Genomic DNA, 121867 nt, shown 5'->3' with positions numbered 1-121867 from the left:
AAGAGGCTGTGTTACATTAGGGCAAAGGTGTACTTTAAAGCTGTATCAGAGAACTCCTCTTGAAACTACTTTTCATGGTAAATAAATTTGTACGAGTGCAGAACAGTTTTCCATCAAAATCAGGCATCCTGAAGAACTGTGACTCTGTAAAAATCTTGCAAATCAAGTGATACAGTCTCAAGCCTTTCCCTTCTGGGAATTTCTCTGCATCTTCAATTTCCGACTTTTAGAGGGATCTGTTTTCCCTGTGTTTGGAAAGATCAGAAAGACATTCTGTTAATTTAATCATAAAGTTTCACTCATACCTAAAAGGGCTAGTACAACGCAATGCACATCCCTCCCAAAAATTTGTATTTAGTTCTGCTAATTGTAACATAGTTCAGTTGACACTACCTACACCTATCCAATGTAAAGCTTTTGGTTCTCTGTAGAAAATTTCTGTAAGAGTCAAAAAATGTCCTCAATCCTGTTAAAATTTGGTCCTTCGTTGGCAGTTTCTTTTGAAGCCTATCCAGTGATACAAAATACAGTTTCTTTGCCCTGTAGTTGTACAGCAGAATGTATGTCTTTGCTGGCTAAAATGAAAACTTTGTTCTTCATGTCAAGAGAAAGCTTCTTGTGCTCCCTCTGGAGGGCTATTGTCTTTGAAATTCCAACTCATGATGCTTGCAGTGTCCTGACTTCACAAATCTGTTTGTGAAAGTTCTCAGAAGTACGTTCGGTTAGGTGCCTGCACACATGACCATAAAACCTCCTGCTAACTAAGAAAAAGAAATTTTGACAAGTCTTAAATTACATTTCTCTGAACCCACTACTTATGGCAATGCTGAGAAATTGTTTTTCAAGCTGTAGAAGCCGTAATGCTTGGTTACCTATTCTTTTCCCCTCCCAGATCCTCTTTCCCCTCCCAAACCAAGATTTTATTTCAGGCTTCCAGATTCCCTGCGTACCTCCCTGTGAACTACCCCAAAGCTCCAGCATGTGACCCTACTGAGCAAAGGTGGCCGTGAACTGGGACTTATTTAGGGTGATATGGGTGCAGCTTGGCCAGTTGGCAGACCAAACAGAAGCATTAACAGTTAAGATTGTAGTTCAGCTTTTCCCATAGTGTGAAATGATTAACAAATTAATCAGGATCAATCCCATACCTGGCCAGCAATTTTTGACAAAACTTGTTTGAGCCTCTTTCATTTGAGATCTCTGCTGAAGAAGAGTCATCAGTTTGTGAAGCAGCTGATCATTACCCGGAGTTAAAAAATTATGATGCGAGATGGACTGAGGGACTAATCAAGAGGCTGTTGACTGAGCCTTATGAAACCAAAATAAAATGAATTTGTTCTTTCTATTACGCACGTAAAACGCATCATATTTGTATATATTATTTTCCTATAACATACTTTTCAGACTCAGTTCCTGGGCTATCCACACTGATTTGGTCCTGGAGCATATTCTGTGGCATCACTAATGTAGGCTAATTGCTATGTGGGCCAGCACTCCTTTTTTTGTAGGGCACGCTTTTTAGGGGCCTGCAGTTTCACCTCAACAAGCTATTCCAGGGAACTGGCGAGGCAGGCACGGCTGGTGCTGACCTTATGCTGAGAACGCCCCTGCCCACCTCATGATCACTTCTGCATGCCAGCAGTGAGGCCAACCAGGCCAGCGGTGTCATGTCCCGCAGGGACAGCCCTGCCAGAACGGAGCTACTAAAATAGCACGTCGGCTGCCGGGCAGGGTTTTTCTGCTGGCGTGAGGATATCCCTGAAGTATTCCTGCTGCAGGTTCCCCAGGCCGCCTGTAACAGTCTCGGGAGGGCAGAGTGCCACAAGCATCGGCAGGGGAAACACGTACGAGGCCACAAATCTGGAACTGGCATGGGAAGAATATCATCATACAAACAATTAATTCAGCGCTGGCGTGGCTGCCAGCCTGCTCTCCGTGTGGGCAAGTCAGGTCCCAGTTCCCTTCTGAGGGATAACAGGGAGGGTGAGTCCAGAAGTTCACCAGATGGTTTGCAATGAGTTAGGCTGACTTGACTCTGTTGGACATTACAGTTCTCCATCCCCGTTCTTTTTGAAAAGGCCACCGGGCTGTCTATCTTCTTGTGTCAGTATTAGTGACTTCCACCCTGAATTCCCCTGTGCAGGGACTCTGATGGTGGACAACCTGCCAGCTGAACTGCTGGGATGAGAAGAAAAAAACAGGTGGACAAATGATGGCATTCAGGTCTCAGGAAATGACAAAATTTTGCAAGGAGTCCTCCGCCCCTTACAGATCTGGGGTAATGCATGCATCAGCTGAAGTCAGGAGGTCTGATTGTTCATTTATTCAGTACAGATACGTTTGTGAAAAGACCTTAGCAAAAATGGCTTGAGTCATCTCCAAATCAGTACGAGAAAACATGAGGTGGGCCAGATGCCTGCATTTTGACAACATGTTCTGGGCAAGAAGTGACCCATAAGGACTGCAGAACAGAGAGCTGGACTGTTCTTTACCATCCTTATCATTCCTCTGCGCGATGGTGTATTGTCACATTTTTTTATTAAGGTCAGTTAAGGTCAGGCTTTGCACATTGACCAAATCTATGACAACACAAGACGTGTGGGTAGTACACAAATATGCTACAGCTATCTGAAACTTATGTAGTCACATGGACTTGTTTAGGATATGTTTACACACTGACAAAGTCATGGCTACTGATTGCCTAAACATGGTCAAGTGTTATCAGCATCAATATGTTTGGAGTACATTTCTGATAACGTCTTGGATCTACTTTTGATATCTGTCTAAATCTGCATTTTGGCACTAAAATGGTGGTGTCTTGGCTTTCAAGATGCCAGGGATTTTGATTTTATCCACCTCTACTGGCAGCCCATTATTTCTATTACGTAAATAGAATTGCTTGTAAATAGTATAAACCCTCCTCAGCTCACCTTCTCTACCACTAATACTAACTGTGGAAGGTGGATACAGTTATATGATATATGAGAAAAAGTATTTTATACTGGGGGTGGTGGGATACTGGCAAGTGTTGGTAGTGTAACTGAGGATGAGATATGTCATTGGCATAATTGCTATGATACCTGATTGTGAGAGGAGGAGAAAAAGGACTTCTGCAACTGTTTCATTTGTTGTTGGGTTCTGTGCATTTGCATTGGCAGTTTCATAAATGGTATTTTAAACTCTTACATACACACACACACACAAAATATGTAATTTTTAAATTGTAGCATGGACTGGGTAAAGGTGGTAAGCCTGTAGAGATGTGAAAGTTTATCCACAAAAGGTTTAATTTATCAGCAGCTGTATGTGAAACTTGCCAGTGGTTGCTGTTCTCTGTTAAGTGCATTGCCTATAAATTCTTTCTCTTCTGGAGAATAAAATTAACATAAATCCAGATAGCTAATATCTTTATGTGTAGGGCCCATCAAATTTGTGAATGCACAGACTATTATGCTTCTGAGTGCACACATCATCAGGTTTATAAGCTTAGCACATAGCAGTTATGCTCACAGCACATAAAGTTTATCTCTTGGTATATAAAAATCAGTTATGAAAAACAAAAGCTGAACAACTACCTCAAATCCATATTTTTCACCCTTCCAACCAACATGTCATAGCATGTCTTTTCACAGTAAGCTTCAACCAAGTTTTGCATTTATTGACAGAAGGGTGTTTTAAAGATACTTCATGGGTTATGTGAGATTGGTCTACTATAGCTACATCTCAGGCAGAAAATAATTTTGAATATTTCTAATTAAAATTTCTAACAAAGGTAAATGAAAAGCACATAGAAAATTCAAAGTGTGTAAAACTAACTTGTGAATGTTCATATCAAAATCCCACAACAGAGGAACTCACAAATACGTTCATTTTTAAGCTGTTGTTTTGTTGTGGGCTGTTTGTTTTTTTAAACACAACCTTGTATGTACATTTTGTATGTAACCGAGAAGAGTCCGAAGGAATGTAAGCATATAAAAAATTACTGTAACTCTGTTTTTTAAGTTTATTCTAGGTGTATTAGTATTGAATGTAAATCCAATGTTTGACACTTAGAAGTCTGAACGAATACATTTTCTGAAGAACTAGAATATACTCATTTAACAAAGTACTAATTACACAGTGCCAATTATGGGAGGCATACAAAAGCAGTGCTCAGATTTACACAAGTACTTTATATCTGGAACGGACAGAGCGTACAGGCTTCTTTCCTAGTGAAACAGAGTACAGAACACTACGTTACTTAGGTCTTCTGGTTTATAATTGCTAACCCTCCCTTCCTGGTACTTAACTGCTCTAAATGCCGCTCTTAATTGGTAGGTTAATGCCAGTGGCCACTGAATAGAAAAAGCACCTCACAAATGCACTGAAATGCTGGCTAACCTGGTCAAATGCTCCACCAGATGAAATAAGATGTCATGTTCAAGCTGTAGCATGGGAAGAGGCCCAGCAAGCAGTCAGCACAACAACGTAGTGACCTTGGCTCAGCAACCAAGCCCAAAAGGGCAGGTATTTCCCTTCCTCCGATCATCCCCACCTGAAGTGAAGGTGTGTTAGGCCTTGGTAGCTGTGCGGGAGCTCAAAAGAGAGAAGCCACCAGAGGCTGGTGGCATTTATCATCGTTAATCTGCCTTTTTACACCAGCCCACACTGTCATTTTGGACAGTACACTTCTGGGTCTGACTCAGGGCTGAGAATTATACACTTGTTATTAAATTAGGCAGGGTCCTAACACTACAAAATATCATAGGCTGTATCCAAGATGTAAAGACAGAACTAAGCCAAGAGAGCACACCAAGAACCATATTTATTAAAAGCAGCTGGTGGCCCAAGCTTAGTCTTACTGTTACTTCTTTTGCTGAAGTTGAACCTGCTGTCAGTACCATCTGACTCCTACACCCTAGAGATACTTCTTCCCCCCATTTCTACCTGTCTCCCTGCCCATGGCAACCCCATTCCTCATCTGTTCACATTCAGTCAGATATTTTTCTCCTCTGGACCTCAGCAGCAGAAGTGCTGAACAGACCAAAGAGACGTTCTCCCTGCAGCGGGTGCCCAGAATTTAGATGCCACCAAACGCTGGAACAGGCAACTTCAATTAGCCCACCACTTTATGAACTGGAGGAGAAGAAACTTTGGGGAATTTAGCAGTGTTGAGTTTCTGCTGTCCACAGACAACTGTGATTCTTCAGATATTCGTGATTCTTACCGGGGAGAATAATAGGAAGGGTTGAGTCTTGTACCCTGGTGTAGTGGGTTTACGTGGCAAGGTTTTGGTAGCAGGGGGCCATAGGGGTGGCTTCTGTGAGAAGGATCTAGAAGCTGCCCCATGTTTGGTAAGGGCCCCACTGCTGACCAGAGCTGAGCCAATAAGTGATGTTGTTTTGCGCCTCTGTGAGAGCAGATTTAAGACAGGGAAAAAAAAAAAAAAAAACGCTGCACCACACAGCAGCTGGGAGAGTGAGAGGAGTGAGGAACAGCCTTGCAGGCGCCAAGGTCAGTGAAGAAGGAGGGGGAGAGGTGCTCCAGGCGCCGGAGCAGAAGTCCCCTGCGGCCTGTGGTGAGGACCATGGTGAAGCAGGCTGTCCCCCTGCAGCCCATGGAGTACCACGGTGGAGCAGGGTTCCACACTGCAACCCATGGGGGAGACCACGGTGGAGCAGGTGGACCTGCACCGACGGAGGCTGCGGCCTGTGGAAGACCCCTGCCGGAGCAGATTCTGGGCCGGACCTGTAGCCTGTGGAGAGGAGACCACGCAGGAGCAGGTGACCTGGCAGGAGCTGCTGCCCGTGGGGGATCCAGGTTGGAGCAGTTTGCTCCTGAGGGATGGACCCCGTGATATGGACCCATATCTGGAGCAGTTCTTGAAGAGCTGCTGCCTGTTGGCAGCCCACGCCGGATCAGTTCAGCAAGGACTGCATCCTGTGGGAGGGACCCCACAGCACAGAGGACGAGAGTGACTGAGAAGGAGCAGCAGAGAAGCAGCGCTATAGACTGACCATAACCCCCATTCCCCCGTTCCCCTGCGCCGCTCGGGGGGAGGAGGTGGAAGAGGGTGGATGGGGGGGAAGGTGCTTTTGGTTTCTTTCCTTTGTTTCTCGCTTCTCTAGCTTCTCTAGCTTGTTAGTAATAAGCAATAAATCTTGCTATCTCCCTATGCTGAGTCTGTTTTGCCCGTCACGATAATTACTGTGCAATCTCCCTGTCCTTATCTCAACCCTTGAGCCCTTTTCATCGTATTTTCTCCCCATTCCTCTTTGAGGAGGGGGAGTGAGAGAGCGGTTGTGGTGGAGCTCGGCCACCCACCCGAGTAAAACCACCACACCTGGGGCAAGAACCAAGTCCTGGTTGCAAATAGGTTCAATAAGCCTGACACTGAGTATAACTGATTTGTGTACGTCGTGTAATTGCTGAGACCAGACTCTGTATGTGTGATACAGAGCCATAGTCTGCACGTGTGGCTATGTTGGATGACTTGGACATGCTGTACTTGCCTGCATGGTGTTCAGAGCCTTGAGCACCCGTAACATGAAAGGAACTGAAAAGTCTCTCTCTCACACCAGGGCACCACCTATATTGATTGTTAAGACCTGGTTTCAGAGAACTACATTTTCAGTTAAAACACTAAGGAGCTTACAGAAATTTAAAATAACATTTCCTCCTAACTTCCTTCTGAGAAATGGCTGAAACCTTTCTGGACTTTTTTTTTTTTTTCTCCAGAACATTCAGGCTGAGGCAAACATCCAACTAATCCTTGTTTGTTTGTTTGTTTGTTTTCCATTGTTTATATGTTTGCCAAGCTTTAACTACTTGGAAGAAGTTTTCTATCCTGGGTGTTGCCTCAGGCTGATTTTTTTCTAAGGGGGAAGGAATAGGGAGAGGTTGGGGTTAGTTTGGGAAGGGTAATATTTCAGTTTGGGGAATCTGTAAGCAACTGCAGACGTAATGCCAGTTTAAAAGGCTGAAAACAGCAGCAAAAAAAAATTTCTATCCTACATTTTCACAAGAAGGAACTTTTCGTTGTCTTTTTCATGTTGCCTTTCAGGGCAGTGAGATCAGTGTATAATAAATTATGGTAAATACCCTAGCTTTGTGTCATTATTTTTTACCCAAATCCCAGATGGCCCTAAGCATCATCTACTTCTTAGCCAAAGGGACAATATGCAATTTTGTTACACCCAACAGACAAGTGTCACTGTATGTGTTCTACAGAAGAAAAAAAAAAGAAAAAAAAGGCTTATAAGTTCCTTCTGAATTAGGGAAAGTTTCCAAGCGTTTGTTGTTCTTTTTCCCAACAGAGTCCCGTTAGCTACAAAAAACAGGGCTTTCAGCAACAGCTTACAGTTTTATCACAAAATTCAGTCAGTGGCTTAACCACAGTTAGTTTACAGAGAAAAGGTGTGAAGTCACCGCTTCGTCAGAGCCAACAGAAGCACTTTGCAGTTTTGATATGACCCACAAAATACAGTGCTTTTACATGTTTTGTTTTGTGGTTAATAGTAAAAATAAACACAACACTTCAAATGGAATTAAACTACTTATAAATTAATCATATTCATATACAAGTATCAAGGTTTGTTGTCTGATACAGGTTTTATACACAGATCACAGTTTAGCAGCCTAATCTTCTAAACACTGTCACCTTTCCAGTCCCCCATTTTGGACAGCAGGGGTCTGCACTTACCACCGCCAAAATGACACAGCACTTGCAGTAGAAATGTCAATTATATTTTGAACAGTTAGGACCAAAAAGTCCTTTAAGGTCATAACTAAGGGTGTAAGCGAACTTTGTGATTAGACTAATTATAGTAGATCAATATTTATATAGAGCTATAAACAATTTTAGCTATACCACCCTGAATGAATACTGCTTTTTACTGCATCAATATAGATATTTCAATTTCAAATATTTGCACCATCAAAATAATTATTTGATTTTCTTCAGGCTTAGATTGTTTTCTTTTCCTTAATGGCCCCACAAGCCAAATTTCATTTTTTGCATTATGATTGTGTCATGTTTCAGTTGGAGACTAGTGGAAAATGTACTTCCCCACATGTCATGTAAGTAAAAAATAACCAGTTTTCCTTAAAATTCCCAATAATTCTTAAGTTGAAACAACGTACACAAAGCTCCAACTGCAAAAGAATTTTTTAAAGATGAAAAAAGAGATAAGAATGGACACTCAGCTATAACCTTAGCTATTACAGGTGAGCTCAGCAAACATTACAGTCTGGAGAATGTGAGAACAGAAGAGGTAAGATGAGCATTTTCTGTACAGTCTGTTTTCAAGTTACCCTTAGGGAAACCTAAAAACAAGGTTTTAATTTAGGCTGCATCACAGTATTACACTATATCTTAGCGTACATCTAAAAGAAGTTCTGAGTATGCAAACACAAAGGGAGGAAATTGCATTTTCTTTCTCTCATTCAACAATCATACTCCCTCTTGCATTTCTGCCTCCCGCAGATCCACCCTTGTCTTTTCTGTTTCTCACAACGGCCGTGCCCACCTGAAAAACAAAATGTTTTGGAACAATCTATGAAGATTTTCCTTTTCTATTTGGAGAAGGATTTTGAGGCGGCCTCTTCTCCTACAAGGAGATAGCCTTTCTTCTACCATGTGCTCTTTCTTTCTTATTCTTGCCTTCAGAGTTAATTCTCTCCCCCTGCACAGTGATAGGCCTTTGTAGCTAACAGCTGTCCCAGAGATCACCAGCAGAACCCGCAGATACCAGCACTCCTCCCCTGCAGAGGGCCAGTCTTAGCTATTTACACACGGGTGACCTACTTCACCGCTTAACTGTTTTTGACACTATTTTCCTGCTATATGGATTAAGATTTTTTCTTCCTGAAGTCATCGGTGTTTCTCCTAATTTTTCGTGACTCTGAAACATTTCGTGATGGTGAATCTTGCCGCCTCTGAATCTTTCCTACAGAATTTGCATGAAGAACTGCTATACTGGGAACTTAAAACTTGTCTAGTTTAGCATCTGGTTTCCAGCAGCAGCCAACAGAGGATGCACATTTTAACAACAAGGTGTGCATGTTATTAAATAAGCACTCCCAGTGTCCACTAATCTGTGTTTTGGAGGCTTCTGTGGTATGGATGGTAGGTGATGCTTTCTTCCTTAGCAGCCCTTATATTTAATGGACTTTTCTTCTGTTAATTTGTCCGATTGGGTTTTAACTCCTACACTTTGCATCTTGCAGCGTCTTACAGTATCTTTCTTGCAGCAAAGATTTCCACAGCTTAACATCCTGTGAAGACCACTTCTTTTTATATTGAACATAATTCCTACCAGTTTCATTAATACCCTTTTTCCTTGCTTGGAAAAACACAGTGACGGTGTCTCCATATTCATTTTTTCTCTGCCATTGGTGATTTTATAGACCTCTGTCATGCCTCAGTCACCCGTTTTTCTGACAGAAGAGCGCGCAGGTATACCTCATCCAGAACCATTCTGTTTCTTCCGTTGTCCTTGCCAAACCTTTTTCTGAATCATTTCCTGCTCTATTATGCCCTTTTTGAGATGCGAGGAAAAGCACTGTACGTACTATTCAGTATGCAGTGAACTATGGATTGATACAGAGGCAAATGCATTACAATGTTCTCTGTTCCACTCTTGATAATTTCAAATATTTGATTTGCTTTTCTGTGTAAAGGGGAACACTGAGCTGATGTTTTCATAGAAATACTCATCAGAAACCAAAGATCTCACTTGTGAGCGGAAAGCCAGCTTACAGTCCATCACTGTATATATGATTTGTTTCCCATGAGCATTACTTTATATTTAGTCTGAAGTGAAGTACACTACCTCACATTTTATCTGCCATTTTATTATCTAGTCACTCAGTCTTGTAAGGTCTTTCTTCAGTTCTTCACAGTAATCCCTTTAACTTCATCACAATTTGTCCTCTAACTTTCCTTTACCTGAATAGCTTAATATCATTAGCAATCTGTGATATCTCACTGCTCACCCTCTTTTTCCAGATCATTTATGAATACATTAAGCAGTACAAGTCACAGCACAGGTCCCTGCAGACTCCTCTTGTGATCTCTCTCTTCTATGAAAACTGACCTTTATTTCTGTTTTACTTCTGTTTCCTGCCTTTTAGACATTTTTTGATCTATTCATTTTTTCTTCTTATTGCATAAAAGCTGTGCTTTTAAAAATATATCTATTTATTTATTTATTTTAAATGAAGCTTTGTCTGGGGACCTCGTTGCCACTGGAAATCCTGGTAGCCCTTAAACATGAGCTGTCCCTTGTCCACACATGTTAACTCCACCGAAGACCTGCAAGACATGACATAACGTAACAAAAGCTGTGCCGTGTCTTCCTCAGTATGTCATATTTATATATGTATCTGCTGATTCTGTTATGTAGGACAGATATTACTTATTTGCCCGGTCCGGACAAAACAGGCTTTATTGTGTACGGATGCTTGGGTCTTCACTGAAGTCATATTTGAAAATGTCTGGCACATTCCCCACCCAGTGAGCAGGGGAAGGAGTCTCAAAAATGGGGTCACACACTGCAGTCCGTACTTCAGCTTTCTGACGCCTGCGTGTTCTCAGAGCTCTCGGATGAAGGCCATCTGGTCCCCACAATGTCTTGCTTATTTTATCTGTTTGTTCCCTCACCTTTTCTGCCCCATACTTTAATTTGAGATAAATCTGCTGAATTCCCCATAATGGAAAGTGCTGGCATGGATTTCTCTAAGCCCCTGCACTGTGAATACAGATGCGAAAACACGAATGTCATATTTTCTCCTATGGCCTTGCTTTCTCTAGGTGTTTGTTTGACACCTTTTACACAGGTCCTACCCACTTTGTGGCAAGCCTCCTGTTCCTGACACTTAATTGGAAAGGGATTGTTTTTTGTTTGTTTGGTTGGTTTTGTTTTTTGCCCCCATGGCTTTGCAATCACTCCTCAAACTCATTTCTTATCTCCTTCATGCTATTCATGCAACAGAATTTATGAACCCATCTATCTTCCAAAATGCTTTTCAAAGGGTAGAAAGGTTTCCTTTTTGCTTCTAATGGCCTCCCTTACCTTGTTCTTTAGCTGTGCTGGCTTCCTCTTATGTCTTTCTTTATTATGTTCTGAGAAGCTTGAGTAGCCCATTATTAGCATGAAGATGAAAACTAGGTTTCTCTTGAATACTGGAGAATAGGCCTAAAGGCCAGAATTTACCTTGCAGAAGAGTTACTTTGCATCTTCCTGTCAACAGAAATTTTCTTCTTGACCATTAAAGGATTCTTTCTCCTCTGACATTCTTAGTCATGCCAAGTCCAGTTCAAAGAGCAGCTGAGGATCTGCCTCCACAATGTTGAAAAGGATATAAAACTGAACACTAGCATCGTTTTTAAGAAGAATCTTATACATATACTTGCCTTACTGCCTTTGAAAAAGAGTAGATAACTACTCTGGAGGTGTTAAGAACAGAAGTTAAGAATAATTTCTATAGTATCCCTTACCCATACATTTTAAAATATTGCCATCCAAACATAAAGACAAGCATGTCACTAAAAAGGCATGGTGTCACTCAGCGTCTTGTGATGATATCTCATTGCCACCATATCTATAATATGCCAAATTAAAAAGCTATTTTAGGGACCAAGTTACATACTTTTATTTGTAACTTACAGGAAGAAAACTAAAAAAAGACCTATTTAATATCTCAGCTAGTCTCACAGTCCACCAATCAGAAAAGTATGGTTGTAAATATCCAGTCACTAACATACCTTACATTGCATGGCAAGTTACATACTCCCTACAACTACCATAAAGAATCATCAGTGGATAAAAACTAATCCATAAATTTAATTTTAGACTTGCAGTTTGAAAACCTATTTATGTCAGTAAAAATGTAAACAGCTGAGGGTATTGATATCAGTTGCTGATATCAATTTTTGTTTCCTTTTCCAGTGCCAAATCAATATTTAAAACATTGATAAACTTTGAAGGATAATTTTTAATAAAAAGAAATTTCTGTGCAATGGAAAGTGTTTCAGAAAATATGGGTAATATTTAATGTGTATGCAGCTCGTATATGCAGTGTAAAGATTTTTATTTCTTTTTGATTAACTTCCTCATTTCTGAGGCATTCAGAAACCCTACCAAACACTTCTGTGCTGCAATGAGGGGATTTGGTATGATTTCTGCACCAAAGGTAAATAATTGTTTAGTGGATCAGTTACAGTTATTTCTTCAGCTAACTCTTTTGTGTCATTTCGGGGTAAAGAGTGGCTTTTCCACTCCTGAGGTCTAATTTTTTCTTTTCTGTTTCTCAAGCATATGCTTACATAAGCCTTGTCTTGCTGTAAAAATCATCCAATAAATGAAATAAATGAATATTTGCAATTACCGGTTTATTAATCATCTCTGATCTCTCTCAATAGTATCCACTCTATATTCTTCTGATGACAACTTTCAAGTATGACTTTGTATTACCTGTACATCTTCACCCACTAAATTCCTTAAGTATGCTGCTGTTTTCTAAAATTAAGTTAAATTTTATTACAAGTTACAAATGCTGTAATTCAGTACATGTTAATGCATAAATTTCAGCCTTGTGTTGAAGCAAATATAGAAGTTTGATTATTCTAAACAATTTAAGCATATTTCTTAAAACAGTATCCCTGAGGAGGTCAGTTAAATCCAGAAAACAAATGTACGTACCATTCTACTGAAGTAATGTAATTTTTATTTGGTTTCAGTTTAGGTTTACCCTTTAGAAAAAATCTTCTGGTTCATTTCTGGTTCGGGCTCAGCAAAACTTAAAAACAATGATTGAAGTTCAAACTGAAGTTTGGGTTCAGTTAACTCCACAAGTAGAAATACATTCAAGATGAATTAAAGCAAAGTATGTACCCTTTGAGACTAGTTCTCTGTGCTAAATTCAGGAACAAACAGAATATATCTATTTAGTCTTGTTTGTGCAGCTGAATGCAGCACTGCATGAACCAACAACAGTAATGCATGAATTACGTAATAAAGAGATGTCTCATGACAGTAGCTACTATGTTCCTAAATCAGTTCACATTTCCTAAATAAAACCACGTTAAAAAAAAAAAAAGAGAGAATAAGAAGGGGTAATAAAAAAACTACTTTAAGGAACAGAAATATTTATTATGATTTTGTCATTAAAATGCATATACAGAGAGAGCACCTGAAGACTGCAGGCTGGTAATTATAGACTGCTACCCTGTCTATAATTACCAAACCCATGATTCTTTAACTCTGGAGTCTCACTAGCACCTACAAATTCCTAGACACTAAAGAAAGCAACAAAAGACCCGCCTGGGTTCTGCCATATGGAACAGCAGTGGTTCCCACACTTGTCTGCTGGTTGAGAATATCTTCATCCACATCACTGCTACTTAAACTGACTTGGAGCGATGCCAGTTGTCATCACCACGTGAAGGAGTCATCTGCACGCGTTGCACCTGTGGGCAGCACCATCCCCTCGAGCAGCCCGTTACCCCTCCTTCAGTCTCACCATTTGTCCTGTTTTTGCAGGGGGCAGGAAGAAGCACGCCCCTGACAATGAGCGGACTCCCTGCCAAATTTCAAGCCTTTGCTCTAAAGCTAGAACGGGTTAACTGATTTTGCTGTAGCCTTCCAAAATAATTCCATATGAGATAGATACTCAATAAAGAAAATTTATGACTTGGATCAATAAAAAGACATCAGTTCCCATGAATAGTTATAGCTATGGCTATAACTAGTAACGTGACAGAAACAAAAAATGTAAGAGACAATCACTTGGTGACTCACAATCTTCCCCTCAGAGAGTTAGATTTGACCATGATGAACCCTTTTTTTTCTAATCTTGGGATAAAACTGGCTACAAGGAGAAGGGACAATCACAAGACAGTAACAGTAAAAATCAGTGTCAGATTTTGGAAAGATTAATTGAGGAGTAGAGGAGGCTATTTGTCTTTGAACTGGCCAGGGCATCTCTGATCACTACAGCTAGTATCAACTCAGTCCACACATTTTGAAACACCGACGAGCACATCTGCAGATCTCTGTATTTTGGCCAACAGCCTCACCAGACCGACAGAACATACCTTGAGTCAGAGGTCACGGTGACGAAAGAGATATGGTCCGGTGCTGGCAAGAGGAATCGCACTGAGAGTGCTGAACTATCGATACAGAGACCGTATTTGGACACTGCATTCATCGGGAGCCAGGGCACTCCAGACGGATTTGTTTGTGATGATCCGTGTTGCTAGGCAGGAGCGCAGCTACAGCTTGTACCAACCGGAGCTTTTTCTGGACATGAGGCTTCAGTTCCTAGAAATGAGTAACTGAAGTACCTTTAAAAAAGTTCCCTAAGAATGATAAACACTTGATTGTGAAAGTGATGGCAGAAAATCTACGTACTCAGAAGACAACTACACCGTCTGGGCAAATATTCTTTTCTTTCAAATCCTCCTTTGCTGGGTTAAAGAATAAATAAAAGAAATTCACTTAATGCACTTAAGTAGCAAGGGGGCACAGTGGTTAGGTGGTCTTCCTCCTTATAGCATCACCTTTAGTACTAAAGTGTGTGCAGGGGTGAGGGGGGATAGGCCAGAGACATCTTCTGGGCTTCGTAAGGCTGACAGGACTGAATGCAGACTTGAAGCTTTGCATCCTCTTCACGTCACTTGTGAGTGCTTCCCCCTGTCATTTCTGGAGCCCATTCGTGCTCAGGAATGATCTCTCTGCATGCTGTTGCTAGGACATGGTACCTCCAGCACTTGCATTTATTTTCTCAACTATTTGAGGCTAAGAAAATGTATCTTTAGATTACTACTTCTAAATATCAATCATTAAAAAAGGGCAATTATTTACGGCAAGACAATAAAATTAAAATACAGATTACTTCAGAATTCTTCAAATGTTTATTCATTCTCTGATACCTTCAAGACTCTTTTGTTTTATTCTTACTGAGAGCAGCAACAAAGAAAATGCTAATTAGTCCTCAAGCTTAGGTCAAGAAAACCAGCTTCAGAGATCCACAGTGCCACCGATGAGCAGCTCTGTGACGGTCTACCCAAGGCCACCTGAATCACGGAATCACAGGATGGTTGAGGTTGGGAGAGACCTCCAGAGACCACCTAGTCCAACACCCCTGCTCAAGCAGGGCCACCTAGAGTATGTTCCACAATATGACATCCAGGTGGGTTTTGAATATCTCCAAAGAAGGAGACTCCACAACCTCTCTGGGCAGCCTGTTCCAGTACTCTATCACCCGAACCATAAAGCTCTTCCTCACATGGCAATGAAACCTCCTGTCATTCAATTTATACCCATTACCTCTTGTTCTATCACTGGCCACCACTGAGAAGAGTTTGGCCCCATCCTCTTTATGTTGTCCCCTCAGGTATTTATAGAGGTTGATAAGATCCCCTCTCAGTCTCCTCTTCTCTAGGCTAAACAGGCCCAGCTTGCTTAGTCTTTCCTCATAAGACAGGTGCTCCAATTCTTTAATCATCTTCATGGCTCTATGCTAGACCCTCTCAAGAAGTTCTACGTCCCTCTTGTACTGGGGAGCCCAGAACTGCACAAAATATTCCAGGTGTGGCCTCACCAGGGCTGAGTAGGGGGGAAGATCACCTCTCTGGACCTGCTGTCCACGCTCATCCTGATCCAAGCCAGGACCCCATAGGCCTTCTTGGCCACAAGGGCAGAGTGCTGGCTCATGGTTAACTTGCTGTCCACCACAACCCCCACGTCCCTCTCCGCAGAGCTGCCCTCCAGCAGGTCAGCCCCCAGCCTATACTGGTGCTTGGGGTTGTTCCTCCCCATGTGCAGGACCCTACACTTGCCCTTGTTGAACCTCATGAGGTTCCCTTCCACCCAGCTCTCTGGCCTGTCCACATCCCACTGAATGGCCGCACAGGCCTCTGGTGTGTCAGCTACCTGATGCCTTCTTGGAAGACAACTCCACAGACAAATGCGTCTCTACCATGCAGCTGCGTGCTTGATCCAAATTTGTTACAGTAGAGCATGCTTATAATAGCTGAACAGTCCACTTCCAGGATTTTTTGTTCAGACTTTCAGTGGTTCTATAGTTTTGCTTGATCGTGCTTGAAAAACCTATTGCAACTCTCCTCCACCCCTGTTACCAACAAACAGTAGTTTATGAGTGAAGGAGAAAACTCGCACCATGTAAGATGAGGTAAGAATGGAGTTGGCAGTCTCTGAGGCTGGTAAGGCTCATGTTTGCCATGTCTCCATTAAATGCTTGCCCTCACTTTTTAACATGGTAAGAATAATGACTTCAGGTAAGGCATTAAAATACGTAACAAGATTCATGCTTTATAGATCTCCTACGGGACTTGAGACACCACTGAAGGACAAGTCCTGGTCCCACTGAAATCACAGGAAAAACCTATCTGTGGTCCACATCTGTGGGAGATAGTTAACTGTTTCCCTCAGTGCTGACATGACCCTGCACATTAGTTGTTCACCTGCAACATTCACCAGACCAGATACTTTTTTTTTTTTTTAAGTTTCAGGTGCATTTTCTCACTTTATAAGGTATTGCCTTAAATTTATCAAACAAGTTGCAGACAACTTGTGAGCGCAGGCAGGAATGTGTTATGAGATGCAATATGCCAAACCACACATACAATTATAACAGAGACAAATTCAATCCATATATATATATATATATATATATAAGTTCTTTATTTTTTCGTTACTGTAAGGTGTGCTTATGACTTTTATTCCGTGTAGCCAGGGGAACCACTTAATAAATTTAAACCGCTGCACTCGATGCTCAGCCTCCCGTCGCCTCCGTGCTACTCAACACACGGATGTTTCCGGCCCCCCGCCTTTACCAGCGGACGGGGACCGCCGCCCTGCCCGTCTGTCTGTCCCCGCGTCCGTCTGTCCCCGCGTTCGGCCGCCCGCCCCAGGCGCCCCCTGAAGGCCGCCCCCACCCCCGCTCCGGGCGCCCAACGGCCGCCGCAACAGCCGCGCACGCGCGAGGCCAGCCCCCGCCGAGCTTTCCCCGACCGTTAGCGCTCTGCGCATGCGCTCTGCTCATGCTCCGCCGGCAAACCTCCCCCCATCACCCTACGCCACGAGCTCTCTGTCCCGCCCCGTTGCCGTGGCTACCGGGAAGCGGCGGGGTCGGGGGAGGAGGGGGCTGAGCAGTGACGTCACGGAGACCCGGATGGGCCGCGCCCACGCCCCGCAGGCGGAAGCAGGTGGCGGGAGCTGGGGGTGGCGGTAGCTGGGGGGGGCGGGGAGGGGGAGCTGCGGCAGCAGCCATGGGCACGGCGCTGGACATCAAGATCAAGCGGGCCAACAAGGTGTACCGCTGCGGGGTGAGTGCCGCCGCCCCTCACCGCCTCTTCCAGTTTATTTCCTTATTTTTCTGATTTTTAAATTTTTTTTCCTGATTTCGTATTTTTTTTCCTGATTTCTTAGGGTTTTTTTTTCTGATTTTTTATGTTTATTTTCTGATTTTTTAGTTTTTTTTTGTTTTCTTATTTTATTTTCCGATTTCTTAGTTTATTTTTCTAATTTTTTATTTTTTTCCTCATTTCCTATTTTTTCCCCGCTGATACAGTTGTTGATAGCGATAAAGCGGTTTTGCAGAGTTCCCCTTTTGCAGCTACTTGAAGGAACACTGGGGGGCTTACGTTCCTTTTTTCCTTCTCATTCTTCATTTACTTTAATTAGTAAAAAAAAAAAATCACTGGCTCATGTTTGCTCGCTTTTTCTAGAAATAAAATATCATTAATCAAAGGTTTTCAGCTCACTTCTTTTATTTGTGGCAGTCCAGCCATTCACTCTTACTACACCCCAAATCTTTTTCACTCGTGTATCTGTCCCCCTATGCTACAAGCTCGTCTGTCACGGTGTATAAATATAAAGCATGTCTCTATTGAGTGTTTTCAATGCTGGGAAACTGCTTTAATCAGATTGGAGTGGAAGGTTATGGAAAAAAAGAATCAGTTTTGCCGTCATCAAATCGTAAGAGGTGGCATTCACAACCAGCAAAGTTATCAGCATGTGAACAACACGAATCTTCAGGTGTGGTGTCACGGTGGTAAATGCAGTCCTCTGTATCTCTCCGGCATCATTTTGCCATTGCATGTTATTAGAACCATCTTAATCCTTTTGTTTTGGTATTGTAGTGTTGTGTTCTTCGACAGTTTCTCTACTTGGCTTGCTTTATGTCATTCTGAACAGGATCTATTTTCTTAATACAAGAAAAGGATGTTTCTTATGTCTTCAAGCTGAAATTAAGTAAGATTTTTATGGTTAGTCACTTCTGCTGTCACTTCTGCTGTAACTCCACGTGAAAAGGTTTATAATTTTATTTCATTAACTAGGTCTGAAGTTTGGAGATCTGAGTGGTGTGAAACCACACTGATGAAAGAGCCATGCACTAGAAGTACAACGTGAATTTTTGATGGAAATTTCGTAGGCACAGAAAGGAGTTACAAATCTCTCTTTAATGAGGCATGGAATATGTGCAGCTTTGTTTTTTGTAGAAATTTATTGATGGTTGCACACTTCACTGATATCAGCTATGCTAATAATACCTTTAGTCTATGTCAGCTTTAATCCCCAAATATACTTTCATCAGTGCTACTTGAAAACGAAGGGATTCCTGTAGTAAAGTTCATAGTTCATCCAAATATATTCTAGCTATTCATCTGAAAGCAAAAGGGATACTGTGGCTTGACCTGTGGCTTGACCTGATCTTTGGTTGTCCAAACCCATTTAAAGTTTGCACCCAAGTGCAGTCACTTGGATACGAAAGAGCATGATATCTAAATTGTGCAGTGATTCAGCAGCCTTTTTGTTTGGCCTATGACAAGATAACAGCACAAAACATTGCTAAAACATTGTTGAGAGCTTTCTAAGTCGTAATTTGTGTAAGACCGTGATTAATTCAGCATAACTTCATGGTGCAACTCACTTCTGCAGTCATTCACCTTCTGCTGCCTGTCTTGTGCTGGCAGTATTGGCCAGCGAGCCAGGTTGGGGAAATGGCATTTGGTTGGAGTCGCTCTTTAAAAAAAAAAAAAAATCTATTGAATCAGATATCTTTTTGTTTTTCTTATGAATGTCTTCTCAAATAGAGTAGAACAGAGTATATTTGATAATCAGTATCCGAATGGACTTGAGCTGGATGTGAAGGAAAAGGTGACAGTAGAGAGATGTCTTAACTTTGAGCTCTAGGGAGTTTATATGATAGGTTTGTGTAAGTATGACAAGGTTTGTCTGTGCAGGAAAATGTTCTGTGCAATTAAGCAGAGGGATAGTTAAGGTACCTTTAATGTGCCTTATGTTAATTTTTGTGTGATTTATAAAGGCAATTGGTATGTAGCAGACTACTTAAGAGACAAAGAAGATCGCCTTGCACTCCTAAGGTATGAAGCATTTGTTTAGGAAGTTGGCATATAGTAGCTAAAATGTTTTAGTCTTTTTAATTTAATAAATTCTAAAAGCACCGAATGGTATTTATGCTGAGGGTCATTTTGGCTTTAACAGCAATCTAAATGGTGTAGGCATGTGATAGCATATAATTGCCTTCTGTCATCTCCGCATGTGGGTTATGTGAAAGTAAATGATTTCTAGCCTGTAGGTTTTCCCTTCATTGTGCAAGAATCAGCCATGTGCTGCCTAACACAATCTATTTCTTATTTCAAGAAGCAATGGGTAGCCTACGGAATGGAGATCAGATGTAGTGGAGCAGGAAACTGGATGAACAAAACAAAGTTGGGTGGATAAAGAGCAGTCTAAAGAATCTCAGCCTGTGCTTTTAGGTTACAATAGACTGAAGATCTGGTAATGGCAGTGGCTGCTGATTCTTCCATTCAAGCTCTGGCTTTATATCTCGTGAGGTGAAATATTCAGGGATTCAGAAAATATTCAGGTGAAATATTCAGGGATTTTTGGTGATTGGCATCTCTGGATCTGTTAAATGTATGTCAGCCAGCAACTGCCAATCTTTTGAGAGTGTTTGCTGTACTGCTTTATTGCCTACAAGAGGTAAAGGTGAGGGGAAACAGATGTGAGAGACCCATGTTTAACAGGTATTGTTCAGAGGATCTCATTATGGTAAATTCCATACTGATCGAGGCCCTGAAGGTGTGGGAGTTTTTAATATAAACTTCTAGGGAGGAACTCTTAAAGTTTACAAACTTTTAATGTTATTGCAGAACTCTTTTGATTCTTGTTAGGGGAAAATATTGTTCAAGGTAGGTGTCAGAAGGCTGGTGAGTGGAGAAGAAAGGGTGTGTCCAAAATGGATAGCTGGCCAGAAAAATTAAGTCTGAGTAACTTTTTATTTTTTGCTTTTTGTAAGATCAGAGTGATATGTATGTTTCACTGTAGGCCCCTCATAAAGCCAAGACCTTTTAAATTTCTCCTTGGTGGTGAAATAATCATGTAACCCAGTCTTCAAATTACTGTTCTGTTGTGTTGAGTTGGGTCAGATGACTTCTCGTCCTGGTACAGTGACCTTGGTTATACTAAGTCCACTTGAACTCAAGCATTTTTCATTGTTCCCAATCTCCCGTGCCAAGTTGAAGGCCCTTCACTTCCTGAAACTTTCTTTAGTGCAAGGTAGTTGAGAAGGCAATAATTCTGTTATTTTTAATTCCTTTTTGCTCTGTGTTAACTGTGCTTTTTTAACTGGGAGAAACTGGACCATAACATTTATAAAATAGTCACACATCGTACAAGTCTGTGATCGGGTTTCTGGTTTTAGGAAGAAAGCTGGTTAAAATAACTTGTTGTGATAAATGGTAAGCAATTTCTATATTAATTGTTTATAATCATCCAGAACTGGAGGAATTAAGCAAACAAAGACCTTGATTTTTTCCAAACTTCAGTTTCAGAAAGCCTGGTTTAAACAAGTGACCTTAAATTGTGGGTTAAAAAAAAAAAAAAAAAAGTTTGCCATTTCCTGGAGCAAAAAGATTAACAGGATTGTTAGGGGATGGGGGATTTAAGAACAAAAAAGATAATAAAATGGATCCTAATAGCGCAGTTCTGTTATACTACAATGAGGCTTACTACAGCAAAATTGTGTTTAAGTTCACAGGAACAGAAGATTTGTGTTCAGGAGGCTTTACTTTTTTCGTTTTTTAATTGAACAGAGAATTGTGAGCCACTGAGGCTCATTTAATGAACTCTGGAATGCTAGAAGAATGAGAGGGGACAGGCACAACTAATGATGCATTTTGGTTGGCAAACCGAACAGGATGGCTGGAATAACTGTGGCAGTTAGTCCAAGACTGATAATTAAAAGAATTGTGGGCTGAAAAGGCTGAAAAATGCAGCGTGCAAAAAAAGGGTGCCATAGTCAATGTCAGCCAAGACTTTTGATGACAAGGAAATCCAAAATATACTAAGTCAGAATTTGCCCATACTGAGGCCTTTTACTCTTTCTAAAAAGCAAACTGATTTGTAAAACTGATCGTTGAGGTTTTAAAGCACCCAACGTCTCATTTATTGGGCATAGCAAGCTTTTTATACTGAATGTAGTTGGTTTCTCTGTAAGGAACCAGAAGAATATGTAGTTAAGATCTGGAGGTGGGTCAGATGGGTAATAGACGTGACAGAAAATGATCAGGAATACATAGTAAATGGGGCTTACGTGAACTTAATTGCAATTCTAAAATGTCCAAATGTGTGCCCCTAGACCTAAAAGTAAAGGCCCATAAGGGGAAAAGAGGAATCTGACAGGGAGTTGAAGCGCTGTGCTGGTAATCGGCTGATGGGGGACTTCAGCTCTGCCAGGCCAACGACAAGCTCAACTCATGGATGTACAGTTAATACCAAATGCAACTAGAAAAATGCTAAATGTTTCTATAAGGCATTCAATACAATGTCTTCTGCTGCTGTCAACACTTGAAAAAGTATGATGACAGATTTCAAGTGGCCTTGAAAGCCTGCCTTGTGCTTTGGTTCGGTTTGGTTTTGTTGTTTTATTCAAAATTACCTCACATTCAAAAACAAATGAGGCTGATATTTCTTATCAGTGATTCTGAAAAGTGATCAGTTCTAATCTGGAAGTACATAATACCTAGCTAAAAGGTTTTTTGTATCTCCTTAGTCTAGCAAGCAGACCTGACAGTGTAAACAAGCAGGTTGGAATCAGTGTGTATTTTAACACTAGAAACAATTCTCGCCAAACAATTTAAGGGACAGTATAGTGTGTACTTTGATCCTTTGAATCCTTACATCAAGTTTAAAGGTGCTGAATAACAGCCTAGCTCAGTCAGAAGTCTAAGCATGGCTTAGGACTGTAGAGCTGATATTCAGTGGCCTGTGTTACGCACTGCTTCATCGTACTGATCGAAGATCCTTCCTAATTGTCCCAGCCAAACTCAATAACTCTCCTCAAGAACTACAGGAAAAAAAGGATTATGCTGTTGGATTAGATGAAGCAGATGTTCATTCTGGTTGTGACCTTGAAAAGTGTCAGCTTTTCTGGCAGGTTCACGTGCATATTTGAAAGGTGAAGAACTGACAACAGAAAGTTAAATGCTTGTTTGGGATCATGAACCTGGGATGATCTTCTCACAGGAATGTTTTGGTCACAACGTACCATGTGTACCTCACTACTCTGCTCTGCATATTATTCTGTCCTTTTTGTGGATAGATACCCTCTTTAGGCAAATAATTCTTTGTAGAACTTCATTAGCGTAATTCCATCTCGCAAAGTTTTGTCAGCATGTGGTGAAGGAGTCTCTAGTGAATGCGGGGGTAGAAAGCAAGCAAAAGCAACTGACAGTAAGCTACTGCATTGTAATGAGTGGGGATCAGTGCCAGTGGTGACTTCCTCTGGGCCTTTAGTCATGTGGTATTCAAGGTAAGGGAATCCCTTTTGATGTGGACTGAAAACAGAGCTAATTAGCCTCGTGATGTCGTGTAACTTTTTCAAATGTTATGTGTTTGGTTTTGCAAAAATAAAGCTTTCTCTTAAATTGTCTGCTGACTGTAAGTATGTGAGCATCTTGGTAAGTTTATGTTCTTTGATTTGTACTTCGTGGAAGGACAGATGTAATGACAGCTTTGTATTTAGAGAGGACTGTGTTTACACACACACACAAAAAAGTATAAAGTAGCTCTTCTTGAGAAAAGACAGCAGTTTTTCCCACCCCTCATCAATGGAAATACAGCCTGATTGCATATAAGCAGGCTAGGTAAAAATTATAGCAGCTCTTTCGTGATCCTTCCCTCTCAAACAAGTGATTTTTTTTTAAAGTTGCATGTTAGAAAATAGTTTTGAGTGTTTTTTCATTTTATTTACTTATTAGGAAACATTGGATGCTAGAAGAAAAAAATCATATTTAACTTCACGCCATTCTTCTCCCTTCTGCCCTAAATACATACAAGCTTCTTGTGTGAAGCCATCTAGGTGATAGCTCTGGAACAGGTTGTTGCTGTGTGATAGGAGTCTGTCTTCATTTAGTGAAGCAGTGCATATGTTCAGGATTGTCCTTGCTCCTTCCAGTGCAGCAGTACTCATTTTTTCAAAGCAATAACCTAATTGCTTGTACTAATTAAAGCCTGTTCGCAAAGCAGTATGGTATTTAGGTCAGCTTTTCTTCACTGTCCTTTTGTGCCTCCTGCTCCTGGCGTTTCCCAGTTGCTGCAGGTCCTCTTTCAGGCTTGTGGCGTCAGCCTTTGCTGTGATGCCTGATGTCCAGTTCTGCCTTAAACGACCTGACCCCTTCTCTGTATTGTCGTGCCCTACCACCAGTAAAGACAAAAGGCTGCAACATTCAAATAGCATCTGTTGTATGGACACAACTAGACTGGTTGTAACTGGTCGAGTGTAGAGTGGGCAGCCTGAACTGCTGTTTGAATTGAGTGGTCCCGAGTTTGGTGTCTGGTTTGCAAGGCTGGTGAAGGTGCAGAGAGCATTACTACTGAGCAGAAGACACAGTTAGCCCTAAGAAACTTTCTTAAGTTCTCAAATAACTTGCTGCTAGTTCCAGGTGTGTATGAATGTTTGACATGGAATAGGGGATTGGAGTGGATTCTCTATTGGAGGGGAAGGATAAACTATGGGGTATGTGATATGAACTGCATGTTGCTCTCCTGCAGTTAATTTTTTTTCAGTATTTGAGCTTCTAAACTGATCCTTGAAATTGATGCTGTGTTCTTGTGCAACTACTTTCTTATTGGGATAAGTGACGCATCTCTTGACTCATACACCTTGTGCCTTGGATTCAGACAGGCTTTGAAATTGTTTGCGGAGTAGAAACTGGCTTGTGTAGGCAAACAACTGTGTGGTTTCTTTGTTTCTTTATGAGTCTGTTGTGTAGCCCTGCTGGGGTTAACCTTATCCTTAGCTTAGACATCTCTTTTACAGCTCTGCCTTCTCTTCCATTTCCCTTGGCTGACCATCCTGCTTTTCATATAAGAATTCCTTGTGGAATTTGGAAATGGAACCTAACTTTTTAACAAACCCAACTACCAACTGAACCTACGGGTATTTAGGAGGTTATTTTTCATTTGCCTGGACAGGAAAATGTCAAAGTTTAGGAAAGCAATTGAAGCTCTGACTAGTACTTCTGCAAGGAAGAAGAGCATATTTTTAAAGAAAACAAACTGGAAGTACAACAGTCTGTTCCTCACATTGCTTTCATTATCAGTATTTGTCTCTTCTAACAAGGTTAGACTGTACTCCGGGAACAGTTTTCTTGAGTTGTTTGAAAATTGGTTAGCATGCTATCTGAGTAACAGCAATAGAAGAAATTGCTTTAAACAAATGTGCTCATGGTGTCTTTTCTCCCATTAGGAAATTCTTTCGGGAGTTGTGGTCATAACAAGTAAGGACACAGTCCAGCACCAAGGTATCTCATTAACAATGGAAGGATCAGTAAATCTGCAGCTTAGTGCCAAAAGTGTGGGTGTCTTTGAAGCTTTCTATAACTCCGTCAAGGTAAGACCTATGCTGGATAATATTTTTAGCATGGAGCTTTTCTGTATTTTCTTAAGTTTTTCCCTAGTAGCTCTCAGATGCTTATAGCACTTCATGGTATGTGAAGGAGAGAAAGCAGAGGAATGCTTAGCATTATCTAGCAATATATGGTGACGTTTTGGGGGAGGAACTTGCACAGACGGGAGAATTTTCTTTAGGGCTGAAATATAGTAATACGAATAGTAAGGTCACTGGAGGATGCATTAGAGGAGCATCATGCAGTGACTGAATTTAATCAAACTTGGGTGCCAGATCAGTCATTACACCATAAGTTTCTGTAGAAGCTGCTGAGGTTGCGTGCTGCTGGCCATGGTACAGGACCTGCAGAGGTTCCTCAGTGCAGGATGATGCTGCGCCCAACCTGTTTGACTGCAGAGTTCCTGGAAGGCCTGGCCTCTGTACTGCCTTCCAGGTTTGGAAGTGTGGGTTTTGGAATCCAGCAGGTCAGGTTGTCTTGGGCTCCACACAAGCATGGCTGTATTGATTGAAGGCAAGTCTGGCTGTGTCTAGAGGCAGTGTAGCTATATTTACAAAAATAGTTTGCCTAAATTAGCATAGCTTAAGTGTAGGATCTTTCAAGCCTTCGTTTGTATCACAGTTAATTTGTTTGTAGTGTGAATAATCTGACCATGAATGATCAGAAAACAGTAGAAGCAACAGATTGTTTGTTTGTTTCAGCCTAGTAGAGGGAAAATACAATTAAAAATTCAGAGAGAAAAGAAGTGTAATCTTCAAGCAGGGCTACAGTGAGCATGCCTCTTTATAGTTGTGTTGTACCCTTTTCATGGCCTGAAGTCCACATTTGTTGATTAGTTTCCTTCTAAGAAAGAAATAAAAACTTTATTTTGAGCTAGAGAAATAAAGTTCCTGTTATGATGACCCCTAAGATGGGCTCAGTTCATTTAACCCCCTCACTTCATTCAGCATCGCTTCTTTTGCTTTCTTTCTGCTCATTCTGGTTGATTTAATTTACTAGAGTAGTAGAACAGGAGAGGGCACATTTATTTTTGATAAATCGGGTTAATTGATTTGAATTGAATTATGTTATCAATAGGCCAGATGAATGTCTAGTTTGGCACAAGAGAAAGCAATACCACATGGCAGAGCAAGTTAGGCTGCTTCCTTCAGCATGAGTAAACTGTTAGCTTGGTGCAGTCATTCCTCCTTCTCATGTTAAAAGCACAGGTTGGAATAAGCCTAATTAGGGAGAGTATAGCTTTTGTCTCATTAAATGTCAGAACAGTAATTACGATTTCAGCTCTTGCAGGTTTTAAACTCAACAAATACATATAAGTAATGGAAAAGTAATATGATGGATTGCATCTCTTATCAATGAGAGGTTCAAGCTACTTTAACTGTTTGCAAGAAATAAAAAACCTTGAATGAAAATAAAATGCTAATACTGTAGTGTTACAGTCCAGGACTGTACTGGATATTCAGTCTGTTTCCTTCTCATGTCCTAGTCTTGCTGCTTTTGCTCTGTTTGTATTTATGTATGCATATTTCATGAGGGTTAGGAGGATTCCGCAGTCAAATGCCAAATCACAGCTAGTCATCGTTCCAGTGAGAGATCAGCCCTCAGTATAAATCTTTAGGGTGGGAAAGGTGGGCAGCAGGGTAGGAGGATTGCCTAGCTGCTCAGCTGGCATGTATACTTGTTGATTCCTGATGCTAATATTGAGGGACGTAATTTGGAAAATGAAACTTTGCTTTCCAGGGCGCTTGAGACTGCTGTTTTAACTCTCTGAATATGTTTAGTTGTTAATTTGATACAACCATAAAATAGATTGTAAATTGTTTTCCTCTGCAAAGCATTCATAATATTTCTATTCCTTGTAAAACTGGAGAACTGCGTATCAGGAAGAAATACCTGAATTTTTGGAAATTCACAAAGTCTGTTAGAGTTTAGTAATGTTGTTGGTTCATATTGAAATGATGGAACTGTCATTGTGTTTCAAACTAAATCTTAATATTTGTTTTTGCAGCCTATTCAAATTATTAACAGCACTATTGAAATGGTAAAACCAGGGAAACTTCCCAGTGGCAAGACAGAAATTCCTTTTGAATTTCCATTGCATGTAAAGGGCAACAAGGTTCTGTATGAGACGTATCATGGTGTCTTTGTTAATATTCAGGTAAGGCAGTAAGACAGTTTTCTCTGTAAAGAAAATCTGTGCTTTTTTTACCTGCATTATCTCTTGTTCTTGTTTTGTTACCTGCAGTATCTCTTGTTCCTTGGAAGCTGAGGATGAAATTTTTTGAGTTTTATTTTCATAGTGCTAGTCTTTATGTGCGTTTGCTTCTGTCAATTTGAAGAATGAGCAAAAAGTTAGAGATTCTTTGAAATAAGTAGAGCTTTTAAGCTTCTTTTTATTGCTATGGTGTTCTTGTGATGCATGCTAGACATTTTCTAGATGTAACTTAACATTAAAAAATGTCAAGCATGTTAACCTTTAAGTATTAGTTTGTAGGTAGTTTCTTGCTTCCTGTTTCAGATAGAGTTTCTAAGATTCAGAACTTTCCACAGGTGCTAACACTTGTTAAAAGTGGCAAAGAAAACAATTTGAGATCTTGAAATTCTGTCAGTATAATATGTTTTATAAATTGCTGCAAAATCTGTCCCCTTTTCAGCCAGTTTCAGCCTTGTACTGGAGATAGCCAGTGGTAATGAAACTGATCGGATGTCATATGGGATGTACAAGAGAGAATTAAGAGCATACCGGGGTTTTGGGTTGAGAAAGTGTAAAACATATTTGCTATGCTTGTTAAATCTCATAATGTTCTTTTACAGATAAAATATAAAAATACATTCAGGGTGATATTTGCATCTAGTTCTGATCTTTCTTTTTATTATTATTTTTGGTGAAAGAAGCTGCATCTCCTATTACATAAGCAGTCTGCAGTGCATACCCCAAAATAAATGTGTATAGTGTTCATCTAGTACCAGTTAGGTTTCGTTAGCATAGCAGACCAACAAATTACTGCTAATAATACTTAGCATACTTCATTTTTAGTATCTGACTTACCAGATCCATCTTAAGACACGGGCATAAATCCAACAGCAACAAAGCTACCTAATGTTCAGAGTGTGTTTTCCTGCATTTATTTTTAAGAAGCATCCTCTAACTGGAAGGAATCTTTCCACCACTTACAGTTTCAGGCCTTCCATATGGAGTAACCCTTTAAAGAAATATGACATTAACAGAACAGTAACGAGATGTCTTGCCTGAAGTACCTTAAGTCAGAGCTATTGTAACATAACTGATTACCCTCTTGATGTTGTAGACACACTACATCCATTCCCTTCATGGAAAAAAGGCTGCAACTCTATCTGCTTTTATTCAAAAAAGCCCATGTGTCTGAGTAAATTCATAGTGAAGTCTTAAATCAGTGTTTAGAGTTTGTAGCATCCTCAAAAAACATGAGATGTTTGCTTTCCTGTAGAGATGGGTAGTGACATTTCCTGCCCCAAACTGTACATACAACATGTTTTTAGCAGAGTCCTGTGGAAAAACAATTCTGAAATTTGACCTTGTTTGGTTACAGATTGCCACACCATAAATGGATTGTTATTTTGAGGAAAAGTCTACTTTTCAGCCATCTCTGAACGTAAATGTTGTGTTAATCGTTGCTTCTTCTTACTGGGGAGTGTTTTGTGTTTTTCCTCAAGAAAAATTTGAAAGGGATCCATGAAATGACAGTTTTCAGACCAGTGCTGATGAAGAATCGCTGGGTTGTAAAACACTTTTTCCCTATAGCACACTGATGTATTAGATCTGATGACACAGTATAACAGTTAGTTATTTAGCTGAACTGAAAGGTAAATTCCAGGCTTTTCAATTATATTAAAAAGTCTGGGATTATAAACAAACAAATAAAAACTTAAAAGCCTATCAGAAGTTACTAAAAGAATAGCAGGAGTGTAAGCTGGAGCATTAGACCTGTAAGACTAGGCATTCCTTTCTTGTTAAAACTCCTAAGACCTGACTTTATTTTCATGGGATACAAAAAATCAGTGGTGATAGAAGGTTCACAGACAAAATACTTCTAACTAATGCTCCAGTCTGCAGTCTTCCTAGATCTTCCTTTCCATAAGAATTTTAAAATAAAGTTTTAGTGAGATTATGCCTTCAGATTTACTTGCTTAACATGCATCTTTAGTTACTAATTTTAGTATTTTGCTTCAAGATCTTATTATTATGCTTGAAGATGTTACTGAGATTTTATATCGTAAGCATACTTTCTCAGTATTGTTATCATTGGTTTGTACGGTTGGCTTCTAATCCAGTCATACTAGCTGCATCTAGATAGTACCATGATTTTGTAGTAATGGGAAGGATTTACAAACCAAAGAAAGAGTTCTGTGCCTACCTGATGACTGTATATTTTGACTGAATAATCATTATCACCATAATAAAACTCCTGATAGTCTTGTCTGAATATGTCGTGCCTGTTGTGATGTTTTCACAGGGGCTTTTGTTGTTGTTATTGCCATTGTTATGGAGCAAATCATGATCCTGTTTTTCATCCAGTGTTTGATTCCTTTTCAGCATAGTCAAGTAGATAATATTTTTTTAGCCTTGGCAAGGAAAGCCTTGTCTGAAGACTTGTCATGCAACTTTCAGAGTTCTGATTTCCTATGCTGTATCTAGTTTTGCCTTAGGTTACTTGTAAACTCTGAATTAATATGTCTGAAATTCTTTGGTATCCATCAGAATTTACCATTTTTGCAGAACAGTTTTGGACAATTCAGAAGCAAGCTGAACGTACTTATGTTAGTGAACATCTATAAACTAATAATAAAAAAAAAAATGTTCGTTTTTTCCATTTATATACAAAGCCTTAGACCTATTATTCTTGTGTTCTCACCCATCCTGCACCAAGATCTTTTATAGAAGGTCAGGCCTTCAAAGCCTTTTGTTTACCCTGTATTTCCATTGTGTACTTTATTCCTCCCACATTTGTATCCAGAAGGATATTGCTTAAATTGCACATTATATATAGAGTCATGTAAGTTGGAAGAGGCCCATAAGATCAAGTCCAACCATCACCGAACATGACAAAGGCCACCACTAAACCATGTCCGTAAGCGCCATGTGTACACGTCTCTTAAATACCTCCAGGGATGGCGACTCTGTCTCTTCCCTGGGCAGCCCATTCCAATGCCTAACCGCTCTTACAGTGAAGAAATTCTTCCTGACATCTAATCTAAGCCACTCCCAGTGGAACTTGAGGCTGTTTCATTGCATCCTATGTGACTACCTTAATTTTACATACTACTGGCAGCACACAGGATGGAAAGAAGTCCCTTGGCTTTTGTCTACATTCAGATGTTTTTTCTAATACTTCCCATATCTTTTTTCAGTCCTGGATTTCTTGGATAACATCTCATGTTTCTGGTTGGCACATCAAAAATGGTGCAAAACTGGTTGAGTTGCTTTCCATAGGCCCGATAACTTGTTTATGATCAATATCAGGTGTTTTAAGATATACTTCAATCGTGAATACTTGGTTGGGTTTCTTTTTGTGTATGTGGTGGGTTTTTGTTTTTTTTTTTTGTCTTTCCATCTCTTCTTTTTGCAAGCTGAGGATAAACTATATTTAAAAGGTTGATCACTAGATTTCAGCCAGCCTGAGTCTTTCTTTCCTCTGTCCCTGAAGAGGAAAATGTATTCTTTCCCAAGATTATTTAAGGTGCACTGGTACCTGATAAAACAGATACGTAGATAAATTTGGGGAATGTTAAGCCTCTTTTACAAATCAGGCTTTAACTGCTTTAAAATGTTTTGCTAATTTCAAATAAATCAAATGGAAGCGTTCGTTTGCTTCTCACTACTTTATATTTGTTCTCTGTCCAAATCAAGAAATGGAAAAAAAGGACTATAAATAGTACACTGCCTATTTATTTTTTCATTTGAGGAACTAAAGGTGCTGTTTAAGAAAAACTAGAAGTTATGAAGCTGAGATCTTCAGTCTGAGCATACCCATTTTTGCCTATTTGTCATCTCTAAAGAAGGAATTAAAAATGACCAAAACCATAAAATAAAACCAACCAACCAAAAAACACACACAATAAAACAAACAATAAACCCCTAAAATACTCCACCCCAATAAATTTCTTATCTTGAAGGACGTTGATAGACTATGTTGTAGGTGTTATTAACCTTATTAACCAAAATTAACCTTACACATTGCTGCTTTTAAGTTGAACTACATGGTTAAAGACAGTTCCCTATTAACTGTGCTTACAACTGTTATCATTGCTAAACTTATTGTAAGATTGAATTTTAAATTAGAAGCGCTGTGAATGTATCTTGTCGATGATCACTTACACAAATTGTGGTGAGAAGCAATGGAGTAATCAGTCTTAACTGAATGTAGTTTGGGTGCTCAAGCCATACAAGAGTGCTACTCTGTCAGTGAATTAGTCCCTCAATCTCATAATCTCTTATTCTGTCTTTAAGACAGAAGATAGGAAAAGTATGTGAAGATGATGATAGGATTGTAAACACAAACAAAAATTATTTTTCATTTGGAAACATCTACAATCATTGTATAATTTTTGTGTCCTTCCCCCCCCTTCTCTATCACTGGTATATACGTTGCCCACTAATCTCTTGTAAATGATGCCTTAAATATTAATAACAGCAACATTTTGCACATATTAAAAAAAATAATAATAAAAGTTAACAGATGGAGGAAATCTTAAGTTCTTAAGTAAGGCTCTCTTCTTTTTTCTTTGCCACCCCATTCTTGGCAGTATACCCTACGGTGTGATATGCGGCGTTCTCTGCTGGCAAAGGACTTAACCAAGACTTGTGAGTTCATTGTCCACTCCCTGGTAAGCGGGGTTTGTATTAACTTTACAAAGTGAGTGGGTTTTTTGTTTGGTTTTTGTTTTGTTGTGTGGTGGTGGTCTGTTTTTGGTGGGTTCTTTTTTCATTTTAAGTGAAGTTTGGAGGTAAGGTTAGAAAACCAAGCAAAACAATTGGTAGTAGCAGTATATATGATATGTTTGAGTAGAAGACATTCATAACAAAAGTATCTAGAAGTTGTAAGGTGTCACTTGCTCGTGATTAGAGTAACACACCTCTCTTTTCATGTAAAGAAAATGGTACAAATAGGATTTGCACTGAGCTTATCCTCTTATTCATTCTTTTCAGTTCTGAAACAATGGTGTGGTTAGATTAATATTATAGTATTCTTCTAAACACTGTTTCACGTTATCTGAGCGCTTCTTAGCCAAAGGTTCCGGGCACCTGCAGTGCCTGTTCTAGAAGTGGGCATTTGTTGGTGGAGGGGCAATACCTAACTTCTGTTATTCAGATGATGAATCGTGATTTAGAGCCCTGAGTCAAGGTATTGAGGTTAGGACTGCATCAAACTGGAAATAAGAAACTTGTCAGCTTAATCACCTGTATTATATAAGCCTGTGACTGGCAATATGCTGAGATATGCAGGTTAACAAATATCCACATGCTGCAGTCAGGGACATGGAGACAGTCTTTCTCCTGTGCAGATATCATTTTAGGACAAGATTTGACTGTCTCACAAGAAATACTTTACTGCTTGTTAGTTGGAAGTTCCTATTGTTTTGTTTTTGTCTTTTTAAAAAATCTTTTCAGTTTATATTGCCACACATGTTCAGAGCATCTGATATCAGTACAGACTGTGCAGGCCTAATTAAATACCTCTTTTTTTTTTTCCACCCAGAATTTGCTAGAACATACTGTTTGTATCATTCCTTAGAATGCTTTAACAGGACACTTGAAGTATTAGACTCTGTTGTCTGTCTTATGAGTAATGGTGGAAACATGTTGTTTTAGTTCCATACTAGTCTTGTCGCAGATTTAGCTAGGTGCTATAAAGAGGTCTACTGCTGGTAAGATTTTATTAATTTCTAAAATACGCTACTTTTTATTAGTCCATTATTATATTGTAAGTGAGCCATAGTTGTCAAAATAGTGAACAAATTATATTATGCGGTTTCCTGATTTTATTTCTTGTTCCCACTACAGCACTTCTTAGATCACAAGTCAGTAAATCATGACAAATCTTGCTGTCAGGGTGAATTAATTAGGCTTTACTGAACATATAATTCTCACTGCCCATGCTCAATGCACTATTTCCCCTAACCTTATTCTTTGCCAGAATTTGTCATTTGTGGGAAAACAGTCAATCCTTTTACTGGTATCTTCCATCCTGCAGCTGGACAGCAGAAGCTATTTCAAATTCTTGAATAGAGAGGGTAAATCCTAAGACTTCAAGCTAAGCTCACTGGTGTTGCAGTGCTCTATCAGCTCCCAGTCACATACAGTTGGTCTCTCATGACTGGTGCTGCACTGATCACTTACTCTAAATGTGTAAGTAAAAGACAGTGGATCTCTCTGAGATAAGGATGGAGACAGGTTTGTGAATGGCAAGTGAAATAAATTTGCCTTCCTGATACAAAGTAGAGACTCATTTCAGCAGGGCTCAGGGCCCACTGAGCCACTTAGATAAAGACTAACTTCTTGGTTTTGTGATAACTATTGTGATAGAAACTGAAGAACCATAATAATGTGCCCCCAGAATTGCTACTCTGGTGCGGAAAGTTAACCCAGACCAAATTTTGTTTATTTTACAGTTAAGGAAGCTGAAACTCTTAAGTCATTAAATCAACACTAGACTAGATTCCATCACCTGAGGATCTCCTAGTAATATGAGGATGGCTTGACAGAGCTGAGCTGGTACTGGGATGGCAACAGAAAGAGCTCAGAGTGCTCAGAGATAGCAAGAGGGAGAGAGAGTTCATAAAATGTATTTGGAGTAATGGAGCAAGTTTGCTTAAATTTACCCCTCTCTCCTGCCCAGATTTGCTAATTGTTGACAATGGAAGGAAACATTAGACGTGACATACAAAATGTAATTATTTGTAAATACAGAAATGTGAAATATAACTTTTTCTGTAACATCTCTTATGTTTCTGAAGATTGGTAGCATATTTTTCTTTTCCAGGTGGTTTAGAGTAGTGAGCCACTCGGTTTTTTGTTTATTTCAGTGCAGGCAGAGCTTATGCCAAAAACTTACAAATGGGAAGTGCACTGTGATTTATTGCAGTGGTGAACACAAAATAACCCAAATTTGAGAGTTCTGTTTCTGCAACTCAGATTTGTAATGCATTGTGGTTTGTTTAGACAAATCTTAGTATTATTTAATAACAAAGGTAGGAAATCTCAGTCTTCTGTTATACAGATACATACTTGCAGTATGAAGACAATCCTGAGAATTAACACAACCAATGGCTGTTTGACTTCATTGTATTTTTTTAGTACTTAGAGTGTGTTTGTGTGTTGTAAATCAGTTTACAGTTTAACTGTTTTAATTACAGTCACAGAAAGGGAAACTGACGCCAAGCCCTGTAGACTTCACAATTACTCCTGAAACTTTGCAGAATGTTAAAGAGGTAAGGTTTTCTTTCTGTTTTATTTATTTATTTATTTATTTTTAATGTAATCCTTGTGTGATTCTGGATGAGAACAAAAGAAGAATGAATAAATACTTTGTGCATCATCAGCTCTTTTTCATTCCTATAAAGTGATTCTGCTTGTTCTCTTCTGACAGTGGTGATTAAAATAAGATGGAACTTCAGTAATGGTTAATTTTTTTTCCCATCTTTCTGAGTGAGAGATGGCAGTGAAGCAAGGGAAAAAAGTCTGTAGCAAGATCCTTTAAAAAGGTGTATTTTGAGATCTTGTCTTTTTTTTTTTTTTTAATAGCACTCTGTGGCTTTGGGAAGCCAGCATAAACAGTAGTAGCTGCCTTGGTCAGTTAGCTTTCTGAATATGGTTTTCCTTTTGCCCACTGAAACCTGTGTTCTGTCTTTCCAGATGTTTTTGTTGTGCTCTTTTTGTTAATAAGAGTACTTTCGTGCTATAGCTCTCCCTTCAGCATCCCCAGTTTGACTTCCATTGATCTTAATTCTGGACTTCTGAATTTCGACCTATTTTTCCAGTTGTTTCTTAAAGCAGACCTCTTGATCAGCTGTTGAGTTGTTTCTGCCATCGTTGACCTTATTCTACATATTCACAGAATGACTGCAGTTGGGAGGGACTTCTGGAGATGGGTTATTTCAGCCCCTGTGCTCAGAGCAGAGTCATCTAGAGCGGGTTGCTCAGGGTGATGCCAGTCATATTTTCAGTATCGCAAAGGATGGAGACATGCAGCCACTCTGGGCAACCTGCTACAGTGTTTGACCACCCTCAGTTAATTTTTCTTTCAATGTTTAAATGTAACTTCCTGTATTTTAATTTGTGCCTGTAGCCTCTTGTTCTTTTAGTGGCTGCCACTGAGAGGTACATGTAAAGCTAGCTTAGGATAAACTATGAGGAGTACTGAGAAAAGTAGTAAGGCTTTAGGGGAAATACACATTTATTTATTTACGTTAATTCTTGTAGATTAGGATTGTAGAAAATGGCCTTGAGTTCTTGTTCTGCAAATTCCTTTTATCTCCATCTCTGAGCTTCCTGACCATTATACTTCAGGGGGTGGTTATATGATGTCCCTATGAGGCAGAGAAGTAAGTCTACTTTTACTAATATTAGTGATGAGAAGAACCTGCTAGGAGTTGTACAATAAAAGGGCATTTCACTAATACATTACAGGACTCGATATTTTATATAGGTTTTGTCAGGGATGTAATTTCTATTTCCATTGGGAGGTAACACCCAGATGAGGTCAAGTTTACTAAACACATGAAAATTCCTCTCTCTTTCACCCAAAAATTTGTTTCGAGTGGAACAGCTAAATTCTGCAGAGGTGCTGGCTACGAGTGAAATGTTCTAAACAATAGCTGATGAGAACTATTTTGCCATTGCTTCTGGCAGTCAGGACTAAGAAGCAAAAAGACTGGGAGAAAAAAGGTTTTTGACAAGAGAGTTGGTTTGGAAGAAGGGAAAATCAGTTACATGGGCAAGGACACCACAAACACGCGTAAACAGATGGTTGGAAGGTAGGGGCGAACATCAAAGATGTCAATAACAAAAAATGAAGGAGGGAGAGGATAACACTTGCAAAAGAAGGGGAAGGTTAGAGCAGCATGATAAAAGAAATTGACGAAAACTGGATGGTGAAGATAGGAGCTGAAGATGTGGGTAGAGTACACAACTGTTTCAGTATGCTTCCTGCCAGAACTTGAAGTGTAACGGGAGCTTCTGGCATATGAGGAGTTTCTCTGCTGTCAGAGAATATCTGTGATGCCTGCTGGCCTAAAACAGGGGGCACAAGGGGGCAGAAACCCACTTCGTTCTTCTGTGGAAACTGATTCCTAGACTGTCATCCTCAATCAGCTGTTGTTACAACTCATTTCATAAAGAGTAGGAAATATGCTTGCTGTTGAGTGAATGTTCAAAGTTCAGTGTGATCCTGTATTGAAGTTAAGCTCCTTATTGACTGTCCAGTCTCTTAGTTGGTGTCTTGATACACAGCAGTATGATACATCTTGTATTAAATGAACATTTTAAATGCCTGTCTTCTCTCTCAGTAGTTGCCATGAGAGAGAAATTTAAAAGGTGGGGAAAATTACTGAAACCATAGACTGTATTATAATTTGTAATGAAACGGGACGAGAATGCAGTTCTTGATAGCATGGTGAAGTGACTTGACTGAACCATCTTGGTAATGCCCGCCAGTCTGCCTCCTTCACGTGTTTCCTGATTTCTTGTATTGTAATTAGCCAAGTTTTGTCAGCTTATCCCGGGAAAAATGCTCCTGTGGATGGAATGAGTAGGGGTGCATGTCAGGGGAGGGTAGTAAGACATATCATAAGGCATATCCATAAGGATGCATATTTAAAGAGTTAAATTAACCAAGTATATGAGGCATTTCTGATTTTTTTAGTTCTTAATTTTGCAGCTTCTTGGGCTTTCCTACGTACTTTGATAACTACCTTACAGACAGAAAGACAAGGAGTTGTTTTCCTGGTCTGCTCTTACAGTTTTGTTTGTTTTTCTCCCCATCTTCTCAGAGAGTCTCACTTCCAAAATTTCTCATCAGAGGTCACCTCAACTCTACAAACTGTATCATTACACAGCCGCTAACAGGGGAGCTGGTTGTGGAGAATGCAGAAGCTGCAGTGAAAAGTATTGAGCTGCAGTTAGTACGCGTGGAAACCTGTGGTAAGTTTCTCTGTAAATGGAATGTATACAGACTGCAGTAATTACCACCTGCACTTTCACCCTAAATATGCAAGACTGTCAAAAGCCATACAATTGAGAAGATTGAAAACACTGGCAAAAAATCGTTTTGCACTTCAGGTGGAAATGTCCAAACATTAATTTAAGTTAAATCTCTGCGACCCCTAATTTGGAGCGCTAATGTGAAAACTCACAGGTTAAAGGGCAAAAGGTCACGTCACATTCCATTCCTTGTGGTGTTTGTCCATGTACGTCCCCCTGTCACTTTCCTCAGTAAATCTTCATGTTTGAATTGTGGACACTGCTTTGCCTTCTTGCCTTCCCTTCCCTTCCTTCCCCTCTAAATTCCCTGCTTTCACCAGGGTGTGCGGAAGGTTACGCCAGAGATGCCACAGAGATACAGAACATTCAGATTGCTGATGGGGATGTCTGCAGGGGCCTACCCATTCCTATATACATGGTGTTCCCCAGGTTGTTCACCTGCCCCACGCTGGAAACAACAAACTTCAAAGTTGGTAAGTGGATAGAATTTTATGCTGTATTTATATCTTCCATTAAAAATGTTTCTAGTTTCACGTCAGCTTCTGGCAGGTGAAACTTGCACAGTGGATGAAACACTGTGGAAGAGAAAACAAGGACATCTATTTTGCTGTAGAGGTTCCATGACTAGGATTGTAGTGTGCTGCATTTCATATAGATAGAGAAAATGGAGACCAAATGCTTCCAATTAAAATCAGTTTTGAAACTGTTATGCTAGTTCTGACTAACAGAATTACATGGTATAGGGACAGAAGAAACATAGTAGCAGCAAGTCATTTTTTTCTGCCAAAAAGTCAGGTGTTATTCAGCATTTGAGTAATACCCCAAAAATAAATAAACAAGATGATCACTTCCTTCTTTTCATCACCAGTGAGAATCCCTCTTTCCACGGCCTCTCTTTTTTTTGTTTCCCATTCTCCTACTGCATAGACTCAAATAGAAACAGTGAGGCAGACTTTGCTTTCTCAATCTACATGGGCCGCTTCTACCTGCTTACTCTATCCTAAATCCAGCATTTTCATTAACAAACGCATAAAACTTAGGATTCTTCTCATTTGTTCAACCAAGTACTTCAAAAGTTCTGCTTGCCAGCCTGTTCTGCTTTCCTTCATCTTCTTGGAGTATGTTGGTTCTCCTTTTTGTATTGCATTGCATCAGGTTGAAGCTGCTACTATAGTAGTAGCTGTCCCTACAGTGTAAGTCCCTACTTTTAGGATCCTTCCCAACTGAAGCTCCTCTTCATTTTCTGCTGTGCATCCTGCACAAATGTGCATGGGTAATTTTTCAGCTTTGACTACCTGATTATATGTTCCCCCAAGAACATTTTTGCACCTATGTACAGTGATTATTCCCAAAATAATACTGTAGTCTACTTTTGCTATCTTTAGCAATTAAATAGTAATGTACAGTGACAAATGGCTACTGTTAACATAGTACCTATTTCTTGAGCATCTTCATATCTATATTAAAACTTTTTATATATAAAAGAGTCATTTTCGGTTTAGTTCTATCTCTAGTTTCCATCACTCATTAACTCCAACAGTCTTTGAATTCTGTCTCCACTTAGAATTCTTTATAGATCTGATAACGATTTTGTTTCTGACCAACGCAATGTAATATTTAAAAAGTAGAGAATTTTTGAGAATTGTTTTCATAGGTTGCAGGTACGTTGTGTTTTGGTGTTTAATTTAATTTTCTGTAATGCCGTAGAACTTTGTTACATGCTGACAGCATGGACAGGAGCCTGTTCCCTAACTCTTCTACTTAACGTGCTTTTAAACAACGCATATTGTTTTGGGTAAGGTGTCTCACACCAAAGTCCGTTTTAGCAGATGTCTGAACTTTGACATACAGTCTGGTCAACATACATACTGGTCAACAGGCATAGTTTCTCAGTGACATGGAACTGAATCCGGAGGAATCCCAAAGATTAGAACAAGCCAGGGTTCTTGGGGAATGACCCAAGGTCTCGGGTGCCAGTGATTAGGTTCTGTCTGGAGCACCTTGTTCAGCCTTGCCTTCCTGTATTACTTGGCCACAGAAAAATGCAGAGTATTGAAATAGCTCAGGAGAGTCTGGTGAAGCAATCATCTGAGAGCAGGAACTGTCTGCTCTGACCCTACTGTGATGGTGCAGGTTACGGGATTACTAAATGGAACTCTATTTTTTTCCCCTTCCCTCAGAGTTTGAAGTGAACATTGTTGTCCTTCTGCACGATGATCATCTTATCACAGAGAACTTCCCCCTGAAGCTCTGCAGGATGTAAATAACCAGAGGAAGAATCACTTAAAGAATTTATTGAAAAAGGATGAAATTATTCAGAGACCAAGTGAAACTTTTTCTTTTTTTTTTTAAACTGAAAACACAGCACTTCCTTCTCCCTGAAGATAGTTCTTGGGCTTTCAGTCTATAGATCTTTCCAAAGACTCTGCTTGTCTTACAATAGACTGTGTGGATGTATCTATCTGAAGAGCCTTGTCAAGTGTCTTTTTGTCTTCAACAGCCACCTCTTCCCCCATTTTTGGTCAACCAAATTGTGAAAGAATGATTTTTGGATATTTCTACAGCTTGTAGAAATCTGTAATAAATTTCACTGCTTATTTCATAATGCAACACTTGTTCTAAAGTCTTTTAACAACTTCTTAAACTTAGTCCTGTTCCATATAATGTATAGAGATGGCGGGGGAGGGTAGGGTGATGTACTACTGAATAATGTCTTTGAAAGTATAATAAATGGTGCTACAACAATGCACAGTAGTATCATGGGTTGAATATTGCAAGATGATTGAAATAAGAGATGAAATTAATAATATGAAGTAACACCAAATGTATTTTGGTCAAACTGGGAATGAGGTTGTATTGCAGGAATGCTTACAATAGAAGTTAGTGCGTTGCAGCTGACTTCTACCTCCACTGCACTGGATCTTCCCTGGATTAGAAAAACATAGCCTTATTTTACCTCTGCTATATATGTAAAATACAGCACCAAGGAAGATCAGTCATAGGTTTTAGCTTAAGAACATGCTTATTCTTGGCATTTTACCATCTTTCCTCTTACCAGACTTAAAGATGTTTCAGCTTCGAGGTGAAAAAGGAATGACTTAGCTGACAAACAGCATCACCATGTTGTTGCAGACCCATCCATTCAGAGGGCAGACTATACCAAGTAAGGGAGAAACTACATAAACTTCTATGTGGTGGACCTTGTGCCTTTAGAATATGATTCCTCATGATGCAAGTTACCATTCCAAGGGAGACAGGCGATTCAGTCTTTAAATAGGCAGGTTAATATTGTCACCTGATCAACACAGAAGTATAAACACCAGGAGAGGCATTTGTGAAGGTAAGATACAGTTTCATGTTGAGAAAGCTTTATGCTGAGAAAGACATTAAAACATTTGTAATACTACATCTTAAAGGTTCACGTAAACTAGCAAGGCAGGAACAACTAGATGGGAAAGCCATTTCAGCAAGAATTAACCTTCCCAAGAACAGGTTATGGATTTTGGTGTTCGTTAAAGTCAACAGGACAGCCACACTGTTCTTCTGTGAGTTTTCCATAAAATTTTGTGTGGAACAGAGGAAAGCTAAGTATATAGAGTTACATCAAGTGTGAGTGTCAAGATGATAACCTAAAAAGAATTAAGAAAACTGCCCAAACCAACTTCCTATAGCTTTACCCAGCAGCATTGCCAAGCAGGAAAATGTAATTCTGGGTTTTGTCATGGTTCAGTATCAGCTATACTTCAGGAAAACATTGAAGTGTTATTTTAATGTCTTACAACAGTCTTACGTATATTAAGAAAAAAAAAGCTCCATGACTACTGTGCCCCACCCCCCAGTTACTGGAAATAAACACTTGTGCAAGATCAAGAACCAGCACAGGATGATTACTGGAAAACAAGTTCCTGCTTCTAGTCTGCGTGATGTTAGAGTGCCACCTGCTGCTCACAGCTGAGGCAGCAGTAGCACTTCACACATTTAGGTTATTTGAGAAGATGCACTGGTGTTCGAGCCTGCCTCTGGCCATAGCATCCGCAGCAGCAAATCTCTTACCCACACCCTACCCGATCACCTCTCTGCCTGTACTGTGATGATCCCAGGGGCCTGATGTACAGAATAGTTCAGAAATACAGCACAGACAGCTGAAAAATCCTGTTCTAGAGTGAGTGCGCCAGTTGCTCCCTGGAAAGTTCTTCCTCTCCCAGAAGCAGCTTTGACAGGTAGCCAAGGATTAACATTACAGTATCTGCGCTAAGGTGCCTAGAAGTGGTCATTGCAGATTAGAAATTGGACTCTTTTCACATATTGATACCAGACTACTACTACTGTAATTATGGAGCATTTCACAGACCTTTCATGTATAAAGGAAAAGGTCAACTGCATCCTAACACTGCAGGAATAATCATTTAGCACACAGTATATATCCTTAAGTCAGGAATCCTAGACACAGAGCAAGGCTGTTTTACCTTGTCCTAGTCTGAAAATAAACTAGCCTTGCCCACACGTACTTACTGTTAAAGAGTCTGAGACTTCTTATCTCCATAAAAACTTAGCCTTAAATGTCTTAGAACTAGATAATGTTTTGTTGTCTGCTCTCAGGCCTCCTTTTTAAAGATGTGAATAAACCACTTCTGGCTATCAGTAAAAATTCTTGTGGTTTCTGTACGTCAGGGAAGAGAAGAGGAGCACAGATTAAAAATCACCCCACTTACTTAGCAACTTGGGCTCCTATCGGTGCTGTGAGTGTAGGGAAAAAATAAGATTGGCTGGTAACAAGCATGAACGTTCATAAATATCAGTTCATTAACTCTGCATTAACACTAAGTGTTGCCTTACCTGTTTTCACAGCCAACTTACCCATGTTAACCTCTAACCAAGTTATATTCTATTTGGAAAACACCAAATAGTTGACCGTGGCTTGTGGGACTGCTTTGCCACTGCCTAGCAAGGTCAAGGATCCCTCTACCCTGGAAAAGTGGCCTAAGTGGCGAGGACTTGGGCTGCTTCTGTGAACAGCTGATAAAGTCTAATTAATATATATATATTTTTCCCCCCACTGAGAAAATAATAGAAGCTGAAAAGGATGCAAGTGGTGTAGTGCTGAGCAGCACAGTACCTAATTCTTTGGCTATACAGTGCCTTAGCCCTCTAGCAAATAGTAGTTTACTCAACAGTAACTCATACTTAGCAAAAATATTAAAATAAAAGAACTCCACATCAGCTGCAGTAGTAATTTTATTTTTGATCCAAGTTCCAATTAGTATACTGACATATCTCAAGATAGTTTAAAACTTCATCTGTAGTATACGTACTCCACTTGGGGAAACAAATGATCCATTAGACTTACCTTATCTCAAATAATCAGCTTAATACTGCTTGTACCCAAACAATCATACTCACTGTATTTTCAGAGTGTTTACATTATCTAGTGTACCAGTGTATGCTATCTAGCCCTGGCCTTCTGGCCATCTGAAACAATTTTTTACAATGAAAAGGGTACTCATTCTGGCAAGTTCAGACTTTTGAAGCAGTAGGGTAGCAATTCTTTCAGCTGCTGTACTGTGTACCTCACATTGCTCATAAACCAGCATTCACGCACAGAATACAAATACACTCTATTGCTTCATCAAAAATAAAAATCTTTTAATTCCGATTTAGACAAATCGGATCAACTATGAGGGATATTTAAGATATTTTCACATTAAAAATTAAGTCATATTATTCCAAATCAATGATGTACAAACAAAAGGAATGACAAGAATACTTAAATTTCTTGCTTCAAACTATTGTTAGAAGTCATTATTTAAACAATCTGAATTATGAGTTGTAGATTTATGTGGAAAAAGGTGTTGAAATTGTATGAACCCTATTCAAAATGATCACAAAAATCCCGATTTGAATCCTGCAGTTAAGTTATAATTGTTTATACTATGAAAAGGTAGTGGATTGGTTGTTCCAAGTTCTAGTCTGTCATTCAGCTCACCTATTTGTTTGATATTAGAATTTGATATTAGAATTTACTTTCAGTGTAGTATCATCTCTGAAGGACCCGACACGCACTTTTTACAGGAATTGTTCATAGGCATAACCATCCTTTGAGAAAAGTAGATATGGTAGTTTAAACCCCTTAGCCAAAAAACCTACCAGCTTTGTGTGATTCTGGCCTCTGAACTACATCAGCTGCACGCATTTAGGCAGCAACCAGGAAAAGTGCTGTATTTTGGAGTATACTAACTTGATACTGTAGGTGCCGTGGCAGTACCCGTGTCTCGTGGCTTACAGCCAAGTTTTAAATACTGGACAAGAATGAGTTCTGCTATCCTTTCCAGCAAAACCAGGGATCAGCCTCTTCCTAGGCATCATGTTTCCATTCCTTGTCATGTCATGACAGTTGTCTGCAGCCACTTTACATCTTATTACAGGTTAAATAAAACAAGATTTAGGCATATTTTTTTCTTGCAGGAAGCTCAGGAAAGTCTTCAGGTAACAGAACATGATTGCGGCAGATAGGGCAGGTACTCGAATGTTCCTTTAGCCATTTTCTAATGCACTGCAAGAACGGGAAGATATTGTTGAGGAAACAGTCCAAGTCTGGTACAAAGAGTTCAGCTCAAAGAGCTTCAATTCATTCTGATGAATTATCACCTTAGTTGAGATCTAAAACTTGAAACTTTTCAACACAGTAAGATTGTATCTAGCAAGTCTTGGTGCACAACGTATATAAAGGAAAACTATGTATTGTTGTTTTTAACTTCAGGTACTAGAGGATGAGGGGGAAAAACTTTTTAAAAGTAAACCAACTGTATAACTGAACAAAGAGTAAACATTCTTATCACTTAGATGCAAATAAGAATCCTCACCTCTCTGTGAAAATGATGCCCACATTCCAGTTCACATGAGTCTCTGCTTAGCTCATCATGACATATGGTGCAAGGATCATCACTGGAGGCCTATACAAAAAATGTTATTTGAAAGCTAGCAACAATTAATCATTGAATTCTAAAAATTTAACGATGTTACTAACTTTAACCAAGTCTATTTAAGGTTTTATCCACAAAATGAACAAGTCCTGATTATTTTTTCCAGCAATACACCTAATTATTTCACATATCATAATAAGTACAGGGTAATAATTTGAAATTCATCACGGAGAACTTACTGTAGAGTCTATTTTTTTCCACTTAGATTTAGGCATTGCTCCAACATTTCCCCATGGCTGGAGATTTGGCTGAGCTGGATATGTATTTTGACTCGAGGCATTTTTGTGCACAGGTCTTGCCTTGGGTGGGCTGGGTACATTTTCTTCTGCAGATACTTCCTGACTCCGAGTCCCAGTCTGTCCTGGTGAAGCAGAGGATACCGACTTCACAGGTCTCCCTGCTGAAGCTGATGCCTAGGCAGGTATTGGATAACAATTTTGAGCAAGTTCACAGTTCAGAGCCTGACAGCAAAGAAAAACGTGCTATCTCTTCTGGAATGTGCTGCGTTATTTCCACCATCAGAGGTGCACAGCAGAAATGGCAGCAACTACAACAGTACCTTATTTTGCTGGTCCAGAATGAGATCTGTCACTCTTCTTAGAATTTCAGTGGAGCTCAAGCTTAACAATGTATTCCCATTTCTTCTCTGTACATCTTTTATGAACTTGGTAAAGGTTGAACTGAAATAAAAATGACATAATTAGCAATTAGTAATACTGTGGCTATTATAGGCATAATCACGGTATTAGAAAACACTATTTTCCATGTTTGATTCATAGCAGTAGAGCCTACTGCTCCATTAACTAAACTAACTAACTAACTTCTCAGATGAACTACAGCAAGCACCTGCTTCCAACACCTCTCAGTAACTAGGATCTAGCTACCTTAAATCATAAAAATAAAATACTACTAGTTCTATTTGCTGGTGCTTCTAAGTGAGAACCACATTGAGTCAACTCTGTAGGTCTGCTGCCTTAAGGAATGTCTCACTGAACAAGGGAAAGAAACTAATGCTTTAAGAAAACTCGTCCTATGAAATAGGAGCCATCTACTAACAAATCAATTCTTTTTGTACTTTTATCATTGGACGATTAGAATTTTTATTGCCCACCACAACATTGTACACATTAAAAAAATACCTGCTGTAGCCTGGAAATATAGTTTGTAGATGTGCAATAATATTTTCAAATGTTTCTGGAGGCAATGCGTTGTTTGGAATTCCAGGGGGCCTCATATGTATAGCTGAATCATCGTGGTGGGATTGGTTTGGTTGGATATTCTGAGTATTACTTCCAGAAATCCTTGATGGACAAGTTAATGAAACTTTATCGGCATACGATCCTTCCAGAGGTTTGGAATGTTTTTTCACTGCTCCATCACTTGCAGAATGAGACTTAGAATTTGCGTGTGCTAGCTTCACACCAGCCTGTGTATTAAACAGAGCAGTTGTTGGACGTTGATCTTCAGAACTTGAAAATGCTGGAAGTAAGTTAGGTTGTGCAGATGCAGAGGAATACATGACAACAGCTGGATCACTGATAGCCAGTCTGCTTTGTTTTCTCTAGGAAATAAACAGATTCCCCAAGAAAAATAGTAATTAAAATAAGTCGAGCAGAACTCTTGAGCATTTGCAGCATAAACTTTGCTACGTTTTGGCCATGAGAAGGAACTGAAAAGTCTTATCAGTGTATCTTAACTTGTTCTACCAAGGTAAAAATATCACACAAAGGTGCTCTTTAATAAGTACTACATACAGACAACCTGTTTGCAACAGGATTAAATAGGGCAGTATACATGCGTTAATTACAGCTGTTACTTATTCTGGGTTTTCTAAAGAATGAATGGCTGTTGGACAGCTTTAAGTTTTAAAGAAGTGTAGTTTGAAGTTGGTGGTAGAAGCTACTGCTTTAAAATAAGTGCCATCAATTTGAAAATACAAAATTCGTTGCTTTTAACTGATGATACAATCTATATATAATCCAGTGTAACATTTACTTATTTTAAAACCAAACACAACAGCTATAATCATCACCCTCAAGAACTTGGGGTTGACACAATCCAGGAAGATTTCTTTTTGAACTAACAACTCTCTTCCATAAATGGAAAGAACTCCTTAAAATAAGTTGTTTGGCCCCATCACTGCTGTTGTTTCAGAACTTGACGGCTCTAAGGCAGCTGGCTGCCTTCTAGCACACAGAACTAAAATTCTGCATTTACACATAGTCAAATTAAACCTGCTGGTCCTTATTCAGAGTGTCCTTTAATTTAATACTTTAATCACTTTTTGAAGTGATACTTTATCCTCTCAATACAGGTGTATGCCCATAACCACCTTTAACAGAAAAGGATCATCTCCTTAGGAGAACGAGAAGAAATAAAAGAAAGTAAATTTTGGCATAAGCTACTAGTCTACAAAAAGCCAGATACTGAAAATTTGCTTGGGAACGTGATTTTTTAAAATCTGTATGTAACCAGCTTAGCTTTGCCAACAGAGATATGAAAAGTCAGCTTGACCTAAAACATTACATAGTAGAACGGTCTAATCTCAATTTTAGCCCATTTAGATTTTTACAAGTTTTCACATTCCTTAGGACAAAGCTTTAGGTTTATTTTTGTAGATCCTTACAGAGTTTTTAAGCTTTATCAAATGATGTTTTTGTATCACTTGATTCAAAATTTGTAAGAACTACAGACAGAATTAAACAGCCAAGGAGAAAAATAGTTTTCATCAAGTCTTTTTCATTTGGATTCAGCATTTGCCTATGAAAGTCTTCATGAAGCTGAAAGAACTACAGATACCTTTTCTAATTAGTTACTCCTGCATTACTGCAGTAAAACCAGATACCAAATGAAGAACAAAAGGATCAAAAGTCACTCTGCTTCCCAACCTCTAAATTGATGGCAACCGAAGGATATAACTTAGGTAACTAAGAAAATCTACAATATTCTTAAGAGTTCTGTGCCAATAAGGAGAAAAAAAATATCTGGAAATAATTGGTAAGAAATAGTATGCAGGAGAATGTAAGGGTAACCATTATTTGTACAAGTCCAGAAAAATTGTAGTAACAATCATAAATATACTACAGTATTAGAATAGAGAATTGGGTCCAAATTAAACCACAAACAAAGGAAAGAAAAAAATATGACTTTCTGCAGAGAATGTACTTTTTAGAGGAAGTTTCTTTTGTGGCATCTTTGATGCATTTAGGGATTTCATTTATAAATATACTATGAGCATTTTACTTAGCAGGTCATTTAACTCCCCTGTCTTGAAGGGTTCTTGATTGAACCCTTATTTCCTTACTCCAAACTGACCCAGGTATAGTGATTTTTGAATACTATTTGTCTTCATGACTAGACATCAGCTCTGTGCCCTAATTTCAATTTTACTCTCAGTGAACAGCAACATTCAGGTTTTTGGCATCATCACTGCAGCTAGCTTGGCTCCAAGTATTTCAGCATGGCCACGTGTCCTCCCACCAGCATGGTGATGAATAGCTGTAGGAGTAGTGACTTACACTGACATTGTCCTTGTACCAGGAACAATCATGCATAGTTAGAAAGTAACTGACAAGGTTTGAGCAAAGCATTTATGGAACTTCTAACCCATAAGAAAATGTTGTTAATACTATTTGTCTGGGATGTAGTTACTGCAGGTTAATTTCTATAAATGGCTGACACTGTATCTAGTTCCTAACAGATACAACTGGAAGTTAATTTTGGTATCCATCATCACATCATATGTGTTGGTGTAATGGGTCTTTGTCCCTGTGGATTTTGGTGTAAAGTCATGACGTACAAGAAAATGGGAAGCATTTTAGCATCAACTTTTAATAGCTTAAGCCTCTAAAAAGGACTTTGGAATTTGTCACTGGATGTTATCCTGCTAATCTGCAGTCACCTTTTCCTGGGCATACGGAGAGGCATAGATTAGTTTGTGTTCAAGGCTACGTATTCAAGTTCGTTATGTACACGTTCTGTAACGGATAGCCATGCTGGGTACAGACCTAAAGAATTTCTTAACACACCGCTATCAAATGTAAGATACATACTAGGACACTGGGAGGAGATGAAAGATCCACAGCTTCTATTTTGGTGAGGCAATTTCGTACACCGTTTTTCACCATCTGAATTTTTTCTTCATACCCAACCTGCAAAAGGAAAATAAATTTTCCAAATTAGCATTAGCTAAAGCTCTTTTGTTACTTAAAATGACATTAACAACATTAATAATGGCATTAACACCTTTGCAAAACAACAAAGGTACCAGGTCTTTCACATGGAGACATAAGGCTACCATTTGGTGTAGTAACATAACTCTCTATTGAAGGACTTGCATTAATGTTTGAAAGGGCTTGTGAAGCATTTTCTAGTTTTTAAAACTTAACATATGTTACATATTAAGTGTTATATGTTAACATTATTATATGTTAACATATTAACAGTGTATTCAGCTTCTCTTAGCAACAGTTCTCCCTTGTTTTTGAATAAGTTGCATGGACATTTAAAGTTCAAAAAATACAAAGGAACTGAGATTACAGACTCGTTATTCTGCAATCCAATCTTTAAGCAACATATGCAAAGGAAAGAATTTTGCCTTTATGAAACTGAAGATAGCCATTGTAACCTAACTATATTTAATAATCAGGCCTTATAACAGAAGCTTTCTTTTGTCATTAAAAATCTGTAGATGAGTATTTGGAGAAGACACTAGTGTTTTAAAAAAGGAATGCAATTTTATTTATTCTTTTTTAATCTCCAAAATTCAATTTATATGTTGTTATGAGAAATTAAGACTTACCTCTACTTTTTCCATTTGTTTCTTTATATTTGAAATAAATATTTCCCAAGAATCGATCTGTGACTTCGACTCAGGAAGTGCTGAAGCCGAGCTGCTGAAATAATGAAGATTTTCAATTAAACTCCAGCATTCCCATTAGTTTGTCTATTATGGAAAAAAAAAAAAAAAAAAGGCTGAGAGGCGACCTCATTGCTCTGCAAGTCCCTGAGGAGGAGAAGTGGAGAGGGAGGTGCTGGCCTCTGCTCCCTGGTCACTGATGACAGGACACGTGGGAATGGCACAAAGCTGCTCCAGGGGAGGTTAAAGCTGGACATTAGGAAACATTTATTTACTGTGAGGGTGGTCAAACACTGGAACGCGCTTCCTAGAGGGGCAGTTGAACACTGACAGACATGGGGCATCAAGAGACATTTGGACAATGCCCTCAGTAACACATTTTAACTTTGTAAGCCCTGAGGTGCTCGGGCAGTTGGACTTGAATATAGTTGTAGGTCCCCTCCAACCGAAATATTCTATTCTATTCCATTATTTTTGCTTAAGACCAATGGTTTTAATACAACAGTTCCTTCCTGTATGGGCAACTTCTACCGGGAGAGGGAATATGGCATATATTTTTAAAGAAGTAACTCAAAAGGACTAAGTTAGTTCCTCGTAAGGAAGGCAACAATCTTGTCATACGCCAGTTTTGTTTCACCTCCTCTTTATTTACATTGCAGCCCCCTCGCTAGTGATACTGGGCAGGAGTAACTGGAATGTTCCCAGTACCCTAATCTTCCCAGGCTAAGAAAGAGTAAGACAAGAAGTTTGCTGCTGCTGCTTAAATATTTCACATGTTAATGACGTAAGACTAAAAAAGAAAATCAACTTCAGAGAAGTTGCATTTAACTACTGCATACCTTTCAGGCAGCCATCACTTTGTGAGAAAAATTGACTTGTCTAGTTAACAGATCATGACTAAACATCTGCTAATTACTTTTGTTTAGCAACTAGTAGTACTGAAATTACTAGTGTAAACTCTCCATACCTGCTTAATGACTTCAGCATCTTGAGATTTCTGTCTGCATTGGCAGCTATGGCATTTAGCTTGTATACTTCAGTTTTTTTCCAGTTTTTGAGTACTGATATCTGTAACAAAATAATTGCTTAAAAAAGGATTGCAATAAAAGCAGTGCTATAACACAAGGAATAAAGCCTAGAATCACCTTAAACAATAATTTGATGATACAGAGCACAACATACAATCACGCACTGCTCCTATGGTGAGGAATTTCAAGTAGAATTAAGGGCACTGGCAGGCCTTTAGGAGGATAACTAGGTTATATTCACTTCAGCTGATTGCAGAAAGCATCCATATGTGTTCCCTTTGCACCTTATCAAAAATGTGCATGCACATATTTTAAGTCAATAAGGCACTCTTTTAAATACTGCATGATTGAAGACCAACACGAACAAACAGTCTAATCTTTTTCATAAAATTTCACTGCAGGTTAAGACGACTTTCAAGCCTTTCCTAAGAAGAAAGCATTGTTCATGATACTTAAAGCATTTCCAATATAAAACACTATTTTAGCAAAAATCTTGATCAGTAATCTCCATTTAGCAAAATACTGAAATTGCTCTCTGATTCTACCCAAGAAATAATTAGCTATACATTCACTAAGCATGACTTAATTTTGAACAGGAATCTGTATCTTCCTATGGTTAATTCCTACTAATGGAATTTATTCATAAAGCAGGTAAAAAACTGAATTATTTAGCTGAATTTTGTTTGGGGCTATAACAGATGCCCCAAATTCTGTGCACTTTTAATACTGGTCAACAATAATCCACCATGATGATTTGCTAAGTTTTCCTAGATAACATCCTGAACAGCGTCGATATTTGATCAACACTTTTAATATATTCTTATAAAAAGTCTTAGATGCTACTTTAAGGGAAATTGTTAGTTAAGACTTCAGCAGTCATCTTCCCCACCCATCAATGCAAATGATTCAGGCTGTAACAGAAGCATTTTAGGGTTTTTGTTTGTACCTCTGCTTTAACAGCTCTTTTCATATGTTCCTGGTAGTCATCTTGACTCTTTTTTATAAGTTCTTCCAATTTTACCTTCTCATTAGCAAGTTTATTGCTGCAAAACAGAAAGAGGTTAAAGATTTGAGTAACATTTACAACAGTAGTACATTCTAGAGGTTTTCTTCAGCTATTACTTGTCTTTTCCTCAGAAGCATGTATCTTCATTTATGTTGTACAGCTTGTGCCTTTGGGCATAGTATCATGTTCTTGTAGCCTTACTGCTGGCTCCATGGACATAACTTTGGGATTTCTTAACCAAATTTCACTGTGCAATGTAAAAAGTTTATTGGGGCTTAACTACTGCAGACATGCAAGTTTTACTGTTCAAAGCCTGTTCACATATATGAAGAACGTATAAATGAAACCTTGAATTCCATCTAAGCGCAAATGAACAACTTTTAGAAAGTGTTCAGATAACTTTATGTACACTTAGAATTACAAGTATGTGAGGATCCAAAGTTGCATATGACAGTTCAGTATGTATGTAGAGCACCCAACTTCTAATGTATCCTAAAATACTGTATCATATAATCAAGAGAAATATATTACAGTATTTTGAAAAGCCAGCTTTGAATTATTCTAAATAATTAAAAGAAAGTAATATTTACTTATATTAAGTAAAAGTAAACTAACTGAGAATAAGAGATACAGGCTAAAGTGTTCATTTTTTCTTATTTTTCACCCAGGATGAAACAGACAACTCCAATAACAACAAGTCAGTAGAAAAATACAAATATTGCTGAGAGTTTTACAAGAGTTTTACCTGGTCTCAAGACATGTATTGAAATATATGTTATACTGCTTCTCCTTCTCATCAATGGTCTTTGAATACCTAGAGTAATCAAATATTTATTAAGCTTATTCTGAAAAATGTTCACCAAACACATTACACGTTCCTCTATAACCACAGTGATAACTACGCAGCAGTGACAATCTATACATTTTGTATGTTGTTTAATACTGTAAGTGCATTTAAATGTATTATTAATTAAGCAGCAAGTAATTAATATAAGTGCAAGCTGATAATTTTTCAAGAAAGATTTGGCTCGAACTATTAATAGTAAAGATAAAATAGCATTCAAGGACAGAAGCCTTCTTATGTCTGAAAACTGACAGAGAACATTAAAAATATAGTAGGAAGTGTCAAGTCTGATTAGAAAAATCATTACTGTAAGTCAGTTTCATCAGTTTTCTGACAGCTATTTTAAAATGCTTACCTGTGCTTGCAATAACACAACGAAATACTAAAGCAGACATGCATATTCCAGCCTATTACTGTGAAAAAGCTTCTAGCTAGTTATGCAGCCAATGATTAGACTACTTAAAGATTGCTGAAGTTCTTAAAATGTTTTGGGAAAAGCTACTTACTATACTGTGTCAGGTGACACTGAATTTATTTTTTCAGTGTGTCAGTGACGTAATTTCCTAGATGCTCTATGACTATAGTAGAAGGTTGACTGAAGCTGTTTCTTATTCCTTCATAGCCAGGAAAACTAATCATCAGGGGAATACCTGGGATTGCTGCACACCAGGCCATGATGGGATATTACTGTTCTAAGTTCCATGGGAAGCCCTGCAGACTTCTGTTTTAGGATGGATGATGGGTTTAAAAAAAACAAAAACAACACACGATACATGCAGCTATCTGGTTCTTGCAGATTTACTTTAATCTGACAAGTAGGGGACAAAACTAGAAAAGAAGGTAATGTGCATCCCTAGTTAACCTTCAGAAACGCTCTGTGGCAGTACAGGTAAAAAGTGTGTAAGAAAGAAAGATGCAGAGCAGAGTTCAGTTGGGTTGACTGTATGTGAGGAAGAGGAACAAAAAAATAAAACTTTAAGGCTAATCATACTGCTGTAGAGGAGCACACCGAGGAAAAAATGGTAAATCATGAAGTACAAAAGTATGCAAGCAGTGCCAAACTAAAGGAGTCTGGAACACTCAAAAATGTTAAACAGTGAAGAAGTAGTATTACTTAGTATTATTAGTATTTAGTATTAGTAGTACTTAGTATTAGTAGTATTACTTAGTATTATTAAGTTAAATAACTACATGCAGGTCCTATTGATACCAGCTCTAATCCAAGATCTGAATTTAACTCATTTTCTTGCCCTAATGATATTATCAGGGCAAGAAGTTTGAATTCTCATTCACAGAATCAGTAAATACTGAAACCATAGACTATCAGAAATAAGTGTACTTACTTTAAAACAAACAAACAAAAAAATCAAGCAAAGGGACAAAAATAGAGATCTACAGATGTAAATCTGTATTCAAAATTGGTACCTATCATTAGTATCCACATGCTTTTTGACGGTGTTCCTTACTGCTTTTAAGTTCTCTTGATTTTCTTTTTTCTCCTGTTGCCATTTTTTTACTTTTATTTCTAAATCTTGATTAAGCCACTCTAGTTCATTCTTTGATACCTAAAAGCAAAAAATAAGAAAACATTATTTCTGTAAAGAGTATTTTATTTAAATGCAAGTTAGAGCAACTTGCAGACACGTGATCAACACCTTAGCCAGCAACATTTACGACAACAGAATTTTATTTAGTGATTAATGCACTTTTAGGCCGGGTGTTTAGAACAGGCAGCATACTCATTAATGCTTAACTCCACTCATCTGCACATGCAACTTGATGGAGTGCACCCTCAGCAAGTTTGCTAAATACACCAAGCTGTGTGGTATGGTCGACACGCTGGAGGGAAGGGATGACATCCAGAGGGACCTGGGCAGGCCTGGGAGGTGGGCCACATGAGGTTCAACAAGGCCAAGGTCCCACACATGAGTCAGGGCACTTCCAAGCACAAACACAGGCTGGGTGGAGAATGGATTGAGAGCAGCCCTGAGGAGAAGGACTTGGGGGTATTGGTGGATGAGAAGCTTGACATGAGCTGGCAATGTGCGCTGGCAGCCCAGAAAGCCAACTGTACCCTGGGCTGCATCAAAAGCAGCATGGCCAGCAGGGCGAGGGAGGTGATTCTTTCCCTCTGCTCTGCTCTTGTGAGACCCCACCTGGAGCACTGCATTCAGCCCTGGGGCCCCAGCACAAGAAGGACGTGGACCTGTTAGAACGGGTCCAGAGGAGGGCCACGAGGATGATCAAGGTTCTCGAGCACCTCCCCTGTGAAGACAGGCTGAGGGAGCTGGGGTTGTTCAGCCTGGAGAAGAGAAGGCTCCGGGGAGACTTTACGGTGGCCTTCCAGTACCTAAAGGGGGCCTGCAGGGAAGCTGGGGAGGGACTCTTTGTCAGGGGGTATAGTGATAGGACAAGGAGGAATGGTTTTAAACTAAAAGAGGGTAGATTTAGATCAGATATAAGGAAGAAATTCTTTGCTATGAGGGGGGTGACGCCCTGGAACTGGTTGCCCAGAGAAGTTGTGGATGCCCCATCCCTGGAAGTGTTCAAGGCCAGGCTGGATGGGGCTTTGGGCAGCCTGGACTGGTGGGAGGTGTCCCTGCCCATGGCAGGGGTTGGAACCCTTCCAACCGAAACCATTCTATGATTCTATGAATGTTAAAGCTAGAATTCAGGACCTCCCAAGATGCAGTACAGGAATTTACTCCAATACACAAATGAAAGGAAGAAAAAGACGTTAGAGATTGAATGACAGGCCCCTTATTTAAAGATCTTACTAAAGAATAAAGTGAGCTGGTAGGGAGAATGGCTTTGGTCTCACCTGCTTTATTTATTTTTAATTGAAAAACTCCCTTTAAAATGCAGACAAATGAGTAGCCTGTAGCACATTTGGCTTTAACTGTAAAATTGAAGTGATAATTGGCTGATGGTGGTGCCTGGAGACTACTCTTTCTCCCAAACAATTTCAAGGAAAATGTCTGGAAAAGCCCGTTAGCCATCCCAGCAAATCAAAACACTGACCACTTGAACCCCTTCTCCTCAAGAAGAGGGAAAGAGTCAATAGCATCATGCTTTTTTCTTTTTGGGTTGAATCAAAGCCAGTACCTATCCACTAGATGGAGACAACCAATAACCTATGTGTTCATTTAAACGTCTTCTGAGGAAGATGCCACACAGATTTTCAGATCTGTTAACACTTCACAGCAATGAGGACTACCATTCCAGTTTCAGAATAAGTGTTGACCTATCACAACCAATATCGTGAACCACTTCAGTTTGTCTTTGCTAACCCCACTGCCGCATGGATAAAAATGTTACCTCTGTCTCTTCAACACTTTTTTTTATCAGCTCTTTTAAAACACTGATTTCTTCTGAGCTTCGGCTTTGTAACTGTTCATATTTTTCCTGTGCTTCTTTAAGTTGTTCTTTTAATACTTGATGCTCTTTTTCCATACGTAGAATATCTCCCTGAAAATAAATTATAGAAAGTAATTAAACAGCCATTATCCACAGGGCAGCAAACATTCAAAAGAGTCAGTCTGCTGTCAGTTGACGGTTTTTAGCGTGTTTTTGTTGTTGTATTTTTTGTTGGGGGAGTTGTTTTCTGTATAACAGAAATGAACATTAATGTTTGACAAGAATGGAATATGAAGAGAAGGCCGTGTTTTCTCACTCATCTCCTGATAGGTCATAGGACTGCCATTAACATCAGTCTGAGCTGCATGCATGCTCCAATGGAATATTTAAATCAAACCTCAAGGTTTTTGGGGAGGAAATACTCAATTTCCTCTAAAACATATTCCAACATATGAACAGCTACAGCCTCCTTTTTGTGGGCCTACATGATGTTTGGAAGAAGGACGTTACAGATTATGGTCCAACAGGAAGGGTTGGAAAAAAAACTCAAAATCAAAAGTATCTGTTACAACATCTTATTTTCAGATAACCTTCATCTTCACACTCCTAAATGTTTGGGCACTCCTTTAAACTGCTTCGTGAGAAATATGAACAAATATACAGGTAACTTACTTGTTGCATTTCAAATGGATGAAAAGGCAAGGTATTAGTTTCCCTATCAGCTACTTCATGATTCACCTAGAATATAAAGAATCATTAATTGATGAGAAAAATCTCCTGTTTACGTATACAACTACTATGCCAGCTCTGTTTTTGGAGCCTTTGTACCTAACCTACAATTACGTGAATCCAACTACATCATGAAATAGGTCTATCTATAATGTAACAAGAAATTATGCAAATGTTCCCAAAATTGAATTCAAGCTATAATGAAAGCACTTTTTTCCTGATCTTTTCCTAGTTTAATTGACCATGAAGCATTTATATTGGGGACAGTTCTGTCTGTCTTTAAACACAGCTGTGCTCTATAAATCTGAAAACTTAAGACTGGCAAAACCAGTGTCTCACAACTCACAGAGCAGCTGTGTTTTGTGGCTTGTCCTAAACTCAAGATCTGTGACAAGTGCCTCTGCTTAAAAAGGACTACACTCAATGACCAGAATCCCTGCTTGTTTTCCTCCAATATCACTCATCAAGGACCTACTGAAAAAAATTAAGTTTAAAATCTAATCTTGCAACATACTGAAGATTCAGTTTACGTTACCACTCTAATATACTATTAAAAAACACAGTCAGATGTTAAATGCCTTGCTCTCCCACACTTTTGCCAACAGAAACACCTCTGCGCATTGTGACCTTTTGAACTCTGCTAACCAGAATTCCCTAAATTGAAAACCATTGCCTTTTCTATTAAAAATTCATTACATGTGCTCAGGAACCAAACAGAAATCACATTTTACGTCAGCCAAAAGGAAAACAGCTTACAGTAACTGCTTGGGAAAGACTTAAAGCGAAGAAATGTACACATAACAAGCTTTGGGAAAAAAAAAAGAAAAAACAAAACCAAAAAACAAAGCAATGAAACACGTTAACATTTTCATAATTTAGAAAGCAATAATAAAAAGATGATTATTTTATCTTACAGCTATAAAGTTACTCCTCCCTTATGGAGAAAGGAAAGAAGATTAGGAACTTCTCTGCAGTAGTTCCTCTAGCATCTTGTATAATCTGTCACACAAACGAGGTATGAAACTGCCGTATCTCTAACTCTGAAAACCTGGCTTCTTAGCCTGAACTGTTGTCTGTAACTTTTGCATGCGATCACTGTCTCCCTCTGTTACTTTAAGTGCATTTTCGTGAGTCGTCCATGCTGATTAACCCTTGGGGTGCATTAATAAGTAAATGTTTTGGTCCCTCTTCTGGTCAGCTGCATGCTGTGCCCCCTTTAAGGGTGTTCAGCAATGCTTCCTGTGCCTGTAGGAGAAATTTCTTTTGTTTTGTTGTTGTTTCCCTTCTTCAGGAGGAAAAAGTAAGGTGAAGGGAGTTTGCCCTTGAACTCACCCTACAGCTGGGCCATCCCTGTGAACCAAGAGGTAAGCATCAGCCAGCGATGGTTAGAACCTACAAACCATCTAAATCCTCAAATACTGTACAAGTTAAAACAAATCACTGAACAAAATGAAAAAAGATGACACAGAAGCACTTTCCCTAACCTCTAAAACAAAGTTTTCACTTGTGTGCACCAGTTCCCTCCCCTGACCCTGGGTCAAAAAAATCTCTCAAAACTTCAGGCAGAACAAAATTCAGAGACTGTCTCTAAAGAATTACAAATGAAAACCAAGAATAATTGAAAAAAAAAAAAAAAGCATCAGCAATTTAAAATGAAAATTCTAAGGAAGCTCCTAGTCTGATAAACACCTCAGTATTTTCCAACTTGTGGCCTTTTCTGAGAGATAAATAGTAGAGAACACTAATACTATTGTTAATATCCCTTACATTTGGGTAGCTTGAAGTATTACTTGCATGTTTCCTCTTGAAACTCTACACAACATTTGACTCTTTGGGAATACATAAAGAAATCATGTTCAGAAAAATCAGAAAAAGGTGTTGCACTTTGCACAGCAGAAGAAACCTAACACAAGATGCTCAACACTATCTTTTGTCACTTAAAAGCTCTCAAATAATGGTTCCATTTTAATCTCTTACCTGAACAGCTATCATCCTTGTATGAGGATTGTTTTTCATTACAGGTATACTTCTGCTTACTTTTTCCTTCTTAGTCACCTGTATACAACATTCAGCTTCATTTGTGCTATTTGCAACAGCAAAACTGTCCTCATAAAATGAGGTATCCGAGTTCACCAACAGGCACTGAGGGTCTTTGTATGGTTGTGTTTCGGTTGCTGTTAAACTGCTGCAGACACATTTTCTGTCTGAAATAGCTGATTCGTCATTATCCCAATGAGCTACATGGTCAGCATAAATATAACTAGGTTGCTTGGCAACATTTGAAATGAGAGGCATTTGAGAAGTCATTGGTGATATTCTTTCACATCGATAACCCCAGGAAGGCTGAGGCAAGAACATATCAAGATTTTCAGAATCAAAGCATTCTAATAAAACTTCAGAAAAAGACGACCTATTTTCTACGGTAGCAATATTCTGACTAAGTACTGATTGATATGAAGTGGGTAAAGAACAGGGCAAATACTGTGGAGTGTCATAGCTTGCTACTGTTATGTCAGGAGATGTTGATATGTGAGGTTGCTCAGGATAAGACAGGGGTTTGAATTCCTTAGCAGCTGGATTTAGCTGTAGCTTGTTCTGGAAAGGATTTTCTTGCACATCACAGACAATATAATTTTCTTCTTCATTATCTTCAGTCTCATTTCTGTTTATATTTTCTTTTATAAGAACTTCATGCTTTATTAAGCTAATAACATTATCCACCATAACGAAACGATGGGATTTCAGAAGAAAAGATTTCAGACCACCTTCATCTTCTACAATCTTTCGAGCTTCTTCAGGGAAATGTTCATACTCCCCAGTTAGCAATTTATTATTAATTTCCATAGGACCATGTTCTTCCAATATTTGAGAGAAATAGCTTAAAAAAAAGTTGTAATTGTTAATCAAAGTTTTCTCATACAGAATTTTCTGTAATTCTTTTACTTGTCCACATCTTACTCAGAAACCTGCAACTAACTGAAAACACACTTTTATGTACATACCTGCAACAGACCATAAGAACTCAAATTCTGGCCTTAATACAGTATGTTTTTAAGTAGGATGTTGCATGTAACATTTTTGTCTCCGAAAAGCAAATGCTATTTATGTGAGGCATTATTGCAGAAAATGTACACACCACAGTTAACTGAGAATTGAAAGGATCAAAATAAGAAATAGACTGTATAGTCAAAATCTGTTAGTTGCCATTAGACAACAGATACATAAAATATGCTGTCAATAAACTGCATTGAGACATCATCTCTGTGTTGTTACATGCCTTTATTTTGACATTTCGGAATGACTACTGTGAGTACCAATGAAATGAACAGATAAATTACATCTTCAGATGTCAGAAATGCCATCCTGCTCACTGTTTCAAAGCAAAACTACAGTGTGCCATTTGACAGTTTTCCTTTATTACTTGCAAGCACATTCTTAAGTGCAAGGCCTCAGTTTTCCTGCAGTGGTCCAAAATTAGAGCTTTCCTACTGTTCATAATTGTCAATTACTTCTATACTGGGAATCAAAGATACTTTATTCCCAACTACTTCTGTCACTTCTGTCTGGAAATAGTATAATTTTAATTTTCTAACACAATGATACAGAATTTATATGCATTTCAGCTAAAACAGTAAAACTTTTAAACTGCTAAGCACAGAAATGTATACGTACTCATATAAACTTTCACAGGTTTGATCTGGATTATCATCCAGAAGTCTTCGATAGCTGTTACTATTTGAAATGTCATATACAGCTTCAAATTCCTCTCGTTGTCCCCGAAGATATTCTGGGATTATACATGGTTCATAAAAATATGCAAAATCTCTAAAGAATTAAAAAAAGAATAGGAACAATAATTCTTGTCTCTGAAAATAACTTCATTTTTCACATATACTGAGAACACTGTTACCATACAGTAGCTACATAGGTGCTAAGAAATACCCCAAACAGCAAACTCTTTTTCCTACCAACAGGATAAACACTATCCCCCAAATACTTAACTGCTGAACTTCTTGAATTGAGAATAACTGACCTGCTAACTAGTAACTACTAGTAACAGGTCATAGCTCTTTCCTAGCAGCTTTCACTTCTATAAGAAAGACCAAAACCAGTCTCAGTACGCAGGAGTTTGACTCCTGATTACCACAAAAATTCTGAGCCATGTCCTACATCACAACCTGCTTGATACAGCATAGAAGGCAAAGTTCTTTTGTGACTAATGGTATGTATATGGACTTATCAACCAATTTCTTCCTACAGTAAAATGGAAGAGGAAGATAAGATGTTACTTGAAAGAATCCCTTTTGGCCTAGAAGACTTATTGGGCTGCAACCTGCTAATCATTTGGTTCTCTCATATATCATTAAGATCTTTAGAATTCTAATACCCATTACACCTGTCCTGGAAGCAGAGAAGTAATGTCTCTATGGAAGCTCATATTAAGGTCATCTCAAAAAACACTGAGATATGAACCCAGACTTTCTAAGGCGTTTCAAAGCCTGTCTTCTCTGGTACCTGGCAAAGTACTTTGAAGTTTGGGCAATAAAAGCAAAGGTGCATGATGATACTTACAATGTATTTTCTTCTATAAATATCTTTTCTTCCTCTATTGGTGCTGTACTAACTCCACTGGATAATACTAAAATAGACTAATTAAAAACAGATTATTATTATTTTTTAATTGGAAAATGATCCGATGTAAATAGTATGAGTAAGTTATTTACAGTGAACCTTGCTCTGTACCTTTATTGTGTTCAGATGTCAGACTATGGAACTGTGAAACTCCTAAGTACAATTATCAGTATTAAGTCATAATGACAAGCTTCTTAACTTTAAATTATTAATTTCTTCTTCAGAACTTATTTTGGAACAAGAAATTGGGACATTCTAACAGCCAAAACAGTCTTTTTTTTCCTCTAGATGTGCCTGATTTTTCACTGAGTTCAGATAAAAAACACAGTTTTTTTGTTAAGACTTTTGTCTAAACTCATTCCATTGCACTGCATATCAACTGAATTTCTAGGAATCTCTTCCATTATATTTGGGAGCCTTCAAATTTTAATAATATTACTACTAGCAAGTCTGAGTGATCCCTAGTTCCACAGTTTTAGTATTATATCTCCTATTCTTATGTTCACCTATTACATGCTTTAGTTATCTTTTATTTTTTACGATCTATTAACTTTAGAAATACACAGACCTGTATAAGTGAGTCCAAGTTAGAAAAAAAAAAAGAAAATTCTGGCTGATGAAAACAGCTCTAATCTTCATTTTACTCAAACTTCATGATAAAAAAATATAAAAGTTTGGGGGCATGGATGAAATCAAGATGATTGCATGTGAGACAATCAATATAAAAAATCAGTTTCAGCTACAATATTATTTCTAGCAAAATCTATAAAACACTGAACAAATAACATTTTTTCTGAGCATTAAATGAAACACTTGCATCTTCGGTAACTGATATACCCATAAAAATCATCAGAAAAGACAGTTAAAAACAAAATTTCAGATTTATTTCATGAGGTATAAGGACACATTCTTCATCCTCAAATGGACTGCTAAATAGCCTTTTGCCAAATTTGTAATTTATCAATGCAAAACTAAATGGACATGACATATTAATTATATAGTGCAGTCTATGGATTGTATTCACAGATGTTTTTTACTTTTACATATAGGAATTTAAGATCAGAGTATGAGGACAGTGGATAGACTGAGGTTATTGGTACACAATCAGTACCAAAGTTATTCATAAATCTATTTTTCAGGTCTAGAAACTCATTTTATATTGACAAAATCATATTGTAACGAAACTAAGAAAATTGTGTTAATTGAGTCTACACAGCTTACTACTTCTTCAGGAAAAAACATTTCACGGAATAACCTCCATAAGATATTCAGGAAAACAGACACTATACATCTGACCTCCAGCAACTCTAAAAAGACTATTTATAGTAAGCAGCTAAAAGTTACTGACCTTTGAGTCTCTAGAGTTCTTCTTTCTGTTTTTGTTTTTAACTTTGATATTGTTAGTCTGAAAGAGAAAAAGAATCACTTTTTTATTAGAATAAAATTATGATGCATTTCCAATACCAGTACATGAATTCAAAACTATTAAAATTCTTACTCTGGTTTGAACAGAACAAGAAACAAACAAAACCGTCAAAAGTTTGGGTCACTTCAACTTTCTATTAGATAAGCAATGATGGAGGAACTAAAATGCATCTTCATTTTTAAATGGCACTTGATTATATATTAATCAAATTCTACTAACAGTAATTTAATAACAGTACCAGAAAACATCAACCTGTTTTAGGATACAAGTAACACTGAAATAGAAATAGCATTATTGTAATTGCTTTTATTTAATTCTTGTATTTCTAATTCATCAAAGAAAAGAGCAAGGGATTTTACATATTATTAAGATTTATATTAATAACTAAACATTTTCTCTGTATCAAAAATAAATCCTGGGTTTGTACAGATAAATTTATCTGCAGGCTAGAACAGTTTTTAATGAGAGTGCTTGAAACACATAATTAACTGAAATCACATACATTTCTGCCAATTAAAATTAACTGTAATAAAAATACTAACCAAAAAGTGATTCAGAATGATGTACAGTTTAAAAGTTACAGATTTAGACTGCAAAGTATCAGTAAAAGTTGTAGTGAATGAGTGCTAAGTACACCTCACTTCAAATTTACTACACTTATTAGTGAAATAAACTTCTAATTCTAGCCTTATAATTTAATGACATCTGAAAATAAAGCTGGGTTACACCACCTTCTCATTTGTTGCTCTGGACTGCAAAACATACAGTAAAATTAGCATCCAAAATTCTTCAGATTTTTATTAGGCACTCTCAAGGAATATTCATGCTTCAATGTCAATTCATATAGTAAACATGCAGATATGCAAGTTAATACGAGCCTCTAAACTGTGCACACTTAACTTTCTCCCTCTCTTTCCATCCCTCTCTCCTCCCCCCATTCCCCAATGATACTTTTAGAGAAACCTTTTTAAAGTTAACACCAAATTACTGTTATCAAGCAAACACCTCTCCCATACACCTTTATTTGCCCCATCCAAAAGGGACAATACAGCACATTACTGTATTCACATCCACTTTTACTGCATCTCCCTCATCTTCATCCTTGAAGGATCATAATCTAAAAGGTGTGTTATTGGTTTAACTAAAGAGAAGACCCTAAACAAAGTAATTTACAGAAACACAGGAAAAATAGCATGCAATCTTCAAATGCATTAATCAAGGCAGGGGTGGGGGGACAGGGTGGGATGATTAAAAAAGCCCAAAAGGATGATTCTTAAAAAAAAAAGAAAAAGAAAAAAAATAAGTCAGGAAATGCATGCGCCTCATTCACTTTTGCACATTTTTCTAAAACACCAAATACATACTTGTTTCTGAGCTTATATTAAAACAGATATCTAGGTTAACTTACCAATATATCTTCATTTCCCTGCTTCTTTAATATGATGGTAGGGTCATCTATTAAAATGATAACAAAGTCATATTCATAAACTAATATATTACTATTTCATGTAATTTATAACTGTGAACTACAAAATCATAGTAATAATTATTACACTCCATCAAATACCACTGAGGCATCTCGAAGACTGTTGTTGCAGAATCATTATGCTTAAAATTAAAGAAAAATACCTATTTTGTTTGGACTGCATATATGCATAAAGGTAAACTTATGTGCTAGTTGTGGCACTTGAAACAAACAGCAGACTGTACCCTTTAAAAGGGTGATTTGCCTTTTAGACTATATTGCATTTTATGCACTGAACACGTAAGATCTCATATAATGAGGTTAGTAATTTACTGAGGTTTCAGCCTTTTGCAGAGTACACCAGATGAGGTGTAAAAACAGAAGAAATACAATGCTTATGAGAATGGAGACCTTAGCATATTTACCCATTTTATCAAAGAATTCATCTAAAGCTTGATGAAGAGTTGGAAAATTTTCTCTATTGAGTTCTAACAGCCATATAAAACAACGAGCTTTTTCTAGAGGCGGTTTTGAGAAATAGTCAAGAACTTCTTTGTCTTCAGAACTCGTTGACACGTAATCAAATTTACTACCATACTTCTCATTCCAGAGCGTTGTTAAAATAGAAAGATCAAGTTCTTTTAAAAATTTTCCATATTGAAGGAAAAAGTTCTCTGTAGCTGTCAACCCTAAAAGAGTAGAAAAAAGGTATCATTTCATTCAGGCCTCAGAGCTTATTTTGTTTTTGTTTTTCAAGTGTGATATTCCTCTTAAAAGAGGAACAGTTTGCTCCAGAAATTAAAACTACAGTAGATGAAAGAGATTGTGCACATTTTTTTTATATCTTGAAAATGCAAGCTAAAATGACAAATGAATTTTATATGAATTTTACTCTAAGTCAACAGCCAGTACAATAAATCTACACAAATTCTTTCAAGGACATGGATACAACACAGAACAAAGAACCCCAAGTTCTTGGCACCTTACATTCATTTTGTCTGCAAAAAGCAACTTGCATCTTCATCCAATTACAAATTCAATAGGAAACTACACAGCAAGGCAACACTAGCAAAGAGAACCAAGTTAAACTACTTCCAAGTGATACAATACATGACAGAGAAGTTACAATGATCTTACCATATCTTTCCAGAAACAAACGATTTAGACAAATATTCTCATTTAAGTCTGTTCTGGAATTTAAAAGCTTAAAAAATTGTGTAGTTCTCTTTTTTCCTACATGGGCAAAGCCCTGCCTACATTAAAATGCTTTACTTTTTCAGAAAAAATTGTCTCTGCAGAGAAGAGAGAGGTGGTTGCTGTGTTACTGATGGTCACATCTCTAGAAATCCTGCTAAGGATCAAGTAAATGAAGAAGAAGAAGAAGAAAGTTTTACTTCATCACCCATTAACGTTAACAAAGCAAGACTGTAAAATATGGAGGTTATCTTCATCTGCAGACTGAACAATTATGACCAGGTAAGGTCTTCTGCTATTACATAAACATATAGCCTACCCAAGTTGTTAAGGTGTTTCATCCACTTCTGTAACTTGGGATCCACTTCTTCCAGCTCACTCAACACATGGATAAAACCCCTTGTTTTCACTCTGCTTTTTTCCTGAATTAAATAACTGATGAGCTGCTCCATCACTGCATGTGACATGCTGCTAGTTTTGCAATATGATGTGTAATCCTCCTCATTGATTACAGACCAGGAAAGCAATTCCTTTAACAGTCTGGAAGCATCGCGAACAGCAGTTTTTATTTGCTCAGCATTTTGAATGATACGCTGCAGGACTCTATCACCAGTATATAAGCCTTGATCATAACCTGCATAACCTAAAGTGGGATTAAAAAAAAAAAAAAAAGAATAATAAGATTTCATGTTTATTTGCCACAATTAAAAGCATCAACTCTATAGCATAGAGACTTTGTATTAAGTGGTGTTTTCTTTTTACTGGATTTTTTTTTTTTAATATTAGCTTTTTCACAATACTTAAAAATTACAAAATAAATATTTTTATATAACGTATATATTTCTTTATATATAAACTTGCTTTATCTTCATAAATTTGACAATACATGGCTTTAAATCTGGTTTACACAACAAAGTAATCCTTAGCATCTCAACTAGATTTTGGAAATGTTTTTTTTACCTGCCAATAATAGCAGCTTGAAGCAATTGCCTGTACAAATTTATTTTTATCTGTGCAGGCTGCATGCCAGCCCTGATGCAGAGAGAGAACTTCTCCAAGCATCAGCTCCCAGAGCAAAAGCACATTTCTGAACATCCAAGTGTACACCTAGTAGCAAAGACTGCTCAGACACGAAGCAAGGAATCAAGACTGAAGTTCTTCAAAAGGAACTTAAATCACCATACAGTACAAACTTCCAGTTATTTAGAAATTAAAACCGAAACTGAAAAAAAAGCAATATTTAGCATAAATTTAAGTTTCTGTAGTAAGATTATGCAAGTCTTCAGGGTTGGGGAGGGTATGTCCAAAATTAGTAGTCTTCTGTCATTTGATTTCATAGAATATCCCGAGTTGGAAGGGACCCATAAGGATCATCAAGTCCAACTCCTGGCACCGCACAGGTCTGCCCAAAAGTTTAGACCACGTGACTAAGTGCACAGTCCAATCTCCTCTTGAATTCAGACAGGCTTGGTGCAGTGACTACTTCACTGGGGAGCCTGTTCGTGTGCAACCACCCTTTCGGTGGAGAACCTCTTACTGATGTCCAGCCTAAACTTCCCCTGCCTCAGCTTAACACCGTTCCCATGGGTCCTGTCACTGGTGATAACGGAGAATAGGTCACCTGCCTCTCCACTCCCCCTCGCGAGGAAGTTGTAGACTGCGATGAGGTCCCCCCTCAGCCTCCTCTTCTCCAGGCTGAACAGGCCCAGTGACCTCAGCCGCTCCTCCTCGTATGTCTCCCCCTCTAGTCCCTTCACCATCTTCGTCGCCCTCCTCTGGACACTCTCCAATAGTTTAATGTCCTTTTTGTACTGTGGTGCCCAGAACTGCACACAGTAGGACATCCTGAATGCTAACTATGGTACCTCATATCGTTTTAGAACAATAATCCATAATTCCACATACCACTGTGATCACGATATTGAGATGGTTCATTTTCCATCTGGTTTTCTTCTATTTTCTGTTTAGCAGCATTCAGTGCATCTTTCCGTGCACATTTTCTTCGTATTTTTTTTTCTTGTTTCATTTTTAGCTTCCTAAAACTGATAAAAACAATTAAACAGTGAATCTAATGTTAAGATAAATGTGCCTAACTACTTTGTCAAATTAACTTGTTTTCCATGTCTTACAATAGCTATACACTTAAATTCCACTGTAAAATATTATTTTGAAGAGTACAGATATAATAAAGCATTTTTTTTTTTATTTAAAACTCATTAAGAAACCACAAAATTTCATTAAAGTCTCATAAAAGCAAGTATGTAATGGTAGGAATATCCTCAAGATTCCTGAAATTATTTTTACTCTGAATTTTACTTTTAATGTCTGAATTAGCATTAAGTACCTGCAATACTGTCTTTTTTTTCCTTTCTCAATTTATAACACATTTTGCACCAAATAATAACATATGACTTTTATTAACTTATTTTATTACAAGAAGATACTCTAAATTAATTTTAACGTCTCATTATTTATAATTTTGCTCGAGCAAAAGTTATAGTATAGTTATAGTTAACTGAATTGAGTTAAGCTTGATTCAGTTATGTCAAAGGTTTCGGTACTAACTTACTGAAATAGCATTACTATATGCAGTTTTTATTTACATTGATTTCTGATCATTCCTATAAACTTTGCTAGGTAGTAAGTGCTGTAGAGTAGTAGTAGTGGTGCTGAACTTATGCTATGCAGTGATTCTTCTCCCACACAGCTAAAATCTTGCTGACTTCTTCCCTCTAGTAATGTAGGAATAGAACAATGCTTGCAATTTAAGATTGAAAATAGTGGTGGTATTCTAATCCAGATGCACTCAACTTGCACCACTGTATTTTTATTAGGACACTCAAGCCTCAAGTACTTTTACCCGACTTCTTAGTCCATCTGTGTTTCTATCAAAAGATGATTTCAGTTCATTCAAATACATATTTTCAGATGTAAAGGACAAGAATATCTTTCCAAAGTACCTGTGGTGTTTTAGCAATTCTTAGGAAACTAATTTCTAGAGAAAACTCCCCCCTCCAAAATGACTGAACTTATTTTTAAATGGTAGAGAGCTTACCTTGAGCATTTCTGTTTAATATTGGCTCTTGGTGGTTCCTTGGGTTTTGTGATTTTTTGTTCAAACTACCAAAATAATTGACATCACATTAATTAAACTTGGGTTACAATGCAACATTGATGTTCTCAAAACCAAACAGAATTTGATGTTTTGGAAAACAATGAAAGTAATACTACAAAAGAGATTGTGCACCCTTGCACATATGCCTCATGAATGTCTACCTAAAATATCATACAACTTAGTACACAGCAATATATTTCTCTCTGAAAAAAAGACAAGTGGAAATGTAACACAAGGCCAGAAGACCTGGATGCTGTTCAGGTTTACTAGTGGGCAGGAAGCAAACTACAATCTTTTTTCTTGCTTCTCACAGACCAACAGAAGCATTTCCAGTTCCCATCAATGACAGTTCTAACCAAAACAAGGTTAAGAACAGAACAGGTAACTTACGTCCCTAAATAATGCTCAGATTCTTAGTGAAGGTAACATATTACGTATGAGTTTGCGTATTATTTCTGAGTTATATTATCACCTTCACTTTATTTCTTTTACCAAAGTAAATATTTTAAAGATTATTTTCATATTTTATAAGAACATTTACTTACTTCGCATTTTACCAAACCAGAAGAATTGAAAATAACTATTTTTGAAATAAGGCCCGTACAGTCAGGAGTGAAACATAATTCTTGAAGAAAATCCTGTAGGAGAAAATGGAACAAACAGTGAAGACATTTAAATTCATACAAATTCTATGTTTTTATACAGATTACAGTTTCTTTATTTGAGTTGACCAAGGTAATTAAAGCTACCATGGTCCTAAACTCCTACTGGATGAGGATAGAAAATCACAGCTGACTTGGCAAGGATTGCAAATCCAAAGAGTTCTATACCTGTGGCATATACCTGTTATTCTCAAAGCTATAGTAAATCCCCCCCTCCTCCAACTTTAGGTTCAAAAGTCAACTTTAAGAATATTACTTTGAGTTCACACGCTCCCTGGATTTCCCTTCATTTTATACCGACTGCCAATATCATCTTTTGTAAAATTACTTTAGATATACTCAATGTCAATTTGTTTCTTCAGCAGCAAGACTGTAGAAAGAATACACTTCCATATGGGAGGACATATATGATGCGATAGAAACAGGCTAAGCATACTGTATTGGGTTTACAGGGCAAGATCTTGGTAGGAGTGGGGGCCACAGGGATGGCCTCTGTGGGCGGGGCCCAGCAGCTGTCCCATGTTAGATAAGAGCCAGCTCCAGCTGGCTCCAAAAGAGACCTGCCGCTGGTCAGCTGGTCAGAGCTGAACCAGTAAGTGATGTTGTTTGTGCCTCTGTGAGAGCACATTTAAGACAGGGAAAAAATGCCATGCAACAGCAGCCTGAAGAGAGGGGTGAAAACCAGCCCTGCAGACTCCCAAGATCAGTGCAGAATGAGGGCAGAAGGTGCTCCAGGCACTTGAGATGAGATTCCCCTGCGGCCTGTGGAGAGGCCCCTGGTGGAGCAGGCTGTCCCCCTGCAACCCATGGGTCCCACACGGAGCAGATCTCCACGCTGCAGCCCGTGGAGGAGTCCCCACTGGAGCAGGGGAATGTGGCCTGGAGGAGGCTGCGGTCCATGGAGAGCCCCTGCAGGAGCAGGCCCCGGGCCGGAGCTGCAGCCCGTGGAGAGGAGCCCACGCAGGAACAGGGGGTCTGGGGGGAGCTGCCGCCCGTGGGGGACCCATGCTGGAGCAGTTTGCTCCTGGGGGATGGACCCCGTGGTACGGAGCCATGTGGGGGGAGCAGTTCTTGAAGAGCTGCTGCCTGTGGGCAGCCCCCGCAGGCTCAGTTCGGGAAGGACGGCATCCCGTGGGAGGGACCCCGCGTGGAGCAGGGGCAGAGGGACTGTGAAGGGGCAGGGGAGATGAAGCATCAGGGACTGACCGCAGCTCCCATTCCCCGTTCCCCTGCACTGCTTGCGGGGAGGAGGTAGAAGAGGGTGGATGGGGTGGTGTTTTTAGTTTGCTTTTAGTTTCTCACTGTTCTAGTCTGTTAGTAATATGCAATAAATTATTTTAATCTCCCTATACCAATTTTGTTTTGCCCATGGCAATAATTGTTGAGTGATCTCCCTGTCTTTATCTCAACCTCTGAGCCCTTTCTCCCCCTTTTCCTTTGAGGAGGGGGAATGAGAGAGCGGTTGTGGTGGAGCTCAGCTGCGTAGCAGGGTAAAACCACCACACATACACAAGCCTTTCTTCTACAGACAAAAGCAAGCTTTACCCACACTTGCACAGTAGCCAATTTAATAAGAAACTCCTCTTTCCCATCTCTCTTCTTGTCAGATGAATGGAACATATATAAGGCTGTAGCACTTCACTTATCACAGACAAAAGGAATGCTACAATATTGATAAAAAATGCTTCTAGTCTGACACAGGTCTTACCTTATCATTTTTATCACTGTAGTTTGTAGTTTTCAACTTTTTCCAACAGCTGATATGAAACTCCACTCTACATTGCTGACAGCAGGTAATACGTATAAAACCCTAACATTGGAAAATAATATTAATTTAACATCTTCAAAAACAACAGAAAACAGAGCACAACTTAAATGAAGACAGAATAAAATGGTGTGTTCTAGATAGGTCTCTAATATAAAAGGGGATAGAAAACATGAAAACAGGACACTTTATTTCCCAAACCCTTTTAAACTAAAATTTACCTTAAAGTCTGGATCTGTAAAAAATATTTGGATTTTGGAGTGGCCGTGGCATTGCTGATAGCGACAAACTGCATCTGGTTCTGGAGGGAACTTGCATTCCTCAATACAGTTCTTTAAGATCAACTGAGAAACATAAAGTGGTATCAGATAAATTGCACAGAAACCCAGAGAAGATTAAATATCTACTTCCAAGGAACTTTGCAGTGAAACAGACAGACATCACTTTTTAAACAGCATACAACTAATACCAAAAGGTAACTTTTACTAGTGAAAGCCATGCAAGATTGTCCTTTATGCCAAAACATTCAAAAGTTCATTTGAGTCAACTAAGTATCCATAGCTTTCCTATGTGCAGGTTTATAAATGCTTAACAATTCGAATTGCATGAAAATATAGTAAGTTTTCTATACCAAAATTCCCAGGGACAGCTCAGACCTGGCTCTGCACTGGAGCTACTGAGGTCTCCCTAAACAGTGTCTAAAGATAAAGATATTAAAATAGGTTTATGTCAAGTGCGTTTCAATTCCCTTGGGGTTGGCATTGAGCCCAAATTAATGAAACATTAGTAGAAACAAATGGACTCCCAGTCACAGCCTTTCAGGTATTTGCATTACACACTACAGCAGTCCCAGACCACAGTTGTATAAGGCTAGCTTACTACAGTATCAGCTTGATGTCTATGAGAAATCATTGCACCTGTCACACTGTTAGGAAACAGCACAACTGCTGCTTTGACCAGAAACAAAACAGGTTAATACAGTATAGCCACTTTCATACAGTGAGTAACCTAGCATGCTCTGCTGTGTCAAAGTGCCTGCATGCTGAGGAGCTCGTGTGTCTTGACTTTCATGGCATGGTATATTTCAAAGCAATAATAACACCAAAAATTAAAAAGCTTTTCAATACAAAAGAGTAATTTGTAATTTCAGAACCAGAAGTTGGACTTTTCAATTCAAACAAGGAATTTTACCTTAACAATTATACAGTCAAAGTCTACCATTTGGTTTTAAATATAGCATTACCTATACAATTTTCAACTTCATATTTTTGCTAATTCTCATTTCTAACGTGTTCTCTCTAGCATTACATTGCATATAGTATTCATAGCCATTTAGCTTGATAACATCAAACTCCCATTATGTACAACTTGGAGCTGATTAGAACCACATTATTACATAAAAATACTGAAGTATAAACTCTTATACGGAGACCTGCCCTTGTGCTGTAAATGGTATGCTTTCCAAGAGTATAATTTTGTCACTGAAAAGAGATCTCTGCAAAGACCAGGCTTTGGGGTTGACAGTGCTCTAGGAAATTTACTTGCACTGGCTGTTCCACGCAGAAACCCTCCTCACTTCTGTCCTCCACCTTCCTTGGCCTTGATAATATGGGGCAAGGAACAAAGTGAGGATGACAACCTAAGAGACACTACAGAGCTTTGGGAAATATACTTCTTTTTTTTTTTTTTTTTTTTTTTTTTTTGCAAAGACCATTTGAGAGAATAGGATTTTTATTTTTATGGTTAAACATACCTGTAAATTCTCTTTTCGCGTTTCTTCAATGACCTGAGATGTTGTGGGCCAAGTTAATACTCCAGGTACAATCTTATGACTGACCATTGTTTGTGACTTCATAAACTGATCAAGCGCATCTGAGAATCTGAAGTTTAAGCAGGCACAACATGTTCAAATCACCTATCAATGACTTCTGCACAGAATACGATTCTTTCATGATTCATTTTATGATCCAAGAAAAACAAACAGTAACAATAAGAGTACGTGGGATGAAAAAGCATTAAGTTATGTGGTAAACGTCTGTTCAGCGTAAAAGACTCAAGGCGTGTGGCAGTGGCTGGATAAGGGGTCCAGAGTCCATGCATGTGTATTAGGCAGACCGAGAGTCTGTGCTGATATTCAAGGGATACATGAACACGGGTGTGCTTGTTAATCTGGAGAGTGAGGACATGCATATTTTCACTAGCCATCTTCAATCCCAGTCAGCCAGAGAGGAGGCAGAGGATGCTGTTACCTGTACTTATCTTTTATGTGAGTTCAGATAGTGCTGCATGGGTGTTGAAGGGGCAGCCTGAATGGCCAGCTCTATTAACACGTGTCTGTGGGTGTGTGCAACTCTTCTGGACATACACAGCCTAAAGCTAAGCTTCTACCAGCCAAAACTGCAAAGGGAAGGGACAGCCACAGCCATGGGACTGGGACACAGGCAACTCCTGGGTCTTAGAACAGACCTGGCTACACTGCAGCAGCAGGAAGGAGGAAACCCCTCCCAGAGTCCAACACTCCCTGGCCAGGTTCTTTCAGATATTCCACACAGAGGAGGGTTTAATGGTTAATGCCAAATTTACTCATCTGGTAAGTCTGGCATTGTATTAGGTTTAAAAGGCAAGGGTTGGGGTTTTGGCTGGCGGGGGTGGTGGGCAAGGGTGCAGGGGCATCTAAGGTCAACCCACCACAGGCATTAGATGGGATTTTGATTTAGTAGCGCGATACTGCAATATCCTGAAATCACAGCACAAGCTGGGTGTTTCCAGCTTCTAGAAAGGAATATGTGAGCTGAAGCCAGCTCGTTGCTGTCTTCTAAGAAGATTAGTTGTCTACTTGTTACACATTTTGTCAGGCTGAGCCACGTACACACTCCCCCCTATGCTGGTCTGACTAGCTCAGGAAGATCTTTGCTATTTATTTCAGGAAACTTGATGACTCACTGATGCAGCTGGCTTATCTAAAACCAAGGTTACTCCCCAGTCTCCCTGCTGTTGCAATAAGTTCAGGTTTCTTTACAACGCATTCTTCCCCAAACTGATCATTTTCGACTCTTTGCCTATGAGCTCTCCTCCACTGTGGGGGTGTGCTGGTCAACCGGTCACATCCCCATACCCTGAAGCCCACTGGATTCAGCAGTTTCCATTACATTTTTAACAGTAAAAAAGTTTAAATTTGTAATAAATCATTCTGATGTTTGAATCTGTTGATTAACAAAAAATAATTACCAAAAAATCATACAGGACTTCCTCAAATGAGAATATTTTTTTGTATCAAGTATTGAAACTTTCTATTATACAAACCTGTTTTGCCTGAGGTATACTTTTCCAATTCCGTAGTATGCCAGACAATCAAATCTTTCTTCTTGGTACTGTTCAATTATTTTGTTAAACTGGACTTCGGCCTTTGTCAGTGCCTTGAAAATAAATTTAAGACAAAAATGTGACATTTAGCCAGAAGCTTTTCAGTTCTTCCTCTCTTTTTCCCTCCAGTAGAGTGGGTCAATATGCCCTATTGTTTGATCAGTCCTATGAACAGTAAACAGAATTAAGCAATTTTATGTTCACACGCAAAGGGCTTTAAAAACATGGGCTCTAAAAAATAATGATACGAGCTAATTAAGCTTACTGATACCCAGACATTTTTAAATTAATTGAAAGACACTGGATATTTATAAACAATACTGGAGCGGGGCATCCTTCTGTTTTGGTGTTTTCTGGAACCAGAAGGGTTTTTTTTTTGGTTTTTTTTTTGGAAGATTAGTGCGTAACTATGTTATGACAGACAAAGATGAAGATGAAGAAAAATAATTTACTATACTTCAGTAATACTTAAGAATCTCATTTGAAACTTTAACAAGTAGTTTTCTTATTTGGTAGCTTAATTTATCTATTAAAGACCTAGTCCCAGATTAAAAAAACACATGGTTTTCTAAACTGTGGCAATGCTTTCCTTCCCAATTCATTTTATGTTTGCTAAGAGGAGACAAAAATAGATGATCAATCGCCTGAACTAGAACTTTAAATAAAAGCAATATAGTGTCTTAATGTCGTACCTCCGGCTGTCCTATTCCAAGAAGAGCAGTGGCATGTCCATAGATGATTACAACGTAATTAATGATACGAAGATTCAATTGCTGTAAATAGAGTCAAATTATAGTAGTAGCACAAAAACACTTGGCTAGTAATAAGAACATTACTGTCTACTGTCAATTGAAAATGTTCACCACTGTAGGCACAGGAAACCATCATAGTTTCCACACAGATTAACATTACAATCAGCATAAGAAGTGAAGGTTAACTGCACCTTTACTGCTGGTCACTTGACACCCTGATACATTTCAGTGATACATCCTGAAATGTCTGCTTTTAGAAATGCTACAACTACTGGCCTCAGTATGTTGACTTCATGTAGTACAGTATAACTTTGCTAGATTTCATATTCAGAATTAAGCAGATTCTATTTTGTTTTTAAATAAAAAACGTCTCTCAAACTTTTACCTCCTAATAAACTAGGTCAAAATTCCAGATGGATTGGTACATCACTTGCTTAGTAATGAAGTTAGTACAGACTTGCTCTTGGTATTGCAACAGTTCTTACTAAAATGAGACCTTAAAGTACAGAGACGCATGTGCAAACAGATTTTCACAGAAAACTTAATGCTACAGTATTTTTAAAAAAAAGTAGGATGCCAATTGGGTCATTGGCAGAATGGCTAGATACATTCACACAAAAATTCTCAATACTTGCATCAAGGAGTTACTTGATCAAAAGAATATAAATTCTTTTCACCCTACAACATTATCAATAAAGCTAACAACAGACAAATAACAAATAAGCTAACAACAGACAGTAGTTTCACATTAAGTAGTTTGGTAAATATTTTAAAAATTGTATCTAGAAATGTACACATGTATGCTGACCATTACAAAGATACAATTACAAAGATATAAATCCCATAGTTCTCTTATCCTGTTCTCAATTTTTTTCATTTTTAAGATCCTTCGCATACATATCGGTGCAACACCTAGCACTGGAGTCAACATCACAGACAACAATTCAGTAACACTTACTTTGGTTGAAGGAAGGAATGACACACAGTATTGAAAGTATAAAGCTCAATTACCCTAATAACTAAGTTATTCCTCTCAATTTACCTTTAATTCTGAAGGATTTAGAATGCTCAACAATTGTGAAAAGGCTTGTTCAGCACTGCAACACCGCTGGTCCATCAAGGCTGTATAACCATCACGAACAAGGGATTTAACCTCTTCTAGCAACATAGCTGAATCCACCTAAAACGTTTAGGAAAACAGCAACTCTAAATGAAAACAGCCTTTTTTTTTTTTTTTTTTTGAATAAAGAAAGTGAGCTGTTTACTAAAATACTTATCCAACAGACAACTGTCCAGATTTTGTACTTCTACGTTTTTATAATAATTCCACTTTTAAAGCTGGTCAGGTACTTTTTTTTTTTTTTTAAGTAGTTTTAAATTCAACTTCTAAAAACTTAAGGTAATTATGCTGATAATCTCTTAAAAACCTTTTTTTTTTTTTTTTACTGAAGTCGAGATCCGTTTCTCTTCAGAAAGTTCGAGCATTATCTTAATATTTCTTATATATAAAAAAGCAGACATTTCTCCCCCTACTTGTAGACTCCATCTTGTGTACAAACATTTTTAAAAAACAATAAATCAATACAAGCAGTTGCAGAATTCGTAACTTGGTCTGCTGAAACACTAGGAATAATGTTGTTATGCTTTGGAAAGCAGATCATTGTGCTAGTGTAGAAGTACTTTGAAGCTCCTCCATCACCTTCTCCTGTCATCGCAAGCAAAACCAAACAAGTACAAAAAGACCCACCTGTATATTTTAGACTAACTCTTAATGAAAAGCTTGTAAGGCAGAATTCCTAGTGAATTAACTTCTCCCCCCCCCCCCCCCCCCCCCCCCCCCCCCCCCCCCCCCCCCCCCCCCCCAATACATGACGATTCAAAGTTATTTTTTCCCCAGAATTCTGAATACAGGCTTGTGGGCAGGGAGAAAATAATTGTAAGGTTTTGGAAGAATGGGACATATTAATCTTTGAGTTGCCTGATTTTTAAACATTACAATAATGTTGTAGTTAATTGTATTCCTGTGAAAGAAACTAACATTTTAACATACTAAAATTAATGCTCATCCAGAACACAATATCTGTATCATCTATGAACTTCAATCATATTTAGTTTCTGTTCTGTCACCTGGCCAAAAGGGACAAACATAGGAAAATACCCATGATCCAATGAAAGTTGTAAACAGAAGCAGCAGGGACAGCAGAACAAGCTAGCAGGTACAGGAGAAAAAATGCAGGAAAGATATTTTTTAATTTCCTAGAAGTACTGACATGAGGTAATGCTGTCAGAGCATATAGGTATGGAACAGAACTAATTTACTGTTAAGCTAATAATGTACACACGTGACATGTGAAGCTGATTAAGCCAACTAAAAAATTGGATTTTGATTCTAGTGCTGTATTAACCTTACAAAAATAGGTATTTTTAAGGAAGCAAGGGAGTCTTAGTGCAGTCAGCACCTGAATCTTCTCCTGAATCCCTTTTTCTCTTTTTTATGAAGTAATTAATCAGCAAATGACTAATTATGTATGTCCCCATTAACTAATTCATTCAACAGTTTGGGGATACTCGTTATTTGTTGCTAATAAGACCTGAGAAATAAGACTTCAATTTCTGAATTTTATTGAGTTTTAAACAGCTGTTCAACAAAATGTTCTGTGACCATTTCCAAAGATATGTATCAAATACTGGAAAACATATTTAATCTGAACTCCTGGGAAAGTACTATAAATCCCTGAATGACTCCTAGTGATTTTTACAGTTTCACATATAAACTGAGATACAAGGAAGCCAATTTACTACGTATTTCTAGCTATTTTATGAGTACATTGGAAATCAATGTAACAAAACTGCATGGTTTCTTTCAGGACTGGAAAGTGATTTCATTGTACAAAAGCAGCAAGTAAATTGATTTCACTCATCTGTGTTCACACACCAAGAAATAAACATTCAAATGGTCTAGAGAGACCTGGGTATGACATTGGGTGCTCTTAAATCCACTGTCTCTTGGGTTCGTCCTGACAGGCAGTGATACATTGACTTCGGTCTTGCCTTTCAAGCCTTGTAGAAGCAGCTACCATTTTGGATCTTTTACCTTTCTACTTCGCCTCGCTAGTCATAAGTCTGACAAAATTCCTTAATTTCTCTTTTCTAGTTTTCATTATCTCAGTATTCCATGGCTCCAGACCCGCTTTCTATCTCTACATCAGTATTTGTCTCCTCTTCCTTTGAATGAAATCACACATAATGGTGGTCTGTAGCAATCAATGTTAACTTCCCTTTTAACAATGCCATTTTCTCTGGTGTTCATGCATACAAATCTACATTTGTATTTCATTCAAACTAAATATTTCTATAACAAATCTCTGCAAATAAGCCACCTCTGAGTAAGAATCAATTCTTTCAGTTGGATGGAAAAAGTTTGATCTAGGTCCAACTAAGAACCTAAAGAAACTGCACAGTGTAAGTACATAGTATTTTCTGGTTATTAAACAGATGGATGCATAAACCCCCACTGACCTCAGTATTAAAACCATGCATTTGATATATAGCTAGTCAAATTTTATGTATTTAAGCATTAAGAAATAATTCTGAGAGAAGTTATGAAACCACATACGCTTCCTGACACCCAATAAAAGATGATCTCGTTGCCTTTTCTTCAGGGTCACAATAGGTTTTCTTTCTTCTGACTAGACCTTTTGTTCACAAAGCTTTTCAGCATGCACCATCACTGAGACAGCTGCCTTTTTGTGAATGTAAAGCTAAATGGCAGTGGGAGGGGGAGAGGAGAAGCAAAAAGAGGACTACCAGCAATGAGACAATATAAATCAGTGTAATCACACGATCTTTGTTTCTTGATAGAAATCAGGCTAAACATGAAGTGGTAAGTTTTTGAGCAAACTAGGATTTTGGACAGCATTACTAAAAGGTTTGTAATTGTTTACACTTAAGGTCATATGCTAAGTAATTCCCACAGTTACCTGTTGTACAGTACAGAAGAGTTTATCTTGGATGCTTTTAGACTCTATCTTCAAATCAAGGTGATCTCTACAAATAACAGGACAATGGTATTATGAGTTTGTAGATGTATTTTATAGTAATCTAATTTTCAAGAAACAGAGAAATTTCTGTGCTTTTATCACCACACCACATGAGCCTATATGCTAGAAATTATGGCGCACTTTTTCACAATAATATTCACAATAGTATTTTTCACAAGTATTGTAACATTATCAAGGATTATGATACTATTCAAGTTATGGCTTGGGAATCACTAGGGCTTCAGGGAAGTAGAGGCCTTCTCCGTCATTTTAGTTGTTTTCTTTTATCTTCTCCGGCTCAATGTCAATTGAGTTGCTTTTATGAACGGCTGGGATAGATAACTAGAGACCTTCCCTACACCAAAGGCAGAAGTATAGGAAGGCACTTAGGCCTCTTTTCCCTTCTCCTCTTTTCCCTGCTCTACTTTTTCTAAGTACAAGATCCTTTACCCTAGTACAACAACCACTTAAAATCAAATGCATGTAGCAGCCATGCATGGCAGAGGCAGGGAGAACAGAGAAGAGAGGAAGAGAGAAGTTCTTTTCAGCTCTTCCCTTCCCCTACTAGGGCAGAAAGGCAACGCGCAACCGGGGAGTGGAGCAAGCGCAGAGGCAAAGTATTGCTCAATACTCTAAATTAAATTCATGCTAAGATTGCTAGTCAATCCTCAATGCTACTATATTGCCCATATATGCATAATATAGATACATTTAGCTCAGTTCCAAATTCAAAGGCATCAAACACTCATCACTTAAGACGAATCCTTTAGAGTGTCACAGGAATCCCTACAATTTTTTTTTTTTTTTGAAGCCAAGCAACTTGCCAATTACAGAAATAGAGTTATGATTATAACTGACCATGTACCTCACTTGAGAAATACTGTGCAAGTCAAAAACTTAACTGTGAGACAAGCAATTTCATAGATGGTTCTGTTACTGTAAAGAGCATTTGTTCCTATAGTGACTTTTTCAACATCAGAAATCTACGCTTCAAAAAATAGCACTTGATAGAAACTTGTATCAGCTTCTCTATTTCAATGTAAACATTTTACTTTGCTGTCTCCCTTATCGGTTTTAAATTATCCTAAGCACAAATGAAAAACGCTAGCTGAAAAAGCATACAAGAAAGTACAGTCTGAGCTCAATTTGTCTCATTTCACAGTTGAGGTTGCAACACTGAAAGCTTCCAACTGTGCATAGCCTTAAGCAGTAAGTCATTGTTTGCCTCAGTCACACTACAAAACAAGTCTGAAGTAATAGTTCTTAACTCCTTAACTATCTATTCAATGAGGAAATACTGCATTTATAGGTAATTCCATTTGCCAGTGTGACTTCATCAAACTTGTTTGGATCATGTTGATCCCAGTATCACTGGAAATAATTATTTCTTTTGTTAAACTCTTAAATTTTAGGACAGAGGGAAGCATACATTTTGTACATAAAACCTACAGTGCTGTTTATCTCAACTTTCAATATTGGTGCCAAACCATCAAACATACTCATTCACATTCAGAAAGAGTATTTCTGTACTTAAAAATTAAACACGGATTTGCTTTAAGCCAAGATTCATGTTTTACAAAGTCCTAAAGGACTTTAAAAGCTCTTTTCTAGTATTAAACTGAAACCGACTTATAATGTTCTCCTTGTGGTCAAATCTCTTATTTTGAATAAGCATATGAAGTGTCAAAAAGGTTTAAAAAAGTGATGTGGTACACTGTAGAAGTAGTACACAGTAGAACTAGTACAAAAGAGTCCTTGAAAATAAGATACAGCTTGAACTATGCTGTGATGTAAGTTTGAATGTAACAGTAAGAACAAGATTCCTATTATCTTTTGCTGTAAAGGAAGCACATTTGTGGTTAGGCTGTATCATGCAACTTGCTGCTTTTGGGCAACTTAAGCAGTGATTATTAAAATTATGCTTTCGTTTACTAAAATCCAACTGAGATTTGGAAAATATTTAGTTTTAAAGTAAGAATTCAGTTTCTTCATGGAAGCTGGAATATAGTGAGCTTTAATCAGCTGTCTTAACATGAACTATATCCTGAAGAGGATGAAAAAAAATATAAGCACAGAATAGGGTATATTAGGCTTTAAATAAAAAGTGGTTAATCAGTCTTCAGTTATAGTTCATTGAGACCAATTTCCCCCACTTCTTTTCATAATTGGAGAAAAAAAGTTTCTTCACTCACAAAAATAATCACTCTTGTATGCTACCAATAGTTTTCCAAGTGGCTTTACCACATTCCACAGCGGTAAAGTATACACAAAAAATAAGATATACTTAACCTGTTTGTATGTATACTGTTGACATGGTATTTTGTCAGTCAGAAACAGGGTACTGAGCTAGACAACTGTTAGTGTTGAAAACTTAAATTATAATTAACGTAAACTGCATAACAAACACTAAACACCAGCATCTCCTTTTCATACAAATCCTCTTCTCTATTAAAGGTAACTTGAATTACCAACTTTGATTACTTTGCCTGACATCCTACTAGAAAAAAAAAATCAGTATACAGGCACTATACTCTAAATGGCATTTCTAGAGGTCTAGTAGTTCTCTTACGGGAACCACTTTCCAAATCAAGGTCCACATTTCAGCAAAGCATTTGACTGTACCTAAGCAGTACTGCCAGAAGAAATGGTTACTAGCACACCACACACCATTTGCGCAACAGAAATTTCTATTTGTTCATATTCTCTTCCCGTTGTACCTCAATGCTTTTTGATTTTCTGGGAAATACCATGGAAAAATGCATGAGAACACTGCAAATATATATATGCAGATATGTACATCTCCTGTAAATGTACTATTACAGGACATTCAGTATCTAGAATAATAAATTTGGTGTTTAAAATCTACGATCTCTTTATAGTGATTACTGACATTGTTATTACCTTTGCATCAAGCTCTTAAAACCTATATGCAAATACTAAGAGATGACTTTTCTGTGTACACTTACACAAATGCTACCTATTTTAGAAATGTTAAAAGACCATTAAAGAAAAAAGTGTTAAAAAGAAAGCAGGTAGAAGCAAACAGATCTTCTAACTCAAAAATTTAACTTTCTTAGACTCCTTCAACAAGGTGGTAAGAGGAAACATCATCACAGCAGAAGAAATACTCTCATTTTGTGTCTATTTTTGCCACGCCTACAAAAAGGCGGAATAAAAGGCTTCTGCACCAGGATCTCCTATACTCCTCACGCCTCAAAATTAGAAAACAGAGCACTGATTATTTTCCCACCCTTACAACACCCTCATACTGCATAATATACTCACATACCACCCTCTCCCACACTGGGACCCCGCTACTCCAACTTCAATTTGCTACTATGGACACCTTTCCACAAAAATCAGGACGCTACGGTATTTTCTCCTCTACTCACTAACTTCCATGCTCCAATATTTTGACCTGCAAAGCAAAGGCCCCAGTTGGGTTAGGTTTTTATTAATGCAGAAGGTCAAGAAGCTAAGAGCACAGTTGAAAGCAGCAATAAATTATAACCAATCAGCTGCTCAGATAAATGTCTACACACAGGCAAATACAATTAATCTAGTGGTAAAGGCTAAGAGGGAGACACCCATCTTAAAACACACTAAGTGTCTCATCACATGTAGTGTTAGCTGCTGCATAACAGTTATGAGGTTCACAAACAGGGAACAATTCGTATCTAAGTGTTCAGTTTAAATGTTAAGATTAATAAACTAACTTATTATTTGTTATATGTTTTATGTATTGTTTATTTATGTACATATACAATAAATTATAAATAATGTATACCATTAATATTGTTATTAGAAGCATTAAAACATTTCTAATGAAAAACGTTGTATTTAGATAATAATTACTCTACACTTTCTTCCTCTATAGTTTACCTTCTTTTCCTTGACATTGCACTGAAATCACCACCCTCTCTCTAATAATAAACATATACTACTCTGGGAATAGATCCACCTATTCAATATAATGGATTTCTATATCAGATTTAGGGGGTTAAATTAACCCTTAGCTGGGGGAAAATAAAAAAAGCAAAGAGCAAGCAACAAGACAAAGCTGCATCAGCCATTTATAAGTGCAATAAAAAAAAACCTCACTAACTAAATTAAGTTATACATAATAACTAAAAATTTTCCTTACTTCGTCTTTTCAGAATCACCAGGTTTGTTCTTTGGCCTTCCTTTGTTTTGGTGACTTTGGCCTGCAATGGGAAAAAATATTTCAAACAAAATGACAATCACCTAAAAAAAGAAAAAAAAAATGCACACAAAACTTATTTTGCTGTATAAGTTATAGATCTGAAATGTTTACAATATTCAGAACTAGCACAGCCAAGAAATTTTTCAGACACATCTCTGAGTGTTATGATGCGAATTTGATATTATTTGTATTAAATAGTATATAATTTTATTAATCCTGTAAAGGGAAAATGATGTTTCAAATAAACAAAAGAATCTTAAGACTCTGTAAGATATGATCTGACTCTCTTATATCATAACAGTTATTGAATTGGAATCCAAACCAAACAAACCAGGTACATTTTACAAACCCACTTTTGCTATTTAACTATGAGATAACCAGAATTTTTAAATGTAATAATAGATCACTGTGGGTGTTAAATGTCTTCATTTGTGTTTGACTACAGAAATTTTACAGAAAGTCTGCTACTTCAAAAATACATTGCTAAAGGAGCCAAGTACAAGCCACATTAACCTTAGAAAGCCAAACACATGAGTCAGATCAATGTAAACATTCCTAATCACAACACAGAAATGTTTGGCTGCATGGAAACAAACACTGGGCTACAGCAAGAATGAATCTATCCTAACAACTGATTCAATTGTAACTGAAACGATATCAAAGACAACGCAAAACTCTAATATACTTTATAATTTCTGATATCTTATGTTATCTTGGTCACTCTGCTCTACAAACTAAGTAAACAAGTCAGTAGGAATGAGGAACAAAATAGATATTTTAATACTTTATTGGAATTGGTCAAAACCAGGAAGCAACTCAACTGTTTTCTCTGGAACATAATTAGAAAATTCTTAACTAGAACGCAAGATTAGGTAAATGAATGTGCATAAGAATGCTCTTAATGAAGTCATGAAGCATTTAAATTTCAATAATTTTAAGTTGGAGTTTTTTACAAGACTCTGAGTTAACAGCAACAGTGACAAAATCCACTTATTAAGAGAGCTTCCTTCTGGTAACCAAACAATTACAGAAACAGGGCAAAAATAGTATGTCTGGTCTGGTAAAGAACCAACAAGCAACTGACATTCAGTTACAGAACTGCTGAGCATCACATGTTGCAAGAGTTCCTTATTACGTACATTAATGTTGAAGAGGGCAGAGGGGGCAGATTTTTTTGCTAGTTAAACCTAGTTCTTTTTACAGTTCATATAAGAATGCCTTTTTCTGCCTCAGCTGGTTGTTCCAAGATAAGATAGTTCCAGCCATACTCTTTTAGAAACAGCTTAGGAAAGGACTGTAGCTTCCAAGCACTGGACACCATCACACAGACAACATACATTCCAGCACCTGGAGTTAAGCTGGTAGAGGACTGGAACCCAAATACAAGGTACAGCTACCAAATAAATCAAATGTAATAAACTACTGAATGCTGCTTAAGTTCAATTACCATAATACTGAATTTGGAAAAAAAAAAATAATTTCACATATAAATTTCAGCAATTATCTACGCTTAAAAATGTTTATTTATGCTACTCAGAAAAATATTCTATATATCTATATTTTAGTATATATATATTTTTTTAAAACACTGAAAGACACTGATCAGAGAAAAACAAGAATTATCCATTTGACTAATCTCACTCAAGAGAACAGAATGTCTCTCATGCTCATATCTCAAGTTAAATCATATACATAGGCACCCTCACACCTTGTGCCTCAATTAATTTTTCATTAAAAGCTACTTAATGACAAAATATAAATTAATCAGAACAAAATACAAATGTCAGAAAGACTGATCACATTCAGAATTATTTTATGAAGCATTTATTGAAAGTGACATGGGAGTCTGAACAGGTGTCTGCCAGAATAGTTCATATGCATTAAAAATTCCAAAGTAACAATAATAATCATTATAAAGTCCTCATATTAAAGATATTTAAAGGATGGAAAACAGTATTTTTGAAGGCCAGACAACATTTCAATCATATCATCATTTTACCACTTAGAGATTATATTCCCTTTTCCTCATTGAATATTTTTCACCTCCTTAAGGAACAGAAATATTCAAAGAAAAATCTTAATGAAGATAAACCAATACAAATCTTTCCTTGCACTATCAAATGAAAGAATTAATCAGCCCTATTATTTCACTTAATGAATCTAGCATTAAAAGCCATTCAAAAAAAAAGATTCCAAAAAATTTTCCTACAGAAACTACTACTCCCATATACCATTCAACTTAGAAGTATTTTTTAAATCTGAAAGTAGTATCTTTTTAAATGAAAGTAACGAGCAAATCTTGATGAATTATCATTAAAACACTTCAGCTAAAGTATTAATTCAACAGCAAAGAATTCACTTACCCCACAAACATTTTAAAATATTAGTAGAAGTAGCATTGCTTTTGCTAGAGATTTCCATTAGAAGCAAACAAAGATATTTAACAGAAATATACACATATTCAGAAAAATAGTACATGCAAGCAAAAGCTATAACGAAAAAGGACAGTAATGTTAAGATAAGATACAGGGGCATAAAGTTGCTTTACATTAGCTCTCCTGCAAGCCACAAGCCTTTTTTATGTGAACAAAGGCTAAGAAAAAGAAAGCTGTTCATCCCCACCCACACTAAACTTGTATCAGCTAGTCATTCAGAGCATAACTCCTCCTTTCACATCAAAGCCAAATCAAATATTTTTTTCTACAACAGTACTGACATAATGAGTATTGGGGGGAGGAGGAGGAGGAAGGAAGAATAGAAAAAGAAATGGAATCAGCAGGTTTCCCCCCTGCCCCCAACACAACATTTCACAGTCCTATGATCTTTTCAGCCTAGACGAATTTTCAGTTCTCTACCTGCATTGCCTTTCATTATCCCTCTTCCCTCCTTAACCTCTCTAAAACCAATTATCCTTCTTGCTCAGGAACAAGTGAATTCAGACATTTTCGTAGTCACTTGATTCAAACTTGTTCAAATTCCCTATGGCACCATGCATCTCATATTTTGCTCTGTTACACCATTTACATATAGTTCCTAAAACTGATTTTTCTTCCTGAACTTGACTTCCCCTTTCCAAAAGCCTTCCCTAATTTATGCTTTCTGAATTAACACTTTACAGTTGTGTTTTTTGTTTTTTTAAAATAATCCTACCACATAAAGTAAACGTAAATTTGTTGAAAAGATGTTTCTTTTGCAGCCTTTCTGCATTTTCCACTTCACAAAAAAATTACTTAATTCTTCAAGACGTTTGCGTATAATATCCAAAGTCTACAGAAGCAAGACCACTTCATCCTACTGCTCATTTCTAAATATTATTTCATAACATATCTTCATTGGCTTCCTAAAATCAAATTTTGAGTCCACACTTTGGCATCTGTTCAGATAAATATTTAACTATGTGAAGTCCGAAGAATGGTGTAAGTGAGCACTTCAAACTTCTGCCTGGTCAGGAGTAGAAGGACTCATTGCCTTGAAGGTCACAGTTTTAGAATACAGCATGGACAATTTCTGAATATCAGGGAAATCTCTTACACATTTTCAGTTAAAGTATGTTTACCGGGTGATAAAAAACAAAGTTCAGGAAGAGAATTCACTTTGAAGCTGAGAGCTGTTTGTGCTTAAAATGAACACACATCACAGGAAGGTAACTCCAGATCTGCAGTAAATTTGAAGGGTGGGAGGTCTTTCTACAAAAGTGTTTTTTTCATTAAAAAAAAAAAAAAAGAACGATACCAGCTTACATCTCTTTAACTTCGTAGCAAAAGATCCTCTGTGAAATAGCTTGTAGCATCCTTCCTCTCTAACTGCAGGAAGATTTTCTTAATGATATATACGGAGCTTTTAGTAACCGTAAAGTAATTATGGATATTGAAACTACCCACACACCTCTCTTAATTTTAGATCTGCTTAGATCCAAAATATACCTTAAAATGAGAAGAGCATTTCTAGCCTGTGACTAAGCATTCCACTTTTTAGTTTCACTTTCAATTCTGAATTCATCCGTATGAATTAGACTGAAACTCCAAAAGAATTGAAGGAAATAAGGCACAGAAATATAGGAGAGAAGTAGTAATTTAGTAAGTCCACCTAACAAGAAAAAAGTGAAACATGATGGCTTAACATTGTAAAAATAACAGTAGATACACTTCTGCTTATTAATAACGGCAACAGCAAGGGAAGAACTGACTCAGACTTGAAAACAATAAAACAAACTCACTTGGTGGAAACTCCAGAGACCACTCTTTGCTTTCTGTTCTTGGGATGTTGGTGACCTAATGACAAATACATTCATTTGGTTTAGAAACCAACAAGAAAACAGAAGTAGGTATTACTCCAGTTTCATAGTCAGCTTCATAAACAGACTATTTTAATCTAAAAATTGATTTGCCCATTTCAGTACTATGTGGGAATTACAACCAAATTGCAAATTACAATTTAAACAGAGAAATCACAACTATAATACCATACACTATGTCGCCAATTAAAGTAATTTCATTAATCAAAGTATATTTGTACATTTTTTTTCAATTTCACAGCAACTTATATTATCTAAAAATACTATCACTTTTTGCAGTAACATTCATCTTAAGGAAAGATAAATTTACAGACCTACATTATGCCAATTTGCATGCGTAAAAGTAGATTGAAGTTTTCATAAGATAGCAAAAAGTCTTCAAGCACTTCTTGTAAGTTCTGTAACTCACTCTCTTTTTCAACAAATTACTCTAATGTATCTTTCCTTCCCTTTGCCCTTGTACCTTAGTTTCACTTTTCCCGCTACTGAGTCACCTTTTTTCATTGCCCTGCCCTCCTGTGAAACCTGAAAAGGCTATTTTGAAACGTACATGCTAAGTTTGCTTTGAACCTGCTAGTAGATTCATATTATTTATCACCTTGCTTTCATATAATATATAGTTTATAATGCACTTTATATGCTAAGTTATAGGAAAAAATATGGATTAGCTTAAAAAAATGGTAAACAATCAGAAAGGAGTACAAAAGTTTATTTTCAATTAATAACTAGTGTGAAGTAGAACAAGTATTTGTAGGCAAACTGGAATTTGTGATGTTAAATTCTGAATTCATGCTGTCACAGTCTGCATGTATCTAGCAAATCAAGCCACCTGGGAAAATTTATGGACCAGAATGATTAACAGTCTCCTCATAATAATAGACACGAGATAAGTACTATGACACCAACAGCTGGGAGATTCCACTGACATTGATTAGTGAAATCCCCTGGAAACAACATGATAAGCCGTGACAAAATCCCCAAAGATTCCACTTTTTTTTTTTTTAAATATAATATATATATATATATTTATTTATTTATTTATTTATATACTGGTTTTGGCTTTGAGTTAGTTGCTTTCATAGCAGTTCATATGGTACTATCTTTTGGATTTGTGACCAAGACAGTGTTGATAACAATAATGAAATAATAATATTGAAAATAATGCTTTAGTTTTTGCTAAGCAATGCTTACACAGTGTCGAGGCCTCTTCTGTTTTTCACCCTGCCCAGCCAGCCAGCAGGCCAAAGGTACAAAAGAAGCTGGTAGGGGACACAGCCAGGAGAGGTGACCCAAACTGGCCAGTGACGTATTCCATACCATATGATGTCGTATTCAGCAATAAGAGCCATGTAAAAGGAGGAGGAAGAGAGGTGACGTTCCTAGGTATGGTGTTTGTCTTTTCATGTTAACAGTTAACGCATAATGAAGCCCTGCTTTCCTGGAAATGGTATGTATCTGCCTATTGAGTAGGAACAGTGAACAAATTCTGCATATTGGTTTGCTTCCATGCACAGCCTTTGTTTTGCCTGTTAAACTCCCACCAGATTTCTTGCTTTTACCCTTCTGATTCTCTTCCCCATCCCACTGGGGGGAGAGAGCAAGCAGCTGTGTGGTGCTTAGCTTCCTACCGGGGTTTGATCCACAACATCATAGTAAGTCTTTGCACTTTAAACAATTTAAAAAAACACTCTAAAAGGCAGAGTTAGAGACTTTTGTTGGTGGATTTGTTTGGCCGTACTTCACTAATGTGTAACCTTAGTTTAGTTATTTTTTAGGAACAAAACTCAACTATGAACAGAGAACAAAATTTAAGTTTCACTTTATCGTTTAAACCTTCCTCACCATAGTTAATAAAAATAATATAGTAGAACATTAACAGATTTAAACAGTTGTTTTTTTAATATTAAGAATTAATCCAAAGAATTACAAAAGGATACTAAAATAATACAAGTCCATTTTGCATTTTAACAGTATACTATGCTTGTTTTAAATACACAAGCCAAATATATAATTGAGGACCATAAAATCCTAGTTTTAAATATGATTTAAGAGTTAAGAGTACTATTCAACCAACGCTTTTTCCATAGAAAAGAAATCTGTTAGCAGAGCAACAAAACAATGGTCTGTAACCATGTAAATACTTAGCATTGCAAGATCAGTGCAGAACGTTCCTTAATAGCAAAAACCCTGTATATGAATTAACTTTGGCTAAAGCATCTTCCATGGAATTCCATTATACTAGTACACATTAACTAAATCCTCTCCTAAAGCCAAAGGGAAGTCCACATCTGAATGCACACTAACAGGCAGGACTGGTCAATTAATTAAGTCAGACATGTCTTCAATCTCTCTTTTAATAAACCTGGAGAAGCCCTCTCTCTTCCTTGTGAAATGCAACGTCCATCTTTTCATTTGAGCAACCAATTCTCACCTTCTTTCAAATCCAAAGTTCTAAATATAATTTTATATCAAAGGAACAGTGCATTTGCCTGAGAAAGTACACAATTATTAAAGCATAATTGCTGCAAAGTTTCAGTCACAGCATTTAAATGACTGTAGTAGGTTTACATGGCAAGGTTTTGGTAGTGGGGGACCATAGGGGTGACTTCTGCAAGAAGAATCCAGAAGCTGCTCCATTATCAGATAAGGGCCTGGGGCCCCACTGCTGGCCAGAGCAGGCCAGTAAGTGATATTTGTGCCTCTGTGAGAGCATATTTAAGAGAGGAAAAAAAACTGCAGGGAAACAGTAGCTGGGAGAGAGAGAGGACTGAGAAACAGCCTTGCAGACACCAAGGTCAGTGCAGAAGGAGCAGGTGGATGTGGCCTGGAGGAGGCTGTGGGCCATGGAGAGCCCCCGCAGGAGCAGGCCCCAGGCTGGAGCTGCAGCACGTGGAGAGGAGCCCACGCAGGAGCAGGGGGTCTGGGGGGAGCTGCCGCCCATGGGGGACCCGTGCTGGAGCAGTTTGCTCCTGGGGGATGGATGGACCCCGTGGTACGGGGCCATGTGGGAGCAGTTCTTGAGGAGCTGCTGCCTGTGGGCAGCCCCCGCAGGCTCGGTTCGGGAAGGACGGCATCCAGTGGGAGGGACCCAACGTGGAGCAGGGGCAGAGGGACCGTGAGGGAGCGGTGGAGACGAAGCGCTAGGGACTGACCGCAGCCCCCATTGCCCATTCCCCTGTGTCACTCAGGGGGAGAAGGTGGAAGAGGGTAGATGGTGGGAAGATGTTTTTGGTTGCTTTCCTTTGTTTCGCACTTCTCTGGCTTGTTAGTAATAGGCAGTAAATCTTACTATCTCCCTACTCTGACTCTCTTTTGCCTATGACAGTAACTGTTGAGTGATCTCCCTGTCCATATCTCAAACCTTGAGCCCTTTTCATTGTATTTTCTCTCCCTTCCCCTTTGAGGAGGGGGAGTGAGAGAGCGGCTGTGGTGGAGCTTGGCTGCCCACCCGAGTAAAACCACCACAATTACACATTCCAGGATGGAGAAAATTAACATACTGCTAGTCTTGTAATTAGCATCTGTAGCATAACTTACTGTGGTATCATGTTTTTGATGGCAGTGGTGATCTTTAGGATCAGACTGTGTTCTCTTTCTGTCTTTTTCTATTTCTTTTTGTTCTTGAGAAATGATTAAATGAGATTCTGAAGAATTGCAGTCTCTGAAAAGTAAAAAGAGAAAACGCTAGTTCTTCCAACATTGATATCTTTTCTTGATATTTAAGACATCCCATATATACACTGAAAAAACAAGTACAAGAAGCCTAACCCTCATAGAAATTTTAACAGCACAACCGTACTTAAAGGATTTGATCTAACATCCTTTTTTATGCCTTCAAACTGCATATTTTTAGGCTAAGCAAAATCTCTAACAAAAAAATAATACAAGAAAAAAACCACAATTTCCTATGGATAGATAGCACATCACTACAAGTAGACCAATAAACACCAAAACGGTCTTTCAGGAAAAGGTTTCAATGAGTTAAGGCATATACTGCAACACAGATCAATCTGTGAATATGGAATCTCCTTACCCTCTTGCCTTACCCTCTCCAGGCAAAGCAAAAGCATAAAATAGATGTGAAAAAGACAACTTCCTACTACTTAGGATATACATTTTTTGTTTGTTTGTTTTTACCATTGCCAAAATTTATTTGGTAAGCATTCAGCTCCTCTTTGAATTAGAATTCAAATCATCTTAATGTCCTAGTGAACGTTATACAGCAAAGTTAACACAAAACAGCGGGTACGATTGCACAGACATTTTCAAATGCCAGGTTCCTTCAACAGCATACATACTTCAAATAGGATGGAAAATAAACATGAACATTTAATTGTTTCCTCTTATTTCCAGCACAGCTAGAACTTAAAATGCTGAAGGAGACTACTTGGAACTTGAAAACATTACAAAGACAGCTTATTTAGGTCCTAGAGGTCCTCTTTACTCCTAGACTGCATTCTGGCTGCAGTTCTGATCTTATTTCTTTCATTTTTATTGCTTATATTTTGTTATATATCAGGAAACATCAATGATATGTATTATGTAAATCTTATACTAGGCATTGCTAATAAAAAAAACAGCAAATTTGGCAGTTGCTTACTTTTTCTCAAGAAGCAATTTCTTTGGTTTCTGCTTATATTCTTTAGTACCTGTAGAAAATATTATAGGAAGGAAAAAAATAATTAGCTAGCTTCAAAGGAAAGTTACCAGTGAAGGAATGTGGCTATGTTCAAGGCAGATCTTCAAAAGTGAAAACGTTACCATTGATTTCTTCTAACGTCTTCTTTAATTTGTCATTTTGCTGAATAAGGTCCTTAAGTCCATCAAGAATATTCTTGCAGAGTTCCTGAGCTCTCTCATTAGCTTCCAAAGCTAGTTCATGCTCCCCCAGTAACGACAGTGCCTTACAGAAGTGGTAGTGACCCTACACGGATACCGGTTTAAGTGTTCATTCACTCAAATAAGAAAACAGTTTACATTCAAAACAATTGTAGTACAGCGGACAACATAAAGTTTTCACATACTTCAAAAGTTATCTATTTCTTCTGTGAATAACCAAAGTTTTTAACCACTCAGCACACTGAAACAGCTAGATACTGCTCACAATGAATTATCTTTCCCCTAGCTTTGGAGAAGATCATATTTGCTTTTTCCTCTAATTACAACTAATAATTTGCAATCCTTTACTCTTCTTTAGTCCAAGAACGTCAGGAAATACATTCTGGTCATTAATTAGGGTTTTTATTATTTTATGGACTATATATATTCTTTTTAAAGTACTGTGACAACAAAGCTATGCACAATGATGTAATATGATTTTTCATCTTTACATATGCAGAACATCATGTAAGCAAGTGTATCAAAATAACATTTTTAATATAAAAATACAAGCAAGCTATGTACATGTCTGAAGCTGAATTCCCAGATACTCCGCCCATTCTACTGTCATTAATGCTTAACTCAGATAATAACAATTCATACGTACATGTGTTAAACCTGTAATTCAGACTGGGACCCTATGTTGGTTTACAGTACAAACAAAAAGACGATTTTGAACCATATATGATTGAAACTAACCTTTGGCCAGTTAGGCTTCAAAATAGTGGCCCTTTTTCCATCAGCAAGGGCTCTCCTTAAAGAGAAGGAAGAACAAAAAAGATTATTATTTATACTTCAGAAATCTACAGACTAGGGCTGCATTGTACAAGGCACTATAAGAAAAATGTAAGATAAATAAAACAGTTCATTCGCTGTATAAAGGTATGGTCTGACAACACTTCTTAGCTGAAACTTACCTGGTTAAAATGTCGCAGTCTCAACTATTTCACACATCAAGTATTTATTCCCTCCCTCTACCTCCTAGGTCTTCCAGCATTTCTGTATATGAAGCTACCCCTTATAAATGGGCTGTAACAAGATACTTATTTAAAAAGCAAAGACTTTATAAGAAGGCTGAATAACAAACCAAAATATGTTGAAAGAAATCATATTAGGGAGTTGTTACATAATCATCACAGCTACAGATCTGAGAGTACAAGTATTAACGACTGAGCACAGTAACCTGCAAAACTGTCAACTGAAGCCAAAAGATCATGCCTGACTTTTTATACATAATGTATCATGGAACAAACAAAGTAATTTTGATCAGGTCAGAACAGAAGCGGTCTATTACTACTGCAGTAGGAGAGCACAGAGCAGCAGAGTGACCGCCTCCGCTGATACAAACTCTGCCCAAACGGGGCAGTTACTGAGTTGATATACCTTTGGCTTATATGATTTGCTTCTTCACAGAACTACGGCTATGTGTCAGACAAGCAGGATGCAGTAGATTATAACAGAGGGGTAACATGGATTACTTCAGATGAAGAAGCTCTAGACAGTATGTACTTTTACAAATAACTCACTCCTTTGATAATTGGGTCATACGGACTCAGGGAGGTCATGTTGCAGATATTTTCTAACTAGAGAGGCCCACAAAAAACAGTAAGGAGCTATTTTATTTCCACACAGGGAAAAAAACATGGGGAAAAAAAAAAGAAAAAAACCCTGTTTATCATGCAAGTATTTGTAAGTTGCCTAGTCAGTAACACTGGGGTTTTTTTGCAACTAATATAGCAAGGAAGCTTGTACAGAATAATCTAAAGGAGGAAAACATTCTGTGGTAATGAAAGCTGGATTCCAAAGAAAAGCCTGAAATAGCAAACAGAGATACACACAGCCTACATAAGAAGACCTAAGCAAGGCCATAAGCTGAAGATCCTGACCATATCCACAGCAAACAGGCAAGTGCTTCCACAAGAAATTGGACAGATAAATTAGCTGGAGTGAAGAGGCATAGTTGAGAATAACCAAGGTAAAAGATGATTGATACTGAGAAGTAGGGCTACTCTAGATGAAGCAGAAACAAAGCTAGTGGCTGTGAATGCTTCATGGAAAGCTACAGCAGGAATTAAAAAGGATGTTGCTGAAGTGAAATGCTGAAGTAGTAATTGAAAAGACCTGCAACACGTTGAAAATAATAAAGAAGCAGCTAACAAGTAGAATGGGAGAAGTTGGACCATATTCATATCACAAAGAAAACAAGCAAGGAAAAGAAACTTGAGTAAAAGACAGTGGCGTACAGAACATCAAGATACTAGGAGATGATGAAAGCCTGGTATAGCGCTATCAAAAGTTGCCCTTGAGCACTGTCTAAAAAAAAAAAACAAAACACCATCATGACACGAGGCTAGAGACAAAGCCAAGCTGCAGTAAAAGGTTCATAAACATAAGCTGAGTGAAGGCTCATACACATGATTTTTAGCTTAACAAGTGGCTTAAGGAAAAATAACTCCCAGAAACACACTAATCTCTTCTTCAAAAGGTTTACTTCTTCAAAAAGTTTAATAAAATCACAATACTCACTGGTACTGAGGGTTTTTTCCCCCAGTTGTATAACCTCCCTCCCACCCCTTCAAATTTTAAATGCCATGACATACTGCCAGTAGATACAGCTAATATTACTCATTTCTCTTAATATCAGTTTCCTGAGGTAGTAACATCACACTTACTATAAATTTTAGTTTTTTAAATACTTCTTTCCTAAGTATACTGCCAAGCTGTAGTAAAGGAGATCACAAACATTACAGATTATAAACAAGGATTTACTCACTTGTACTGTCTTGTGAGAATTAAACAAAGAGCTCGGTTTCCATACAGAAGATGGTTTGCAGGACTGAAAAAAAAGAATATACATATATATTAAAAAGTTAGTAATGCATATTACTTCTGGAAATCTTAAGAAAAAAATAGTAAGTTCACACAATAATTGTCTGCAAATGCTCTAGCACAAACACTATAAACAATTATATACAAGCTTCCCTCAATAGTCCCAGTGATTTACAAGTCATTAAGCTTATTAGTTTTAATTAGGTAGTAATTTATAAGATTTGGGTCCAACAATTTCCAACCAATTCAAATTACTTTCTACCTTGACTGTCATGTACATCCCATTTTGTTTTGTTCTACAATTGCTAACTTCCAATTAAACCACAAATTTCACGAACACTTCTGGATCTCTGGTTCTACAGCTGTTTCATAACCCTCTGTCTGACTGGGCAGACCAAGCAGCAGTTCTAAAGAACTAAAAACACTGCCCCTGAAGTACCTAGTGGAGAGCGAGAGGAGGGAACCTGTATATGTACTACAACAACCACTTGAAACAAAGCCAAAAAGGATGCAGCTATATAGGGAAGGAGTATGTTGATGACGCCAATGAAAGTCAGCTCAGACTGGGAGAAGGCAAAAGAAAAGAGTGCATACAGCAGCTGAAAAATTCCCTAGCTCCAACACACCAAGACTGAGCTGGCCTTCACTTTCCAACAGGGTCGTAAGGACAAAGATCAATTTGTGATAACTGTTAAAACAGCTCTGCTCAACAACCCCTTGAATCTGTGTGATTTCCTGTACTCTTTCACTGAATTCTGCTCTTCCCTCGATCTCATCAACTACAGTGAGCAAAGCCTTCTCAGCCTGCTCCATCATCTCAGACACAAACACTTGATTGAAGACAGCTTAACCAACTTTTCAGGGAAGTTGAAATCAGTTTCAATTTGGGATTGAAATGTATCCTATTATGTGACATAAAATCTGAAGCAAGACATCACAAAAGTCATAATCTTCTCAAATGCATGACTATAAAGCTACAGACTTCAAAATAAAAAAAAAAAAGAAAAATTAGAACAATCTATTTTTTATGAAAGGTGGGATTTCTGTGAGTTCCACCATATTCCACAGATACTGCAGCTTTTAAAAGCAGCATTTGCTTGACTACAACACAAGTAGCAATGACACCAAATCAATATGCTGTCAGTAGTTCACATTACATGTGAGCCATAGGAAGGGGACCAAAGCTCTATACGTACAGGAAACAAATTCTACTTTAAACTGACTCCTTGTCCCTTCACGAAAACCAGATAATTCTCCAAATCCCTTTAGCAAATGACTTTGGGAGAGAAACGAAACAAAATTTACAAAAGGAAATTAAGTCCATTGCATCTATATGCAAAGAGCAAATATTTTAAAAATATAATTTGTTCTTGTTCACTAGGTTCTGCAGCACTTCTGAGACGGTAAATATTTGTAATGATTGGTCATGCTGTTCTGCTAGCTTGTTATTTCCTTTCAGATTTACTCTACTTACTATTAGCCATCTTAGATCAGCTTTATGTCTAACAGAACCTCTGGAGAAGAAAAAATACAACTAACCAAAAGAAATAAAACATAACAAAAAGAGTGCTACACAGCTTTTTTTTTTTTTTTTTTCCCCTCTTTGCCTTTCCCCCCTTCCCACCCCCTCTTTTTTTAATTAGGTATCATTTGGCCTCTAGAGTAGCTCATACAATCTAGTTAGCCAGTTCAGTTCTTACCAAAACTCTATGGCTTTAGTATACGACATTATAGCACAATCAAAGTTTCCTTGGGAAAACTCCTCATTTCCTTTCTGTTTCATAGATTCACTGTTCTGTGAAATCAATAAAAAAACAATTCAGAAACCACTTTAATTAAACTCAGTTGCAATGTGAAGTAAGGAAAAATCTGGCAAGAGTCAGCTATTTTTTTATGCTTCCCAAAAAAACAAACTTTATATATTCACTATTACCTGAAAACTAATGCTTTTAATTTGTTGTAATGTACTAAGATTTCAAGCATACAAGTAAAAGTGTTGTGCAGACAAGAATACAATGTACACCAACTACAAAGTAGGACTAACTCAAAAGCTCCCTTGGTATCCATAATACAGTTATTATCAAAAGCAAGTGCATGTCAAACAGCAAATTAGACTGAGTACAGCACAGCTCAACCAGTTCAATACTCGGTGCTTTTCAACATAGTTCCTGATTTCAGCAAGGAAGACACGGGACGTTTGGGACAGGACATGGATGAACACTGTCCAATGTACAGTGGCAACATAAATGACTACTGTTCTGCTTATTAGGTCTGGATCCCTCAGGAAAGCTATTTTTGTCTAGACAATTACTCACTCAAGGTTTTGAAACCTGTATCTTTGATCATTTGGCCATTTTTATCATTTTCTAACCCTAAAAACAAAACCAAAAAAAAAAAAAACAACAATTGATAATCACAAACGTTGACATATTCTCTTACCTTCCTACAGTTTTCACAGGTCACAGCTTTAAATTCTTCAACTAAATTACAATCTTCCAAGGCAACTTTTGTTATATAACGTTTGCCTGTAGACAAAATTCAGAAGAATGCAATAGACAAAGAAATAATCAAAGACAAGTAGAGTTCATCTTCTGTTAATAATTGTGCTCTATTTTATGTCTGAAAACAAAATTTGGCATACCAAATAAATAATAGAAACAAACTGTGTGACAGAAGTGTTCAAAACAAAGGAATCATTTATTAGCGGGTAAGCCAAAAAAACTTGTCACAGGCAGTTAAAACCTTTATGCATTTGTTTTTTTTTTCAAGCAATCAAGTGAAATATGGCTTTACTTTAAAGAATTTGCATTTTTAAGAGCTGTTAAGATTTCTATTTTAAAGAATGTGTGCTTTGGTACTAGACTATAAAAAGATTCTTCTCCTTGCATGCTAGTTCGATTCCAACCATTCAGTTATTTACTGCAATAGCTGAGTTACAATGTACATATGCAAAACATAAGAGCAGAATACAAGCCATTCAACAGACATCAAAAACAGTGGACTTGGGAACCTGTTGTCATTTCAGCAGAAGTTCTCCTGCTAGCGTGAATAGCCTACAGCAACTCCCACGAGCTACGTAGGCTTATTTTTGAAATATGACTGACTGACACCTCCATTAATATTTTGACAAAGCCCTCTGCCAAACATTTAACAATAAGACCCAATTCATATTTCAGAGACGTTTCACCCCTAAGTTAGAGGTTCATAGACTACGGGCACACACAGTTTTTTGTCCTTGTTGTCCATTATGAATTTTCTCAACAGCTGTTCAGCAAGAACATATGCACTGTGAATATGACCCATACAAAGAAACTCAAGAAAGAATTGACTGTTTAAATAAACAGAAAACAACACTATTTTTCCAGTCATTCCCATGCTGATGAAAAGCATACAAATATTCCTATTTCATAACTATAACACAGGTAGCTTTCCAACTGCTTGTTTCTTCAGAAGTGTTCATACTTACATTCTGCAAAGAAAATTTCAAGATAGATCCAACCAAAATCACCAAGTTTCTCCAACTTCTGCAGAATACCAACATCACCTGTATATCTGACCCAATCAAGTGCATCCCCAACATCAAAGACACCCTAGTTCAATTGAAGAAAAGGGAAAAAATAAAAAAAAGTAAAAACAAAACAGTAACTCTAAGTCAATACAAAGCAAAGTCCTAAAGAAAAAACAACCCACCACACAAACCACTAATTGAGTTGCAATAGTGGAAATACTCCATGTAAATGTAACAAACAGTACTATTATAGCACTTACATGATGCACTTGTTCCCAATTTGTTAGCTTTTCAAATAGGCAATAGCTCAGAAATACAAATATCTAGGTAACCCAAACACAGCGTAATAAAACATCTGTCCTCATTCTGTGAATATGCATTTTCACTAGGAGACAGGAATCATTCAAATTATAAAATTTGATTTACAAATATTTTTGATGACTGCAACAAAATTGCTTTAGTGTGAAGTGACAAGCCTGATTTAAGAAATAACATTCACCAGGCTGTTAGATATGCAGGCAGGGCTAAGATTTAATTCCATAAATCATAACTTTCCTTCCACTCAAAGTAAGTTTAACTGTTTGAGCTACAGAACTTTATTTGAAGGAAAGGGATTGAGTGAAGAATGCCTGTTGCCTAGGATACTCTCATATTACTTGAATCTGTAGATTTTAAAAAATAATTTAAAAACCCACATGACTGAGAAAAATATCACTAAAAATTCAAAAAACTGGGTTATCCAGCAGCAACTTACAGTTGTACCTATTCTGCTTTTCCTACTGCTACTATCAGTTTTGATATGGTCTTCAAAATTAAACGTCTTTTTCACGTTTGCAGTTAAACCACAGAGCACAGCCGAAACTAGGAAGTGGGGACTAAAAATGATAAATGTAGGGAAACTAAGAATGTTCTCTTAACAAGGACAGTTCTATCAAACATTGAATTTGACAGTGAACACAGATCAGCAGGTTCCCTTGCCCCACCCTTAGCCAGCCATTCACAATCTTTCAGACTGAATCAGTACCACTATTTGAGAATCTCTTGGAAGATTCTCAACCTGTCTCCAACGAAGACCATTTTTAAAGGTTTGCATCATTGCAGCAATCAAGCACAGTCCCATTTGTAGCTCTGTAGCCCCATCTTACAGCACCGCCGTTGCTAGTATCAGGCCACAGGACTGCAATCTGTTGGGTTTACAACTTGTCCTACACCTTGTCTTGACCTACTCAGAGCTCTTGACTTAACTTGATTGAACTGTAACAGCAATTTTTCTTTTGACTAGGTAGTTGTAATTAATTTGTTTTGTTTTTATATGGTACAATAATAGTTTATAATATAGACAGTAGTAACAAGTAGTTACTTGTTACTGCTATGACTGACATAATGATGCAGCACTGAGAAATGGAAGCCAAATATGACAGAACAAAGGCCTTGAGAATTGCAGACACATAAAATAGTTTAGAGAAGTACAGGCATGGGATAGTAACAGATGGGTCAGAAGCTGACACTGAAGACTCAATGGCTATAAGCAACTGGCCAATGGTCATTATAAAAATCAAAAAAAAGAAAAAAACTATGAAGCTGGACAAAATTGGGGTAAAAGCTTTTTAACATACATAAAACATAATATATAATAAAATCAGATATTACTTGAACCTGTACACCAATGAAAACAACAAGCAAGGTATAAGAGTGTTTTACCAAACATAAAAAACCAAACCCAAGTGGATTCTAGACTTGGAAGAAGAATACAGCAACAGCACTCCTCACAGCAAAGGACACCTGATAGTGATGCCTATACCCGCTACCCCCACACAAAGAACAGACTGAAGCCACTGGCTTTAGGATCCCAAGGAGCAGTAAAAGCTAAGCATAACACCACAAAAAGGGTCAGAGACTAGGAAGTGTGTGTAATCCAGCTCCTAGTGAGTTTTTCCATTTAGAATTTTTTTTGTTTTGATTTCTTTCTTCATCTGTAATAACTCATTCTGGAAGATTTCAGTTACACTGTCAATAATTTTTCTCCATACATATAACATGTGTTTGCCTTTCGCCCATACCAAGATTTTTAGTATAACACACTAACACCAGCACAGAAAGAGAGGACAAGCAAAATGCACCAGAGATAGGACATATGAACTACCTCTGGAATTCTCACCCACTTTGATCACACGCAGACAGTATTTATTTCACAGCTCCTGTCACACAGATTTTGTTTTGTGGCTCAGTTGAAATAACTGGCAACCCCAGTCCTGCATGCCTGTATAAGCCAAAAGCTACAGACTATTTATGTGTTTTAAAATTTTGTATATTTGTACACATTTTTTTATATATATTTACACACAAAAAAGCATTCCAATTAAAAGCAATTCCAGAAACTTACATTTTCTATCCTGCTGCCAATTCTCAGTATGCCCCCAATAAAAGGTGGAACGTTCTAGGAGAGGGACAAAAAAAACAAGTAAAAAATAAGTTAAGGCCTGGTTCTATCTGCTCAGGTTCAACTCAATAACATTTTATGTTCTGCCTGAAAGCAGTACCATTTCGACAGTGGCTCTGGTCCATTTCAAAGTTTCAGGAAATATTCGTGTATTCAGTAGCCAATTCCGTACCATTTTTGTTGAAAAATAAATAAATGCTGAAGTGGAAATAGAGAATGCATGGATGCTATGACACCTGCTTAGGAAAGTCAGCTGCTTTAGCCACCTCTGCAGTTATTTAAATACCAAAGATCCAACTGATACAACCAATGAAAAAACATCCAAAACAACAGTACTTCCCCTCCTGAGATCTTCTGCTCCTCCAAATACATTTTGCTCTTACTATCTTTTACATGGACAAGGAGATAAATGCTGAGGAAGTAAGAGGAGGGAAGCACGGGTAAACAGGGGAATGGGAATACACACAGACCCTCTCAGATATACAGATCGTATGGGAGACTACCACAGAAAGAAAAAGCAAAAATAACCCATCACATGAAACAATGCAGAGTAACTGCAGAGACATCCTGAAGTACAAGAAGGTGAAAATAGAGCACTTGGACAGCCTGAAGGAGAAAGCAGCAGAAGGAGCATAAGGAAGTATGAATCCACAACACCAATACATGAATGCCTTATCATAGAAAGTCATATAACAGAAAAACATAGCTTGGTGTTGAACACAGAATTTCATTAAATCAATTAAAAAAAAAAAACTTAAATTTAAAAAACAACAACTTTATCTTCCCCTCAGCTGCTGAAAAACATGTTACACCACTCTCTTCTTTGCACAGTCACTGTTTTAAGTCAACAACAATATCAAATTTTAAATATCATTTGTTGAACATGGAAAAAATAACAGAGAAAAAAATCTGCTTAAGTTATTAATCAGGGAGAGGTGCTGTTTTTCTCACTGATATGACTCTCTTAACCAGGGTCGCAGTCAACTACATTATGGACTCTGCAAAACTTAAGGATTATCTGAACTATAATAAAGCCTGTGATGTGAAACTAACTTTCTAGAAAGCTGTAACTATCAGACAATTCATTCACTCCAGTAAAAGAATATGTCTTATTTAAGATACAATCCCAAGCTGCCTAAGATAAAGAACTAATTAACCTATTATATTTGAAAATAAACACAAACTTAAAACATAATACTTACAACAACTTTTTTAATCAAATCAACAAGGTCTTCCAAAACCTCTAAATCACAGAGTCTCTTCCAATTCCGGTCTAAAATCTGTGAACTGCTTCAAAACAAAACAAGTTGTTATTCAGAAAACTATCACCGGGTAACATGGTCTTACATACTAACAGTTATAGTGATTAGACATAAGCTAGAGCATGGTTACAGAATCTTCAGAGGAAAAAAAAAAGGGGGATGGAAAGATTTTGGTACTTTTTAAATACAGGACATCCATTTAAATGCTCAAATACGTTCTGAGATTCCAAACTTCAGAAACACATTTTTAATATTTTCAACCATATGTTCGAGAACTATGCCTTCTGACCTTAACTAATTTAGGTTATTGTAAAAATATACCTGCAGACTGTTTTACCATTAGTGAGAGCATATGCTGATCTTTCAGAGATAACAAAAATAAATGCAAAAGCTGATGAATCACTGAGAACATGACTACTTACCTCCAATCAGCTACCAAAGAATTACTTTCACTTTTGAAGAGAAGAGGCCAAAAGATGCGTATTTTAATAACGTTGCAATATTCTCTTAATATGTCAACCGGCTGACTGCACCACACTTCACAGGGATCAACATCTTTAAGAAAATAGTTAGGAACTGGACTATACAATTCAGGCATTACAAGTAATTAAAGTCCAACTAAACATTCATAATCACCAGCTATTTCCACAATGCATTCCTATGCACTATTTAACCTGAATGAGATAACTTGAAAACTCTCAGTATACCTTGCAACTTGAGGTTTTGTTTGTTTGTTTGTTTGTAATAAATTGAAGGAGGAGAAGGAATTTATATGGAAGTAAGAATAGAGACCTGCTGGCAGGCTTCCTATTCCTTGCCCAAGGAATGACTTGTGTCCTGAATTTTATTAACATTAATAAACATAACTGAATAAAAGTCTGCTTCTAATAACAAGCCTAACAAGGGCTGTGAGATGCTCAACAGCTAAAAGCAATGCTATTTTCAAAGTAAAATGTGAGCCTCTTCTAGCTGTACCTGTTTAATTATTTTCTATAATAGATTCAGAGAAGTGTGGCATGTAGCAACATGGCACCAAAAAAAAAAAAAATCAATCAACTTTCTTTATTCCCTAGAGGCCAGTGATGCATGGCTCTTTCAAAAATATAATCCATTTCCCTTGGAGGCTGTCTGTAAAAGGTGAAGTTCCTTATTAGACTATTGAGGTGGCATCAAGTACTTTCAGAGGAGTATTATCTGAGCATTTGAGTATATGCAAAAACTCATCTTACAGAGGTGGTGGCTACACCTGAGTTTCCTACATATTACAGGTTATCATTTCTATAGTGTATACAGCCTTTAATAACTTAGCCTGTTAAAAAGCCATCTGCTCTTCTGCAACTATCAAAAAATTAGAGACTGTAGGCAAAGAGCTTTGTAGTTATAAAGACCAATTTGAATGTGTCTTTAGACCTATACAGCTAAAATGTTGCTACAATTAAAACACAGGTAACAAACATAAACCTTAAATCTCCATCCTTGTAACATTAACTGCCTGAACACATCAGTGTTATTGACTATTCACACTGTTCTCACAAATGCATAGTAGGAGTATTCTGCATGTTACATTAGCACAAAAAAAAATTCTTCCAGTGGAAAAAAAGCCAACTAATAATTGAACGATTCAAGCACAGCACCGACAGCGCTTTAGAAAGTTATGTAATATTGGTTTAGTTTACATACCTGTTTTAGGTTTATGTGGAGAACGTTGTACAAATACTCCATGACCCTACAGATAAACATATTATTTCTTAACAATGCTTATCTTGCAAATATGTTACACCAACTATAAATGATTACTTAACAGTTTCTAAAAATTAAACCAATATAAAATCTTTACATCAGAGGAAGGGAGGATTAGAAGTGATTTTTAAATAGTCACCAATTCCTTTTCTCAAGAAAAAAAAAATTTGCATGTACTTTCGCTTTCAGATCAGACACTGGGGACCAGTAAAAAAAGATGGTCCTCATAAACAAGCAGCGTGATCAAAAAGGAAACAAATCTATGAAGCGAAGCATTTGGTAACGAGGAGTCTACTTTCACATTGTATGTGCTTCAAGGGGATTTAATTTGCACCGGTTGAAGTCTAGTCCCATAGACAAAGCATCCATTTGTGGTTGATACATGTTACCTATACTCCTAAAAGCATCTTACAGATCAGCTTCACCTCCAGTGAACCTCACACTAGAAGGTTCCAATAAAGATGTAACATGGAAGATGTGGACACCTGGGATATTTGCTTCAAAAGTGTTCTGATCCAAACTTAAATATTACTGCAGACACATCAACTAAATTCATTACTAATGAACTAAAGTTTAGTTAGCTATTATTAATTGTAATTATTTCATAGTTAACTAAAATACTAACTCAGACAACGTGGACCTAGTCAGGAGAATGATTTCCATGTCCCTACTTATTCTGAGTAGGAGCTTTTTATGAAATTTTAATAATGCTCATTATCCTCTCACTATTCTCTGTGTCCAATCTGAGATGGCTGAATTCTCCCTGCTCCCATCTCACCCCCCCCCCCCCCAATCCTATTTCACCAAGAATAAAATACTACTAGTGTTCACCGTTCTCCCTCATTTCTGGAATTCTGCCAACTGTTTTCTGGGGGAAAAACAAGGAAACTTAAGGTCTGCAATATTTTGCACTATCAAATGACAAACCCCTTTGTATCAAATCTTTGTAATCCACATTTATCATAGCCAAAAAGCAAACAGCAAAAAAATATTTTTACTAGAGTTACCTAACACAATAGTTTGGTTGCATGCCTACAAAATAAATGTCTATCTACATATCCATGACCTAAAAAGCATACTCACAGATTAATAGTTCTGAATGGAAGCAAAGTTTTTTAATGGTTTAAACAATGTATTAAATCACCTTAGGACATTATTCTTCTAAAAAATAATCATTCAAAATCAAGTAATAGACAGCAAAATAATATTCAAGAATACCTAGGGAAACGCTTCATGGTAGCATACTGTAATTACAATACTTTAATGGGTTTAAAACATAGTGCTGCATACAAGCCCCTCAAGCTGAAGAAGAAATTACACTGCTCTGTTTTACAGATCTCTAAAAGTCTATTATTTTAACATGCATTGTGTGTGTCATTTGATGCATACTCTATGCATTGCGTTTACGTACAGCTGTGTTATCATTTCAAAGAAACACACAGCTATCCCTGAATGTGACTGGAGAAATGTACAGAAACAAACTAAATACCAAACGTGTCTTTCATAGTCCTTTATTCTTTCAGTGGCAGATTTCACGGAAATACTGGCATGCTGTGCAATGATGACTTAATAACTTGACCTAAGGTGATGATAATCACATGATCTTGCCCAAAGCAGTACTCCTAAACAGCTATACATGTAAACCAAGGCTTACCCTTAAAAATAAGTTACTACAATGTGAACAAATTCAACAGACCACAACACTAACAGAGAGGAAAAACATTAACTAGTATTTCAAAATCAGTTCAACTTGAAAGACGACTAAGAAAGTCTCATTCACTCCACAGCCTGGCTTTTGCTACAATATTAAAAAAAAAAAAAAGAAACCACACCCCTCACTCACCCCCATCCCCAACACCCATACTTGACATATCAAGCTGAAGGTAGTATTCCCACTAAAGCAGATTTCAAAACCATGATTTTTAGCACTTGCACAGACAGATTCAAGGGTTTTCTTTCCACAGCACAACACCCACATCACTTTAAAAGATAACATGTCTAGTATCCTATGCTAACACCACTGTTTAAATATTTTATTCTGTCCATAGCACAAAAAAAGTCTTTATTGATATAAACAATTTCCAGTGAGACTCACTACTCTGCTGGTAGCAGTCCCTAGTACAGATACAGCTTTACATATTGTAAGAAAGTTATTCGACCTGTACTTTTTATTTCTGCCCAGATTAAAGTATTGTGTGCCAGCTAGCTTGTATTTGGCAGCAGCAACATTTAGGATAAATAACCCATAACTGAATTCTCCAAGCAGCAGAAAGATTAACTGCCACAGTGTTCGTCCTCTAAGATTCTTTGAGCATAGCAAGAATTGGAAAATAAGAGTCAAGGAATGCATTCTTGGAAATATTCAAGCAGAAGAATGCTACAGTTTACGCAATAAAAGCAACAACTAAATAAGCAGAGGTCCTACGGGGCTCAAATGACTAGGGAAAAAAAAAACACAGAAAAGATGAAAAATACAAAGAATGGGTGAATGCTATGCAGTTAGTTTGCTGTCTTGAACTTACATGCACTGTTAGGAATAATTGCTCTGGGATTAAAGGAAGTGACACTGTAAGGTATGTCATCCCATATGCGGCCTGGATACACAGCCAAGAGCTTGGTAAAGTTCTGTCGATGCGACCTACGCACCACTGTCTGGCTTTACATGATTGTATACACATCTGATAAAAGTTGCCTGACAGAGATATGCAGTCTCTGTGCCCTAACCAGATTTAGGGCTTTTGCAAGAGAGCAGCATACGGTGGTGTAAAATACCAGTTTGAACTCATCAAATTACGGATCAGACCTGGGATTAAATCCCACTGGAGCATCTCGCATGTTTTCCATCCAGTCCCAACCCTACTCACCAATTCACAGCACGATTTGTCACCAGCATAAAAAGCCAAGGCTGCAAACTCGGATTCGGATATCGGTTCACCCATGGCGCATGACCCTGAAAGAAAAGGAGTCAGAGAAACATAGATTGGGGGGAGCCAGGAGGCAAACCACCCGCGTTTTAGGGGATTTAAGATGATCACGTCACCTTAGACACCCCAATTTTCCTGGAAGACACGCGTGATTTCTACATGACGTGTATTTCACGGCGTTTAAGCAGAAAACCGGTTAAAGAGCCTCACCCCAGCAGCCCCCCGAGCTACCTCAGCCGCGCCCAGCCCGGGGACCCAAGCACGGGTTGACCGTGCGGCCGGAGGGTTGACCGTGCCGCTTATGGGTTGACCGTGCGGCCGGCGGGGCTCCCGTCCCCGTCCCTCCCCGCGGAGCCCGGAACCGACGTGTCGCAGCCCGGGCACGGCCCCGCACCGCCGGTCACCCTCCTCGGGACGGCCCAGGCCGGGCTGCGGGGAAGGAAGGGCGCTGAGGAGCCCGGCGCGGTGCGTGGAAGGGGGAGAAGGGGAGCGCCCGCCGCCGCCGCCACCGCCACCAACCCAGCGCCCGCCGCTCACCGGCCCCTCCGGAACCGCGGCTCTGCTCCGGGACCCTCCCCGGCTCTGCCCGGCCCCAGCCTGGGCGCATGCGTTCGCCCGCAGCCTGCCCCGGCTGCTCTGAGGGCGCATGTGCGGGGGGTGCTGCACGTCTTCCTCCTCGTCCTCCTCCTTCTCCTCCTTCTTCTCCTGCCTCCCGTACCGCCCCCCAAGCGGAGAGCCCGGGATGGTGGAGAACTCCCCGGCCCCCTTGCCGGAACGGGCGATATACGGCTTTGCTCTGTTTCTGGGATCCTGGTTCGGCTTTAGTGAGTATACCGGAGCGGCACTGTGCTTGCGGGGCAAATGTCGTCCTTCAGGGGAGCCCCCGGGGGGCTGGAGTGGTGCTGAGCTGCTGCTGGAGGGGCAAGGCAGTACTCCTTCCGTGAGTTGTTACAATGCCTTCTGTGACAATGTCAAGTTTTGTCTGTCCCTCGTAGTACTGTGGGGCTTGGAAGGTATCACGGAGTCAAATTATTATGTTAAAAACCCTCTGTATTCTAATTTTAGTAGCTTTTTTACTTGAGCTACTTATGTTCTCACTAATCACTGTAGTGAAACCTTCCCCACCCAAATACTGGAGAAAAAAAAAAAAAAAAAACAAACAAAAAACTGGGTCAATCATTTCACTGCTGATGTGACAGGTGCTTTAGCATTCACTGGGTGTATCTTACATGCCCATACAGGGCTAAAGCTTGAGATCGTGAGACACTTTCAATGCAAGAAATGCTTCTGCAAATGTACTGTAATTAATAGTAGAACAGGATCCTGCTATGAATTTTTCTCATCTTAAGGAGGTAAGTAGAAGGGAAAAGATGTTGGCTTCCATTCATCCCAAAGGAAGCCACCACAGTTCCACAGCTTGTGTCACTGCTTGGCTACCAACCTATTCCCATCAATTTTTGCTAAGCCTTACTCTGGATTTATTGATAGGGATTAAAATTTCTCAGTGTTGTTTTTGTTGATGTGTAAATGGTTATTAGCTTACCATGAGTCGGGAATTGTTTCCAGTATTTTTTTCTGGACTGTTCTTCCACACAAGCACTGCAATTGTACCAGCTTTTTATTTTTTTCAGTCAAATGACCCCCTGCATGATCATTTTCTGCTTTAGTATTGTCTCTATACAGTCTCATTTGGTATCCTTTTACTGAGCTTTTCTTGTGCTGCAGTTCTAAGCAAGTGCAAGAAGTTCTTGTATGTCTATATAGGAAATCAGAAACTAGATGTTAATGCAAATATAAAAGCGATATCATATAAGCAGCTGCAAAATGGTTCCTCCATATTGGGCAGGCTATGTGTGAGATGCATGTTCTACAATGTCTTGGTACAGCTATTTTGATTTCAATTGTGTAAAAGCAAAATACTGTCTTGGTACATCCCAGTGTGAAAGTATTGATCTAGATCTTAAAAAGGAGGTCTAAAATGGTATCAGTTGGACTGTTACGGCTTTTTAATTCTTTTGTGCAGTACTGTATCTTATCTGGGCATATGTTCCTGAGACTTGGCTCTTCTCACTGGGACTAACGTACTGGCCTCAAAAGTAAGTTCAACTTTAAGCTCTTAATTTCAACCTCAGGCTCTTACATTTGGATGTGTGTAATTATTTTCAGACAGGAAACAGTGAAACTATTTTTTAAATAGTGGTCTTAAATTTAATCCATTTTTTCCTGATGATAAAAGACTGTAATCTTTGTGAAGCATTATTTCATGTGGATAAGTAGTTATGTTGAAAATTGTAACGAAACAGATAGTATTTCAATGTTTTATGATAAATTTGAAATTTTGTTTTCAGGGGGTTTGCCAATGAAAATACAGTAGACTTTAAATTAAAAAAAAATCCTCTAAATGAATCTACTTGACAGTTTATACCCTCACTAGTTACAGTGATTCTGCAGTCAGTTCTCTTTGGAGAAACCAGGGTCCCTACTCAGCGGTAGTGCTTCTTTTCATGTTTCCAAGTTTGTGCTAGATGCAATAACAATCACTGCATTAAAACTGTTATATTGTTAGATGTTTGTTATTGCAAAATATAAATTTTAAAATCTGTTTCCTCAGGTACTGGGCAGTTGCTTTGCCAGCATACCTACTAGTTTCTGTAGGAATTGGTTATATATTACTTTTTTGGTATTAACATGATGAGTACCGCTCCACTTAATTCCACGCATACCGTTACAGGTAATTTTATTGGTGTGGGGTTTTTTTTGTTTGGTTGGTTTTGGTTTGTTTTCAAGATTTTGATACTTAGCTGATAATTTCTCTCTCTATATATGTGTAGAATCATAGAATCATTCAGGTTGGAAAAGACCTCTAAGATCATCTAGTCCAACCTTTAACCTAGTACTAAAGTCCACCACTAAACCACACTACTAAGTTCTACATCTACATGTTTTTTGAAGACCTCCAGGGATGGTGGCTCAGCCACCATCCCTGGGCAGCCTATTCCAATGCCATACAACCCTTTCAGTAAAGAATTTTCTCCTAATATCCAACTTAAACCTCCCCTGGTGCAACTTGAGGTTGTTTCCCCTCGTTTTATCACTTGGTGCTCGGGAGAAGAGTCCAATCCCCATCTTGGTGTAGCATCCCTTAAGGTAATTGTACAGCATGATAAGGTCTCCCCTGAGCCTCCTTTTCTCAAGGCTAAACAAACCCAGCTCCTTCAGGCACTCCTCATAAGACTTGCTCTCAAGGCCCTTCACCAGCTTCGTCACCCTTCTTTGGACACACTTGAGCACATTAATGTCTTTCTTGTAGTGAGGGGCCCCAAACTGAACACAGTATTCGAGGGGTGGCCTCACCAGAGCCAAGTACAGAAGGATAATCACTTCCCTAGTGCTGCTGGCCACACTATTTCTGATACAGGCCAGGATGCTGTTGGCCTTCTTGGCCACCTGAGCACACTGCTGGCTCATGTTCAGCTCGCTATTGACCAACACCCCCAGGTCCCTTTTCACTGGGCAGCTTTCCCCCAGTCTGTAGCATTGCATGGGGTTGTTGCACCTCAAGTGGAGGATACAGCATTTGGCCTTGATGAACTTCATACACTTGGCCTCAGCCCACTGATCCAGCCTATCCAGATCCCTCTTCAGAACCCTCCTACCCCTGAGCAGATCAACACTCGTGCCTAACTTGGTATCATCTGCAAACTTACTGGGGGTGCACTCCATCCCCTCGACCAGATCACTGATAAAGATACTGAAGAGAAGTGTCCCCAGTACTGAGCCCCGGGGAACACCACTAGTGACTGGCCTCTAGCTGGATTTAACTCCATTCACCACGAATCTTTGGGCCTGGGCACCCAGCCAGTTTTTAACCCAAGGAAGAGTACACCCATTCAAGCCTTGAGCATCCAGCTTCTTCAGGAGAATGCTGTGGGAAACTTTACTGAAGTCTAGGTAGACCACATCCACAGCCTTTCCCTCATCCACTGAGCACATCACTTTGTCAGAGAAGGAGATCAGGTTTGTCAAGCAGGACCTGTCTTTGATAAACCCATGCTGACTGGGCCTGATCACCTGGTTGTCCTGTAAATGCTGCGTGATGGCACTCGAGATAATCTGCTCCATGAAATTCCCTGGCACCAAGTCAGACTGACAGGCCTATAGTTTCCCGAATCCTCCTTCCAGCCCTTCTTGTCGATGAGCGTCACGTTGACCTTCCCTGGTAGCCAGGACTGCTGATAAATGATGGAAAGCAGCTTGGCCAGTTCTTCTGCCAGTTCTCTCAGCACCCTCGGGTGGATCCCATCCAGCTCCGTAGACTTTTGTATGTCTAAGTGATTTAGCAGGTGGCTAACCATTTCCTCGTGGATTATGAGGGCTTCACTCTGCTCCCTGTCCCTGTTTACCAGCTCAGAGGGCTAGGTGCCTGGAGAACTTGCTACTGAAGACTGAGGCAAAGAAGCCATTAAGTACTTCAGTCTTTTCTTCATCTCTTGTCACTATGTTTCCCCCCACCTCCAAAAAATGATGACGATTCTCCTTAGTCCTCCTTGTTTATATTTATAAAAATATTTTGTATTGTCTTTAACAGCAGTAGTCAGATTGAGCTCAAGTTGGCCTTTTGACCCTTCTAATTTTCTCCCTGCACAGCCTCATGACATCTTTGTAGCCCTTTTGAGTGGCCTGCCCCTTGTTCCAAAGCTCATAAACCCTCTTTTTCATCCTGAGCTCTGGTCACAGTTCACTGTTCAGCCAGGCTGGTCTTCTTCCATGCCAGCTGATCTTTCAGCACGTGGCCTGCTTCTGTGCTAAGAGAGAAAAACTCTTTGCTATCTGATGCAGTGGTTTCCAACTAGTAAAGCATACTCTGTTAGTAAAACAGACAACGTTAGAGGAACAGGGCTTGGGCCTATAGAGCTTGACCAGGCATGTGCTTCTCATGCCACCCTTTCACTTGGTGCCAACCCAAGAGACTGCACGGTTGTATGGCAGGTGAGATGGGGGACCTACTCAGTTTGAAAAGCAGCTACTCTTGTCTTTTTTTTTCTTTTTTTTGCAGAGGGAACTGTTCAGAATGCACCTGTAAACAAGTTTATGCTGTTGTAAGAATGGGTGCTGCATGGTGATAGGAACAAGAAGCCAAGTTAAAGGGAGGGTGAACAGCATTTCCCAGCAGGAATCCTAATATTAGTGTCCACAGTACAGACTGAGCTATTCACTGTAGGGCTTTTTCATTCTGTTTATCTTCAGGTGGTTTTGGTTTAATGTCATATAGCATTTGAAACCAAGCAAAGTTCTAGACAAACATTCCAGCAGAAGGGCAGGATTGATTTCTTCAGGGCCTCTTAATATATGTTTATATATATGTATATATATATATGCACATATATGTTGATATAAAGTGTTTCTGATTTACCATCTTGTTATACCTCAGCACTCAGTAGCTAATTTTATACAGTGTTGCATTATGTAACATTTCTTCAAATAAAATGTCTTTAATATATGGAATGTCTTAACTATTTCCTGTAGATAACTATGCAAAAAAGCAGCAACAGAAGAAATTTCAAGAAGAAGCAATTCCAGCACTGAGAGATATTCCCATCAGTGAAGTAAACAGAATGTTTTTCTTCCTGAAAAAGGAATCTGCAATAGCAGATAGTTCTTATTAAGACTTGTTTGAATTAGCTGATTAGTTGAAGCATTATGTAAGTAAAATCAAAACCTTCCCACGGTAAAAGAAACTTCTTTCTGATTTTATAACAGAGCTTTTTGTTCTGAGTTTCTAACTAAATTATGTAAAATCATTCATTGAGATGGTTTGGTTTTATTATTATGCATGCAGCTTAATAACTTGCATTGATATGAAAATTATGCCACATTAATTTATCTAACTGTTCTTTTGATTTTAAAATAGCATTCTATTACTTGTAGGTTGCTGCATGTAATTTCCCTCTGAGTAAAAGATAAGATTTGGACCTAGCTTAATTTTGTTTCTCACTGAGTCTGGGGAGAGCAAATGTGTTTTATTTATCAAATGCTTAAAGCTTTTTTATATAAGTTAAATTGAAGTGTTTACATTGTAAATGTACAGTTTTCATATGTAAATATTAGTAAAATGTAGTTAATTTTTACTTCCTTAAAGTTAGCAACTTTCCTGTGATTCTATATTTGTTCTGCGTCAAGGTATATAGTGGTTGATTTTTCTTTACACAGTTCTTCACTCAACAAACTTTTTTTTTTTCTCCCCCAAATTGCTGGACTTATTAACCATAGAACCACAGAACGGCTTGGGTTGGAAGGGACCTTGAATATCATCCAGTTCCAACCTCCCTGGCATAGGCAGGATTCCCCCCACTATATCAGGTTGCCCAGGGCCTCATCCAACCTGGTCTTGAACACCTCCAGGGATGGGGCATCCACAACCTCTCTGGGCAACCTGGTCTAGTGCCTCACCACCCTCTGAGTGAAGAATTTCCTCCCACCTATATCTGAATCTCCCCTCTTTTGGTTTAAAACCATTCCCCCTTGTCCTGTCATTGTCTAAGTGAGCAAAAAGTTGCTCTCCGTCTTTTTCATAATTCCCCTCTAAGTATTGAGGGGCTGCAATGGGGTCATCCCAGAGCCTTCTGTTCTCCAGGCTGAACAGCCACAGCTCTCTCAGCCTTTCTTCAAAGGAGAGGTGCTCCAGCCCTCTGACCAACTTTGTGGCCCTCCTCTGTCCCCACTCAAACAGCCCCACATCCTTCTTGTGCTGGGGGCCCCAGACCTGGACGCAGCACTCCAAGTGAGGTCTCACAAGGGCAGAGCAGAGGGGGACAATTCCCTCCTTCCGCCTGCTGGCCACCCCTCTGTTGATGCAGCCCAGGATGCAGTTGGCCTTCTGGGCTGCAAGCACACTGCTGGCTCATGTTGATCTTTTCATCCACCGGAACCCCCAAGTCCTGCTCTGCGGGGCTGCTCTCAGTGAGTTCCTCTCCCAGTCTGTACTCATGTCTGGGATTGCCCCAACCCAGGTGCAGTACCTTGCACTTGGACTTGTTGAACCTCATTAGATTCACGCTGGTCCACTTCTCCAGCCTGTCCAGGTCCCTTGGATGGCATCCCTTCCTCAATTAATTAAAATACCAAGATTACCAGAAATAAAGGAGCTATGTTGTAAAAATTTTCTGAAACAACTATTGAGATTACATTTATTAAGCTTTCTTTAAAACACTGAAAACTAGGTTGAAGGAACCTCCAGGTCCACCTTGTTGTAGTCTGGATTATAACACAAAGCACAGTAATTTGTGGCAATAGTTCAAATATTTCTTAAAAAGTAAATGTTCTTTCATGTATGCTACATTTTAAGTGTATTGTTGTTTGGGCATATTTTATGAGTATTTGTATCTAATCTTCATGACTGTAAATTAGTAAAATGTTTTTTGCTTGAAAGTTGTAGATTTCTTTGTGATGTTTTGTTTTTCAGAGTGCTCTCAGTTGCTGTTACTTTCCCCCTGCCCCATTTTTGCCCTTCAGTTTATTTTAACTTACATGCTCAAACACCCATCTATAGCGTGAATGCAAGGTTTTATGATCAACAGACATGAAGATGTATTTATTCTTTTGTTAATTCTCTAATTGTGTTGTAGGCACTGAAGTATTGACTAATTTTTTTTTTTTTTGTTCTCCCATGGAGTTTCTGTCTGCATTCTCTGTTCCTTTTGCTTTCTGAGAAAGCAATTTTGTTTTTAATTCTAAATTGACAACTAGTGAAGGCCATGTTTCTGTTATCATTTAATGTAAGGATTAATTTAGTCCCCTGTTAAGGAGTCCCAAATCCCTTCAGGATAAAGAAAAGCTACTGGAAAATACCCTCAGGCCCTGAAAGCACACAAATTAAAGGACGGTAAACGTTGGACAAAGATTGTATCAGTGATGAATCTGCCATTTCATTTAACTGCTGACCTCACAATTATGGGAAAACCAACAGAGGCACCTAAGTGAATAGGTAAACTGGGGCCATTTGTTTAAGTAAAACTTGCAGGCATGAAACTCAATCTTTGCTTTTCTGTCACTACTGTGTAGCGGTGCTTCAAAGGCACTGTAGTGACCTTTTCTTCAACTCAGGAATAACAATTGACACTTCAGAAGTTGCCTTTGTGATCAAAATAAAACTAGATAACATGGTGTCTATGGGCTATCAAATGTATTTTGCTGGGGGATACATGTATTTTATTTGGGATTCATCAGTTCATGGTCTTGCCTATGGCTGCAATTAAGCAAAAGATACACAGCTCTGCCGCAAAGAGAAGAGAGGTTCTGCCTTTTGTAAACACGCAGCAAACATTAGCTATAGTTATTTAGAGGAGTCTATATAGATTTTGCCTTACATTTGCCATTCTAAGAAAACCTGAAATGATTGAAATGTGTTGCTAGTAGTGCCTTTCTTTACAAAACATACCTGTTTAAAGGCTTTGGAGATCAGGTGTCCCTTATTATCAGACTGAGGCAAAAACTAACTAAATAAAAACAAAACCAAAATTTGCCCTCATTTTCACCCTTCTGGCTTATTGATGGCATCTTTTTATAGCACAACCAGTAGTAATCAGTAGAGTTTAATTCAACTTCTGTTTTTTTCCTTCAATTTGAATGTGTTGGAGGCTCATGGGTTTTTACACATCTCAGTATAAGGTTTGTGTGATAAGACAGGTTCCCCCCAAATGGTATTGGAATGAATGTGTGTGTAAACATGTAATAAAAAATAACAAATGTGTGCTGTTTCAAACAAAAAGGCTGAATGCCAAAGCAAATTACAGAACTGTGGTTGCCAAATTTGTGTCATGATGTTAAAGATCCCTCCTTTCTATCTTACCTGTAAAGAGAAGGGTAGTAACAACACAGGTGATGTTTATAATATTGAGAAGTATTGAAAAAGAAACTTTGGGAATAGCTTCCCTTTTAATCATTTCCATGACTTTATCTTGGATAAAGTCTTCTGAGACTTCGGAAAAGACCTGGATAAAGTCTTTTACTGCATTGCACTGTATTGAATGCTGTAAGCTTGGAAGCAAATATTTAACTTATGCATATGAAGTAGCATAAAACTAAATTCTCTGTGTATTCACATAATTCTATTTTTGTTGTAAGTATGTCGATAGAAGTATTTTTTCACTTCGTGATCAACAGGGAGATGTAATAAAAGATGTAAATGCCTGGTTATGAAGATCAAACATACAAGCATATGGAGTAAAATATGCAAATGTTATAAAAGCTAGCACAATTCTGTGTGCATTAGTGTTTACTGTTCCTACAGATAGGATGATAGCAATAAGAAAAGGAAACAACGAGAAACATGGCAACTCAAATTTTACTTCATTTTGTGAGCATGAAAGTGATGTAGGAAACAATGCTGTGTGAAGATACTTCTTTCAGCAGTAGTTAAACAGAGTTGTCTTTCTCCTTGTGATATGTAGGTATAGTTTTGCTGTTACCTAAAGCAATCTGAATTGTACAGGCTGTCTTAAAAATCTGAGTGTAGTTTTGGGATGCTGTCAACTTGATTTGATTATCTTTAAAATAGCTATTGTGATGGAAGAATGGGCTAAAAGGTGTGTAACAACATTTAGGCAAATAGGCATTGTCTAGGTACCTCTCCAGCATTCAAGTACCAGTGGGACATGAACTTACCTGTTACTTTCATAATTTTAGACAAACAATGGAAATGGAAAGGTAGCATTTGCTGGAAATGTTACAGTTGTTAAACTAGTAACAGAAATTCTGCAAGACGAGGTCCTGAGCCAACAATTTAATCTGTAAAATGGTACATTTCTAGCCTTGTCCTTTGAAGTAGTAAACTCATGATAAACTCATTATTTGGGGATGCTTTGTTATCTTTTTCCTGGAAATGATGGATGATTCTAAGGTCACTGAAAACTTCACAAGGTCAAATTGCAGATGAAGTAACAAACCAGAACTGAAAACTGAAAAATAACTGCAGTTGAGAAACAGAGATGCTATAATTAGTTCACTTTTAGTCTTCAGTTAATTGTTAGCAAACTGGTAAGGAATCACAATGCACAATTTATTTAAGTGTGCAAATAAGGTTATGTTGACATTGTAACATGAAGAGACATTTGTTTATATGACACACACACAAAAATGCTGGTGTGTTTGGGAAAGAATAATGTAGATTTAGCTTCCTCTAATAACCGTACCTAAATATTACCAATCAGGAAAATAATGCAGTAATAATACCTTAATTTGAAAATGGAATTTAACAATAAGGGGGAAAGCAAATGTGACGTAGTCAGGGTAGTATTGACTGAGAAACCGAATCAGTTTATGCCGGTAACATGTTATCTGACCTCAGCAGATATTTAAGGTGATTTATTTTGATATTCTTAAGAGCCTTTGGTAAGACTGGTATCCACTATGCAGTTTCTTTTTTCTAATAATAAGGTTTGTTATACTCTCCTAAAGAACATACTTCTCTGAAGCTGTTTTTTGTGTTTCAGAGGTATGGATTTGCAACAGCTCTTCCTCATGTAATTAAAACTACATCTGATGTAGCCCATTTAAGAACACGTTTCATGCAAGACCAAAGGTAAATTTAGCTAACATGATCTCTCCGACACTGGCTAGTAGTACACACTCATGGAAGAGCAAAGATTAGGGCAAGAAGCTAGTAATATTTCCCCAGAATAATTTCCCAGCCTGTAACAATGTGAATCAGGAAACTTCTGTGCAGGATCTTCATATTTTTCTTATGAAATTGTTTCATTTACTTTTTAGAAGTAGGTAGACAGTTTCCACAACATCACAGCATAATCACAAGTTGGGTGAAGTAGTCGCTTTGTTTTAAACCCACTGCTCACTATTTTCATTTGATGTTCAGTCATTTCCCACTATCTGCAAGCCTCTCAAATGTTCAAGACCACATTTACATATTCAATCATGTCTCCCAGGCTAAAAAGTTGTGATATTTTGTTGTTTGCATAGACTATATTTTCATTATCCTTTCTCCCCCTCTCACTTCATTGCATTTATTTCAAGTGTGAACATCAGTGTCTAGAATACAGCAGGCTTATGGCACGCATTTTGAGTAGTTGATCTGCATTTATACAGTGGCCGCTTGTCTGGGACTTCCAAACCTCCAGCATTTCTCTGCCTGGGAATATTTTTAATGAAGCTGCTGGTGCTTGTCCAGGATGCTTTTTTACAGACCTCAGTAAGCCCACTGAGCAGGGGGAATTTGTAGCAAATAAGACAAAAACAAAGTTAGTATGTAATATGTTTTAATATGCCATTAACCTAAATCATAGTTTTTAACCAAGTTTTTTTTTTTTTTTTTCTGCTGGCTGACAACAAGGCACCTTTCTGATTAGAGGGGGAAAAATTAAGAATAACAGAAGATATCACAAGGCTGTCGTTTAAAACTTGTCTTGACAGGATGTTATATTGGAATCTCTGTTGAAATTGCTTAGGTTAAACTGGCATACAGTGTTAAAAAACAAATGTCCTCCCACAGAGCTAATAAACAATAGTCTTGCATTTGAAATCATTCCGTTCTTAATTCTTACAAACATTGTGTTTCAGAGCCTTCAGGTTATTATGGGGCTGTATATTATATTATTTTCCCTCATGATCAGTCCTATTTTCATTTTATCCGGACTGCAATGTAAAAGAATAACGAATAACCAAAGACAGTGCTCTTCACATTCTTAATCCAAGTATTGCTTAAATCAACTAAACTTAAAACATTACAACTTTTTTTTTTTTTTAAGTTTCAGGGTTTTATTTAAGTCTCTCAAAACACAAAAGGATTTCCTCTTAATTTCCAGTTGCATTGACTCATTCTTCTTGGTTATATAGCTATAAATAGTCTTCATAAGCTTTGATGTGTTTCTTTGTTCAGTCAGATGTTTGTCCATGCATTTGTGACAGTTCCTTTTTTGATTTCTTGATTTATTTATTTTTTGGTTACGTTTTTGTAAAGGCTGACAACTGTTCATTATTAGGCTGAACTGTTTTCTTCTTCATCTTCCTCAGAGTCAGTGTCATCATTGTAGAAATGAATTGTAGCTTGTACTGGAAAACTAGCCAGAACCTTTTCTCCGATGTTATTAAGAAACTTTTGGGATTTGGACTTAGGCAAATATAGTCTGATAAGAAAACATTTGAAGAGAAAAAGTAAAACCATGAGGCACTTTCCCAGCTAACCTAACTTGACTACTAAAATCTATTTTTATCTTTATTTGAAGGGAGAAAAATCCTGAGATTCCCTGGCTTTTAAAATATAAATTACTAACTTAAAAGGTACTGTTAACTTTAAATTACCTCAGTTGCTTTGGGCATATCATGTATTGTATTTACCTAAGGTCCCTCCCTGATAAAATGTTGCCAGGGCAATGATGCCTATTTGAGACTTTTTATTCTGTTTTTCAGCTCAGTATAGAATGGAAGTATCCTGTGTGACTGCAGGAAGTGAGAGGAATGTTCTGGGATTTTGGAATTAAGATCAAAACACCAGATTAAGATTGGGGTGGGTTGACTCTTGCACACAGGCTGATCTTAGTGATTTTAGTGTCTCCAGGTGGAGGAGGAGGTGGATGCTGAAAGAGATTTTTTTCAAATTCATATTGTTTTGTATTGACATCTTAATATGTTGCATTAATTTACATTTCAGGTTTTCACCTGTTTTCCCACTAAAGCAAAATTTATGTGGTCTATATACATATGCATGTGGTTTTGTGTGCATATGTATGCACATCTTTTCCTCTTAGTTCCACTTTGGCCGGTTTTCAACTAACTTGACAAAGGGATAAAGGTCATACAATTTAAATTCCACAACTTTTAAAAAATGATGCTCATAAAGAAGAGGGATATTCCAATGCAAATATAAATTGGATCAGGTAGGATAATGTTATTTCTTTTAAGATGGCTTTTTTTTTTTTCATTATTAGAGTATTGTTTCAGGTTTTGTTCAGCCTGGGCAACTTTCCTGGTGGGCAGATAAAAATCTGCAGACTTTGGTGAGTAGTTAAACTGCATGACTAAAAAGAAACACTGCAGAGACAAACTGATACTTCTCCATAGAAGAAAAATGTTTTTTTTCTTGGAGACTGTTACTTTCCCTATATGAAGTGATAGGATTTAACTCACCTCACTGGATGTTGAAACCCCAGGGCTCCTTTTGATCTAAAATTCATCAGTTGACCATCCAGTTCTGACTGTAAAGAGACATTAAATAGAATAAGCTAAAAATGACAAATCCACTCTTTTCTTCTACAGGTAGCTGTAAAATTCTACAGTAATGTTGCTTTGTTTGGTGCTCTGCAGTTTTTCTGCTGACTAAACAGACTTTGGAGATTATTTTTGCCCACAGGCTGCCTATAGTTGTGCATTTAACAAAGCATTTGAACTTGTATGTTTTATGAGCCATAAAGCTATAAAGTAGTGGATATTCTGCTTAAGATCTTGTGGAATATCTGTAGAGACTGGTGAGCTAATAACATCACCAAATAGAAGTTCAGTGATTGGAAGAAAAAAAGGGTTTTCAAACAGTTTAAATGATTGGGGGTTTAGGGGTTTATAAAATACCTCTTTAACTAACCAGTAGGTTGGAGCTGGAATGTTCAAATCAGCAAGCTTAATTTTAATCAAGGATCACAAGTGCATTAAGTGGCCAAACAGTAAAATCAAGAGACAGCTGGCATCTGATATTTCTATTCAAACAGTGATTTAAAAAGCAAGCATTTTTTGATAATCAAACAAAGTAGCAAAAAATCCATTTTAAATATCAAAATGAAATTTAGCAAATAATAAACTCTTTAAAATAAAGGTCATGGTAAAAAAAAAAAAAAAAAAGAATTGGCACAAAAAAGTTAACGTTACCAAATCCCATTAGGACTGTAAATCTGGAAGCAACTTCCAAAGTCACTGAGCACTATCACTTGGTCTTGTAGGCATATGTTCTCTTCCCTATCTTAAAATAACATTTCTTTTCTCCTCCTATTACTATAAACTTGACTTTGCATAAAATAGTAAGATTTAACTTTGCTGTACTATAATTTCTAGTGAACGAAATCTAGAAGCTGTCTACGACAAACAAAGATGACTTATGCCACTGTCAGAGCAATTCGTCTATCTTTCTGAGGAAGTAGCCTTAAGCATGAATATTTTGGTGGGCCCCCAAAAGCCCTTGGGCTACAGATTGAGCAAGGGGTCTTAAGGAATTCTCTCTGTATTTTTTATGTTGGTGTTTTCTCCCATGCCTGCCTGTTCATCTCGTAGCCAGAACATTTTGTCTTCAGGCTGTTAGGTTTTTAATTGGGAGACTTCTTTACATTGTTTTCACGGTACCTAGTGAAACGGGATCGTGATCTGGCTGAACATTGTCAGTGTGATAATAATATCTATGTTAAATAATAAACACATATGCTGTTTTTCTTTTTTCATATTTACATTAAAATTAAAATAGTCTTTTTACCTATATTGACCTGCTTTTTTCTTGCTATCTTCTGTTTGGAAGATAGTATATATATTTAACATATAGATATATATATTTAATATATAGCATATATATTTAATATATGTATTTAAAATTATATATGTAATAATGTGTGTTGATTAAACATTATATATGTACATTTTTCTTTTCAGACTGTAATACAGCATTTCTGGAAAGCAATGTGATAAACCCAATTAACTGCAAATCTAATTCAGCTGTTTGCATATAGCAGAACCTGTTCAGTGCTAATTTGTATTATGTTGTAGATATGGCATAACTTTAAACTGATTTTCATGGCTTTTCTTCTGGCATAAATAACATTTGCATTTAGCTAGTATGAAAAGGATTGATTTTTATATAAGGAAAATATCACACATAGGTAAACATAGGGTGTATTGTAAAACATGATCTTGGCAATAGAAGTACAATTATTTTTATTTTTTTATTTTTTACCAGTACTTCTGTTTTTTAGTCATTTGCTTGGCATCTTTTAGTTTCTCAGGTTAGATTTTTATAAGTTTATTCTTAAACCTTTTATTTAGTTACACAGATGGAGGATATTGACGCTTACTTGCTTCTCTTCAGTGCTTGGAATGTCTACTGATCCATAAAACACTGGCATTTGTATGTATGTATTGTAGAAAATAAAAATATATGGCATGCAACTAACTAGCAAAAACATTGTGCTCAACCCATTTTTGAAGGCCTTCTAGAAACCTCAATAATCTTGCTGAAGAAGATGCCTCTAGTTTCCCACAGCTGTGGGATGTCCCTATGTATCAGCCAGCACCTCTTTCCACCTATACACCACACAAAACATCCAAGCATCTTTCCTCAGTTGTCACGACCCTGTAAAAGTGCATATGAAAGGTCTCCTGAAGCCTCACCTAAGCCCTCATCTCATTA

At 37.9% G+C, this 121867-nt stretch overlaps 3 protein-coding genes across 11 annotated transcripts; 2 read left to right on the top strand and 1 right to left on the bottom strand.

The window, feature by feature from the left end:
- Positions 1-17138: 17138 nt before the first annotated feature.
- VPS26C (VPS26 endosomal protein sorting factor C) lies at positions 17139-39791 on the top strand. 3 transcript variants are annotated; one of them, XM_040577411.1, is made up of 8 exons: positions 17139-17212; positions 24784-24927; positions 26952-27101; positions 31727-31807; positions 34337-34411; positions 36971-37121; positions 37502-37654; positions 39362-39791. In XM_040577411.1, exons 2-8 carry the CDS (start codon positions 24853-24855, stop codon positions 39442-39444), a joined length of 768 nt encoding a protein of 255 aa, XP_040433345.1. In that variant the 5' UTR covers positions 17139-17212; positions 24784-24852; the 3' UTR covers positions 39445-39791. The 3 variants fall into 3 exon arrangements, with proteins under 3 accessions (XP_040433345.1, XP_040433334.1, XP_040433327.1); XM_040577400.1 differs by having other exon boundaries at positions 17209-17332; XM_040577393.1 differs by lacking the exon at positions 17139-17212 and adding an exon at positions 17934-18044.
- A 2607-nt stretch (positions 39792-42398) lies between these two features.
- TTC3 (tetratricopeptide repeat domain 3) lies at positions 42399-107138 on the bottom strand. Of its 7 annotated transcripts, none has more exons than XM_040577328.1 (46): positions 107014-107138; positions 106417-106502; positions 103493-103538; positions 102235-102367; positions 101753-101840; positions 100494-100547; positions 98069-98192; positions 97042-97127; positions 96303-96397; positions 94547-94609; positions 92473-92527; positions 91657-91819; positions 91496-91544; positions 90433-90556; positions 86818-86872; positions 82542-82602; positions 78338-78404; positions 75400-75537; positions 74298-74378; positions 73546-73658; positions 71996-72122; positions 70464-70586; positions 70186-70287; positions 68361-68453; positions 67756-67820; positions 66606-66742; positions 65020-65343; positions 63932-64195; positions 63450-63496; positions 61964-62020; positions 60556-60632; positions 59656-59808; positions 57961-58861; positions 55927-55992; positions 55216-55365; positions 53323-53462; positions 51799-51867; positions 50994-51090; positions 49987-50087; positions 48963-49056; positions 48214-48312; positions 45301-45722; positions 44721-44841; positions 44341-44574; positions 44042-44131; positions 42399-43731 (listed from the first exon to the last, which is right to left on the bottom strand). In XM_040577328.1, exons 1-46 carry the CDS (start codon positions 107081-107083, stop codon positions 43621-43623), a joined length of 6015 nt encoding a protein of 2004 aa, XP_040433262.1. In that variant the 5' UTR covers positions 107084-107138; the 3' UTR covers positions 42399-43620. The 7 variants fall into 7 exon arrangements, with proteins under 7 accessions (XP_040433262.1, XP_040433273.1, XP_040433284.1 ...); XM_040577339.1 differs by having other exon boundaries at positions 48963-49053; XM_040577350.1 differs by having other exon boundaries at positions 101753-101837.
- On the top strand, positions 107123-112618 carry LOC121079754 (phosphatidylinositol glycan anchor biosynthesis class P). The gene is given in 5 exon segments (XM_040577426.1): positions 107123-107300; positions 108500-108572; positions 109088-109151; positions 109153-109207; positions 112003-112618. Coding segments are annotated over 5 exon segments (510 nt in total). The 3' UTR covers positions 112143-112618.
- The last annotated feature ends 9249 nt before the right edge of the window (positions 112619-121867 follow it).

Source organism: Cygnus olor, chromosome 1, assembly GCF_009769625.2.
Source record: "Cygnus olor isolate bCygOlo1 chromosome 1, bCygOlo1.pri.v2, whole genome shotgun sequence".
Classification (NCBI taxonomy): Eukaryota; Metazoa; Chordata; class Aves; order Anseriformes; family Anatidae; genus Cygnus; species Cygnus olor.
Note: the sequence above shows the minus strand (reverse complement) of the source record. Positions and strands in the feature narration are given on the sequence as shown.

Excerpts from the sequence above, each read along its gene's own strand:
- VPS26C (XM_040577393.1), top strand. The coding sequence starts at position 17,949 with ATGGAAAAAAAGAATCAGTTTTGCCGTCATCAAATCGTAAGAGGTGGC. Across the intron at positions 27,102-31,726 it reads GTGTCTTTGTTAATATTCAG|TATACCCTACGGTGTGATAT; the intron begins GTAAGGCAGTAA and ends CATTCTTGGCAG. Across the intron at positions 31,808-34,336 it reads AGTTCATTGTCCACTCCCTG|TCACAGAAAGGGAAACTGAC; the intron begins GTAAGCGGGGTT and ends TTTTAATTACAG.
- TTC3 (XM_040577328.1), bottom strand. The coding sequence starts at position 107,083 with ATGCGCCCAGGCTGGGGCCGGGCAGAGCCGGGGAGGGTCCCGGAGCAG. Across the intron at positions 68,454-70,185 it reads ACAGTGATAAAAATGATAAG|GATTTTCTTCAAGAATTATG; the intron begins GTAAGACCTGTG and ends TTTCTCCTACAG. Across the intron at positions 60,633-61,963 it reads AGAACTCTAGAGACTCAAAG|TCTATTTTAGTATTATCCAG; the intron begins GTCAGTAACTTT and ends GTTTTTAATTAG.